We start from the raw sequence: 108,519 nt of genomic DNA, 5'->3' as shown, positions 1-108,519 counted from the left end.
TCCTGTATTTCTGTACTTATGTACACATGAAAATAAAATCTAAATCTAAATCTAAACTAAAATGATTGGAGATGGTCAGTGTCTGGCATTTGTGTGGCAAGAATGTTACCTTCACTTGTCAGTCTCAGCCTGATCTTTGCCCAGCTTCTGAAGAAGGGTCACTGAAGCCAAAACATTCACTCTGTTTTCTCACTGAACTGCTGTCAGAACTGCTGATATTTTCCAGAAATTTCTGCAGTTCCTTGTTTATGTCCAGTTCTTGCTGCAGTGGGACACGCACTGTTTTAGTATCTGAGGAATCATGAATGATGCTGACTCTTAGGATGCCATCATGGTTAAGTCCATCTGGAATGGCTCGGGGAGACTCACTGTCACCAGTCCTTCTCTTTGATATCAACCCAGGTTACTGATACCAAATAGGGAAGGAGCCAAGGTGTTGGTAAAAAACAGGCTTAGGCATGACAATCCAAATTGCACATTGAAATGTCAGAGGGTCAGTGCTGAGGGAGCACCGCGTTGTTGGAGGGTCAGTACAGAGGTAGTGCCACACTGTCAAAGGGTCAATACTGAGGGAGTGCTGCACTGTTAGAGGATCATTACTGAGGGAGTGTTGCGCTGTTGGAGGGTCAGTGCTGAGGGAGTGCTGTGGGCAGAGGTGAAACAGTATTTTTCACTTTTGGCAGCAGATAATTATCAGATTCCTGTTAATGGGACTGTACAGTGTACAAATCGCCTGGCACAGTGCCACCATTCCATCATGTCTATCCTCCACTTGGGATTTCATTGGCTGTAAACCCCGTTGAGAGACGGAGATTGGGTTAACAGCTGCAGATATCTAGGGTTTGATCCTCAGTGTCTGCTGATACCGATACCCCCCTGTCTGTACCAGGAACTGGGCACGGATATCCCATCTAATGCCTCATTGCCCATCACCTGCAAATCCATTTCATTCACTGACACGTGCCAGACGAAGCAGAATCTGAGGAACAAGATGTTCTGTCTGCAGCTTGTTATGGGCAGGATTAGAGCTGGGCGATTAACTCCCTCATTGAACTGCAGTCTCGATCAGGATAGGCATCTCTCAGTGTCTGTGATGAGAATGAGGATGGCAATGAGAATGCTGCTGGATAAGCAGTGCTCAGCATTTTATTGAGGGATTGACAGCATGCTTCTGCCTGTCAGCTACAGTCGATGCCAGCAATGCTGAGAAACAGCTCCACACAGAACAGCTTGGCTCATCCCTGAATACTCCACCGTTCTTCAAAAACAGACAATTCGGAATGTGCAAGACCAAACAAGTTGGGAATCAATCAGTTTACAATGCACTCTATTATAAATCGACTTGGAAGGAGTGACTGCCAGCAGTGTGCCTGTCTCTGTAGACACAGACTCCACGTCAATCTGTGCATGAACTGGGCAGAGACAAGGTCTGCATGAGTAATACATATCGAAGGTATTCAAATGCTATAACATTGTTGCTGGTTGGTGCAGTTTCACTAGGGGAGGATGGGCCACAAAGATGTCCCACTTAAAAAGCAATGGTAACAAGATATAGCTTATTGCATCTCATCAACGACACAGGCTACACTAACTCATGGACAGGTTAACTATTATTAACACTAAGTGGGTGAGGTACATGTTGAACACTCTAACTCACTCAGACTGTTCCCCCCCACCCCAGACACTGTCAGAGTGGGATGGAGCTTCAGTTTAGCTCATAGACTAACTCCTTCTTCAGCAATTCATAGGAGTATAATCCTTCAAAGTTTGCCACAGAGACATGAGAACAAGAAGCCCCAAGCTTGTGCCAAGAGGCAGGTTAAGAAGGAGATTAAAGGTAAGGGATATCTCTGCAGGCGCACTGTAGAAACTTCTGAACCAAACTGTTTGGAGGTATTATTATACATCCCTGGAGCAGGTGGGACTGGGGTCTCCTGGCTGAGAGGTAGGGACTTACCATTACAGCACAGAACCTGCTTAATCCTCATATGTACAGTTTTTGAGAAGAAGGTCAAGGAGAGGTAGAATATGTCTTTTCTAACCAGCCTGATCAGAGATGTGATTACACCTCTCTAGAACAGGTGGGTCTTGAACCCGGATCTCCCAGTTCAGAGGTACCGACACTACCACTGTGCCACAAGAGTCCGTGCAGTCTTTACACCTCACACTGACTTTGGATATTGACAGAGTCTCATCGGGGTCTGAGTGACATGGACTATGGCAGCATTAGATTGGAAGTGTAGTGAGTCTGATCGTGATGTCAGGAACAACTTTTGACACCTTATAATATTTTCTAATCGGTCTGTTCAGAAATGTAAAGACACACCCGGACCTCCTAGAGCAGGAGCATTGCCAGTGCACTATAAGAGCCCACTCAATCCTTTTTCTTCTGCTGAGTCTAAGGGATAATCCAATTAGCAGTGGGAAAGGACAAACCACTTAGTAAACCTCAATGGGAAGAGGCACTAATCTTAACACAGCATATAGTATACTGCCTGACACAAATGGAAACAGGCTACTCTGGCTTGTTCAGTGCGATTACAAAGATGATCAGGAGCCTGAGATAACGTGTCTGTCTCAATGAGGATCACATGAGACTCTGCTTCCCACCAAGAGTGTCATCAAAGTGGGTGGAGCCTAATGCAATCTCCAACCAGGATAGGGTGTAGGGCTGGAGTTGGGTGGGATGCTCTTTGGAGGGTTGGTGCAGACTGGATGGGCTGAATGGCCTCTTTTCATATGGTAGGGATTCTATGACTGGCACTTTCAGAACCATTATGCACGCAACAATGTACCCGGGGGAACATCTTAAACCCAGAGTTCACTGGGGATTCCACACTCAGCAGAAATCATTCCAAAACTGGCTCCCTGGGTTTCCAAGGAGGAAGCTTTGATATTGTAACAAAAATATCAGAGTTGCAGCTTTCCAAACAAAACACTTGTCAGTGTAACAGAATATTTATATTTGTTAGATGTAAATTTTATAATATACCAGACAGGTCAGGCAGCATCAAAGGAACAGGAGAATCGACGTTTCGGGCATAAGCCCTTCTTCAGGAAGAAGGGCTTATGCCCGAAACGTCGATTCTCCTGTTCCTTGGATGCTGCTTGACTTGCTGCACTTTTCCAGCAATACATTTTTAAGCTCTGCTCTCCAGCATCTGCAGTCCTCACTTTCTCCTAATATACCAGATACCTGTGTGTCCGGTCCTGGGGTTTGTGGGTTGTGTCAGGGATCCTTACACAGTGAGGGATGTCAATAAGATGGAACTGTCTGAAAAATGAGCTTTGGGATTCTGCAGCGATCAGACTGGGAGGACAACTAGGGTCCCATCCCCCATGTTGGGAGATTTGGAATGGGAATCACCGCAGCAAAGGAGGGAATACAATGGTCTGAGCATGCTCCATACAATGTGGGCTGGACAGGGGGAATTGACACTGAGAGACCACGGGGTAATATCCATATAAACTACAAACACCGCTGTTTTCCAGGAAAGTGTGTAAACAACCTTCCTTCTCAGGGAACAGCCTGCCAAAGGAAACACTCTCAGATCCTCACTCCAAGTCTTCCAAACCTCTATTTATCCCATTTACAAGTGGTCAGAATCTCACTGGGACTAACATCTCACCGGCTCATGGCCATGGAAATGTTGACAATGGTACAGAGATATTGAGAGCACTTGTGTCTGGGCAAGATGGTTGTGAGATCTGACCTTCTCTAAACCACAGGGATATATCGAAGCTGATGTTTCAGGACAGTGCTGAACTGTCTCGGGGGAAGGAGTGGGCGTCACCATTTGAAGGAGATGTTAAACTGAGATCCGTGGTCTATCCTGTCAGGTGACTCTAGATGATCAAAGGGCAGTATTTCTGGTGAAGAGTCCTGTTCATAGAATCTCTACAGTTTGGCCACCAATCCTCCATGTAGCATCTCACCCCACCTACCCCTGTGCCCATAGAACTGGAAATTGGAGCGTTCAAAGTAAAGCCAAGCAGACACAGAGAGAATGTGTAAACTCCACACAGACAGTCGCCCGAAGCTGGAATCGAACCCGGATCCCTGGCACAGTGAGGCAGCAGTACTAACTACTGAGCCACTGTGCCACCCTGTTGCCCTGAACAGCATTATCCCTCATCAATGTCACAACAAACTCTCTGATCTTTATTACACCGCTAGTTGTGGGAGCTTGCTGTGCTTCCTTCATTACAGTGATGACTACTATTCAAAAATGGACAGTCGAAGGCTATGAAAGCTGCTATGTCAATGCACGTGTTTGTTGGTATCAGCTGCACTGTGGGAGTCAGTTGTCAGTGTTGAGAACAGTTCCCATTTTCCAAGCAGGCTGTCAGAGATTGCATGCAGTCAATGCTAAGTTTCTTGATGTTTTACTGCGACTGGAGTCTCGCTCTCTAAAGGACCGAATCGGCTTGAACTGGGGCTGATTGGAAACCACCCGAGGCTATCTCAAGAGTTCACACTTCTCAGCAGCAAGGACAAGACAGCCACCCACTCTGCTGTCACATCCTTTCCATCACTCCCAATGAATCATTTTTCTTCACCCGACTGACAGCTCCAAGTTTTGCTTCAACTTTAATCTTCATCAGATCGAGAGAGATCCAGAGGATGGCCTGATTGAATCCTAAAGACTTTCACTGGCTACCTCCAAGAAAGCAAGACACATAGCTCACTTGAACAGCTCGTTCTGTTCAGTCGCTATATTTTTCGACAGAGGTTGACAAGGAGACAAAACAAAATTCTGGAGAACAGCCCCAGGCTTCTCTTCATGTGTCAGTCTCTCAAAACAAGTCAAATTATCAACTCAATCTCTGTGGAAGGAGCATGGGCGTCAGAGAGCGGTGTGGGTGAATTAGAGCTGGGACTTGGTAACCTTCTCACTGTCTTTGTCAATGTTACAGATTCAGGAAGATTATGGGTAATTTTAGATCCCCAGTTGCGGTAGGAATATACCTTCATACAAAGAAGGTGTAAGATCAATCAGACATCGGACTGTCTGGGCATTTATTCAGTGTCAGAAGCTGAGTAAAAGATTTCCATGGGGGGGGGAGCGGGGGGATTGAGCGAGACAGCACCACCACCACCACCCCCTCCCCCAGTGGAAACAGGAGAGTATGAACTGGGAAGAAGAGACCAGCGTTTACCATCACTGCCTTCCTGTTGAGAAATGTTGAACAATCATTGACAGAGATGAACTGTTGAAAACAGGGGTCACTTTGAAACCTTGGGAAAATTAATACTATGGACAGGACAGAGAGGGGTGGGGGGAGAGAGGGAGAGGGGGAGAGATAGAGAGAGAGAATGGGGGAGAGAGAGGGAGAGATAGTGAGAGAGTGGTGGGGGGGGCAAGACAGAGATAGAGAAGGGAGAGAGTGGTGGGGGGGGCAAGACAGAGATAGAGAAGGGAGAGAGACAGGTGGGGGGGAGGAGGGAGGGAGAGAGAGAGAGAAGTAGGCCTGAAAGGATGAGTCCACTGTGAATGATGACAGCTTCACTGTGTCAGAACACAGTGTGTGAGTTAGCCCCAGGACACAGACGTTCAGAAGAACAAAGGCCGGGTTTTCCAGCCTCCTGTCTCTCCAGTTTACTGGAGGCTGCAGGGCCGCAAAAATGAAGCAGGTGTTCTTTCTGCCCTGTCTCATAACCTCTGACCTGCCTCCGTGTTCCAACAGAGTGGAAGAAGTGTGTCAGGGACACCCCCTTCCCCTCCCCCTCCCCCTCCCCTCAAGTCGATGGAGACCCCTATCTGGTCAATTCACAGCCTTTTCAGGAGCTGAGGTCCACTCCACCAGGGGCCTGGGGAGGGCAGGGAGCTCAGCTCAGTCCAGGCACAGGTGGGAACTGAGTGGGGGATGGGGCAGTTCCTGCTTAATGGACATTTACTCTGCATCCACTGGGTGCTTCTCACTCCCTACTCACCCACCTCCCAATGACACCTTTCCCTTCAGAGCACCTCTCCCAGCCTCTCCGATGCTCCACCTTCGTTCCCTCTCTCTCATCTCATCTTTACTAAAATGCCCTGGGTTTAGTGACAGGTCCATGACCCCTGGTCTCACCATGGGCTGCCTGCAGTCCCAGCAATGGCCATGGCTTGTTCCTGGCAAACACCAAGACATTGATTGGCTGGTGGTGAGAAGGGCATCACTGCCTGTTAGATACTTCATGTATGCACGGACAGTCCGATGTCTGATTGATCTTATACCTTCTTTGTATGAAGGTATATTCCTACCACAAATGGGGATCTAAAATTACCCATAATCTTCCTGAATTTGTGACATTGACAAAGACAGTGAGAAGGTTACCAAGTCCCAGCTCTAATTCACCCACACCGCTCTCTGCCACTGTACACTGCCCTCAAAGTGGCTGCAGTGAGTACAGACTGTCACACATCTCCTTTTGGAATGCAACTTTGCAAAGGAATTCTGTCAGAAGATGTGCCATATGGTCTCTTCCCCCGGGACACACATCGACTGGAGGTCTATCAACCCCGTGATCTTTTGTGTGCGTGGGTTGTACCCGAGCATGTTTCTGAGGCACTGGGAGCGATCAGAGAGATTGTAGCAGCGGCGGCATCATTGAAACAGGCAGCTGAGATTTCCCAGATCGTTGATCTTTTAGAGCAAGGAGTTGGCCCTGAACATTCAAAGGTCCAGGAGTACGTGCTGAGCGATGCACTAAATCTTGGGGCAGCTGCTGCCAAGGTGCAGTGGGGAAAGACCACTGTCTAAGGTCATCCTGCTGAAGGTACACAGTTGGGGGGGGGGGTATCTGTTTAGTTATTGGACCCTCCTGGTGCCTCAGATATACAACAGTAAGCAATGTCTTTGGGTTGTTGAAACTGTTAGGAAAGTGCAATGTTTGATTAGATTGCCTGCAGTGTTAAGTGCATTAGTCTGGGTGGGTTACTCTTTGGAAGGTCGGTGTGGACTTGTTGGGCCAAAGGGCCTGTTTCCACACTATAGGGGAATCAAATCTAATTTAAAGTAGGCCATTCAGCCTGTCGGGTACACTCTGCCACTCAGTGAGATTGTGGCTGATCTGATAGTCCTCGTCATCACTTTCCCAGAGCCCTAATTCACTTCCTGATAATAACGTGGTCTCTCTCAGCCTTAAATGGATTCAACCGAGAGGCTTCACTTCAGTAGATCTTCATTAGTTGTGAGAATTCTGGAAGCTTGGGACATGGCATGTGGGAAAGCTTTTGTGCACAGACTGAATTTCTTTATTGGATTACCTTTGCTGTGTGCAGTCTGGACATCCTGCTCTAGGAAGGATATCATTAAACTGAAGAGGGTTCAGAAAAGATTTACCAGGACGTTGCCAAGAATGGAGGCTTTGAGTGAGGAGATGCTGGAACATTTTTCACTGGAGTGTAGGAGATTGAGGGATGACCTTATAAAGTTATATGTAATCATGAGGGACAGAGTTAAGGTGATGGCAAAGATATTTTCCCTAAGGTGGCCTGTGGTGATGTATTGGCTCTGTGTGTGCGTGGGTTGTACCCGGGCATGTTCCTGAGGCACTGGGAGCGATCGGAGAGATGGTAGCAGTGGTGGCATCATTGATACAGGCAGCTGAGGTTTCCCAGACAGCAAGATCAGTGAAGGTTTCATCAAAGGCTGTTGAACTTTTAATTTATTCCTTTACTTTTCTAGTTTAAATTAACGAAGACTCTAATGTTAACTATTACCTTATTTCTTGATTTTTCTCCTTATTCTATGAAGGTCTGTAATGCTTAACTTTTTAACTCTGTTCCCCTTGCTACTTTGTACCGAGGCACCTTTGTACCTAAGGTGGTGTCATGTGTGGTAATGATGTATACATTTCACTGTATTCCTGTACTCCTCAGCTTGAATACGTGACAAAAAGTTTAAATCTGAATCTAAAATATTTTTGAGGTGAGAGGGGAAAGATTTAAAAAGAACATGAGGGGCAAGTTTTTCACACAGAGGGTGGTTCGTCTGTGGAATGAACTTCCAGAGGAAGTGGTAGATGCAGGTACAGTTACAATATTTAACAGACATTTGGATAAGTTCGTGAATAGGAAAACATTGGAGGGATATATGGGCCAAACGCAGACAGATGGGACAAGGTTAAAAATCACACAACACCAGGTTATAGTCCAACAGGTTTAATTGGGAGCACACTAGCTTTCGGAGCGACGCTCCTTCATCAGGTGATTGTGTGGGACAAGTTTAGTGTGGGAAGATGGTCAGTGTGAACCAGTTGGACCGGAGGCTGTTTCCGTGCTGTATGACTCTATGACCTGCGATTAATCCCAGTGTGCGAGTTATTTTAAAGGGTTGTTTAACTCTCTATGATCAGACCCTTCCCCTTGCAGCCTCTCAACATATTTTTAGCATCTGTTGAGACTCGCAACCCTCCCCCATCCTCAAACAGAAAGCCTTAGTTGAACCAATGAATAATTCATGTTATTAGGGATATTAAAATTTTGTTTCAGCCTGCAGCCTGCCTAGGGACTGATTAAAATGCTAATTATAGCAGCAAAGTGAATGCTGCTAACATTCTCATCTATCACCGTCTAGTTGTTAGCTGTGACTGAGTGACCCATGCAGGAGAGAAACCTTTGATACAGAGGCTGACCTTTACACTCATCATCGCTTCCACTGGAGAATGAGATAGCAGAGGAATTCACCTCATTGTATCTGTGCTGCTTATCCCTACTCATAGTCCTGAAGATTATTCCTTTTCAGGACCATTTCAAGATCAGTTTTCACTCATTGCCCTATCAGGCAGCGTGTCCTTCTCACAGCATCCTGTCAGGCAGGTTCCACAGATTGTAGAAAATGGAATTTATTTCCAAGTTAAAGATCACACCACACCAGGTTATAGTCCAACAGGTTTACTTGGAAGCATTAGCTTTTGGAGCGCCGCTCCTGATGAAGCGGTGTTGGATGGGACGGGGGAATGGGGTTGGACGGGGTTGGGGCGGGGGGATGGGGTTGGGGAGAGGGGGTTGGGGGTGGGGGGCAGGGTTGAGGGGATGGGGCGGTGTTGGATGTGGTTGGGGGAGGGGTGGGGACGGTGTCGGAGGGAGGGGCGGTGTCGGACAGGGTTGGGGGTCGGGGGGGCGGTGTTGGACGGTGTTGGGGGAGAGGTATTGGACAGGGTTGGGGGCGGGGGCAGGTGAAGGGGTGTTGGATGGGTGTGGGGGGTGGTGTTGGATGGGTGTGGGGGGGGTGTTGGATGGGTGCGGGGGGTGGTGTTGGATGGGTGTGGGGGGGGTGGTGTTGGATGGGTGTGGGGGGGGTGTTGGATGGGTGCGGGGGGGGTGTTGGATGGGTGCGGGGGGGGTGTGTTGGATGGGTGTGGGGGTGGTGGTGTTGGATGGGTGTGGGGGTGGTGTTGGATGGGTGCGGGGGGTGGTGTTGGATGGTGCGGGGGGGGGTGGTGTTGGATGGGTGTGGGGGGGGGTGTTGGATGGGTGCGGGGGGGGTGGTGTTGGATGGGTGCGGGGGGGGTGGTGTTGGATGGGTGTGGGGGTGGTGTTGGATGGGTGCGGGGGGGTGGTGTTGGATGGGTGTGGGGGTGGTGTTGGATGGGTGCGGGGGGGGGTGGTGTTGATGGGTGCGGGGGGGGTGTTGTTGGATGGGTGTGGGGGTGGTGTTGGATGGGTGTGGGGGGGGTGGTGTTGGATGGTGTGTGGGGGGGGTGTTGGATGGGGTGCGGGGGGGGTGGTGTTGGATGGGTGCGGGGGGTGGTGTTGGATGGGTGTGGGGGGGTGGTGTTGGATGGGTGCGGGGGGGGGTGGTGTTGGATGGGTGTGGGGGTGGTGTTGGATGGGTGCGGGGGGGTGTTGGATGGGTGCGGGGGTGGTGTTGGATGGGTGCGGGGGGTGGGGTGGTGTTGGATGGGTGCGGGGGTGGTGTTGGATGGGTGTGGGGGTGGTGTTGGATGGGTGCGGGGGGGGGTGTTGGATGGGTGCGGGGGGGGTGTTGGATGGGTGCGGGGGGGTGTTGTTGGATGGGTGTGGGGGTGGTGTTGGATGGGTGCGGGGGGGGTGTTGGATGGGTGCGGGGGTGGTGTTGGATGGGTGCGGGGGGGTGTTGTTGGATGGGTGTGGGGGTGGTGTTGGATGGGTGTGGGGGTGGTGTTGGATGGGTGCGGGGGGGGTGTTGTTGGATGGGTGCGGGGGGGGTGTTGGATGGGTGTGGGGGTGGTGTTTGATGGGTGCGGGGGGGGTGTTGGATGGGTGCGGGGGTGGGGTGGTGTTGGATGAGTGCGGGGGGGTGTTGGATGGGTGCGGGGGGGGTGTTGGATGGGTGTGGGGGTGGTGTTGGATGGGTGCGGGGGGTGGTGTTGGATGGGTGTGGGGGTGGTGTTGGATGGGTGTGGGGGTGGTGTTGGATGGGTGCGGGGGGGGTGTTGGATGGGTGCGGGGGGTGGTGTTGGATGAGTGCGGGGGGTGGTGTTGGATGGGTGCGGGGGGGGTGTTGGATGGGTGCGGGGGGGGTGGTGTTGGATGGGTGCGGGGGGGGTGGTGTTGGATGGGTGCGGGGGGGGGTGGTGTTGGATGGGTGTGGGGGTGGTGTTGGATGGGTGCGGGGGGTGTTGTTGGATGGGTGTGGGGGTGGGGTGGTGTTGGATGGGTGCGGGGGGGGGTGGTGTTGGATGGGTGCGGGGGGGGGTGTTGGATGGGTGCGGGGGTGGGGTGGTGTTGGATGGGTGCGGGGGGGGTGGTGTTGGATGGGTGCGGGGGGGGTGTTGGATGGGTGTGGGGGTGGTGTTGGATGGGTGCGGGGGGTGGTGTTGGATGGGTGCGGGGGGGGGTGTTGTTGGATGAGTGCGGGGGGGGTGTTGGATGGGTGCGGGGGGGGTGTTGGATGGGTGCGGGGGGGTGTTTGATGGGTGCGGGGGGGGGTGTTGGATGGGTGCGGGGGGGGTGTTGGATGGGTGCGGGGGTGGTGTTGGATGGGTGCGGGGGGGTGTTTGATGGGTGCGGGGGGGTGTTTGATGGGTGCGGGGGTGGTGTTGGATGGGTGCGGGGGGGGTGTTTGATGGGTGCGGGGGGGGGTGTTGGATGGGTGCGGGGGGGGTGTTGGATGGGTGCGGGGGGTGTTTGATGGGTGCGGGGGTGGTGTTGGATGGGTTGCGGGGGTGTTGTTGGATGGGTGCGGGGGGGGTGGTGTTGGATGGGTGCGGGGGGGTGGTGTTGGATGGGTGCGGGGGGTGGTGTTGGATGGTGCGGGGGGTGTTGTTGGATGGGTGCGGGGGGGGTGGTGGGGTGTTGGATGGGTGCGGGGGGGGGGTGGTGTTGGATGGGTGCGGGGGGTGGTGTTGGATGGGTGCGGGGGGTGGTGTTGGATGGGTGCGGGGGGGGGTGTTGTTGGATGGGTGCGGGGGGGGTGGTGTTGGATGGGTGTGGGGGGGGGGGTGGTGTTGGATGGGTGCGGGGGTGGGGTGGTGTTGGATGGGTGCGGGGGGGGGTGGTGTTGGATGGGTGCGGGGGTGGGGTGGTGTTGGATGGGTGTGGGGGTGGTGTTGGATGGGTGCGGGGGTGGTGTTGGATGGGTGCGGGGGTGGGGTGGTGTTGGATGGGTGTGGGGGTGGTGTTGGATGGGTGCGGGGGTGGTGTTGGATGGGTGCGGGGGTGGGGTGGTGTTGGATGGGTGTGGGGTGGTGTTGGATGGGTGCGGGGGGGGGGTGGTGTTGGATGGTTGCGGGGGTGGTGTTTGATGGGTGCGGGGGGTGGTGTTGGATGGGTGTGGGGGGGGTGTTGGATGGGTGCGGGGGTGGTGTTGGATGGGTGCGGGGCGGGGTGTTGGATGGGTGTGGGGGTGGTGTTGGATGGGTGCGGGGGGGGTGGTGTTGGATGGGTGTGGGGGGTGGTGTTGGATGGGTGCGGGGGGGGGTGGTGTTGGATGGGTGCGGGGGGTGGTGTTTGATGGGTGCGGGGGGTGGTGTTGGATGGGTGTGGGGGGGGTGTTGGATGGGTGCGGGGGTGGTGTTGGATGGGTGCGGGGGGGGGTGTTGGATGGGTGTGGGGGTGGTGTTGGATGGGTGCGGGGGGGGTGGTGTTGGATGGGTGCGGGGGGGGTGTTGGATGGGTGTGGGGGTGGTGTTGGATGGGTGCGGGGGGTGGTGTTGGATGGGTGTGGGGGGGTGTTGGATGGGTGTGGGGGGTGGTGTTTGATGGGTGCGGGGGGTGGTGTTGGATGGGTGCGGGGGTGGTGTTGGATGGGTGCGGGGGGTGGTGTTGGATGGGTGTGGGGGTGGTGTTGGATGGGTGCGGGGGGTGGTGTTGGATGGGTGTGGGGGTGGTGTTGGATGGGTGCGGGGGGTGGTGTTGGATGGGTGCGGGGGTGGTGTTGGATGGGTGCGGGGGGGGGTGGTGTTGGATGGGTGCGGGGGGGGTGTTTGATGGGTGCGGGGGGGGGTGGTGTTTGATGGGTGCGGGGGGGGTGTTGGATGGGTGCGGGGGGGGGTGTTTGATGGGTGCGGGGGGGGGTGGTGTTTGATGGGTGCGGGGGGGGTGTTGGATGGGTGCGGGGGGGGGTGGTGTTGGATGGGTGCGGGGGGGGTGTTGGATGGGTGCGGGGGGGGGTGGTGTTTGATGGGTGCGGGGGGGGGTGTTGGATGGGTGTGGGGGTGGTGTTGGATGGGTGTGGGGGTGGTGTTGGATGGGTGCGGGGGGGGTGTTGTTGGATGGGTGCGGGGGTGGTGTTGGATGGGTGTGGGGGTGGTGTTGGATGGGTGCGGGGGGTGGTGTTGGATGGGTGCGGGGGTGGTGTTGGATGGGTGTGGGGGGGGGGTGGTGTTGGATGGGTGCGGGGGGGGGTGTTTGATGGGTGCGGGGGGGGTGTTGGATGGGTGCGGGGGGGGGTGTTGTTGGATGGGTGCGGGGGGTGGTGTTGGATGGGTGTGGGGGGGGGTGGTGTTGGATGGGTGCGGGGGTGGGGTGGTGTTGGATGGGTGCGGGGGGGGGTGGTGTTGGATGGGTGCGGGGGTGGGGTGGTGTTGGATGGGTGTGGGGGTGGTGTTGGATGGGTGCGGGGGTGGTGTTGGATGGGTGCGGGGGTGGGGTGGTGTTGGATGGGTGTGGGGTGGTGTTGGATGGGTGCGGGGGGGGGGTGGTGTTGGATGGTTGCGGGGGGTGGTGTTTGATGGGTGCGGGGGTGGTGTTGGATGGGTGTGGGGGGGGTGTTGGATGGGTGCGGGGGGGTGGTGTTGGATGGGTGCGGGGGGGGGTGTTGGATGGGTGTGGGGGTGGTGTTGGATGGGTGCGGGGGGGGTGGTGTTGGATGGGTGCGGGGGGTGGTGTTGGATGGGTGCGGGGGGGGGTGTTGGATGGGTGTGGGGGTGGTGTTGGATGGGTGTGGGGGGGGTGTTGGATGGGTGTGGGGGGGTGTTGGATGGGTGTGGGGGTGGTGTTGATGGGTGCGGGGGGTGGTGTTGGATGGGTGCGGGGGGTGGTGTTGGATGGGTGCGGGGGGTGGTGTTGGATGGGTGTGGGGGGTGGTGTTGGATGGGTGCGGGGGGGGTGTTGTTGGATGGGTGCGGGGGTGGTGTTGGATGGGTGTGGGGGGGGTGTTGGATGGGTGCGGGGGGGGTGGTGTTGGATGGGTGCGGGGGGGGTGTTTGATGGGTGCGGGGGGGGGGTGGTGTTGGATGGGTGCGGGGGGGGTGGTGTTGGATGGGTGCGGGGGGGGTGGTGTTGGATGGGTGCGGGGGGTGGTGTTGGATGGGTGCGGGGGGGGGGTGGTGTTGGATGGGTGCGGGGGGGGTGTTTGATGGGTGCGGGGGGGGGTGGTGTTGATGGGTGCGGGGGGGGTGTTGGATGGGTGCGGGGGGGGTGTTTGATGGGTGCGGGGGGGGGTGGTGTTTGATGGGTGCGGGGGGGGTGTTGGATGGGTGCGGGGGGGGGTGGTGTTGGATGGGTGCGGGGGGGGTGTTGGATGGGTGCGGGGGGGGTGTTGGATGGGTGCGGGGGGGGGTGGTGTTTGATGGGTGCGGGGGGGGTGTTGGATGGGTGTGGGGGTGGTGTTGGATGGGTGTGGGGGTGGTGTTGGATGGGTGCGGGGGGGGTGTTGTTGGATGGGTGCGGGGGTGGTGTTGGATGGGTGTGGGGGGGGTGTTGGATGGGTGTGGGGGGGGTGTTGGATGGGTGCGGGGGGGGTGTTGTTGGATGGGTGCGGGGGTGGTGTTGGATGGGTGTGGGGGGGGTGTTGGATGGGTGCGGGGGTGGTGTTGGATGGGTGTGGGGGGGGTGTTGGATGGGTGTGGGGGTGGTGTTGGATGGGTGTGGGGGTGGTGTTGGATGGGTGTGGGGGTGGTGTTGGATGGGTGCGGGGGGGGTGTTGTTGGATGGGTGCGGGGGTGGTGTTGGATGGGTGTGGGGGTGGTGTTGGATGGGTGCGGGGGGGGTGTTGTTGGATGGGTGCGGGGGTGGTGTTGGATGGGTGTGGGGGGGGTGTTGGATGGGTGTGGGGGTGGTGTTGGATGGGTGTGGGGGTGGTGTTGGATGGGTGTGGGGGTGGTGTTGGATGGGTGCGGGGGGGGTGTTGTTGGATGGGTGCGGGGGTGGTGTTTGATGGGTGCGGGGGGGGTGTTGGATGGGTGTGGGGGTGGTGTTGGATGGGTGTGGGGGTGGTGTTGGATGGGTGCGGGGGGGGTGTTGTTGGATGGGTGCGGGGGTGGTGTTGGATGGGTGTGGGGGTGGTGTTGGATGGGTGCGGGGGGTGGTGTTGGATGGGTGTGGGGGGGGGGGTGGTGTTGGATGGGTGCGGGGGGGGGTGTTTGATGGGTGCGGGGGGGGGGTGGTGTTTGATGGGTGCGGGGGGGGTGTTGGATGGGTGCGGGGGGGGTGTTTGATGGGTGCGGGGGGGGGGGGTGTTGTTGGATGCGTGCCGAGGGCAGGGGATGGTGTTGGATGGGGTGAGGGGCAGGGGTTTGAGTGCGCTGTGCTGCTGCCTCCTCTCCTGAACAGGGAGCAGACCTCAAAAACCTCCAAGCCCCAGAGGAAAGGCATTTAATCGATTAACCGAATAATCGATGATCTGAACGAAATAGTGCTCGCCCATCACGTTTGGATAATCGAGGTTCCTCTGTATCTCTCAGCTCCCCCTGGCCCATAAGCCTCATTCCCGATGAAGGGCTCATGCCCAAAACATCGACTCTTCTGCTCCTCGGATGCTGCCTGACCTGCTGTGATTTTCCAGCATCACACTCTTCAACTTTGATCTGCAATCCTCACGTTCTCTCATTAATGAACAAGACAACAATCTTATTGAGTTCTGGGTGACACCAACTTGTTCTTTTGAAAGAATGAATGAAGAAACGTCTCAAGGTGATATTTTTGTGTGAATTATTTCTGAAAAGCATCAGAGACAATCCTATGTGATTAGTGACTGCACACGCCTGAGGCAGGATGTTAGTTTGACAGACTCCAGAACATTCCGTACTTTGCCCTTTTGCCCTCAGGAATAACATATTGACCAAATGTCTTCTTCCGAAAGAAATCTGTATTTTTTCCCTTTGCTTTCTGAATATTGTGTGAGTGTGCGCGAGTGTGTGCGTGTTTGTTTTTGGATTAGTTAGGGATGTAGAAATTTATACTGCAATGTTAACGATTGTGAATGTTAACCAATTATTGCATCTTTGTTGAGTAAGTTATTTTGATAAACCCATCATTGTATTCATTAAGGGAAAGAGTTGCATTGTTAACAACAATCTGAATTTATATATAACCTTTAATACTATGAAACATCCCAGAGCACTTCACAGGTGCACACTGAACCAAACAAGGGTTATTAATATATCTGGAGATTTACAATGATTATGAACCCTGAAGGGATAGAGTAGTCAAGAAGGTATATAGTATGCTTGCCTTCATTGGACGGCGCATTGAGTGTAAGAGCTGGCAAGTCATGTTAACATTGTACAAGACATAGGTTTGGCTGCATTCAGAATACTGTGTACAGTTCTGGTCGCCACATTACCAAAAAGATGTGGACGCTTTGGAGAGGGTGCGGAGAAGGTTTACAAGGATGTTGCCTGGTATGGAAGGTGCTAGCTATGAAGAGAGATTGAGTAGGTTAGGATTGTTTTCACTAGAAAAAAGGAGATTGAGGGGGGACCTGATTGAGGTTTACAAAATCATGAAGGGTATAGACAGGGTGGATAGAGACAAGCTTTTTCCCAGGGTGAAGGATTCAATAACGAAAGGTCATGCTTTCAAGGTGAGAGGTGGAAAGTTTAAGGGGATACATGCGGCAAGTACTTCACACAGAGGGTGGTGGGCATCTGGAACATGTTGCCAGCAGAGGTGGTAGAGGCAGGCACGGTAGATTCATTTCAGATCCGTCTGGACAGATGCATGAGAAGGTGGGGAGCAGAGGGATACAAATGCTTAGGAATCGACCGACAGGTTTAGACAGTACATTTGGATTGGCTCAGGCTTGGAGGGCCGAAGGGCCTGTTCCTGGGCTGTAAATTTTCTTTGTTCTTTGAAAATGGATTATTCCCCCCACTTGACTGCATGGGTGCAGCTCCAACAACACTCAGAGCTTGTCCACATCCAGGTCAAAGCAGTCCATTCCCTTAAGTCCCTCCCTCAATTTCCCGACTGTTTGTTAGTCACAGAGAAAGGGGTAGCAGTGACTGGGGATATTGCATTTCTCTAATGATTCAAGGGGCAGGTTCAGGCCTGGGTCACAGTTAGATGCAGGGATGGTATGTGTGCATCTGAGAATCAGCAGGAGCTGGGGTCTCTCTGCAATAAAGACCACCAGCCGATTGTTGTGAGCAGGAGCCGGACTGTTACTGTAAGAGGCAGGCTCTGAGCATTCTGGTTCAGTCTTTGTCCCACTCCATCAGTCAAGGGCAAATCTCTCAGTGAGTATTGTCGGTATTATAAAGCCCAGAAATCCTCTAACAAAGAACACCGTCCCTGTGACAAAAAGGACCATTAGCAAAGGATTTATTTATTTATCTTCACCTTAGCAGCTTTTGGAGAAGAAAGGGAGTTAATCCAGTCACATTGTGACATCAAAGCATCAGAAAAGAGATGATTTCCCATCATCCCCCATCATGTCTGATTCCTGTCTTCACGCTATCATCATTTTTGTCTGAACTGAAATTCTCGGAATGACAATTAACAGTTGGCAATGCTGGCTCAAGGACTTGGTCCTCCCTGATGTGATTTCAGAGTGGCCAATAGGAGCAGCCATTGCTGATCTGAATGACTAGTCATTGGGTCAGATGGCCATTCAACCCTTTAGTCCTGTATTGTAACTGGAAGGCTGCCATTCAACAATGTGAATTGATATATAACCTATAATATAATGGAACATCCCAGAGCACTTCACAGGTGCATACTGAACCAAGCAAGGGTTATTAATATATCTGGAGTCTTTAGTCCATATCCCTCAATATATTTCAATTAATAATAATCTCAATTTAACTCTTTAAGCCTTTAAGGGTTCAAAGCTGTGAATTTCCACACCCCTGAGAGTGAGGCAGTATGTCCTGATGTTAACCCTGAACGACCTGGCACAAATTTGAGGGCTCTAACCCTTCACCTGGACTCCCTCCACACTTTCGTCTTCTCCTTGACTCCCTCTACCCCCCCCCCCCCCACCTTTCACCTGGTCTCCCTCTACCCCCCTTCACCTGGACTCCCTCCATCTCCCTCTTCACCTGGACTCCCTCTACCCCCCTTCACCTGGACTCCCTCTACCCCCTTCACCTGTACTCCCTCTACCCCCCCTATTACCTGTTCTCCCTGTACCCACCTTCACCTGGACTCTCTCTACCCCTCCTCACTTGGTCTCCCTCTACCGTCCTTTCATCTGGACTCCCCTACCCCGTAGTTCACCTGGCCTGTGTCTACCCCATTCCCCAACTTACGGTCCCACTCTCTGGACACAATCAACTCCTTTCACATTTCATGTCCTTAGACTAGTTCATTCTTTAATATTCTAAACTCAATGTAATGCAAGAATCATATCACTCCCAGTCCTCATTACCGAACACTTGAATCTCCAGCAAGTCACACTCACTCTACAGTAAATCACATCCAGAGAGGGTGACTGAAAAGCTGACAGAAGCTGGCTTGCATTCACATATGAAAAGATAAAGTGACTTTGTGAATACTCAGAACAACAGACAAGGTAATGTGCATAGCTAGCTCACTCTTGTGTATGGGGGGGGGACATAAATTAACCTGGAGAGTCACCTTTCATCTGTTACTAGAGAGACAGAGAGGAGCCAGGAGTAAAGGGGGCATTGCTGATGATCCACAGGCCTGAGATAATTTATTTTTGTCTGGGGAAGGGTCTAAGAACAATGGCAGTGGGATCATAATTTACGACAGAGATGAGGAGGAATTTCTTCATCAGAGGGTAGTAAATCTGTGAAATTCTTTACTGTCGCGGCTGAGTCATTAAATATATTCAAGGTTGAGATAAATTGATTCTTATTCAGTGAGAGAGTCAAGGATGGTAAGGTAAAGGCAGGAAAGTGGATGTGAAGGTTATCAGATCAGCCATGATTTCAGTGAATGGTCTGCTTCTGCCCTCATGACTTATGGCCTTACAGAAGGTTGGATGGGGAGTTCAGTGTCTGAGAATGAGCAGGAAGTGGACTTTTTCTGTTGACCTCTGCAATGTAAAGTCCTGACTGCCAGTCCTTGGTTGGCCCTGCCCAGCTACACTAACAGGGGTTTCAGTCTTTCTGTCACTCCCTCAGTCAAGGAACAGTTACTCATTCCCAACATTACAGAGCCCAGAAATTCCAACAGAAACTCTGAGGGAGCTTTAGATCCGGGAAAGGCTTTGAATTAATGACTATAGGTGACATGCTGGATATAAATAATGCTGTGCAGTCAGCATGGGTTCAGGCAGTGTGGGTACAGGTCATAGAGTTATAGAGTAATGCAGCATGGAAATAGGCTCTTCAGCCCAAACTGGTATATGCTGACTGTAGTGCCCACTCAGCTAGGCGGCATACACACAGGCTGTGTACATAGTGAAAGCATAGATATAGGTAAAGTAGATATATTTATATATGTAATGAGTACAGATACTGAAAATGTGTTCCTGAAGAAAGGCTCATGCCCGAAATGTTGATTCTCCTGCTCCTTGGATGCTGCCTGACCTGTGCACTTTTCCAGCAACACATTGATCTCCAGCATCTGCAGTCCTCACTTTCTCCAATGAGTACAGATAGCATGGATGTGAGTTCAGGCAATGTCAGCACATGCACCATAGGCACAGGTAGCATTGTGCAGTCAGTGTGGGAACAGGCAGCAAGGGTACAGGCAATGTCAGTGCAGGCAATATGGATGCAAGCAGTGAGGGCACAGGCAATGTCAGTGCAGACAGTGTGGGAACAGGCATTGTGGTGCAGGCAATGTCAGTGTAGGCAGTGTGGATACAGACAGCAAAGGTACAAGCAATGTCAGTGCAGTCAGTGTGGGAACAGGTAGCAAGGGTACAGGCAATGTCAGTGCAGGCAGTGTGAGAACAGGCAGCAAGGGTACAGGCAATATCAGTGCAGTCAGTGTGGGAACAGGCAGCAAGGGTACAGGCAATGTCAGCGCAGGCAGTGTGGGAACAGGCAGCAAGGGTACAGGCAATGTCAATGCAGTCGGTGTGGGAACAGGCAGCAAGGGTACAGGCAATATCAGTGCAGTCAGTGTGAGAACAGGCAGCAAGGGTACAGGCAATGTCAGTGCAGGCAGTGTGGATAGAGGCAGCGAGGGTTCAATACACACCAATCCAGTGACAGGCAGCAATTTAGGAAGGAAATCTGTAGCTGAACAAAATTTACTTTGGAATCCTGTCAGAGGTTGGGGATTAAAATCTGACCTGCAGCCACTCTGAGACAAAGATTTTATGTTTTGTCATATTCATTATCATATTAATTGCTTGGAATTAATTAGGCAACCTTTCCTAAAATAACTGATTAGATATGACAAATTTCCCTGATGTCGGTTTGCCAACAGAGTTTGGGATGTATCACAGTATCACTGAATTGTTGCAGTACAGGAGGAGGCCATTCGGTCCATTGGGTTTGCACCAGTTCTTCAACTCAGCATCATTATCTAGTGCCAGTCTCCTGCTTTCTCTCCACACCCTTACACACTATTTCTATCCATATAACCATCCAAAACGACTCTTCAATGCCACAGTGGAACCTGCCTCCACCAATTTCCATTCAGTGCATTCCAGGCCCTAGCTACTCACTGTGTGAAAAAGATATTTCTCACATCACCCTTCCTTCAATTGCACATACTTTCAATCTATATCCTTTCATTCTTACTTAAGAACTAGGAATAAGAGTAGGCCACCCGGCCCCTCCAGGCTGCTCTGCCATTCAATAAGATCATGACTGATCTTTTCATGACCTCAGCTCCACTTACCCACCTGTTCCCTGTATCCATTAATTCCTTTATTGTTGAAAAAAATCAATCTTAATTTTAAAAATATTTCCTGAAGTAGTGTCAACTACTTCACTGGGCAGGGAATTCCATAGATTTACAACTCTCAGGGTGAAGAAGTTGCTCCTCAATTCAATCCTAAATCTGCTCCTCCTAATTTTGAGGCTATGCCCTCTTGTCCTAGTCTCACCTGCCGGTGGAAACATCCTCTCTACTTCCATCTTATCTATTCCCTTCATAATTTTATATGTTTCTATAAGATCCCCCCTCATTCTTCTAACATCCAATGAATATAATCCCAGCCTTCTCAGTCTCCCCCCATAAGCCAACCCCCTCAACTCTGGATTCAACCCAGTGAACCTCCCCTGCAACCCCTCCAGTGCCATACATCCTTTCGCAAATAAGGAGACCAAAACTGCATGCAGTACTCCAGGTGTGGCCTCACCAACACCATATAGAGCTACAATATAACCTTCCTTCTTTTAAATTCAATCCCTTGAGCAATGAAGGACAAAATTCCATTTGTCTTCCTAATTACCTGTTGTACCTGCAGACCAACCTTCTGTGATTCATGCACAAGGACACCGGGTCCCTCTGCACAGCAGCAAGCTGCAGCTTTTTACCATTCAAGTAATAGTCCTTTTTACTGTTACTCCTACCAAAATGGATGACTTCACATTTATTATCATCGTATTCCATATGCCACACCTTTACCCACTCACTTAAACTATGTCCCTTCGCAAAGTTTCATAGTCCTCTGCACACTTTGCTCTGCCACTAATGCACATGTCATCTGCAAACTTTGACACACTGTACATCGTCCCCAACTCCAAATCATCTGTATAAATTATGAACAATTGTGATCCCAACGCAGATCCCTGAGACGCACCACTAGTCACTGGTTGCCAATGAGAATAGCACTCATTTATATCCACTCTTTGCTTCCTGTTAGTCAACCAATTCTCTATCCATGCTCATACTTTACCAAAACACCACACATCCTTATCTTATGCAGCAGCTTCTTGTGCGGCACCTTGATGATGCTTTTTGGAAATTTAGGTGCAGCACATCCACTGGGTCCCCATTGTCCACCATGTTTGTAATGCCTTCATTGAATTCCATAAGATTAGTTAAGCATGACCTGCCCTTCATGAATCCATGTCACCTCTGCCTAACCTCCCTTTTTAAACAGTGTCATCACATTTGCCATTTTCCAGTCTGCTGGAACTGTCCCAGAGTCCAGTGAATTTTGGAAAATTACCACAGTGCATTTACCACTTCTCCTGCCATCTCTTTTATTACCCTGGGATGCATTCCATCAGGGCCAGGAGACCTGTCTACCCTAGGCTCCATTAGCTTGTCCAACTCGATCGCTTCCGTGAGAATGAATGTTTCCAGGTCCTCACCCAGCTTCGGCTCTTTGTCAATTACTGGCATGTTAATAGTGTCCTCCACGTGAAGACTGATACAAAATACCTGTTCAATGCCTCGGCCACTTCATTATATCCCGTAACTAAATTCCTCTTCTCATCGTCTAGAGGACCGATGTTTACTTTAGCCACTCTTTTTCATTTTATGTATTTGCAGAAACCTTTGTTATCTTTCTTTATATTCTGTACTAGTCTTTATCTCATATTCTATCTTATTTTTCTTTATAGCTCTTCTTGTGGCTTTCTGTTGACCTTTAAAGCTTTCCCAGTCTTCTAGTTTTCCGCTGATCTTGGCCCTTTATGTGTGGGTACAGCGTCTCCCTGTCTGCTCTATCCAGCCAACGCATGAGTGCCTCAAATCTCCGATAAGCCAAGGAGAATAGCCCCAACTTCTTCAATTATGAGGGTGGCATGGTGGCTCAGTGGTTAGTGCTACCACCTCATAGCACCAGGGACCCGCATTTGATTCCAGCCTTGGTTTCCCCCCACAGTCCAAAGAGGTGCAGGTTTGGTGGATTGGCCATGAGAAATTGCTCATGGTGTCCAGGGATGTGCAGGCTAGGTGATTTAGCTTTGGAAAATGTTGGGTTACTCGGGATAGGGTAGGGGTGTGGGTCTAGTTGGGATGCTCTTCAGAGGGTAGTGTGGACTCGATGGGCCAAATGGCCTTGCTTCCACACTTTTATCCTTGTATCTTCATACTCAGTACCAGCTGTGAGATGGGAGAATGTGGGATAGTTTGATCTGTTTGAGAGAGAGATAGAGAGAGAGAGAGGCTTAGGATTCAAAAACAGCAGCAGGGGTGGAAATAGGTGCATTACAACAATAACAATTTATGTTCAGACAGCGGCATTAAGCTGAGCAGTTTCACAGGACAAATTGTGATGCCAGGTTAGGCACTACACATCACTAAATCATATCGGATCGGATGGAGTAAAGGAGCGTTTGAAAGGAATTGACAGAGAAAACAGAAAGGTTCATGGAGGGATTTCTACAGTTTAGGGTTTAAAACTGTGTTTAAAGCTGTGTAGCATATCAGCTGTAATACATAACACAGTAAACAGGAAGTAAAATAAGGCACACTTTGATCATGAACTTGTTGGGGGGAGGGGGTGGATGGGTGGGGCTATCCATTGACAAGTTTCCAAAGCATTACTTCTGATGAGGGGCTTATGCCCGAAACATTGACTCTCCTGCTCCTCAGATGCTGCCTTGTTGCTGTGCTTTTCCAGCACCATACTTTTTGAATCAAGTTTCCAAAGCAGTACTTTCTGTGTTGTTACACAATTTGGCTCTGTTTTAACTCTTGAAGATTAATAAAAATAGCAGTACCTCTCCACTAGCCCCCATAAAGATGGCAACTGCTGTTTACAATGTGCCCCTCTAAAGATGGCAGCTGCAGTTTACAATGCCCCCTATAAAGATGGCAGCTGCCATTTACAATTGTCCCCTACAAAGACTGCAGCTGCTGTTCACAATGTGCCCCCTATAAAAATGGTAGCCAGAATTTATAATGCCCCCTATAAAGATGGCAGCTGATGATTATAATCTGTGCCCTATAAAGATGGCAGCCACAATTTATAATTCCCCCTATAAAAATGGCCACTGCTGGTTACAATTTGCCCCTTGTAAAGATGGCAGCCATAGTTTATAATGCCCCCTATAAAAATAAAAATCACACAACACCAGGTTATAGTCCAACAGGTTTATTTGGAAGCACTAGCTGTCAGAGCATTGCTCCTTCACCAGGTAACTAGTGGGATAGGATCATAAGACACTGAATTTATAACAAAAAATCATGGTGTGATCCAACTCATAAGATATATTGAAGAAAACTTAGATTGTTGTTAAGTCTTTCATCTTTTAGAATGGGTTGCAGGTATCAGTTCATTAATAAGTAAATCCCAGAACTTTTCTTAATTCACATTCCCGAGATAACTTAAGGTTTTACAACAAAAAAGGTGATATCTCAGCTCAGATAATGCACTAAAGGTGTGAGGTTAGAGTCTGTCTGTATTTCAATCTTGAGTTTGCCTTGGCAGGATTGTATTTGCAGATACATTCTGTTTTGTTCAAAAAAGTGCACAATCTGCAAGCAATCAATCCATACGAAATTTCATAAATTTGTTCTTTGGAAATAGAACCAGTCTGGCTCAAGATTCGAATACAGACAGACTCTAACCTCACACCTTTAATGCATTATCTGAGTCGAGATGTCACTTTTTAAAATAAAACCTTAAGTTATCTCAGGAATGTAACTTGAAAGAAGTTCTGGGATTTACATATTAATGAACTGATAACCTGCAACCCATTCTAAAAGGTGAAAAGCTGAACAATCTCAGTTTATTCAATATATCACATTAGTTGCATGACCACTGTGATCTTTTGCTATAAATTATGTGTCTTATGATCCAGCCCCACTAGTTACCTGATGAAAGAGCAGTGCTCCAACAGCTAGTACTTCCAATTAAACCTGTTGGACAATGACCTGGTGTTGTATGATTTTTAACTTTGTCCACCTCAGTCCAACACTGGCACCTCCACATCATTCCTATAAAAATCGTAGCTCCTTTTTACAAAGCTCCCTCTAAACAGTCACTGTTACAGGCAGGTTCTCATCAGACTGCATTTGGAATATTCCAAACAATTTGGTCCCATATCAAAGGAGGCATGTGCAGGCTTTGGAAGCAGTCCAGAGGAGGTTTCCGAGAATGACCCTAGGGATGAGGGCCTTGTCATATAGAGTCGTAAAATCATTGAGATGATGATTTGGAAACAAACCCTTCAGTCCAACTAATTCATGCCGACCAGATATCTGAACCTAACCTAGCCCATTTGCCGACACTTGGGCTATATCCCTCTCAACACTTCCTATTCATATGCCCACCCAGATGCCTTTTAAATGTTATAAAGAGCAGTTGAGGACCTTGCGTATGTACTCGATGGAGCTTAGAAGGATGAAGAGGGAATCTGACTGAAACTTACAGAATACTGAGAATCCTACACTCAGAGGACATGGAGAAGATGGATTACTGGGCTAATGGTAGACTACTTGGTAGTGTGGAAGAGCAGAGGGATCTTGTTGTCCATGTACACAGATCTCTGAAAGTTGCCACCCAGGTAAATAGTGCAGTGAAGAAGGCATATGGCGTACTGGCTTTTATTGGTAGAGGAATTGAGTTCCGGAGTCCTGAGGTCATGCTGCAGTTGTATAAGACTCTGGTGCGGCCGCATCTGGAATATTGTGTGCAGTTTTGGTCGCCATACTATAGGAAGGATGTGGAGGCACTGGAACGGGTGCAGAGGAAGTTTACCAGGATGTTGCCTGGTATGGTAGGAAGATCGTATGAGAAAAGGCTGAGGCACGTGGGGCTGTTTTCATTGGAGAAAAGAAAGTTTAGGGGTGATTTGATAGAGGTGTACAAGATGATTAGGGGGTTAGATCGGGTTGACAGTGAGAACCTTTTTCCACGTATGGAGTCAGCTATTACAAGGGGGCATAGCTTTAAATTAAGGGGGGGGTAGATATAGGACTGATGTTAGGGGTAGGTTCTTCACTCAGCGAGTCGTAAGTTCATGGAATGCCCTGCCAGTAGCAGTAGTGGACTCTCCCTCTTTATGGGTATTTAAGCGGGCATTGGATAGGTATATGCAGGATAGTGGCTTAGTGTAGGTTAGGGGTGCTTTGATCGGCGCAACATCGAGGGCCGAAGGGCCTGTACTGCGCTGTAATGTTCTATGTTCTATGTTCTATGTTCTAAGATGTTTCCACAAGTAGGAGAGACCATAGCCCAAGAGCACAGTCTCAGAGTGAAGGGATGACCCTCTTATAAATGTCAAAAGGAACATGATATCAGGTTATAATCCAACATTTTAAATCACAAGTTTTCAGAGCATTGCTCCTTCATCAGGTGGAGTGAAGAGAGCATCCAGACACAGACTTTATAATCAGAGAGATCAAAAGATCATACAAATGGTGTGAATGGAGAGTCGACAGGCCGAACAATAGGTCACTGCAGGTGATCGAGTGCGTCAGATAGTGTGAGTAAAGTGTCAATAGCTGAATAACAAGTGTTTGGATGACCTATAATCCGATTAATTGAGTTAAAAGTTACACAACTCCAAGTTATACCCCAACAAGTTTATTTGGGAGTACTGTACAAGCTTTCAGAGCACTGTTCCTTTGTGGGGAAGGTAGTGAGGCAAGATCTTAGGACACAGAATATATAGTAAAAGATCAAGGTGTCATACAACTGAGGTGATGTATTGAACAAACCTAGATTGCTGTTACGTCTTTAATCACCTAGAATGTGAATGCAGTTATAATGTAAATCCCAGAACTTCTCTCAAGTCACTGTCCTGAGATAACTTAAGGTTTTATCAGTATAACTAAAAAAGTGACATCTCAGTTCAAACAATGCATTAAAGGTGTGGGGTATCCCAACCTTGAGTCAGACTGGTTCTATTTCCAAAGTAGGAATTTATAAATGTCACATGAACTGACTGCCTCCACATCATGCTTACAGATTGTGTGTTTTTTGAACAAAATAAAATTTATCTGCAAATACAAATCACCCCATAGACTTATATGCATGTGTATGTGTGCGCACGTGTGTGTGTGTATATGTGTGCGCACGTGTGTGTGTGTATATGTGTACGCACGTGTGTGTATGTGTGCGCATGTATGTGTGTGTGTGCGTGTGTGTGTGTGTGTGTGTATGTGTATGAGGGGGAGAGAAAAACTCAATATGTGTGGGAAAGAGAGAGTGTGTGAGTGTGTGCATGTGAATGTGAGTGTGTGTATGTGCTTGATATAGTGTGCACTAGTGTGACTGAGTATATGCCTGTGAAAAGATGAACATGTGAGTGTGTGTGTGTGAGAGAGAGACAGGGTGTGTATGAGAGAGGGTCTGTGTGAGTGTGTAAGAGCGTGTGTGTGTTTGTGAGAGAGAGTGTGTATAAGAGAGGGTCTGTGTGAGTGTGTGATATGTAAGAGTGTGTTTGTGTGTGTGCATGCGTGTGTGTGTGTGAGAGAGTGGGTCTGTGTGAGTGTGTGATGTGTAAGAGTGTGTGTGTGAGTGTGTAGTGTAGTGGGGTCACCTACAGTGCGACATGAACCAGATTGAAGCCATCCTTATGGGTATCAAGCTTGGCTATCAGCCTCTGCTCGGCAACTCTCCATTGGTGCATATCCTAAAGTCCACCTTGGAGGATGGTCACCTGAAGATCCGAAGCTGAATATTCTAGACCATTGAAGTGCTCCCCCATTTCTCTCTGGCGATTGTTGTGTTGTGTCCATTCATCCGTTGTCGTAGCGTCTGCTTGGTTTTGCCAATATATCATGCCTCAGAGCATTGTTGCCTGCAGCGTATGAGACAGAGAGATAATTACAAAAATTAAAAGTAAGGTGGTGCTAGATACCATACAGCTGGAATAACATAATAGGTATAAGAGTTACATACCACGGAGGAATTTCTTCAGCCAGAGGGAAATGCCTTTGTGGTGCTTATTGCTACTGAGGGCTGCAGAGGCCAAATCATTGAGTACATTTAAGTTAAACATAGATCATTCTTCATTGGTAAGGGGATCAAGGGTTATAGGGAGAAGGCAGGAGAATGAGGTTAAGAAACATAACAGCCATGATCGAATACTGGAGCAGCCTTGATGGGCTGAATGGCCTAATTCTGATCCTAGATTCTATGGTTTTTTGGCCTTTCCTGTTGTAACCTGGTGCTACACTTTTGCTTGCTCGACAACCTCTTGATCCAGTCGGGAAGCAAATCCCAGGATTGCAAATAGATGCATTAAATTCTGCAAACTTTTAATAGTCATCCGTTGCAATGTAGCTAAATGTGTCACCCAATTTGTGCAGAGAAAGTTCTAATGACAGCAATGAAATGAATGAATGAAGCCATTTCAGTTTTCTGGTGGGGAGAGGTTTTTTTCCCAAAGCATACAGTGAACTATTGGTATTATGGTTTTGTGATAGTCAGTATCAGATTTGGATCCAAGTTATCATTGATTGGCTGGTGGTCAGTTCTGTGGGCACAAAATTGGCATCTTTGCCATTCAGCTGGACCATGGGTATAACCTGGGGTGGGAGACTGCATAGCCTAGGGTTTCTTCATTCATTCACTGTATATGGGCATCGTTGGCTGGGTCAGCATTTATTGTCCATCCTTAATTGCCTGGAGGGCAATTAAGAGTTAACCACGTTGCTGAGGGTCTAGAGTCACGTAGACCAGACCAGGTAAGCACAGCAGGTGTCCTTCCCCAAAGGCCATGAGTGAACCCAATGAGTTTTTATAACAATTAATGGTCTTTTTATGGTTAACATTGGGTTAGATTTTGATTCCAGAATGAATTCAAATTCTACCATCTGCCCTGATGGCATTCAAACCCATGACTCCAAAACAATAGCCTGGGCCTCAAGATTACTGCCTCACCCTGATTCCTCCTCATCAACCAGTTTGGGATGGGTTTGGAGTCACAAAGAGCCCAACCTGTCTAAGAACAGTAGGTTTGCTTTGGAAAACAGACATGACTGAATGGTTACGAATTAATGACAATGCTGCATTTTTCGTCATTTTTACAGACTCCAGCTATTTCACTTCTGTTTAAATCACATTCACATTCTCAGATTGTTCAGCATGGTTCTTAAGCTCCTGTTCTCTGGGATTAGGAAGCCTGGAGTCTGGTCCAGCAGCAACAATCATCCTTCTGTTCACTATGCTTCTCATCAGTTTAATCGTTCCATGTTTGCTTTTCCCATCTTCATTCATCTGTTCAAGAACGATTCACAGTGCCAACTCAGATCTGTCAGGATGTTGTCATTTTCCCCATGACTGGATCTGTCTCACCTCAGGCTGGGACTAAAGTCTTTCTCTGATCACTGTCAGACCCAGTCTGAATCAACCTGCCAGCACACACCCTGGATCCAGTCAGCTCGACCTTTCTAAACATTCACAGCATCTGGCAGATGAAACATTATGATGCTGCAATTGCACTTCTGACTGTAACTTTGTATTCAAACAATCCTGGTTACCGTGGCAATGTTGTTGCATAAAGGGATCTGTTCAGAAATGAAGACCTCATTCCTTGTATTAGATCCAGTCGGAGAGGATTGTGGGCTTTTGTTTAATTCTTTCATGTAATGACGAGCTCGCTGGGCCAGCCTTTATTGCCTGTACCTAGTTGTCCCTTGCAAAGGTGCTGGTGCTTCTTGAACCACTGCAGTCCATGTGCTGTAGGTAGACACATAATGCATTTAGGGAGGGAGTTTCATGATTTTGCCGCAGCGACAGTGAAGAAACGGAATAATTTCCTCGTCAAGATGGTGAGTGGCTTGGAGCACAACTTGCAGGGAGTGGTGTTCCCATGTACTTATTGCCCTTACCCTTCTTAGATAAAAGCAGTCGTGGGTTTGGAAGGTGCTACCTGAGTCTTGTTGGTGAATTTCTGCAGTGCATCTTGTAGATAGTACAACTGAGCGTTGGTGGTGGAGGGAGAAGGGGCTTGTGGATGTGGTGCTGAACAAGTGTACTGCTTTGTCCTGGATGGTGTCAAATATCTTCAATGGTTTTTTGAGCCGCACTCATCCAGCTAAGTGTGGAGTAATTAGAGTTTGTTGCTCAACTGTGATGTAAGTCTAAGGCACAATCCCAACTCCTAATATCCAAGTGTTGAGGACAGACTTGAACTTCCACTTTCCCCTGCAAATTGTTTGGGCTCATTTCAAAACAGAGATTTTCTCATTACTGTTGAAACTGAGGGAGTGGCCACAGGAGAGCCTAACAGTTTGGATCATGCTGTGTATTTTCTGGACCCACAGCTTCGCCTTGGTTGAGACAGGCCTGTATATAACCTGGTCTGGGGCCACGGGATGTAGGAACCAATCCATTGTAGTTCAGTTAAAAAGGAAAAAAGATAAAATGTATCCTTCATTTCCAGAGACAGTGACTGATCTCATTTTGTTTCAAACATCCTTTCAGGGAGTCAGTCAAAGTCAGAGTTACGATGACATTGGCTGTGTCCCTATGTTTCCTTTTGAAGGCTGTGTACCACAGAACTTTCCTGTTGGTAGTTTGTGACCCATCATCAGTGTGAAAAGGGTTCATTTGCTCCCCCCCCTCGTGCTGGGATGTGGGAACATTCAGATAAACTGTGGCACAGATAAGCTCAAGATACACCCCACCAAATCGTACAATTGGATTCAAAGTCGCAAAATTGTTCCAGAGAAGACGGAGGCCATTCAGCCCATCATGACTACACTGGCTGTTCAAACGAGCATCATTACTGAGTGGCTAATCCCTGCTTGTCCCGCAAACCCTTACACACTATTTCTATCCAAATAATCAGCCAATGCCCCTCTTCGCTGTCTCCATTGAACCTGTCTTCACCACGTTTCCAGGCAGTGCACTCCATATCCTAACCACTAACAAATCACTTTAAATCTAAGCCCTCTTGGCTGTGTTTCCTTTATGAGTGGGAATAACTTCTCCCATCTACCCTAACCAGCCTCACATTCCAATCACTTAATGTGAACTATCAACATCCTTTCTCTGCCAGCACCTCGCCTCCCCCCCATACCACTATTGCATCAGTGCTGCCCCTTCCACATTTCACTTCAGCTCTAATGAAGAGTCATCTAGACTTGAAACATTAGCTTGTTCTTTCTCCATGGATGCTGCCTGACCTGCTGTGATCTCCAGCATTTGTTGTGTTCAGCACAGATTCCAGCATCTTCAGTAATGTGCTCCTACATTTAACAAATCTCTTCGCAGCCTTCCTCTCTCTGAGGAGAACTGTCTCAATCTCTCCCTCATCACTGACATTTCTCATCCCTGGAACCGTTCTTGTAAGTCGTTCCTATACTCTCTGTCCAATGTATTCACAACTTCCCTATGGATGTAGTGCCATCCATACACAATACTCCAGCTGAGTCTCATTAGAGTCATCGAGTCATCGGAGCATCGATCTCAGGAGTTGAAAGGTCATGTTGTGGCTGTAAAGGACATTGGTTAGGCCAGTTTTGGAATATTGTGCAATTCTGGTCTCCTTCCTATCGGAAGGATGTTGTGAAACTTGAAAGGGTTCTGAAAAGATTTACAAGGATGTTGCCAGGGTTGGAGGATTTGCGCTACAGAGAGGCTGAATAAGCTGGGGCTGTTTTTCCTGGAGCATTGGAGGCTGAGGGGTGACCTTAAAGAGGTTTATAAAATCATGAGGGGCATGGATAGGATAAATAGACAGCCTTTTCCTTGGCCCCTGCTTTGCCCCTGCCCTTCTCTCAGACCCTGCTCCTCATCTATCCCCCACTCCCCAAGTTTAAGGTTCAGTTCTGGCATTACCGTCAGCATTAACCACACTTTGCATGTAACTTGTTGGCTGTGAAATCTTTGACTGCACTCTGAAGTCATCAAAGGCACCTTGTCATTTCATGTTCTTTTCTTCTTTCTTGAAATAAATCTATCTTGTTGAAGACACTGTCTGGGGATTCCAACAGGGTCAGAAAAAATGCAAAGTTCTTCATTTAATCCTGATATCTCAATATGCGTCTCTCTGGCCATCAGTCTGCAGTGGGTCTTTTAAACAATGAAACTTGTCTCATGACAGAGTTTTTCAATTTATACAGGCCCTTTGTGCAAGCAGACAAATCGACAACACCAGGACCCATTCAATCTTAACAACATGGAAATCACTGTTGATTATGTAACATGTCGAGGCTTACCGAAAACGTGAATCATGCCCTAATTAGCTCCACTACACTGAGCTCGAGATTATCCTGCACTGACTGTCACCCTGCCTTTACGTTCTCACTGATAGGAGATTCCAGGCTGGAATAGAGCTGAACCCTTACCTCACAATCACTGCTGATAAAATTCCTCTCATTTGTAAATGTGTCTGAGGTTGAGATAACTGAAAAATAAAATTATATTACAAGATGCTGTCAACAAAACCCTTCAATTCGTAGAATCACTGCAGCAGGCCATTCAACCCATCAAGTCCACACTGACCCTCTGAAAAGTATCCCACCCACCCAATAACCCTACATTGCCCATGGGTAATCCACCTAACCTGCACATCCCTGAACAATACAGGCAATTTAGCATGGCAAATCCACATAACCTGCACATTTTTGGACTGTGGGAGGAAACCCATGCAGACATGAGAAGAATGTGCAAGGTCCACACACACAGGCACCCAAAGGTGGAATTGAACCCAGGTCCCTGTGAGGCAACTGTGCTAACCACTGAGTCCCCCTCAGATTCATTGGTGATTTAGCATGATCTGCACGTCTGCAGGTTGTCAGTCTGATCTCTGCATATTCTGAGCCAGAAATTCCAGTCTGTACTTTGGGACTCAGCACCTGACCTCAGCTGTTGTTCTGGTACAGAGACATTAAGAGATGTGGTATTTTCACATCACACAACAGAGAGATCTCATCCATCTTTGCTGGGGAGTGAGGAGGATCCCATTTCATTCTTTGAAGCAGATGAGGGTGATCTCCTATTTTCATCCCCATTCATTCTTCCATCAACTGAAAGCACCAAACACTGATCAACCATTTACTTGTGTATGTTGTGCCCCTTCTGGTCACTGCCCTTTCCCACACAACAGTGGTGCTGATCCACTGGGCTGCATTGTCCCAGATGGAGTCAATGTCTCGAGTGTTGTTTATTCAAACGAGGGCAGCTCCAGCAGAAGTCAGGAAGCTTTCCCCATTCAGGACAAAGTAGCCCAATTGATTGACACTACATCCACAAGCATCCACTCCCTCCATCACCCACACTCAGTAGTAGTAGTGTGTAACACTGGGGACATAGTGGACGAATGGCAATGTCACTGGGCTTTTTAATAAAATCATTCGTGGGATATAGTCATCACCATATGGCTGGAATGGCATTTATTGCCCATCCCTAATTAACCAGGAAGCAATTAGGAGTCAGTCACATTGCTGTGGGTTTGGAGTCACATGTAGGCCAGACCAGGTATGGATGGCAGTTTCCTTCACAAAAGGCCATTAAGTGAACCAGATAGGTATTTCCCAACACTCAGTAATAGTTTCATGGTTATTGTTAGACTGTTATTTCCAGATTATTATAGAATTATCTGCTACGGCAGGATTAAAATCTGGGTCCCTGGGACATTACGTGAGCCTCTGGATTAATAGACTAATGATAATGCTGAAAGGCTATCACCTACTGGGCTGGTAATCTAGAACTGTACAGGACATTGGTTAGGCCACTTTTGGAATATTGTGTTTAGTTCTAGTCTTCCTACAATAGGAAGGATGTTGTGTAACTAGAAAGGGTTCAGAAAAGAGTTAAAAGGATGTTGCCAGAGTTGGAGGATTTGAGCTATAGGGAGAGGCTGAACAGGCTGGGGCTGTTTTCCCTGGAGCATAGGAGGCTGAGAGGTGACCTTATAGAGGTTTATGAAATCATCGGAGTCATGGATAGGATGAACAGCCAAGGTCTTTTTCCCAGCATAGGGGAGACCAAACTAAGGTGAGATGGGAAAGATTGAAAAGGGACCTAAGAGGCAAATTGTTCAAGCAGAGAGTGTTGCATGTCTGGAATGAACTGCCAGAAGAAGTGGTGGAGGCCGGAACAATTGCAACATTTAAAAGGTATCTGGATGGGTCTGTTTTTCCTGGAGCGTCAGAGGCTGAGGGGTGACCTTATAGAGGTTTATAAAATCATGAGGAGCATGGTTAGGATAAACAGAGAAGGTCTTTTCCCTGGGATGAGGGTGTCCAGAACCAGAGGGCATAAGTTTATGGTGAGAGGGGAAAGATTTAAAAGGGACCGAAGGGGCAACATTTTCATACAGAGGGTGGTGTATATATGGAATGAGCTGCCAGAGGAAGTGGTAGAGGCTGGTACAATTACAGCATTTAAAACGCTTCTGGATGGGTATATGAATAAGAAGGGTTCAGAGGGATATGGGCCAAATGCTGGCTAATTGGACTGGTTAATTTAGGATGTTTGGTCGGCATGGATGGGCTGGACCAAATGGTCTGCTTCCATGCTGTAAATGACTCTTTGACTCTCTAACTCAAGGCTAATGTTCCAGGGACCTGTGTTCGAATCCCAACAGGGCTGATGCTAAAATTTACATACAATAAATATCTGAAATTGAAATGGTGAGGATGTGACCACTGTCAATTGTTGTAAAAGAAATCTCCCAGACAGAGTGAAATCTGCCATCCTTACCTGGTCTGGAGTCACATGGCTTATACTGCATGTGACTCCAGACCCACACGAATGAGCAAGCCACTCAGATCAAGGGCAATTAGGGATGGGTGTTCACTTTCCATACATGAATAAAAAATTTATAAAATGCACTGCAGAAATTCACCTGCAAAAGAATTGGGGTTAATCTTCTTTGACAGCACGTTCCAAACCAATGACATTAACCGTCTCAAAGACCAAAAGTGTCAGATCCATGGGAACCTCATCACTTACAATCCCCCTCCAAGCCACTCACCATCCTGACTTGGAAATATATTGCTGTTCCTTCACTGTCGCTGGGTCAAAATCCTGGAATTCCCTGCCCAAGGACGTGTGGGTCAACCTACAACACATGGACTGCAGTGGATCAAGAAGGCAGCTCACAACCACCTTCTCAAGGGCAACTAGGGACGGGCAATAAATGCTGGTCTGGCCAGTGACATCCATGACCTGTGAACAAATAAAAAAGAACCTGTAGTTTTTTTGGATTATGATAAGGCTCTATGTAAATGTAAGTCTTCCTTTTATTCCATTTTCCCAGTAAGTTGCTGCTTAATTCTGAGCTGATGCCAATCCAAATGCACCACAAGGTCTTTTATTAAAGCCCTGCTCTTACAGACAGCTGCCACAGACACTGTGCAGGAGTTATTCCAGCTGGACTCTAGCCATACTGTGCTGAGTTTCACTGGGGTTCAGCCAAGGTTCCTTCCCTGACTCACATCATGTCTTCATGTCATGGCTGGCTCAGTATCACGTGAAGATGAACCGTGATTCCCTTCAGCCTCCCTACAGCCAAAAATGTCAATGAGAATTGGGGTACAATGAGGTTAAGCCAGATTCTGCAGGGATCTCTACACCAGTAGGGACCAGTACAGGTGGACAAGAATGGAAGGAAGGTGGAGATTTGAAGATTAATAACACAATTTTTACAAAATGAGAGATTCTTTTGTTCTGAGCTAGTCATGACCTCACCCAGTCATCCCACAGCACCCCCTCTCTCAAACTCGCCAACATTCCACAGCCAACACAGAATTGTTTATTGTAATCAAGCAGTGGTTACTCTGGGATACCTCTTATCCTGAAGTCATCAGAAAATAGCTTTCAGATGTATATGTTTCCAGATTTCTACATCAGCAGTAAAACATTGACCAACACAATAGATTCCCACTCATTATCCCAGCAGCTCAGAGTCGTTGGTAAAGCTGGTAGTTATTGGCCATGCTGAGAAGTTGGTGAGCTGCAGCCACAGTTTGGTATAAGTGAGCAGTTTGCTCAATTGCATCAGAGGTCAGTTACGAGAGACTCAAGTTGGCAAGGGTCTGAAATTCAGTAAAGTGTGGACTGGGTAAGGACAGCTGGTCTCTCTCCCTAAAGGACATCAAGTGACTGGATTTTAGGATTGACTGACATCCTTACAGTTTTGTTTACTGGTAGCAGCTTCCATTTCCGGGTTTTAACTGGATTCAATTTTCCAAACTGTCCCTGCTGGGGTTTGAGTTCACATTTTATTGTGATGGCTCAGGCCGTGTACATAACAACAGCATTAAGCTCTGGAGCTCCAGAACAAAGTTAAATGTTGCTGTTGAAATGGTCCTGTTGATCTTGGCAGTGAACATCTCTCCTGAGCCTCAGTGAAAACTTGCCTGCTCCAATGTCTCATCAGATCCTCATGCCGAGCTATTAAAATTGAGTCGATTCCCTTCTTCCTCAGGCCACAAATTTCTCCCCTTTTCCCAATTAACATCTCTCAGGATCCTCCAACATTGATTTCATCCCTCGTGGGAATGTGGTTGTGGCTGGGTGGGCCACCATTTATTGGCTGTCCTCACTTACCCTTGGGATACAACAGAGTAGCTGGCTGGGCCATTTCAGAATGTGGGTTAAGAGCCGACCACATCGTTGTGGGTGTGGAATCACACATAGGCCAAACCAGGTAAGGACGGCAGATTTCCTTCATAAAGGATAATTAGTGAGGCAAATGGGTTTTACAACAAACAGCAGTGGTTACATAATTGACATTAGACTTTTAATTATAGGTTATTTGATTCAATTCAAATTCAGCAGTAGTAGGATTTAAACCCGAAACCATTGCTTGTGTCTCTGCATTGTTATTCAATTAATAACACCAGGCCCTCACTTCTCCTTATGACTCATGCTGAGATGATAGACAGAAACCAAGACCTTAAGACCGTAAGATGTAGAAGTAGAATTGGGCCATTTGGCCCAATAGGTCTGCTCCGCCATTCGATCAGGGCTGATATGTTTCTCAACTTCATTCTCCTGCCTTCTCCCCGTAACCCTTGATCCCCTTACCAATCAAGAACCTATCCATCTCTGTTTTAAATACACTCAATGACTTGGCCTCCACAGGCCTCTGCAGCAATGAGTTGCACAGACTCACCACTCTCTGGCTGAGGAAATTCCTCCTCATCTCAGTCCTGAACTGGGGAGATGTTGGCCTCGTGGCATTATTGCTGAGCTGTTAATCCTGACACTGATGTAACGCTCTGGGGTACCTGGGTTTAAATCCCGTCAAGAAAGATGGCTAAATTTGTATTCAATAAATATCTGGAATTAAGAGTCTAATGATGGCCATGAATCCATTGTTGGGGAAAATCCATCTGGTTTACTAATGCCCTCTGGGCAATTAGGAATGGGCAATAAATGCTGGCCAAGCCAGCGACACCTTCATCCTATCATCCCTTCATTCTGAGACTGTGCCCTCGGGTCCTAATCTCTCCTATTAGTGGAAAAATCTTCTTCATGTCTCCTTTATCCAGGCTTCTCAGTATTCTGTGCGTTTCAATCAGAGCCCGCCTATCCTTTTAAACTCTATCGCGTACAGAGAGTCCCCAACCACTCCTCATATGACATTCCCTTCACCCCAGGGATCTTTCTTATAAATCTCTTCTGGACGCCCCCCCCAAAGACGAGCACATCTTCCCTTACATACAGGGCCCAAAACTGCTCACAATATTCCAAATGTGATCTAACCAGAGCTTCATACAGCCTCAGCAACTTATCTCTGCACTTGTATTCTAGCCCTCTTGAAATGAATGCTGAAATTACATTTAGCTTCCTTTCTGCCAACTGAACCTGCATGTTACCCTTAAGGGAATCTTGAAGGAAAAGTCAAGTCCTTGAGATTTCCAAAGTCTTCAGATTTTGAAAGCTTTTCCCCATTTAGAAAATAGTCTACATCTGAATTCTTCCTACCAAAATGCATAACCTCACACATTCCTACATTGCATTCTATCTGCAATTTCTTTGACAACCTCCGAGTCCATCCAAGTCCTTCAGCAGCCTTCCCACCTCAGCAGTGTCTCTCCATTTATCTTTGTGTTGTCTGGAAACTTAGCAATAATGCCCTCAGATTCTTTAACCAGATTGCTTATGTATGATGCTAATATAAATCCCATTACTGACCCCATAGAACTCCACTGGTCATTGGCTGCCATTCTTAAAGACCTTAAGAAGACCATAAGTCATAAGAGCAGAAGTAGGCCATTCAGCCCATTAAGTCTGCACTGCCATTCAATGAGTTCATGGCTGATCTGATAATCAACTCCAATTTCCTGCATTTTATCCATAATCCTTGATTCCCTTGTGGATTAAAAATCTGTCACGTAATGACCCAGCCTCCACTGTCTCCATGGGAAAGAATTCCACAGATTCACTTGCTCTGAGAGAAGAAATGCCTCTCCATCTCTACCTTAAATGTACGATCCCTATCTCTGAGATGATGTTCTCTGGTCCCTCACACAGGGGAAACCACCTTTCTGCATCAACCCTGTCAAGTCCCCTAAGAAACTTAAATGTAACTGCAGGTCAATGTTAAGAGTTGTAGAGAATTTGGAAGTTTACAGTGAGGAACCAGTTGAAGAAAATAGCGTCATTATTTGGGAATTGAGAATAGCCTGCAATGGGGCCAAGGGGCAGAGGCAATTGGTACTGAGACATTTCGGAATTGTTTCTTCAAAGGCTAAATGAGAACAGTTCAACCTTCAACTGTACAACTACAAGAACAGTTCCAAGCTTTAGAGAATAACTGGAACATTCCACTGTCTGAGAATGTATGAGGCTGTTAGTCTGACGGTCTTTAGTTACACAATGATGAATAAGTTATTTTCCTGCCTTACTGAGCCTCAGGGAATTGAGAGTGAAGAAGTTTGACATTGTACCAAAGGCTACTCTCTATTTTGGATTGTGGGTTCATTGGGAATACACACTTTCACTGGCAGCGTGAGAGGTTTTCTCACGTCTCTTGATATCTTCAGTCACCCATTTGGTCCAGTTTGTTTTCAGTAAATATTATATGTGGACAGCAGGCCACAGCAGGGCCTGGAGGGTGACTATTGAACCCCATTCACGCCTCAATTTGAAAATAAACCAGGCCTGAGCTCTTCCACCCCCACCGACTGGTACATGTCCCAGACCACAGCAATGGAATTGGCTCATTGTGTCATATGACAAAAAGCCTGTCATGGACTAATGCCCAGTACCAATTCAAAACCTTTTCATTTCCAATGTCTTTACCCAATCCACAAAGTAGATACCCAAGTTAGACACATAACTTTAAATATCTAATCACTAAACTAGCAGGGATGTCTTGCTGGAATTACACAGGACTTTAGTGAGGCCAAACCTGGAATATCGTGTGCAGTTTTGGTCTCCTTATCTGAGGAAGAATTTTCTTGCTCGCGAGGGAGTGTAACAAAGGTTTACCAGACTGATTTCTGGAATGGCAGGACTGACATAAGAGGAGATATTGAAATGGTTAACTGGAAATTCACTGTGTTCAGAAAAATGTTGGGGGGAATCTTATGGAAGCCTAAAAAATTCGAACAGAATTCGACAGGCTCGATGCAGGAAGGATGTTCCCAATGGCAGTAGAGTCTGGAACCAGAGGTTACAGTCTAAGGATATAGGGTAGGTCATTAAGGACTGAGATGAGGAGAAATTTCTCCACCCAGAGATATTTGATTTATTATTGTCACATGTGCCTAGGTGCAGTGAAAAGCTTTGTTTCGTGTGCAGTGCAGGCAGATCATACCGTACAAAGTCCATTGCAGTAGTAGAACAGAGCGAGGAATACAATGTTATAGCTGCAGAGAAATTGCAGAGAGTACTATGGACCAGGCCAGATCCTCTCAAAACATTTCAAGAAAGTTGCCCAGATCCTAACTTTGCTAGTTGTTTCAAGCAGGCGTAATGCGGATATTCCAGGAGAAATGCAGCTGGTCAAATCACTTAGTTTTAAACAAAACAGAATTTATTTACAAGATTACCAAAAGGAACACAAGCAAAACAGAACAGAATATAGAATAACTTAACCTATCTGAAGACCCAACAGATCATCCCAAGTTAATGATGCTGTTTCAAACACTTGCAACAATCCCCATAAACACCTCTTGGCACAAGAGGTAAAATCAAACACAGATCTTACAGGATATATGTCAGAGAGAGGGGGGGTCAGGATGGACCTGCCTCTTTGAGTCCAATAGCTTCACAATGACTGCTTGCTAAAATCAAACCAAACCAAACCCAAACCAGAGAGAAGCAGAGCTGGGAGAACTGGCCACTCCCCTTTCATTATACAAGTGATTTTTTAAAATTGGAAAGCCTTTTGCCTGAGGCAGTATCTGTTAGCTATAATCAAACTGGCCCTAAAACACTTCCAAGTCAGACCTTTCAGAATTTCTGCTTTTACGACCTCTCTGAGAAAAAAAAGACGAGGACAGTATAACCTTGTCAAAGGAGCAGCACCGTCAGAAGAGCAAGATCAACATTAAATTTGAAATTTGAGACGTCCATTCAGGAATCTAATAACAGCTGGGAAGAAGCTGTTCTTGAATCCATTGGAACGTGTGTGTAAGCTTCTGTATCCTCTGCCTGATGGAAGAGGTTGGAAGTGGGTATAACTCGGGTGGGAGGGATCTTTGATGATGTTGGCTGCTTTCCCGAGGCAGTGGGAAATGTAGATGGAGTCAATGGATGGGAGGTTGGCTTGTGTGATGGACTGGGCTGTATTCACAACTCTCTGTAGTCTCTTTGATCCTGGCAGAGCAGTTGTCATACCAAGCCGTGATACATCCAGATAGAATGTGAGCCTGTGGAATTCTCTGCCACAGAAAAACGACTGAGGCTTAAACATTGAATGATTTCAGAAAGATGTTGGATATCGCACTTGGGACTAAATGGATCAAAAGCTTTGGGAAAAGGAGGAACAAGCTATTGAGTTGGATGATCAGTCGTGATCACATTGACTTGGGGAGCAGGCTCGAAGGGCCGAATGGCCCACTCCTGCTCCTAGATTTGATGTAACTATTGTTTAATATTTGACAACAGTGGGTGGGAATGTCACTGTGTAATTCGGAGGGCGGAGTTAATGTTCTGGGGAAATGGACTGAGTTTCCACCATGTTAGTTGGTGGAATTTAAATTCCATGAGTAATTTCAAAACTGAGAGCTCATCCTGATAACAATGGCCACGAAACCATCATCAATTGATTATAAACACCATCTGGTTCACTCATGGTTTCCTTCAGGGAGGAAATCTGCTGCAGTTTCCTAGTCTTGCCTACGCCTGACCTCAGACCGGAGCAATGTGATTGACTCAGAAATGTTCCCTGATGTTCAGTGAGTCTCTGAGGTTAATGGCCACAAATGCTGGTCTTTCCAGTGACTTCTCCATCCAAATAAAACTAAATTATATTTTATGCTCAACATTAATTTTCCTTAACTGATATTGACTGTCCAGCAGTGGAGACAACTCTCACCTAGGGCTGAACTAATATGTCTTGATTAGATTACTTACTTACAGTGTGGAAACAGGCCCTTTGGCCCAACAAGTCCGCACCAACCCTCCGAAGAGAACCCACCCAGACCCGTTCCCCTACATTTACCCCTTCACCTAACACTACGGGCAATTTAGCATGGCCAGTTCACCTAACCTGCACATTTTTGGACTGTGGGAGGAAACCGGAGCACCCGGAGGAAACCCACACAGACACAGGGAGAATGTGCAAACTCCATACAGAAGTTGCCCGAGGCGGGAATTGAACGTAGGTCTCTGGCGCTGTGAGGCAGCAGTGCTAACCACTGTGCTACCGTGCCGGGGACTATTCAAATCTCAAATTCCATCTTCCCCAGTCTGGGTTCCCACCCCTTAACCAAAACACCCAGCTCCTTCTCATTCAGCCCATGGTTAGAATGATGATGTTGAGGTGCTGCCATTGGGCTGGGGTGGACAAAACTAAAAATCACACAATACCAGGTTATTATCCAACAGGTTTATTTGGAAGCACTAGCAATGCTCTGAAAGCTAGTGCTTCCAAATCAACCTATTGGACTATAACCTGTTGTTGTGTGATTTTTAACTCTGATTACAATTGTCACTCAGAATGTTCCCATTGAGTTTGTGCAGGTCTATCCACTTGTTTAGAAGAACAGTATAAAACTCCAGGTAAATTGGAGCATGTAAATGCTTCCCAGCTCTTATCCTACCTTGTTAAAATTACCCCCAGATAAAACTGCTCAGCTGCTGGTGTTCTGAGTATGAACCCTACTCTTCCATATCTGTTAAATTGTGGAAGCCAAGGAGTCTGACTCACTCTGGAATATGGCCCAGTCTGTGTGATTAACCATGCAATGTTTCCAGAATGTTATGAATTTAATGAGGAATGTTGTGGGCTGCCTTAGAGCTAAATGCTAATGTCAATAGGAACTGAGCAGGGAGGATACACTGTGCTCCCCAGCAGCTCCAACCTCACCAGTTTTCCATTAACCATTTCCATACAGAAAGTGCACTGTGTATCAGAGCCAAGGGTTGGTGACAATCGTGAGCGAGCAGACCCACCATCACAACCATTGACATCACTGACTGACACCTCAATATTAACCGTTGTCTCAAGCAGGGGCAATGATTGTTCAAGAGGGCAAATGGAAATCTAAAGACTCATTCCCTACAACCAGAATAGCAGACAGAGGCTGAACAGTGACCTTATGGAAGTTTATAAAATCATGAGGAGCATGGATAGGGTGAACAGCCAAGATCTTTTCCCTGGGGTGAGGGAGTCCAGAACTAGAGGGAATAGGTTTATGGTGAGAGAGGAAAGATTTAAAAGAGACCTAAGGGGCAACTTTTTCACGCAGAGGGTGGTGCGTGAATGGAATGAGCTGCCAGAGGATGTGGTGGAGGTTGATACAATTGCAATGTTTAAATGGCATCTGGATGGAGATATACGTAGGAAGGGTTTAGAGGGACATGGACCAAGTACTAGCAAATGGGACTGGATTAGGTTAGGTAATCTGGTCAGCATGAATGGATTGGGCAAAAGGGTCTGTTTCCGTGTTGTACATCTCTATTACTCTATGTGGTAGATCGAATTGTCCCTGGGGAGACAACGCCAGTGTTGGAGTGGAGGGAGGAAAGGCTCAGGGCGTGATGGGCTGTTATCCGAACCTAATCTCATCCCACCTGCCAGCACCCGACCCATATCCCTCCAAACCCTTCATATTCATATTTTCATCCAGATGTCTTTTGAATGTTGTAATTATACCAGCATCCACCTCTTCCTCTGGCAGCTCATTCCATACACTCACACTCACACTCCTCCAGCACAGGAAAATAAGGTCTATATACCTTATCCATGCCCAGCATGATTTTATCAATCTCTATAAGGTCGTCCCTCAGCCTCCAGTGCTCCAGAGAAAACAGCCCCAGCCTATTGATCCTGTCCCTATATCTCAAACCCTCCAATCCCGGCAACATCCTTGTAAATCTTTTCTGAACCCTTTCAATATCCTTCCAGGGAGAAGGGAGACCAGGTATGAACACAGTATTCCAAAAGTGGCCGAGACAATATCCTGTACAGCTGCAACATGCTGACCAAATATCCTAGACTAATCGAGTCCCATTTTCCAGCTCCTATACTCAGTGCTTTGACCAAAAAAGGAAAGCATACCAAATGCCTTCTTCACCATCCTGTCTACCATTTCTTGACAGCAAAGGGGTCAAAGGCCAAGAGTCAAGAGAAAAAAGGGATGTTGTGGCAGATATTTGTTCAGAGAGATGCGAGATAGCCAGCTTTTCTAACTACTCTCTGTTCACCACTAGAGATCTGACTCCAAATTAAGGCATCTCCTTGAGGAGAATGGCCTTTCCAGTTGGCCCGTGAAGCCATTCTTTGCCATTGTTAACTGGTTCCTGTCGCTGGGCACTTTGTGGTTCTGGCTGGATGAGGGGAAACTGAATGGAGAGGGATTAGTGAATCAGTTAAGGAGTTAGCATGGGGGTCATTTATCCAGAGGTGACTGGTGCATGTAGGGAGGGCTGAGAGGGGTGAGGGGCCTCTGGAGAGGGTCACTGTTTGGGAAGGAATGTGTGAATTGAGTTGGAGAGTTTGAAGTCAGCCATATTGTTTTTGGGGTGAAAGGCACAGATCAATCAGGGGAAGATGGGGTACGGCAAGGGGAAAGGGATTGCACAGGGAACTGTCAAAATCAGAGAGACAGTGAGTGAAGGGGATCAAGGTAGAGGGTACAATTTGTAATGAAGATGAGGACAGAGTTTAGCTGAAGGTTGAAGGCACTCAGTATACAGAGCTGTTTGAAGTGATGAGGGAGAAAGATTGCCATGAGAAAATCATTGTTGGACGGTGAGGTGTATGTGGGCATGGTACAGGTATCACAAAGAATTGCTGAAAGGGATGGAACAGGTGTTACTGGGGGTTTGGGAGTGAGGAGGAGATTGAGGTATCCATGAGGGCACGACAGCAAAAGGCATTGCCACGGAGACTCAGGTGTTAGTCAAGGGAAGGGTCAGAGGTTAATCTCAACTAGTTCACTCTTAACAACAACAACTTGCATTGACATAATTCCTTGAGTTTAGGAAAATATCACCATCTGCTACATAGCAGCGCTGCCAAGCAAACTCTGACATTGAGCCCCTTGTCTGTTTTCTTCTGCCCGTTTTCTTCAGTCCATTTCAGCTGCTGCCTCATGACATAGAGCACCATCACCAATGACTAAGAGGCCAGGCCCTGAGGGGATTTTATCACAAATGCCAAACGTGAAACCATCATGTGGCACTAGGGCTTGTAGTTTTCAGTGTTGGCATCTGTTGGCAGGGCAGTTTTCCCTGATCTTCCTGGTGACCTGTGCTAAACTATGGGAGGTGCTGCCATTCAACAGGGCAGTGTCATTGTGCATAGAGATACACAGCATTGAAGCAGACCCTTTGGTCCAACTTGCCCATGCTGACCAAATACCCTAAACTAATCTAGTCCCATTTGCCAGCACTTGGCCCATATCCCTCTAAACCCTTCCTATTGATATACCCATCCAGATGCCTTTTGAATGTTGCAATTGTACTAGCCGCCACCATTTCCTCTGGCAGCTTATTCCATCCATGCAACACCCTCTGCATGAAAAAGTTGCCTCTTAGTTCTCTTTTAAATCTTTCCCATCTCACCTTAGTTTTGGTCTCCCCTACGCTAGGAAAAAGACCTTGGCTGTTCATCCGATCCATGCCCTTCAAGATTTTATAAACCTGTATAAGGTCACCCCTCAGCCTCTGACGCTCCAGGGAAAAAAGTCCCAGCCTGTTCAGCCTCTCCCTATATCTCAGACCCTCTAACCCTGGTAACATTCTTTTAATTTTTTTCTGAACCCCTCAAGTTTAACAACGTCTTTCCTGTAGCAGGGAGGAATATTCCAAAAGTGGCCCAAATAATGTCCTGTACAGCTGCAACATGACATCCCAACTCCTTTACTCAATGTACTGACCAATAAAGGCAAGTACCTCTCAGGTATGGTGATCAATTGTTTCATGTCAAACTTGGAGATCTGAATTCTGGTGATTAAAAATCTTGTCAAAAATGTAAGCATAAAAGTGCATCAGAAAGGAGGAGGGAGACAGACAAGGGAGTGTTAGGGATGGAATTCCAGATCTTAGATCCCAGACAGCTGGAGACACGGACATCACGGGGGAGTGATTAACGTCAGCAAAATGCTGAAGACTGATATCTTCTCTGAGGGCTGGAGAATGTTACAGAGCTAGGGAGAGATGAAGTGATGGAGAAATTTGAACATGATGATGAGAATGTTAACATCGAGGAACTGTAGGACAGGGGAGCAATGTAAGTTTGCAAAGACTCATTGAACTCTGAAGGGAACACTCAGTTGAATCACAATCCCAGCTCCCCCCTCATCAAACCCGCCCCCTCCCCTCCCCAAATTGAACACCATGTTTCTGGTATCACTGTCACTTTAAGAATCAATACTGCAGCCAGTATTTAGCTCCACATCCTGTCTGCAGCGAGATTTCATTAACATCTTACAGATGTGGAAATTGAACTATGAAGCTGCCTGTGAAAAATAAATAACAGGACAGGAGCCCCAGAACAACTCAGCATCAAAGAAAGGGGGTTGGAACATCAGTATTTCAAACTCCCACTGCCTCTCTGTCTCTATTAGGCAGGATAACAGGGAACTGTAAACAGCTAAAACTTCATTCTGCCAGGAAAGTAGCGAGTGTTTCTTTCAGAGAAACTGCAGCCATCTGAGAAGGTGGTCTCTCTATTAACAAGAACATTTTTTTCAGGTAATATTTCTGCTCATCAAATGAGCTATATCCAAATATGAGGTCCATGTTCTGTCTGTGTATCTGATGATGTGCATTGTGTGTGTGACTCTGATTATGTGTATACCTGACTGTGTGTGTTATGTATGTGTATATCTGACTGTGAGAGTGTTATGTGTATGTGTATCTGACTATGAGTGTATTGTGTGTATATATCTAATGTGTATGTTGTGTTTACATATCTGGTGGTGTGTGTATCTGACAGTGTGTGTATATCTGACAGTGTGTGTATATCTGATGAATGTGTGTCAGGTTTGTTGCTTGAGGTGATTTCAGAAAATTAAACTTTTTTTCAAACTTCAGCTTGAGTCAGCAATTGAGACAATCTGTCTTGATTCTTCTGGGCTTGCTATTTTTCAATATTCTGTGTATCTCAGTGTCCAAGTGCACACAGCCAGTGAAAGGGAATGATTCACTGCCTGGTCTGTGTGCGTGTCCCAGCGTTAGCTCCTGTTTCTGTACACATAGTAAAAGGGAACACTGAAACACACAAAGGCTGTGAGTTCAAGTGGGAAGCCAGCCAGAAACTGCAATGGGTTAGGAATAGTTGGGACTTTGGTGATGAAAAATGAGATTATGGAAATTCTAACTGATCTCACTCTTAGGTTACCATGAGGTTCCTGTGGATCTTGCACTTTGTTCTGGGAGTCTACATGGTGAAGGCTGGAGATTATACGTTAGAGACTAATGTTCCAGATCCTCTCTTCCCCATGGTTTTGAACAACACGCTCATGCCTGAGAATGCAGCTGGATTGGGAATCCTGGAGCTCTCAAGTGTGTGTGAGATTACAGTGCTGACCAGCTCCATAACCATCCCCAGTGAGCAGGAAGCTATTCGCTCCCTGATTCAGGAGGATCTCAATCCCGTCAAGAATCTCCTGAACGGCAGCAGTTCTATTCTGGAGAGCTTGGCAACTGCAGTTAAAGAAGAGACTGGGAAAGTGAGCTACCAATCGTTGATCACCACCACAGTCCTGGACATTAAACAACAGAATGAGCTATCCAATAACATCATGACAGAAATCTTCCAAGCCCTTGACTCAGAACCAACGTCAAATATCCATGTGAAAAAGTAAGTACTGAGCTGCATATATGAAGGTTTGGAAAAGTTTAGCCTTTACCACTGAAATGTTATAGCTACAGACATTACAAGTTGGGAATGAACTGGAACAGACTGCCTTGGATCTGCCCCAACATGTAATAAGATCACAACTGATCTGATTGTGGGCTTAACTCCAGCAAATACAAAGGGGTGGGGCACCAGGGACATGTGAAAGAAACCTTCCAATTGAAGCAGAGTAATGCAGATGCTGGGCATAAGTACTTTGCAAATGGGAGCTCAGAAAAAGAGTCATATTCAACTGGAAACATTAGCTGTTTCTCTCTTCCATCGATGCCGCCAGATGCACTGGGTTTCTCCAGCAACTTCTGTGTTTGTTTAGAACCAGAAACCTTTCTTTCTGTGGCACATAGTTACTCATTAAATACCCACTGAGCAGGGACAGCATGGAGTTAGATACAGAGCAAAGCTTCCTCTACATTGTCCCCATCAAATACTCCCAGGATAGGAAGCACACAAGGTATAGCTGCCCCAATATTGGCCCCATCAAACACTTTCAGGAAAGGGACAGCATGGGTTTAGATACAGAGTAAAGTTCACTCTACACTGTCCTCCCATCAAACACTCCCAGCACAGGGACCACCCAGAGTTAGATACAGAGTAAAGCTTCCTCTACACTGACTTCATCAAACACATCCAGGATAGGGACAGCACAGCATTAAGTACAGGGTAAAACTTGCTCTACACTATCCCCATCAAACACTCTCAGTATCGGGATAGCACAGGTTAGATACAGAGTAAAGCGGTCTCATCACTATCCCCATCAAAACACTCCGAGGACAGGGACAGCACAGAGTTAGATACAGGGTAAAGCTTCTTCTGCACATTATTATGTGTGAATAATATATTTCCTTGAGTTGGTTTTTTTGTAGTAGCAGGATTGGTGGATCTCGACAGGTTGTTTTCAGGTTGATCCTCTATCAGTAATGTCCTCTCCTTTGTTAGGTTCAAGGAGAAGGTTTGGAAGATGGACACGATGCTGCAGGCCATCCATCTCCTTGCCAGCCAGGTCGAGGAGCTGTCAGACACTCTTTCAACAGAACTGAGCCAACATATGGGCAAGTCTCACACAATGGAGTCTATCCAATACCAGAACTGAGAGGCAGCTGGCAGGCTGCTTGTTAGACACCACATCTCACTAGCAATCAGCTCACGTCTGTGATGCTCAGATTCATTTTCTTGACGAGATTCCAGCATTAGCAGAAATGGTCAAAACATGAGCTAAAAACACCAGCCACTATTTCCCAAGTGCAATGCTCTCTAGCCTGACAAATCTTTGCTACTCTCTCTCTATTGGTCTAAGTTCTGTTCGAATATATTCACTGTATACTTTCAGTTGGTGGCCCAGTGTATTACCAACACATCAACAACTGCCTGCACCCATTTTAAGTTTCCCAGTCTTGCCATATAAAGGGTCATGTTTCCAAACAGCCTGCTAATGATATTAAAACCTGCTCACTATTCACTTACTGCATATGTTCAAACTCATATGAAGTTGTAACATTTTAATAAATGATGAGAAATGGTCTTTGCTGCATTCTGGGATGTGGTCACCTGGTAAAAATTCCCTCACTGGGACTCTTCAGTGTTTCAAGGGTCAGATGGTCCCTCGGTTCTCCCAGTGCTGCTCTGGTCTATTTTCTCAAGAAGGACTTTGTACAAGGGAGTCTTTGATCTTTACTCGATACCACCCCACTTCGTGACGATCAGGACCCCCACATCCCGAGTGCAGTTGATCCAGAATTTCTCTAAATTGAAACTTGTGTTTAAAAAGATTACATCCCAAAATGATATCGCCATCACACGAGTCAGCAAATGTTTCAGGGCAGAGGTTTAGAGGATGTGGTATATTTGAACTTACATGTAGACCTAATAAACAGACTTGTCTGAAAAAATAAGGAATTTCATGAATATGCTTGGGAAAGTTTTTGGCAACAATATGTCACAGAACCTACATATTAAATTTAATGATGAGATGAAGTTAGTTAAGAACCTAAGAATGTGTGAATAATTACTGAACAATGATCATAATGAGGTCATGTTTAATGTAATATTTAAAATGGAAAGATGCTAGATGCTCAGACGCTAGCTCGCTCTGTATCGATTGTCACGGGGTTAGTCAGGTGGACATCATGGAATGAAAGGTCTCTGAATGGAGCTGTTAATCTGGTCCATTCAGGGAGCCCTGGCTGACCCGTATGAACAGGAGTGTCAGGGCTTCTGCAGTATTAAGAACTCTGCACGTGTAAATGAAGAGTGACTTGCTGACAGGATAATGGCCTTTCTAAGAGTTATTTCAACTTCAATCTGTAAACTGAGCAAATCAGTCAATGGGGAACGAAGAGCGTGAGGTGTTCAAAAAGGACTTTATGGATGGAGAAGCAAGTTATACCCCATGGGCCAGCTTACTTACAAAGAAACAGTTTATGGATGACTAATGTGTTACGAGGCAACAGAAGAATAAAAGAAGCTTTCAAATTTGTAACCAATAACATAAATCCTGATGATTCAGAGGTTAACAAAAATTCTAAGGTTGCAGAAGAATGAAAAGGTTACATTAGTAGTTGCCAAGAATTGTTCCATGACTGTATGATTAACCCCGGACAGTCCCTTTCACTTGCATCGTATTGATCTCAGGAATATTGTGTTACAACCTTCAGAAAAAGTTGGCAAAACAAATGATACCAACCATACAACATGATTAGATTAGGAATGATTAGATTCTCTACAGTGTGGAAACAGGCCCTTTGGCCCAACAAGTCCGCACCGACTCTCCCAAGAGTAACCCACCCAGACCCATTTCCCTCTGACTAATGTACTCAACACTATGGGCAATTTAGCATGGCCAATTCACCTGCACATCTTTGGACTGTGGGAGGAAACCGGAGCACACGGAGGAAACCCACACAGACACAGGGAGGATGTGCAAACTCCACACAGTCAGTCACCTGAGGCTGGAATCGAACCTGGGACCTTGGTACTGTGAGGAAACAGAGCTAACCACTGAGCAGCAATTTAAAGACATTTACAAACATTATTAAAATCAACACAAACATTTTAAATTATTATATTAGGGTGAAAAAGATTGGCGACTTGGCATGAAAACCAATGGAAATAGAAATGAGTAAATGACAATCTAGTTGAATGGTGATTCTGTGCCAGAGTTTAAAGGAGGTCAACAGGCCAGATAGCCCTTGGAAAACCCCACTGTTGGATCAAGGATAGAGCTAAAATGAACAAAAGCAAAAAGACAGGTCTGAAGAAAATAATGACCCTAAAATTAGAACAAATTCCCCAATACCAGATGGTTTCCTTCCAGGATTTTAAAGGATGAGAACATTGCAGGAACCCTAACAATAATTTTCCAAAGAATACCCTGAAATAGTAAGTATTTCTTTAGAACATGGAATTGCATGACAGGATCCAGGGATAAACCAGTGAGCCTTCTATCTTGTTACAACACAGAGTAAACCCTCCTGCTAACTTAAATCAGCAACACAGAAAGGATTAATCCCATGCAGTAATCTGTGAACATTCGAGAGGCCAAGAAGTATTTTTAGTAAAAAGTAACAACTTTATTTTTTAACTTATAACAGAGAATGATTAACTGACAACTATTTACAACTCCTTCCTCTAACCTATCGTTTACCTTCCCCTTCTACAATACTAGTCCGATAAGACCAGTGATTAAGATTTATGAAACAAAATTTCTTATCTCAAAACCAGGCAGCTTTTAGTTCTTCTCTGTATTAGATTAGGTTCCCCTACAGTGTGGAAACAGGCCCATTGGCCCAAAAAGTCCATACCAATCCTCCGAAGAGTAACTCACGTAGACATATTTCCCTCTGACTAATGCATCTAAAACTATAGGCAATTTCTCATGGCCAATTTACCTGACATACACATCTTTGGACTGTGGGAAAAAAAACCAGAGCAAACCCACACAGACACAGGGAGAATGTGCAAACTCCACACAGACAGTTGCCTGAGACTGGAATTGGACCTGGTTCCCTAGCGCTGTAAGGCAGCAGTGCTAACCATTGAGCCATTGTGCTGTCCCTGGTATTCTGGTCTTCTTTTCTTCTTAGGGATTTCTGCTTCACAGGTCACTGTTCAATATATGTACCTTTAAGAGAGCTATTTTCTGGGCAGCCTCTACATGCTGGCTTGGCAGTTCTCCTCCCAATTGTTCAATTTTCCCTGGTCTTATACCCCCAAAGCATCATTGGCTTTTAAGATTGTCAATATACTGAATTCAAACTTGATTGGGGGTATAATTTAAACTGATTGGCTGAATTCAAATTTGTTTTTATCTCATAGCAACTGTGCCAGTGCTATTTGTTCTGAACTAAATGTTACATCGTAAAGTCTCTAGCACTCAGTGTGCTTGCCAAGCCCTTCACTCTCTTAAAGGTATAATACACTATCATAACACCTCTCCCTCAAGAAAAAAAGTGAACTATCACAATGAAAAGATGGCTTCTCTTTTTCTTCATTTTTAAACATATTACCCTAACATACAGAAAGTTTAATATAAGTTCACCTTAACTTCTCCCCATATACATATGTAAATATATTTTAAAAATTAAATAAATACAAATCTCATCTAAACTTTATCAGTTAAATCCGTGATAATACATCTGCGATTATATTCTTATGACCCGCAACATGTATGATTTTTAAGTTAGAAGTCTGTAACATGTGACTCCAATGAAATAGTCTCATATTCTTGTCTTTACAGTGTTCTAAGAATGTAAGTGGATGGTGATCCGTGTACACAACCGTCTCTGACAAACTGTTCATGACATACATGTTAAAATGTTGTAAGGCCAGTACCACACTCAATAGTTCCTTTTTGATTGTGGAGTATTTCCCCTGGTGGATGTTAAATTTATTTGAAAAGTAACTGGCAGTTCAATCCCATCCTCATCTTCCTGAGCAGTACAGCTCCAACTCTGATGTCACTAGCATTGATGGCCACTTGAAAATGCTTTGAAACGTTTGGTGTAGCTAAAACTGGTGCAAGGGCAAATATTGTTTTCATATGGTCAAAGATCTCCCAGCATTATTCTGTCCACCAAAACTTTGTGTTCTTCTTCAGCCAATCAGTTAATAGTGCCATGACACTGCTGAAACTTGGAACAAGCTTTTTGATAGAATCCACTTAGGCTCAAGAATGGAAGCACCTCTTTCCTCAGGTTAGTCATGGAAATTCCTCAATCGCCTTCATTTTTACATTCCATGGGGTCAACCTTCCATGACCGATGTTATGTCCCAAGAACATCACCTCTGCTTTCTCAAATTCAGTTTTATTTAAGTTCATCACCAGTTTTGCTTCTCATAGTTGTTCAAAGAGCTCTGCCAACTGTACCATGTGATCTTTCCAGGCCTTACTAAAGATCACTACATCGTCCAAATAGACTGCACAGTTTGTTAACACAGCCACAACTCTGTTCATGAGGCTTTGGAAGGTGGTGGGTGCGTTCTTCATTCCAAACTGATATACCCCATTTGGGGTTACAAACGCAGAAATGTTTTTTGCTGTCTCTGATAAAGGTACCTGCCTGTAACCACGCTTTCAGTCCAACTTGGTGATATAACTGGCTTGTCTAATTTTCTCGATACAGTCCTCCAATCTAGGAATTCAATACGAATCTGATTTTGTAACGGTGTTGACCTTCCAGTAATCTATGCAGAATTGCTGAGTCCCGTTCGGTTTGGGAACTAAGACGATCCGCGAACTCCACTCGCTCTGGCTTGGCTCAATGACATCCTCGTTGAGCATGGCCTCCACCTCCATCTGGACCTGTCTGGCTTTGAGAGGATTAAGTCAATAGGGGTGCTGTTTATTGGAGCAGTATTCCCCACATCTACTTCATGTATTTAGCGTGTATGACATGTATGGCAAAAGTTAACCACATCCATGTGCATTCCAGGCGAATAAACACTTTTCTGCACCTTAGCCTGAGTTTTTCGTACCCCTGGGTGACCTCCTTCTGGGAATTTGTGTGGTTCCCGAAACACTCCCTGTCAGTTTGCTACCGGCAAAACAGTCTGTGCACTGTGGACCATTTCTCCTCTGCACTAACCTACCATGGCCTCCATTTTTGCCTTAGGATTCCATCTTTCAGATAATAACCTTCTGGGATATTCTCGGCCTCTTTTTTGGAGTACACATCCACATATATCTTTTATCATCCTGTTTTGTTGTTGAAAGTCTATTCGTCTTTCAGGACCATGCACTTCTGTCTGACCCTCCACCTGTTCAGAATTTTCCTGCATCATTATGTCAGACAGGGTACCCACTGACTGAACCTCAACTCCTTCATCTTTCTCTTTAGTTTTCGCTTCGTGCTGTGAATTATGATGGTGGGATTTGGTTACCATACAGTCTGGGAAAATGCCAGGATATTTCTATTTTAACTCCTCAGTTTCTTGGTCTTCCTTGGGCTTCTTCACAACAAGAGGTGTTACTTGGATCCTGCCAAATCATTCCCAAGAACAAACTGAATTCCTGGATCTGACAATCTGTCAATCATTCCCACTGAAACTTCCCTAGTCTTGAGTTGGGAATCCAACCTGATCTTGCATAGGGGAACACTACATTTCTATCCATCTATCCTACAAATGATCACATTCTCAGATAACAAATCAGAAAGAGTGTAAATTTGTTCATCCCTTACTATCAGTGACTGGTTAGATCCTGTATCTCTTAAGATTATAACTTCTTGCCCTTCTCCCCCTGTTCTTTCTGAGTAAACTTTCCCCACAGAGGTGAATTCTTTGTAGAGTCATAGAGATGTACAGTATGGAAACAGACCCTTCAGTCCAACTTGTCCATGCCGACCAGATATCCCAAACCAATCTAGTCCCACCTGTCAGCACTCGACCCAAATCCCTCTAAACCCTTCCTATTCATGTACCCATCCAAATGCCCTTTAAATGTTGCAATTGTACTAGCTTCCACCACTTCCTCTGGCAGCTCATTCCATACATGTACCACCCTCTGCATGAAAAAGTTGCCCCTTAGGTCTCTTTTATATCTTTCCCCTCTCACCCTAAAACTATGCCCTCTAGCTCTGGACTCCCCCATCTCAGGGAAAAGATTTTGTCTATTTATCCTATCCATGCTCCTCATGATTTTATAAACCTGTATAAGGTCACCCCTCAGCTTCCTCTGCTCCAGGGAAAACAGCCATAGCCTATTCAACCTCTCCCTGTAGCTCAAATTCTCCAACCCTGGCAACATCCTTGTAAATCTTTTCTGAACCCTTTCAAGTTTCACAACATCTTTCCGCTAGGATCAGGTACTAACTCCATACCCAGCCCCTGCCTAGGCTGGGCCAGTCTCCTGCAGCTCCTCAACTCTTCATGGGGTATCCTTTATTACCTTCACGAATGCAACTGGCTTAGCTTCTTTTACCACATTTTTTCCCACAGCACCTTTCTTTAATGACCAGCACTGTGACTTTACGTGTCCCACTTTGTCACAGTGGAAACAACTTGATGCCTTTCATCTCCTTTCCACTCTCTCAAGCTTCTTTTTATCCTGTGGTAAAATCTTACCTGTGCTCCCTACTTTTGCTTTCATTGTGTAGGAACTTCCCTTCTCCCAACTTCTATTCCTCACAGGACGAAATTCTGGCTGGAAACTTGTCTTACGCACCAACATGTACTCATCTGCTAATTCTGTTACCCTTCTCACTTCCTGAACTTTCTGTTCCTCGACGTGAATCCTTACCATCCCTCAAAGTGAGTTTTTAAACTCCTCCAGCAGAATAATCACTGCTCAAATCTCAAAGGTCCTATCTATTTTCAAAACACGCAGCCATTGATCAAAATGACTATGTTTAATTCTTTCGAACTCAGCATAATTCTGACCTGGTTCCTTCTTTGTGTTTCTGAACCGCTGTCTATGCTTCTGTACTAATTCATAACCACTTAAAATAGCCTGCTTAACCTCTTCATAATCTCTTGACACCTCATCTGACAGTGCGGCAAATACCTCACTAGCTCTGCCCACCAGCTTAGTCTGAACTAGCATTACCCATAAATCCTTGGACCACTCCATCTGCCTAGCCAATTTTTCAAATGAAATAAAGAAGGCTTCAACATCTTTCTCATCAAAATGTGACAGAGTTTTGAAATATTTGTGTATATCATTATCTTCTCTTTTAATCTCTATTCTGTTAACTTGACTTTGCTGACTAAGTTGCAACCTCTCAAGTTCAAATTCTCTCTTGCTTTCTTTCTCTTCTCTCTCTCTTTCTCTCTCCCTTTCTTCTCTCTCTCTTTGCTCAGCTACGAACCTTCTCTCTCTGGTTTTCCTCTCTCTTCACGCTCTTTCTCTCTCCCTTTGTTTATCTTCTAACTCTATTTTTCTCAATTGTAATTCAAGTTTTTCTACCATGACTGCACTTGTCTGTTTCCCTGACACACCTAAGGGTTTGAGTAACTCCCTTACAATTTCAGCTTTACTTTTGTCTTTGGTTAAATCCAAATCTAATTTCTTTGCTAATACTAAAAGTATGGCCTTTTTATTTCCTTCTAAACTTTCTTGGAAAATTTGAGAATCATCTTCAAATCTCAGAACCTTTTTAGCAATTTTAAGAGCCATTTCATTCACTTTTAATTTCATCAACCACAAGTCACCAAAAGTAAAACAATTGTCTCACCTAGGACACTGGGATTTTTCTGCTGGGATTTTTCATACCTCCAAATCTATTCAAATCTGTCTAAACCAGTTCAAATCACAGACTCAAGCCCCTAAACTATAATACAATGTGGTAAACTCTCCTGCTAATTTAAACCAGCAATGCAGAAAAGATTTATCCCATGCAGTAATCTGTGAAAATTTGAGAGACCAAGAACTATTTTTTGTAAAAATTAATAACTTTGTTTCTTAAAACATAATAAAGAATGACTAACAACTATTTACAACTCCTTCCTCTAACCTATCTTTTACCTTCCCCTTCGACAATGCTAGTCCCATAAAACCCCTGATTAAGGTTTATAAAACAAAACTTCGTATCTCAAAACCAGGCTTCTTTGGTTCTTCTTTGGTTCTTCTCTGTATTGTGGTCTTCTTTTCTTCATCTTTGGGATTTCTGTTTCACAGGTCACTGATTGATACTGATTGTACCTTTAAGAGAACTATTTTCCGGACAGTCTGTATATGCTGGCTTGGCAGTTCTCCTCCCAATTGTTCAATTTTCCTTGGTCTTATACCTCCAAAACATCGGATTGTGTCATTGGCTTTTAAGATTGTCAAGATACTCAATTCAAACTTGATTGGAGGTTGGAATTTTTGGGGTATCATTTAAACTGGTTGACCAAATTTGAATTTGTTTTAGTCTCATAGCAACTGAGCCAGTGCTATCTGTTCTGAACTGAATGTTACATCACAAAGTCTCCAGCACTTGGTGTGCTTGCCAAGTCATTCACTCTCTTAAAGGTACAGTACACTTCTACACCTTCATAACAATCTGCTATTGAGGAGTTCCTGGATCTGTAACGATGACAGGCTAACTGAACAAATTGTAAAGGTACAGCTGGTCAGAGGGGCACGACATTGATATGTGTGTGATAAATCTGATGGAATTGTTTTGAAAGCTAGGGCTTTCGCCATGGAGCTAATTTATATGTAAGTCCATTAGGAACTGAATAAGATACCTTATCAGACACTGTTAGCTAAAATTGAAGCCCCAGGAATTGAAATTAAATATTGACCTCATTTGAAAATTGGAGAGGCCTAGCCTTATGGGGATGGGATGAGTAAAAAGCTTTGAAGTGTCAGATTAGCCATGATAGTATTGAATTGGAGGGCAGGTTCGATGGGCTGAATTGCCTACACCTATTGTGATGGACAGGCACAAGACAGTCGGTGTAATGGACAAGTGATCCAATTGTCAATAGATGATTAGTGTTACTCTGCAAGGATCTGTGGTGAGATCATGACCACTCACTGCTTCTTTTCATTGTTCCTTCATGTGTGTCACTAGCAAGGCCAGAGGTTGTTGAACACCCCAAATTGTCCTTGAACTGTGTGGCTTGTTCAACCACTTCAGAAGCAAGTTATGATTCAATACATTGCTGTGGGTCTGGAGTCACATGTCAGTTAGACCAGTTAAAGATGATCGATTTCCTTCCTGAAAGGGCATTAGTGAACCAAATGAGGTTTTACAACAATTGATGATATGCTTCATAGTCACAATCATCACTTTTTCAAGTAGCCTGTAAAACATTTACATAGCATCCCTGTGTGCCATCTGATAGTGGTCAACTCTCTGTATCACATGATCTTGTGCAAGTAACTGCTATCCACGTGGGCATGATAACCTGTGCAGTGCAGCTGGCTTTGCAGGAGGATCACTTCAATGCCAGTGATGGTAGCAGTTTCCAGGGTGTCAATGTTTACCCTGGAGTCTTGCTGGTCAATCTGAAGGGTGACACAATGACAATACTGACAAAAAACTTCCAGAATGTGAACATGCCAGAGTATAGGACTCAGGACTGACAACCTTGCAGATAGGTGCTGAAGACTTTGTATGCTTTGAATAGTAGGTTAATTGACAGCTCACATGATGAGAGAAAAAGTCATACACAGGTTATTCTGATATAACACAGCATCTGCTCCTCTGTGACTGCATGCTGTCAAAAATCACACTATGGAAAACCCAATTGAAAATTGCGCTGTAGAAGATCACTATAGAATATCGTTATACTCATTCAGTAGAAAGTTTGCATTATTCAAAAATCATCCACAATTCATCAATTGTGTTATCGCCAATTCGCGTTGCTGAAACATGCATTATACCCGAACAATCTGTATCCAAGTCTGATTTGATTTGTTTTGATTTATTATTATCACATGTACCGAGATGCAGTAAAAAATATTGTCTTGCATACTAACCAGATCATACCTAACATAAGCACATCAGGGTAATAGAACAGAATGCAGAATATAGTGGGAGGTCTTATGAGGAAAGGCTGAGAGACTTGATGCTGTTTTCGTTAGAGAGAAGAAGGTTGAGAGGTGACATAATTGAGACTTATAAGATAATCAGAGGGTTAGATAGGTTGGACAGTAAGAACCTTTTTTCTTTGGATAGCTATCACAAGGGGACATAGCTTTAAATTGAGGGGTGATAGATATAGGATAGATGTCCGAGGTAGTTTCTTTACTCAGAGACTAGGCACATGGAACACACTGACTGCAATGGTAGTAAACTCACCAACTTTAAGAGCATTTAAATGGTCATTGGATAAACATATGGATGAAAATGGAATAGTGTAGGATAGATGGGTTTCAGATTGGTTCCATAGGTTGGTGCAACATCGAGGGCTGAAGGGCCTACACTGCATTGTAATGTTCTATGTTCAGTGTAAATGTCCAGGATAGCCAATGACCCTCACCTGGGCCAGCATCACATGATACACCTGTGCAGAAAATCAAATCACCAGCAGGTAACCAGATCCTGCCACACTGCAGTGTTAGATAAGCCTCTTATCCAGGGCATTTGGCGTACCTTCTGATTGGCAAGCCTCACTGCTGGTCTGGCCAGGTTCCTTCTCGTGCAGGGGGGCAATGGTAAACCAGATGGATAGCCCAGTAGTGCAGGAGAGCAGTGGGGAACCAGAGGGAGGAGATGGCACTGCATCAGGTGCTGGGCAGTACAGCTCATGACTGTCCGGATCATTGTGCTCCCTAACTATGGGATTATTTCAGACTGCACAAGGTGACATGAGTGAGGCACTACAGTCTGTGTGAGAATCCGCTGTGATATCACTGAGGCCTCCATTAGCCAGTGTTCCAATATCTAAAATAAGATGTGAGGTGGGTGTAATCCTTCATTAAATAGAACTAAAGCCTCAGGAGAGGGTGCAATCCTTGTCCCATATCAATGCAGCATATACTTTTATATTCTCAATGACAACATACGTTAATATTGAGTTATAGAGCTTTTACCTTGGGGAAAGAGGCCCTTCAGCCCATAGTGTCTGCTTCAGTCATCAACCATCCATCCAGCACTTGACTTGTAATCTTGTATGCTGTGATATTTCAAGTGCTCATCTGAATGATTCTTAAATGTCTTGAGGGTTCCTGCTCCAATCACCCTTCCATCGTTTCAGATACCCACAATTCTCTTAGTGAAAGAATCTTTCCTCAAATTCCCTCTGAACCCCCTTAAATCTCTGTGCCCTGCTTTTTGAGCCTTCTGCTTTGAGGAAAAATGTCTCCCAATCTTCTCTAGCCATGTGAACAGTGCAAGCTGGGTCAGTTATTGCAGACCAGCATTTATTGCCCATCCCTAGTTGCCCCTTGAGAAGGTGGGGGTGAGCTGCCTTCTTGAACTACTGCAGTCCATGTGCTATGGATAGACCTACAAGCTCATTGGAAAGGGAATTCCAGGATTTTGAGCCAGTGACACTAAAGGAACAGCGATCGATTTCAGTTCCGACTCTCTGAACAGTAAATGCATGTATCCTGATTTGCAGGATTCTTGGAGAGCAGGTGATGTAGCAGCACTACAGCTGAGTTATTCCTTCCAATGACCAATACTCCCACAGCCTTTGTCACCACCGTCAACACCATCACTTGCTTTCCTTCCTTCAGGGTCACCTTATCCTTACGTCAAAATGAATGTTGACACAAGCCCCAAATTCTGAAGGAAAGGTAAATGGAAAGAACTCAATTCTTCAGTATTCTGTTTGAGAAACACTATTGTCAAGCCCATAAGAAACACGAGAATGAGGAGCAGGAATGGGCCATTTGGCTCCTCAAGTCTGCTCGGTCGTTGGGCATGATCATAGCTGATCTGATTGTTACTTTGACTGCACTTTCCTATCTGCCCTCCACACCCCTTCACTTCCCTGTCCCTTATAAATCTGTCCAACTGCCTCAAATTGATCGACTGACCCAGACTGCACTGCTCACATGGCTGGACAGTACCACAAGCTAATGAACCTCCGTAATTATAACATTCCTCCTCATCTGCGTGCAAGTGGGAGACCCTTAACTTTTAAAAAAGGTTTCCTCCAGTTCTAGATTGCCCCACATCAAGAGATATTCTCCTCACACCTGCCCTGTAAAGTCTCCTTACAGCCTATCTTGTCTTTCCTTTGTCCAATCCTGTGAGTGTTTCCTCAGTGTGTGTGTGTGTGTGTGTGTGTGTGTGTGTGTGTGAGTGTGAGTGTGTGTGTGTGTGTGTGTGTGTGAGTGTGTGTGTGTGTGTGTGTGTACATGTGTGTGTGTACAAGTGTGCGTGCGAGTGGGTGTTTGCTGTGATGGCCATTGGAAGGTGACTGATGAAAGCAGCTGTAGTTTCTCGTGCAGAGACTGTGGGCTGGGTCAGAGATCAGGAGGACGAAGCAAATGAGCTCTGAGGCAGTGCGTCTCCCAGAGCTTCCAGTTTTGATTATTTCAATTCTTCTCCCACCCTTGTGCAATCTCTCTGCTGTAATACAGGTAGGCACAGCCTTCTCAGAGAGTGGTCTTTTGTCCTGGGTTATATGTGACCTTGTCATGCAAGAGGGTGTGGTAGTGAGAGCCTTGTTTTTAAAGAACAGGTGTGATTGTCATGGTGGAATAGCTGATGAACAGTTTGCACAATGTAAGGTGGGTAATAAGGTGTGAGGGGGTGAATGTGTAGTGTAATGCAGTAATTACAGACAAATGAGCTGTTGAGTAGTGAGACATAAAGTAATAGAGTCATAAAACACGGAAACTGATCCTTCGGTCCAACAACTCCATGCCAAACACAATCCCAAACTAAACTAGCTCCACCTGCTTATGCTTGGCCCATAGCCCTTCAAACCTTTCCTATTCATGTACTTATCTAAGTCTGTTTTCAACATTGGAACTGTTCTCACATCCACCACTTCCTCAGGAATTTCATTCCACATACGAACCCACCCTTTCTGTGTAAGCCATTTGTCCCTCTGAACAGTCCTGTGAGATCATTGAACTCTTTCCTGAATTGCAGCTATATTCTCAGGCTCAGTCCAAAGCGATGACTTCCTCGGTGGCCTTTTCCCACAGGAAATGCAGGTAGCCAATAGAAGGCTGGCTGAAATGGATGCTTGGGGCAGGATATTCTGAGCAGCTTTACTGATCATCAGCCTGAGCCCAGGCCTTCTTTCTGGAACTTTTGCAAGCCCCTTGTCCAAGGTTCTTTCCAATTTGTTGAATCTGTCAGAACTGCCAGGTCATTTTAATAAGGGTCCAGCACAGATTCAATGTGAATCTTGAATCCATATCAACAAACGTTGGAACCCATCCCCTGATAACTCTGGTGCAGTGTGGTCAAATTTCTGGAGCCGGGATATCTATTCAGGTATTTAGAACAGAGGTTGATGCATTTGGGATTTGTGAGTCACAATGTATTTCAGCTTGAGGTGGCAGTGCGTTCAAAGAGTTGATTTCCTTCAATCCTTTCGGCAAACACATTATCACAGGCAGGATGGTGGCTCAGTGGTTAGCACTGCTGCCTTACAGTGCCAGGGACCTGGGTTTGACTCCACCCTCTGGTAAAAACAATGACTGCAGATGCTGGAAACCAGATTCTGGATGAGTGGTGCTGGAAGAGCACAGCAGTTCAGGCAGCATCCAAGGAGCTTCGAAATTGACGTTTCGGGCAAAAGCCCTTCATCAGGAATAAAGGCAGTGAGCCTGAAGCGTGGAGAGATAAGCTAGAGGAGGTTGGGGGTGGGGAGAAAGTAACATAGAGTAAATGACCTGGGAGTTGCAGTGGGAGATGGACTCCCTGAGATTCTTGTAGAGAGAGGAGGCTCACTGCCTTTATTCCTGATGAAGGGCTTTTGCCCGAAACATCGATTTCAAAGCTCCTTGGATGCTGCCTGAACTGCTGTGCTCTTCCAGCATCACTAATCCAGAATCTGGTTTCCAGCATCTGCAGTCATTGTTTTTACCTCATTGATTTTAACCCTACTGCGAATCCTCTTGCAAGGATGCCTGCCTTGAAGAAGTTTTCCTCCTCTCTCTACAAGAATCTCAGGGAGTCCCTCTCCCACTGCAATTCCCAGGTCATTTACTCTATGCTACTTTTTCCCCACCCCCACCCTCCTCTAGCTTATCTCTCCACGCTTCAGGCTCACTGCCTTTAGTCCTGATGAAGGGCTTTTGCCCGAAACATCGATTTCGAAGCTCCTTGGATGCTGCCTGAACTGCTGTGCTCTTCCAGCACCACTAATCCTGAATCCACCCTCTGGTGACTGTCTGTGGGGAGTTTGCACATTTTCTCTGTGTCTGTATGGGTTTCCTCTGGGTGCTCTGGTTTCCTCCCACAGTCCAAAGATGGGCAGGTTAGGTGGATTGGCCTTGCTAAATTGCCCATTGTTTCCAGGGATATGTATGTTAGGTTGATTTGCCATAGGAAATGTGTGAATACAGCGATTGGGTTGGGTCTGGGTAGGATGCTCTTTGGAGGGTCAGTGTGGACTCGATGGGCAGAATGTCCTGTTTTCGTACTGTCAGGATTCTATGATTTACCATTGAGCGTTCTTATGTTACACACCAGGATAGACACACCCAAGAATAAATCTGCACCAATCACAGGCAGGAAGCTGCTGGCCCAGAATGCAGTTCCTCATCACTATTCTCATGAATCAATGGGATAAGTGTCACTCCGGTGCTTCATGGCGGAGAGTTACTCTGGTGGAAACCTGGGATTATTCCTCCATTCTTCCTGGCTACAGATTTTGGGATAGAGGGCAGGGGACACCACTGAATGGAAAGAACAAGAAGGGGAATATTTTCTTCCCTTTTAACGGGGGTATTTTTCAGTCCACTTCGGTTCTGAAGAAATCATAACAGACCGAAAAAACGTTGATTTATTTCTTTCTCCACAGATACTGACAGACCTGCCGAGTTTCTCCGGCTTTCTTTGTTGTTTGAAATAACTACCACAGCAATCTCAATATTAGTAGTGAATATGGAAATGTTATAATTAATGGACTCTGTATATGGTCAAAAATCTGAGTGACAATCCTTTGGTTTTATCGCTGATGCTGCCAATTGAAAACAAAACCGATCCTGACTCTAGAAAAACCCTTGAGGTCACTCAATCAATTCTGCAGCCACCATCTGACACTGCACTTTCACTGAAGTTAGTAAAGAGCAAATAACTCAGAATCATTTCTTTAATCAATGCTTCCAGGCAGTAATGCTCACAGCACCAAACAATCACAAGCAACCACTATTAATAATATAATTTACAATCTACAATTGTCAACAATCCACTTCGTAATACTCTCCCATCAAATTCTCCCAGCACAGGGACAGCCCGGGGCTAGATATGGAGCAAACTTCTTCCACACTGTCCCCCATCAAACACTCCCAGGCACAGGTAGAGTAAAAAGTTTTATCCTTTGCATAGACTCTGGTTAGGCAGTACAGACGTTTAGCCAATCGGACGGAAACGTTTCGGATCCGGGTGTAATGTGAGGGGAACTGACTCCCGGCCGTGATATTTGCAGACTGCTCCGGGCTGAGATTCCTACAGTCACTCTCTCTCTCACACGCACACAGAGCTCACTGTCTCTGTCATACTGGCTTCTCTCTACAGGACCGTAGCTGGTGTTTGGATGAATGTGTGTCTGGGGCAGCTCTGCTTTCGCTGTGAGGCGGTTATGATTGTGGGGAAGCTGCAGTGATCCCCCCAGTCCGGATTGACTGTGTGAAACGGAGCAGGGAGAAGCTGGAGTTGCTGTGTGCTGAGACAGTGGGGTGTCTGCTCAGCTCAGAGTGTGGGACAGGCCAGGAAGCCAGCTCCTCTCCCCGCTCCGGCAAGCAGCCAGGACCCCAGTCCTTCTGGCAATTCCACCCTCCCCCGCCTCACAGTTCACCACAAACCGGCGGTGGCAGCGACCAGGAGCCGCTCTGCAATGAGACCATGCGGAACTGAACCGCTCTCTCTCTGGACCAGGAGCATCTAAGCCTGCAGAGCCAGGGTCAGTGTGTGCTCGTGGTAGTGAGTGTGGGTCAGTGTCTCACTGTGTGTTAGTGTTAGTGTGTGTGTGACAGTGTGTGCCCCAATCTTTTTATTGCAGTTTCTCACATTCTCACACGAATCTGAAATTGTTCGCCCAGTTTGCACTTTCCCTTTGTCAGTCTGTGTTTCTCCACCTCTCTGATCACTTTTACTTCAGTTTTTTTAAAAAAAGCTCCCTTCTCTGATTTTCACTATGTCTCTGACTACTCTATCTTATAATTATTTCTTTCTTCCCCAACCCTCTGTCTTTCATTTATATATTTCTCTGTTTCTCCATTTCATTATCTCTTCTTTCTCTTTCTGGTTTCATAATCTCAGCCCTTCCCCATCTCCATGGTCTATTTCTCCTGTCACTGTTTTATATCCAGAATTTAATTCTCTGATTTCCCTCTATTCCATTTTCTGGATCTCTCCATTAAATTTTCTGTTTCGGTTCATTTTTCTATTGACCTCTCTCTTCTCTTTCTTATTCCCCCAACTCGCATGCTCTTTTGGTCTCTGTCCTTCTCTCTCTGGTTGGTATAACTCCCCCCCTGTGTCAGACCAAAACAGTACTGATTTAATACAGGCAGTTTATTGAGATTTATCAAAGGAAATGGTGGTCAATTAGCTGGAGAACACAAGGGGAAAACAATATAAAGCAGAGGATGGCAGGAACAGTAGGACACAAACTCAGAAGAACAGAAGGATCTTGAGGGGCTTTTCCACAGATCCCTGAAGTTGGTAGGACAGGTTAATAGTGTCCTGAAGGTGGCATACGCTCTTCAAGCCTTTACCAGTTGTGATGTACCTTAGAAGTGCAGGGAGGTTACGTTGAAGCTGTATGCGACTTTGGTTAGACCACAACTGGAATACTGTGTGCAGTTCTCATCACTGCACTGCAGGAAGGGTGTGACACTCAACAAAAACTGAAAGAACTGTGGATGCTGGAAATCAGAAACAAAAACAGAAATTGTTGGAAAAACTCAGCAGGTCTGGCATTACCCATGGGGAAAACGCAGAGTTAACATTTCAGGCCCGATGACCCTTCTTCAGAAATGGAGTTCTGAAGAAGGCTCACTGGACTCAAAATGTTAACTCTGCTTTCTCTTCACAGATCATCCTACACCTGCTAAGCTTTTCCAGCAACTTGTGTTTTTGTATAGGAAGGATGGGATTGCACTGGAGGGGGTACAGAGGAGATCACCAGGATGTTGTCTGGGATGGAGCATTTCAATGAGGAAGATAAACTTAAGCTGTTTCCTTAGGAGCAGAGTTAGGTTAAGGGGGTTGGGGGGGGGGGGTACCTGACAGAGGTGTAGAAGATTATGAGGAGCATGGGCAGGGTGGATAAATAGCAGCTGTTCCCCTTAGCTGAAGGATCATTAACAAGGTGCTTATTTTTAATGTGAAAGGCAGGAGGTTTGGAGTGAACTTGAAGGAAGAAATTTTCACGCAGAGGGTGGTGGGAATCTGGATTGCACTGTGTGGAATTGTAGTTGAGGTGGGAAATGTCACTACCTTTAAAAAGCAATTGGACAAGCTCTTGAAATGTCACAACATTCAAATCTATGGATCAAGTGTTGGAAAGTGGGACTAATGTAGGTTTAGAGTGGTTTTTGTTGATGCAGACTTGATGGGCTGAAGGGTCTCTTCTGTACTATATGGTTCTTTGATTCTATGCTCCCAGTGGAGTCAATCAGCGGTGATTCATATGGGAGGGCCCACTGGTACCCTCGATGTACAGCTGTGATGTGATGTTGGATTTTTACCTGCTATAATCTGACTTAGCAATCAGGTTGACATAGGGGATGAGCTTGATGCTGGTTCAGTGCTGGAATAATTCAGTTGGGCAAGGGGAGGCCGGTGAGCCCCTTAATGAAAGGGCCAGGACGTAACAATTACATCCGTGACTCTAAAACCCTTCAAGACAGAATGGCATCATCTGATTATTCCAGGTGATTTCCACATCAATTTGCAAAGCTTTGTGCTGTCACCTCAATTATACATCGTCTCCTTTGAGCTGCCAAACTCCACTTTGAGTTGGTGTAAATAGTTACATTATTTATTGCCTGCTACAACCATTCCTTCGATGCACAATTCTGAGTCAGTTCTAGACTCTACTCCCTGTCCTCACAGCACTGACTACAGGAGAAGTCAACAGGAAAATTTCTCTCTGCTTGTCACTCTGTTTGCTTGTGAGGGAGGACTCTATCTTTCATTGTCATTACACCCTGTTCCCCTTGTTTGCATGGGTTTGCTCTCTCAGCAGTGCTGATCTATTTCCTCTTATTCACACCTACAATTAACACTTCTTCTGTACCTCAATCCCTTCTTTATCCCCATTAGCACTCTCTTTGTCATTTGCTCTGGGCACCCTCACTCACTTCATCTTTCACTTTGACAAATAGGATAAAAAAAAGTATCATATATCAAACATCTTCAGTTCCAAAGAAGGTTCATATTAGACACAAAACATTAACTCTCTTTCTTTCTCCACAAATGCTGCCAAAGCAGCTGAGCTTCTTCACCATTTCCCCTATTTTCATCTCTGTTCATTGATCTGTGTTTGTGGAGGTCCTCTCCATTCACCAACCAATCTTTATGAAGATTCACTGTTGACCATTCTGACAGTGTTTTAGTTTGCCTCTTTGTTTGTAACATGATGTCCTTGATTTTCTGATGGTGAGGTAATTGTTTCTGCAGTGTTGGAGGGAGTTGTGCACGGGGATCTGGTGGAATTACTGTTATAGCAGACTCTGAGGGAATTGTCTAGCAGCCTGAAGATTCCTATGGGAAATTCCTCCTTCTCTGGATTCTTCCAAAAGTTTCTGTTTAAACTGGAGAATTCTGAGAGTTCAACTGTAGGGAAGTAAAAAGCGACTCAGGAAAAGTTAGTCTACCAAAAACCTAGCCTATCTGCTGGGTAACTATTAAACTGAACCTCAAATTCCCATACACCCCAACATCTTTGCATCTAGCTGGATTCCTTGCACACCTTCGACTCTGATCCAGCACCTCCTCTGCATAATGCCTCCCAGTCACCAGACCCAACACCTCCTTCTCCCCAAGACCAGAACACTTTGAGAGTGGGAAACATCTCTACATGCCTGATCCTCCTCTCCCCAGCCTCCCACCACATTTCCTGTACCAGTTCTGAAGCAAGGTTTTGCATTGCTAAAGGAGCTGAAAATGTGTTGCATTTAGCATCGAAGGAACAGGAGAATCGACATTTCAGGCATAAACCCTTCTTCAGGAATGAGGAAAGTGTGCCCAGCAGGCTAAGGTAAAAGGTAGGGAGGAGGGACTTGGGGGAGGGGTGTTGGAAATGCGATAGGTGGAAGGAGGTCAAGGTGAGGGTGATAGGCCGGAGTGGGGTGGGGGCAGAGAGGTCAGGAAGAAGATTGTAGGTTAGGAAGGCGGTGCTGAGTTCAAGGGATTTGACTGAGACAAGGTGGGGGGGAGGGGAAATGAGGAAACTGGAGAAATCTGAGTTCATCCCTTGTGGTTGGAGGGTTCCTAGGCGGAAGATGAGTCTCTCTTCCTCCAACCATCGTGTTGCCATGGTCTGGCGATGGAGGAGTCCAAGGACCTGCATGTCCTTGGTGGAGTGGGAGGTGGAGTTGAAGTGTTGTGCTACGGAGTGGTTGGGTTGGTTGGTCCGGGTGTCCCAGAGGTGTTCTCTGAAATGTTCTGCAAGTAGGCAGCCTGTCTCCCCAATATAGAGGCCACATTGGGTGCAACGGATGCAATAGATGATGTGTGTGGAGATGCAGGTGAATTTGTGGCGGATATGGAAGTATCCCTTTGGGCCTTGGAGGGAAGTAAGGGGGGAGGTGTGAGCGCAAGTTTTGATTTCTTGCGGTTGCAGGGGAAGGTGCCGGGAGTGGAGGTTGGGTTGGTGGGGGGGTGTGAACCTGATGAGGGAGTCACGGAGGGAGTGGTCTTTTCGGAATGCTGATAGGGGAGGGTAGGGAAATATATCCCTGGTGGTGGGGTCCGTTTGGAGGTGGCGGAAATGACGGCGGGTGATACGCTGTACATGGAGGTTGGTGGGGTGGTAGGTGAGGACCAGTGGGTTTCTGTCCTGGTGGTGGTTGGAGGGCCGGGGCTCAAGGGCGGAGGAGTGGGAAGTGGAAGAGATGTGGTGGAGGGCATCGTCGACCATGTCTGGGGGGAAATTGCAGTCCTTGAAGAAGGATGCCATCTGGGTTGTACGGTTTTGGAACTGGTCCTCCTGGGAGCAGATGCGGCGGAGATGAAGGAATTGGGAATATGGGATGGTGTTTTTACAGGGGGCAGGATGGGAGGAGATGTAGTCTAGGTAGCTGTGGGAGTCAGTCGGTTTATAATAAATGTCCGTGTTGATTCGGTCGCCAGAGATAGAAATGGAAAGGTCTAGGAAGGGGAGGGAGGAGTCTGAGACGGTCCAGGTGAATTTGAGGTCGGGGTGGAAAGTGTTGGTAAAGTGGATGAACTGTTCAACCTTCTCATGGGAGCACGAGGCAGCGCCAATACAGTCATCTTCAACCTCCTCGTGGGAGCACGAGGCAGCACTGATACAGTCATCGAAGCAAGTCATTGCTAAAGGACCCCTGATCAGAAAATCCTCTCAGGAAAACATGGTGGTTCAGTGGTTAGCACTGCTGCTTCATGGCACTAGGGACTCAGGTTTGATTCCAGCCTCAGGTGACGGTCCGTGTGGAGTTTGCACATACTCTCCATTGCCTGCGAGGATTTCCTCAGGGTGCTCCAGTTTCCTCCCACAGTCCAAAGATGTGCAGGTTAGGGTGGATTGGCCAAGCTGAAACCAAGGATAGGATTGCGGTCTGGGTGGGATGTTATTTGGAGGGTTGGTGCAGACTTGATGAGCTGAATGGCCTCTTTTCACACTGTATGAAATGCAGAGCTCTTTCTTAATGTAAAACGATAAGACTGAAGTTGTAATCTAAATGTAACCTTGGGAAATCAAAGATGTTTGACACCCTCTAACAAGGAGACTTTCCAGGAAGCAAGGCTCACTCTGTTAAACAGTGCCCAGCAACAGAATAGTGAGTGTCACACAGGCTTCACAAAAGGATGGGTCATTTTACCAACTCCTGTTAGACTGGTGGAGAATTAACAAAGACACTTAAATCCTGGAATACACAGCCGAGCATTCTCCCTGTAATTGTATTTGTATTTTGTATTTTTGTAGGAAGAGTTGGGTTTTAATTCAAGTTTAATGACTGTGAATCGAAAGCTGTGTTTAAGTAGTGGCCATTGGATTTAGCTCTTAAACAAACACTTGAGTGGAACCTTGGCTCGAATTTCAGTGATTAAGACTGAAGGGTCACAGAGTTTGGCCTCATCTCTGTTTCTACCACTTTACTTGATTAAAGAAGATTTAGACGATGAGCACTCTGTTTTATTACAGTAAAGTGCACTTCTCCTCGTTGAAATATTAATGTGGATGTTTCTCTTTTTTTTCTCTCTCTCTGACAGGACACGTTCAGTAACTCCTGGCTCTCTGACACTTCCTCAGTGGATGCACAGAGCTAGTTTCAGCACCGCGGACAGCGCTATGAGGGAATCTCAGAGGCAGTCCACACCCTGAGCCAAGCTAGCTGTGCAATTTCATTCTAATGAATTGTTGGTGGGACAACGGAAATCTTGTTGCCTCTTGTTTAAAAGTGGAGTGTCAGGAACACGGAGATGTTTACTCATTTACTCTCGGCAGGAAGTGTGCCAGGAGGCTGCAGTCTGCTCCTCCTCTGTTCCCTCTTCCTGTGCAGATGCAGTAAGTTGACATTTTGCAATTTGGATGTTTGTGCTTGCTTGCTGATCCTCTCATTCCATGGAGGACCTCCTCACAGGATTTCAGTTCCATTTATAGAATTAGACAGACAGTGCTGCACAAAAGAAAGGCCTTTGGGCCCATTGTGTCCCATTGTGGGTCATACAGAGAGGGGAAAAGGGACTTTCTTGGGAACTTGACAGCCTTCAGGACTCAGTGTAAAGTTTAGCAATTTGAGGGCCTGGGCACCTCCTTCCATGTCCTTTACCCACCCTCTTGTCTTCACATGGGCTATGGGCACCCATCACAGCTAATGCAGTTTCATCCATGGCTTTTGACTCTCCCTGACGCACCATTTTCTAGTTCTTTGCCTGCCCATCTGCTGTTATCTCTCTCTGAGCTCCATTTCATCATTTACTTATCTCCCACCCCACCTTCAGCACGTATACCAACCTTTTCCTATCTACATCAGTTCTGAAGAAGGGTCAATGGACCCAAAACATTAACAATGCTTTCTTCCCATAGGTAATGTCAGACTTGCTGCGTTTCTCCAGCAACTTCTGTTTCTGTTTCTAAGGGTTTCCCGTTCTGATTTTGGTTGATTACCATTAAGTGCCCAGCAAGTTTCACTGCAACTTGGGCAATCAGGGCTTTGTAGAAATGGCATTCAGAGTTCTTATGGTTAAGTTTGGTTTCAAGTCATAGATGACAGATCATCATTAGGGTTAGCACAGGTCATCACTGAGGCTCCTATATCATGTACCACACGAGATAACATGCATGTAGCTCCTGACTGGTGTACTAGACAAAAAGTAACAGCAATATAGTAATGACCTCAATGAATGAGAAGTTTTATTTTGAGGGATTGTGAGATTTTAATACAAGCTGACCACAGCAGAGACCACTCATTGAAGTGCATCAAACATTTAGATTCCATCACCTCAGCCACTGACACTGCAATAATCCCATTGGTATTCATTACCCATGCTTCCATTTGTTCACTGGATGTGAGCATTGCATAGAAAGCTATTAGTTATTGCCCATCCCTAGTTACCCTTGAGAAAATAGTGCTTTCTGATCTGCTGCAGTCTATGTCCAGTAGGTAGACCCACAATGCCCTGAGGAATGGAATTCCAGGATTTTGACCCAGTGACACTGAAGGAACAGCAACATATTTTCAAGGCAGGATGGTGAGTGGTTTGGTGGGTGGCATTCCCATGTCTCTGCTGCCCTTGTTCTTCTAGATGGAAGTGGTCATGGGTTTGGAAGGTGTGATAGCATTAGGAGGAAGTTAATGTTTAAGGTGATTGGTGGATGCTGGTCAAATGGGTTAACAATATGTTTGATCCATTACAGTGGGCTTCATCAAGACTCATAATCTCTCCCTCTCTCTCTCTCTCTCTCTCTCACCCCTCTCTTGCTCCATTCTCCCCCCTCCCGTATCTCTCCCTCTCACTCTTCCTCTCCCTCTTTTTCTCCCACTCTCCTCTCGCTTTCCTGTTCCCTCTCCCTGTCCCACATCCTCTCCCTCCCCCTCTCTCTCCTCACCCCCTTCCTCTTTCTTATCTTTAGTCCATTGCCAGGAGAAGACTCATTCTCAGGCTGAGGAGAGACTCTTTAAACATCTCTTCACTGGTTACAATCGGTGGTCCAGACCTGTCACCAATGCTTCAGATGCTGTCATTGTCACCTTTGGCCTTTCCATCGCACAGCTTATTGACGTGGTAAGATATCGCTTTGATCAGCTCACATTCACTGCTGTTCAAAATTATTATTGTTCACAATCATCACTGCTCGCAATCACTGCTGTTCACAATCATTCCAATTCACAATGACCTCTGTTCACAATCACTGCTGCTCACAACCACTGATGTCATGTGAAAATATGAGGTTATTCACATTAGCAGGCAGAATGGAGAAGCTGAATATTATTTAAATGGAGGAAGCTACAACACAGAGGGATTTGAGAATCCTTGTGCATGAATCACAAAAAAAACAGCATTCAGCTTCAGCAGGTAATACGGCAGGCAAATGGGATATTAGCCTTTCTTCCAAAAGGAATGATAAATAAAAGTAGGAATATTTTGTTGAAACTATACAAGATAATAGTTAGGCATACTTAAAATACTGTGAATGGCTTTGATCGCATTATCAAAGGAACGATGCACAGTCCAGAGAAGGTTCATCAGATTGATTCTGGATAGCAAGGGATTTTCTTATGAGGAGAGGTTGAGTAGGTTGGGCCTGAACTCATTGGAGTTTAGAGGAATGAAAGGTGCCCTTTTTGAAACAGATGGAGTTCTTAGGGAGTTTGATAGTAAAATGGAAGGTAGTTTCCCCCTCATGGGAGAGTCTAAGACCAGAGCACACCCTCTCAGGATAAAGAGTCACTTAATTAAGCCAGATGGGGAGAACCTTTTCTCTCAGAAGTGCAGAGGATTGTCAAGGCTGGATTGTTAAGTATTTTCAAGGCTGAGATAGATTTTTAATCAGGAAGGTAATCAAGGATTCTGGGGATAAAGCAGAAGAGTGGAGTTGAGGATTATCCGATCAGCCATGACCTCATCAAATGGTTGAGTAGCCTTGCTGGGCTGAATGGCCAACTCCTATTCCTACTTCTTATAATCAGAATCACCGATGTTCCCAATCACTACAGTTCCCAATCACTGATTTTCACAATCACTGATGTTCACAATCAGTGGTGTTCACAATCACTGCTGTTCACAATCAATGCAATTCACAATCACTGCAATTCACAATCACTGATGTTCACAATCACTGGTGTTCCCAATCAGTAGTGCTCACAATCACTGCTGGGAATTTGTGCTGCGGTGATACTGTGTTTATACTCACCAAGCAAAATAACAAAATGTTCAGGCAATATTAAATTGCTTTCGATACACTCTCAGATACCCCAGTGCAGTTCACTGTGAAATACTAGTCATTGTTGTTATGTGCACTCACACAGGCTGTGCTTTCTATGCAGGATTGAATGAGCTTCTTTCCCCCTTCTCTTCCCCACAGTGTATAGCAGGAAAGGGACTGGAGGAAGGGACAAAACCAAGATTGATTTCAGTGACCCATGTGTAAATGCTGGTTGCTTCCAGGCAATGTTGACTGGGGCTGGAGCAGGAGCTGAGCTAGGCTCTGAATGAGGGTCTGCTGTTGGCTGAGAGGATAAAGAGACTTGGGGAGAACAGATGTCAAATCAAGATCAGGCATGGGTGTTTTTACTCTGTGAGGATGAAGATGGAGGAACGACATAATAAACAAACAGATTAAAGATTTAGTATGTTGAACATTAAAGTTTAATGGGCTGTCTGTTGAATAATTTATCATCACTTAGTGTCTTGTTATCTGTGTTGTAGGGATTGAGAGCCTTCTCATTCAGTCTGATGTTCTCACAATTACTAGGATTACGTTAAACACACTCCAGTGGCTAGATCTGTGTACTAATGCCACAGCACTGAGAAATACTGAGTTGTGTAGATACACTTTTATGGATGTATAACTGGTTATAGTATAATGGGAAGCCCTTCACCACCAAGATACAGTCACAGCAGTGTGTACTAAATACAAGATACACCGCAGAGATCATTAGAAGATACATCAAAGATCCTGAGACAGCACCTTCCAAACCCACAGTCACTTCCATCCAGAAGGACAAGGGTAGCAGAAATGAGTTCCCCGACAAACTCTCACCATCTTGACTTAGAAATATTATGCTACTCCTTCAGTGTCACTGGGTCAAACTTCTGGAATTCCTAAAGGCATTGTGGGTCAATCTACAGCAATATGGACTGCAGTGGTTCAAGAAGGCAGCTCACCCCCACATTTTCAAGGGGCAACTAGAGACAGGTAGTAAGTGCTGACCTAGCCAGTGACACTCATGTCCCATGAACGAATAAAGTAAACATTCCTGTGAATTCTTACTGCAGCCTTTATAAGGTTTTCACATCCTTCCTGAAATGCGATGTCCAGAACAGAGCACTGTATTGAATCAAAGTTTTATATACAAGTTTATCATAGCTTCTTTGCTATGTTACTCCTTACGAATAAATCCCAAGATCTCATGTGTTATATTAATCATTTTCTCAAACTGCCCTGTCACTTTCGACGATCTGTGTAGATGCATTCCCAAGTCTCTCTGCTCTTGCACAATATTTAGAACTGTACCTTTCGTTGATATGACCATGTCTTTGGCCTTGTCACAACATTAAGCAGTTTGCTGTTCTCTGTGCTTCTGAGAGGAAGTGAGATCCCTCCACACTGTGGCCTGTGCACTAGGATTTCCGTCTGGAGCTGGCTTTCAGAGCCACTCTTTTCGCAGTAAAGTGGCCAGGGTTTTGGTCCTGAGATAAGGGACAAGACTTGGTTCTGACTCCGCACAAACCTCCCCCTCCCATTCTTAGCAGACTTGACTCCACTGTGAGACCTCCATGGTTAAATAATCTGCTATCTCTGACTGTCTGAACTTGAACAATGAGTTGGACCTTATAAAGCAATATCTTCATCTTAAAAATTTTCTCTTCTGTTTCCAAAACCCCAGTCTATTGCTGTCATCTCCTCCAGCTCCACAAGCAACTGAGATCTCAGTATCCCTCTAGTTTTAGCCTCTTGTCGATCCCTGATTTGAAATACTCCACCCTGAGTTGCCTGGGTCCTGAATTCTGAAATACAATTCATATCTCTACCTCACCTCCCTCCTATAACCCTCTCGTTAACTATCCCCTTAACCAATCTTCTGGTGGTCTCTCCTAATGTTTCTTTGTGGCTCAGTGAGGTATTTTCTTTTATAAATGTCTTGGGAAGGAGCTGGTGGTGTGTCATTATGTTCACATTGCTATATAAATGTCAGTTTTTGTTGGTTCTAAACTGATCATTGTTTTGTCTGTTATCAGAAGGGAAATTACTTGGATGAGGGAGGGAGAAAGGAGTCTAATGTCGACACTTCAGTCTGTGCAGTCCAGAGAAGGCTGCTCTGTGCTCAGTCAGCACACTGAAATTCATTAGGTTTCTCCTTATGCTTCAGTTATCTGCCAGAGGCTAGTACAGACCGCACATGCCACAGGCATTCCAGCTGCAGAACATCATAACGAGAACTGGAATGATTGCATTGGTTGACTGCCCATTAGACCAAGTGCAGATTAAAGAAATGTCTCCCTTAGATACAAATTATTGGAGCAGAAAACGTTCACTCTCGTCTGAGAGGGACGGGCAGCACCCAGTCTCCCTCACGTCCCTTCATTCAGCCCATACACATTTTCAGATTTGCACTCACACTGCTGCCCTCTCATGTGGGTGAAGACAATCCCATGGCACTGTTTCTGAGAATCACAGGGGCTTTCTTCCTAAGGTGCTGCTCAATATTTACCCCTCAATCAGTATCTGTGAAGGTAGCTCATTGCCACACTGTTGTTTGTGGGAACTTCCTGTTTGCAAATTGGCTCCCACATTTCCCACACTTACACTGCTGATTGCTTTTTGAAAGCAATTCATTGGCTCTGAAGTACTTCTGGGACATCATAACATGGCAAGAGGTGCTACAGAAATACATATTTATGGTCCTATTTGTGGTTAGTTGTAGAAAGGCAACTGTTTAAAAATGACTTCATATCACCTGAAACAGGGGAGGTGATAGCCTAGTCATATTATCATTGGACTGTTAATTCAGAGACCCAGGTAATCTTCTGGGCACCCAGGTTTGAATCCTGCCACATTAGCTGTAGAACTTGAATTCAATAAAAATCTGGAATTATGAGTCTAATTAACACCATGAATTGATTGTTGGAAAACCCATCTGAGACACCAATGGACTTCAGAGATTGAAACTGCTATCCTTACCTGGTCTGACCTACATGTGACTCCAGACCCACAAGCAATGTGGTTGACTCTTAACTGCCCTCTGAGAAATTAGGGATGGGCAATAAATGCTGGCCTAGCCAGCAATGCCACATCCTTTGAATAAATAAACACAACAGGGCAGTAGTCTAATGAATCGGCTTGAATTTACTCACCAACACAATTCAGAGAAGTTTCTGTTGTAATATTATTGATGCATGCCACTGCCTTATTGTTATATTGGTTATAAAGTAGTGATTAATTGTTATCTTTTCCCTTCCTTTTCTTGAAATAGGATGAGAAAAACCAGATGATGACAACTAACGTTTGGCTCAAGCAGGTATGTGTGTTTTTGAAAGGGAAAATCCCCTACCTCTGTGATCTCTATATCGCTGTGATCCCCTCACTGGGGGATCACCCAACATTCTTCATAAGCTGTCTTGACAGGAACAGGGACTAATCCCCTGAGGAGATTCACAGCAAGTCCCCAGAAGGAGCCATCCCAAGGCCAGGTCCATGGCCTTTAGGCAGAGGCTGCTAGGACCCAGTGGTTATGAGCTCCCAAGTGAGTTCCGAGGCCCTGCTCTGAGACACTGAGCTTCGAACTGCTCCCTTCCTAGTCGGCCACTAGGCTTCAGGGATTTTAGGATCCAAGTGTTGACTGGGCATTCATCTCTGTCCTTTAGACCAGAGATCTGATGGACCTGTTTGCGTGGATTGGAGATCTGGTGTACCTATATGAGTGAATTATGGATCTGATGGGTATGTTTGGGTTGACTGGAGATCTGGTGGACCCTGTTTGGGTGAATTGGCGAGCTGATGGACCTATAGGTGTATAGCATGGATCCTCATGGATCTGTGGTGTAAACTTTGTAGAACTGCTAGTCAGGATTGATGCTTGATGAACATGTAGGTGGTGAGGTTTGGGTTTGGATGAATTTGTTGGCGTGGGTCTTGCAGATTAATGAGTCACAGCCTTACACAGGAGGTGATGCCCTAATGATATTATTGCTAAAGTATTAAACCAGAAACTCAGCTAATGTTCGATGGACCTTGGTTTAAATCCTGACACAACAAATGCTGAAATTTGAATTCAAGTTTAAAACAAAATCTGGAATTATGAAACTTCTGATGAACACGAAACCATTGTCGATTATTGGGAAAAGCCCATTTAGTTTACTAATGACCTTGAGGGAAGAAAATTTTCCTCCTCACCTGGTTTGGTCTACATGTGGCTCCAGGGCCACAGCAATGTGGCTGACTCTCAACTGTCCTCTGCAAGCCACTCAGATTAAGGGCAGCTTGGGGTGGGCAAGAAATACTGGCTAGCCAGTAATGCCCAGTCCCATGGGTGAAAAGAAAAAAATGATGTGATGATCCCTCTAAACCTAATGCTATTTTAATCCTTTGTCAGAGCTATTGACATGCCATTTTGTTTCAACATCCTTGAGGTTACCACTGATCTGAAATTTGACTGGACTTGCCACATAAACACAATGGCTGCAAGAGCATGTCAGAGGCTGGGAATTCTGCAGCAAGTAGCTGATCTCCTGACTCCCCAAAGCCTGTCCAACATCTACAAGGCACAAATCCGGAATGTGATGGAATACTTCCCACTTGCCTGATGGGGGCTGCTGCAATAACAGTAAAGAAGCTTAACACCATCCAGAACAAAGCAGCCACTTCGTTGGCACCACATGCACAGACATCCACTCCCTCCACCATCGACACTCAGTAGCAGCAGTGTGTAGCATCTGCAAGATGCACTGTAGAAATTCACCAAGGCTCCTTAGATAGCACCTTCCAAACCCACGACCACTTCCATCTAGAGGATGAGGCACCTTCAAGTTCCCCTCCAAGCTGCTCCCCATCTTGACTTGGAAATATATCGCCGTTCCTTCAGTGTCACTCGGTCAAAATCCTGGAATTCCCTCCCTAAGAGCACTGTGGGTCAACCCATATGGACTGCAGTGGTTCAAGAAGGCAACTCACCCCCCCAAGGGGCAACTAGGGATGGGCAATAAATGTTGGCTTGGCCAGTGACATCCACACCCCCTGAATGAATAAAAACACAAAAACGTATTCTGTAAAATTGATCTCACTGGGCTGGGGTTCACAGTGGCTGACTGTAGCTTCCCCTCTGCTTTCACTGATCTTGTTCCTTCAGATTTTGTCAGACACTGTGCCAGCTCCTCACAAAAGCCCTGTTCTCCTCCTGATTACCTGTGTTTCTTTTCTAGGAATGGTATGATTATAAACTCACATGGGATCCTGCGGAGTTTGACAATGTAACTTCAATCCGTGTCCCCTCTGAAATGATCTGGATTCCTGACATTGTTCTTTACAACAAGTAAGTTTTACAGTCTCCTTGGGCGAAATTCCTCTGGGATTAATACAGAAGGAAAAGGGGACTTAAACAATTGAATCCGAAAGAATGTGTAGGGACAGAGATCCTGGGGTTGTGTGTGCATCAGTCTTAGTAGGTAGTTGTACATATTGAGAGAGTGGTTAGCAAGGGAGATGGGATCTTGGGTTTATAAATAAAGGCAATGAATATAAAAGCAAGGAAGTGATGTTGAACCCTTACAAGGCTTCAGTGAGGCAGAAGTTTATTTGGTTATGGTCATTTTAGCAAGGATGAGAGCAAGATTAACGAGAGTAGTGGTCGTTTAAGGAGCTGGGATAGTTCTCCTTGATGCAAAGGACTCTGAGAGGAGATTAGACCGAGGTGGATGAGATTATAACAGGATTGGATAAGACGGATGAGGGAAAATTTTCCCTTGATTGATGGGACAAGGATAAACGGAGGGCAGGCACAGCTTTAAAGTCTGGGGTAAGGGCTACAGAAGGTGGAGGGGGTGAATATGAGGAAAACGTTCACGTGTCCTAGCTGGTGGGAATGAGTTGGACTGTTGCTGCCCAGCAAGGTGCTGGAAGCAGAAATGATCAATGATGTTCAAAGGAATTTTAATGGACACTTGAAAGAAATCAAATGTGCAATAGGGATTTAATCTGGGGGGCGAGGAAAGGACACTGACGATATTGCTCTGGGGAGGGTTGGCATGAACTGAATAGGCTGAATGTACCTCTTCTGTTCTACTATCTCAGATGATTTAAATGGCCTTCCAGTTTTAGGCCATCATGTGCATGCAAAGAAGGTTACCTCGGATTACAATGGGATTTTGATTAGATGAGCCATGGGCTGAGGAGTGGCAGATGGAGTTTAGTTTAGATAAATGTGAGGTGCTGCATTTTGGGAAGGCAAATCTTAGCAGGACTTATACACTTAATGGTAAGGTCCTAGGGAGTGTTGCTGAACAAAGAGACCTTGGAGTGCAGGTTCGTAGCTCCTTGAAAGTAGAGTCATTGATAGATAGGATAGTGAAGAAGGCGTTTGGTATGTTTTCCTTTATTGGTCAGAGTATTGAGTACAGGAGTTGGGAGATCATGTTGTGGCTGTACAGAAAAATTGGTTAGGCCACTGTTGGAATATTACATCCAATTCTGGTCTTCCAATTGGAAAAATATTGTGAAACCTGAAAGGGTTCAGAAAATATTTACAAGGACGTTTTCAGGGTTGGAGGATCTGAGCTACAGGGAGAAGCTGAACAGGCTTGGGCTGTTTTCGCTGGAGCGTCAGAGGCTGAGTGGTGACCTTATAGAGGTTTATAAAATCATGAAGGGCATGGATAGGGTAACTAGACAAAGTCTTTTCTCTGGAGTGGCTGGGTTTGGGGGGATGGGGAGGTGTGTGGAGGGGCTTGCCCAGAACTAGAGGTCATAGGTTTAGGGTGAGAGGGGAAAGATATAAAAGAAATCTAAGGGGCAACTTTTTCACACAGAGGATGGTACAGGTATGGAATGAGTTGCCAGAGGAAGTTGTGGAGGCTAGAAAAAATTGTAACATTTAAAAGGCATCTGGACGGGTATATGAATAGGAAGGGTTTGATGGGATATGGGCCGGTTGCTGGCAGGTGGGACTAGATTGGGTTGGGATATCTGGTCGGCATGGACGGGTTGGACTGAAGGGTCTTTTCCCATGCTGTACATCTCTATGACTCTCTGACTCTATAACTAGCAGTAAAGGGTTTTCCCCTTTGCTTTTGTGTTGAAGAGTGTACAAAAAGTTCATCCATTAGAAACAGGAAGAGGCCATTTAACCTATTGACCTTCCTCTGCTTGTCAGTAAGATTATGGTGGATCTTCTGCATTTTACCACAAGTCTCATCCAGGAACAATCCAGAACTCCTCCTGGAATGTGTGTGTGCACCCCCGGTCAGGTAAAGTTCACCATATCTGTCTTTGTCACCCATGGTAATTCATCACCAGAGAGGACAAGGATTCTTGATATAGCACAGCCATGGGTTATTCCATTAGAGAGAGAGAGAGAGAGAGAGAGAGAGAGAGACTGGTAAATGCTTGTAGCCATGCAGCTGCAGTATTGTCATCTTTCTGTATGCCAGTCAATGGTCAAATCTGTACCAGATTAATAATATAACAGTTTACTGAGTTGTAGGTTAGCCTGTGGTTCAACTTTCAGTCCTTGGAGAATGCAGTTACCTATAAATAACTGCTATAGTTTCTGCTTCATAGAATGCCCCCAGGATGCAGGCCGTTTGAAGCATCGAGTCCCCACCAACCCTCTCAAGAGCATTATCTCTGTAACTCTGCATTGCCCATGGCTATTCCAACTAATTTACATCCCAGACATTAGGGGCAATTTAGCATGGCCAATCCACTAATCCATGCATCATTGGATTGTAGGAGAAAACTGGAACACCTCGAGGAAACACAATTGGGGAGAACGTGCAAACTCCAAACAGACAATCGTCCGAAGATGGAATTGAGCCCGGATCCCTGGCGCTGGGAGGCAGCAGTGCTAACCACTGAGCCATGGTGCCATCCCAATCCACTTCACCATATCTGCTTGGAGCCAGCCGGCTGTCAGGGAGTTGGCTAAACTCTGACATGGGATTGGTGACCTTGGGGTCCACCTTCATAATCCTGAGCCAGAATGTTCACGTCCCAACAGGTTTGAAAATTCAGGATGTGTGAAGCTGGTCTCGGTAGATGTGACCAGAAAGCTGTCAGACAGTCATAAATCCCCAAGGAGTTCAGGCATGCTCTTCCGGAGAGGAGTCGGTCATCCTCAGTCACTCTAACTGGCAGACGGCCCTCTGAAATGATAAACCCGTTGAGGTCCACTGGGTCTGGGTGATAAATGCCTGCAGAGCTCACAGCCTGTGAATGAATTAACAAGAACTGACAAGGACCCATTCCCTGATGATTTGTGGAATAAATGTCTGAAGAGATTTCACGCTTGTTTGACAGATAGAAAGATTTCCTTTGATTTTAATTGACATATTTAGCTAGTGAATGTATATTTGCTGGTATGTCAAGATTGGTTCCAATGGGGGAGTTCTGAAAACCTGGCAGCTACAAACTAGTTTCAGAATGTCAAACATATCGAACCAGCACTGTTCTCAGAGAGAAGAGACCTTCCAGATTGTCAGCCTTTTAATCAATGCAAATTTAGCTGCTCATTAAATTGAAATTAATTACATAAACTGCAAGGATTGCACCTTCAGGGGAGATGGTTAGATTAAATTGAGCAAGATTAAATAGACAGAAACTGCAGAAAACTGCAACACAAATGGTCTTATGAGAACTTGTGAATGAAACACAGAAAGCTAGCATATGGGGGCAGCAGGTAATCAGGAAGGGGAATGGAATGTTGGCCCTTATTTCAAGATGGGTGGAGGATAAGCTTAGGGAAGCCTTACAGCAACAGTGCAAGGGGCTGGGGAGACCACAGCTGGAGTACTATCAGCAGTTTTCATCCTCTAATTTAAGGGAAGATGTAATTTCAATGAAAGAAGTTCTGAGAAGGTTGACTTGGATAATCCCTGGTTTGGAGGGAATGTCTTACGAGCAAAGGCTAAACAGTTTGGGACTCGACTCACTGGAGTTTAGAAGAATGAGAGGCAACTTTGTTGAAATACAGAGGATAATTAAAGGGCTTGGCAAGGTGAATGCTGAGAGGATGTTTCCCCTCATGGAACAGTCTAGAACCAGAGGGATAGTCTCATTATAAAGGGGCACCAATTTAAGCCTGAGGCAAGGAGGAATTTCTTCTCTCAGAGGGTTGTGACTCTTTGGAGCTCCTTACAACAGAGAGGCAGGGGCAGGGTCCTTGGATATATTTAAGGCTGAGACAGATATATCATTGATCAGTTGAGGAGTCAAGAGTTACAGGGAAAGGGCAGGAAAATGGATGTGAGAGATGTTGGATCAGCCATGAACAGGCTTGAGGGGCTGAATGGCCTACTCCTGTTGTTATGGTCTTCCGATTGATTTGCTGGATGAGCTTTGCCTTGTGGATGATTTAACCCTGGTCCCAATGGCTCTGTAAACATGCCCTGTTTGTTTGTTGCAGTGCAGATGGTGAGTTTGCAGTGACACACATGACGAAGGCTCACCTCTTCTCGACAGGCCAGGTACAGTGGGTGCCCCCGGCGATCTACAAGAGCTCCTGCAGCATCGACGTTACCTTCTTTCCTTTCGACCAGCAGAATTGTAAAATGAAGTTTGGCTCCTGGACGCACGACAAGTCCAAGATCGATCTGAGGAGCATGGGCAGGAATGTGGACCTTAAGGACTACTGGGAAAGTGGCGAGTGGGCGATAGTCAACACAGTGGGGGTTTATAACAGCAAGAAGTATGACTGTTGCTTTGAGGTGTACGTTGATATCACGTATTCCTTCATTATCAGGAGGCTCCCTCTCTTCTACACCATTAACCTCATCATTCCTTGTTTACTCATCTCCTGTTTAACCGTTTTGGTCTTCCATTTACCATCAGCCTGTGGAGAGAAAATTACGCTTTGTATCTCAGTATTGCTGTCCCTGACTGTCTTCCTGCTGCTTATTACGGAAATCATCCCCTCGACCTCGTTGGTCATTCCTTTAATCGGGGAATACCTGCTCTTCACCATGATCTTTGTCACGCTCTCCATTGTTATCACTGTCTTTGTCCTCAACATCCACCACCGCTCGCCCAACACCCACAAGATGCCCAGGTGGGTGAAGAAGGTCTTCCTGGATTTCATCCCTCGCTGGCTGTTCATGAAGAGACCAAGACCCAAAGCTGAGACGTTCTCCAACCATTTCAGTCCTCTGGAGTTGAAGCTTGCGCCGTGCAAATGCTGCACTTCCTCAGGGGGTGAGGAACTCCGGTTTGGCCTGCCCCCCTGCCAACCCAGGCTGGTGAGTCCTTGTGCCCTTGGCTACCCGTGTCGCCTCAAGCCCAGCAGATCCACAGGGGGGATGGTCAATGGCAGCCGCCGAGCCTGGGCTAGTAACATCACTCAGACAGGAGCCAGTCTGCCACTATCACCCAGCATCATCAGGGCACTGGAAGGAGTGCATTACATCGCCAACCATCTCCGAGCTGAGGATGCCGACTTTTCAGTAAGTGTTGCCAATAGTATTTGGGGGGGGGGGGTGTGTGTCCCTTCCAGTCGGGGGAAGGACTGCTTGGGAGGGTTCTGTGGCCAGATTCTTACACCCTACCTCAGGGACAGGCACACTGGGATGGCAGTGTTTCGAGTTGCTGTGACTGGGACTTTCCCATCTCTACTGCCTAATGGGGGCTTTTCTTCCTGGGGAGATCTCCCAATATAACATGGCAGTCTTAGAGATCAGGCACACCATGCTCAACCGACATCTCCTCCAGCAGTAAGATCTGTCCCTCAAGAGGAAATATCTTCCAAACCTTGAGGTTTTTTGGGATTGTTGACCACTCCACCTTTGTTGCAGTTTGTCATTTGGAACCACCTCTGTTATGGCTGCAGTTCCAGAACTGGCCACTGGTGCTGGTGGTGCTGCTGAGGCAAAACAGCAGCTGACTCTCTGATTGGCTGACAGGCCTCTCCTACTTTGGAGTAGCCAAAGCTCCCAATTCTGGAAATTCTGAATGATGGACATGTCAATAGTGAATTCCCGGGGTCAGCCGGAGGTCAGGGGCGGGAATGGGGTGGGGCATAGCTTCGACAAAACCTTAGCCTCAGGAGTAGCAGTTGTGGAGGGTGGGGGGTGGGACTATGACAGATGTGGGGGAAGGGGTGGGGCTGTTAAAGCAGGAGGGTGTGAGTCAGATTTGGGGGAGGTGTCCAGATCTGAAAGGCTGGTGTCCACAATGGGGTATACTGTGAGGTGGAGGTGAGTCGTGCAGAGATATTACAGGAGATGTTGATGGAGAATGGACTTCACTCAATGAAGGAGGCATAGGTTTGGATTAGATAAAGCTGAGGGGTGTATGGAAAACTGGATGTCTCATCAGCACCATTGGATAGATTCCAGATTAACCCTGTACTCAGATATCAAACAGAGTCATTTCACAGAGAAACAGGAGAGCTGTAAAGATAATGTCAAACAACCATAGAAATATAGAAGATAGGTGGAGGAGTAGACATTTGACCCACTGAGCATGCTCCACCATTTGATATGACCATGGGAGACCATCAAACTCAATGCCGTAATCCCATCCTCCATCATCCACCCTCACCACCCCCCAGCCCCCCCATATCCCTTCAACCATTTAGCCACGGCAGCTATATCCACCTCCTTCCTGAAATCACATAATGTTTTGCCTTCAACTACTTTCAGTGGCAGTGAATTCCACCGGCTCACCACTCTCTGGGTAAAGACTTTTCTCCTCATCTCAGTCCTTAAAGGTTTATCTTATCCTTAAACTATGACCCCTGGTTCCAGACTCCCCCGCCATTGGGAACACCCTTCCTTCATCTACCTTGTTAGTCCAACATTGCCCAGTAACAGGGCAGTGTTCTCAGCGGGAGAGATTTGGAAAGTTAAACAGAAAAGGAAAAGTAGTGTTACAGGGTTGTGGTACAAACACTGATAACCAGAGATGCCCTGTCCAGAGGAAGGGTGAGCGTTGGGAAACAGAACATCAGCTAATAATATCAGGGCAGGGGGATGTGCTTTAAACTGACAGGCAAGGAGTGTTCTGCTGAAGGGAGATTTAAAAGTCTAAACATAAAAGCTGCAGCAACAGAATAGATCATTTTTGTGAGGCCAGACTATCTGTGTGGAGGTTTACCTAACTTGACCTGGATCGAAATCTCACTTCACACTAATTCATGGGAAATGAGAAACAGTTAAAAATGTAAATTATTTTAATGGGAGCACTTTGACAGGAGATTCCTCGGTGTACATTTTGTCCTCATTATTGTAATTGAGTTTGGCAGTAAATAAAGCATCAGAGAGTGAGGTCCTTGCCGGAAACTGTAAATTAAAACACATTGCATCACTTTGGCACAAAGACAGGTCAATCGAAAGGGAGATGGTTGTGTAGTGGGAAGGTGAAGAGATTAATGCACATGAGGCCTAGGCTACTGATCCGGGGACATGGGTTCAAGAAGTATTTGGTGGAATTTAGGTTTGATTTTACAAAATTTGCCCTTGAAAGCTAGACTGAGTGATGGTGACCATGATACTATCATTGATTGTTATTAAAAAAACCCATCTGGATTATTAATGCCACTTGGGGAAGGAAATCTGCTGTCCTACATTTTCTGACCTACATGTGACTCCAGACCCAAAGCAATGTGGTGGACTTTGAAATGGTCAAGTAAGCCACACAGTTCAAGGGCAATTAGGGATGGGCAACAAATACTGGCCTTGGTAGCAACACTGAGAGAGAGAGAAAGGAACAAAAGGGTTTCAATCAAACTGTTACATGGTGACAATCTAAACAGAAGCCCCATTCCACAAATCTCATAGTTTTAAAAGGCAGACAGAATGATTTGATTTGATTTGATTTGATTTGTTATTGTCATATGTACAGAGATACAGTGAAAAGTATTGTTATGTGTGCTAACCATACAAATCATACCTTCCATAAGTACATCAGGGTAATAGAACAGAATGCAGAATTTGGTGTTGCAGCTACAGAGAAGGTACAGAGAAATATCAACTTTAATATATGAGAGGTCTGAGTAAAGGAGGGGAGGTAGACCTGAGAATAAAGGATGACAATGCAACAGTGGTGATAGTGTTGAGACAGTAGGAGTGGAGATCATGCCTAGCAAGGTTCAGAAAAAGGTGGTGATGGTTTATAGGCCTCCCAGCTGGGCTTAGTTGGACATGGCATTACACAATAAATTATTGGAACTTGTGACAAAGGCAATGTAATAACTGTGGGGGAGTGCCAAGTGAATAGGTATAATCCTTAATTGCCCTTCAGCTGTGTGGCTTTCTTGAGAGCAGTTATGAAGCAACCACATTGCTGTTGGTCTGGAATCACATGTAGGTCAGACAGGTAAGGATGGCAGATTTCTTTCCCTAAAGGACAATAATACAACAAAGAATACGAACAGAAGTTGGCCATTTGGCCCCTCAAGCCTGCTCTGCCAGCAAATATGTTCATGGTTGATCCTACATTCCTCATCTCCACCTTCCTCCCCTTTACCCCATCACTCTTGATTCCCCGAATGAACAAGAATATGTCTGTCTCAGCCTGAAATATACATTATGGGCAGATTCCCCCACAGCTCTCTATGGCAATGAATTCCAAAGACTTATAATCCTCTGACAGAAGAAATTTCTCCTTCTCTCAGTCTTAAGTTGATGGCCCTTTATTCTGACACTCTGCCCTCTGGTCTTAAACTCTCCCATGAGGGGGAACATCCTTTTACCCTGAAAAGCCCCATAAGAATCGGATAAGTTTCAATAAGATCACCTCTCATTCTTCTAAACTCCGGTGAGTAAAATCCTAACCTGTTCAGCCTTTGCTCATAAGACAGTCCCTCCACACCAGGGATTATCCACGTGAACCTTCTCTGAACTGTCTTCAAAGAAATGGTATCGTAATTAAAACATGGTGGCTTCATGGTCATCATTACTGAGCCTAGCTGTCAATGGCAGATTTTTATTGATCAAATTTAAATACTGCAAACAACTACTTGAAACCATGTTTCATTCTCTGTTAAATGCCTGTGTGGAATGTTTTTCTGACAGTTTCACAAGGCCATGTGTTGTGGAGCCAACTAGACATAAAAGTATTTTAGTCAAGATTAAAGTGGTGCTGGAAAAGCACAGCAAGTCAGACAGCATCCAAGGAGCAGGAATGATGCAGGGCTTTTGCCCAAAATGTCGATTTTCCTGCTCCTCGGATACTGCCATGACCTGCTGTGCTTTTTCAGCACTACTCTCCTCTGATCTCCAGCATCTGCAGTCCTCACTTTCGCTTATAATGCTATTTTAGACCCAGTATTGTGTAATGAGTCAAGATTAATTAGCAATGTTATCAACATGCAATCTGGTGAGATTTCAAAAATATTCATTCCTGGCATCTGGGCATCGCTGGCCAGACCAGCATTTATTGCTCCATCCCTAGGTGCCCCTTGAGAAGGTGGGGTGAGCTGCCTTCTTGAACCTCTGCAGTCCGTGTGCTGTGGGTTGACCTTCTATGCCTTTAGGGAGGGAATTCCAAGGTTTTGACCCAGCGACACTGAAGGAATGGTGATGTATTTCCAAGTTAGGATGGTGAGTAGCTTGGAGGGAACTTGCAGGGACTGGTGTTCCAATGTATCTGCTGCCCTTGTCCTTCCAGATGGAAATGGTTGTGGGTTTGGCAGGCGCTATCTAAGGATCCTTGATAAATTTCTGTATTGCATCTTGTTGATGATACACACTGCTGCTACTGTGAAGGAAGTGAATGTTAAAGGTGATGGATGGGCACACTCAAGGCACCTTGAAGGGTAAGGCTACAAGAGTTGTCCATTCACTCCTTCAAACCTGCTCCACCAATTAGTTAGACCAGTTGTGACCTCACTCCACCTCCACCTTCCTATTTATTATGCAAATTCTTGACTCCGTCCTTTTTCTGACTGTCTCACTCTGTCTTGACTAACTTCAGTGCAAAGATTAAATCAGAAAGGGAAACCTGACAAAAATCACAAACAGAGAGGAAAGTACCTGCACAGACCACAATGGGAAAATGGTTAACCAAAAGCAGAAATCTGATAAAGCACAACACCAAGGTGAGAAACTAGTTTTACAGATTGAAGCTGACATAGAACATAGAACATAGAACAGTTTAACACAGAACAGGCCCTTCAGCCCACGATGTTGTGCCGACCATTAATCCTCATGCATGTACCCTCAAATTTCTGTGACCATATGCATGTCCAGCAGTCTCTTAAATGTCCCCAGTGATCTCGCTTCCACAACTGCTGCTGGCAACGGATTCCATGCTCTCACAACTCTCTGTGTAAAGAACACGCCTCTGACATCCCCTCTTTACTTTCCTCCAAACAGCTTAAAACTATGACCCCTCGTGTTAGCCATTTCTGCCCTGGGAAATAGTCTCTGGCTATCGACTCTATCTATGCCTCTCATTATCTTGTATACCTCATTAGGACCCCTCTCCTCCTCCTTTTCTCCAATGAAAAAAGTCCGAGCTGGGTCAACCTCTCTTCATAAGATAAGCCCTCCAGTCCAGGCAGCATCCTGGTGAACCTTCTCTGAACCCTCTCCAAAGCATCCACATCTTTCCTATAATAGGGCGACCAGAACTGGACGCAGTATTCCAAGTGCAGTCTAACCAAAGTTTTATAGAGCTGCAACAAGATCTCATGACTCTTAAACTCAATCCCCCTGTTAATGAAAGCCAAAACACCATATGCTTTCTTAACAACCTTGTACACTTGGGTGGCTATTTTAAGGGATCTATGTACCTGCACACCAAGATCCCTCTGTTCCTCCACACTGTCAAGAATCCTATCCTTAATTCTGTACTCAGCTTTCAAATTCAACCTTCCAAAATGCATCACTTCACATTTATCCAGGTTGAACTCCATCTGCCACCTCTCAGCCCATCTCTGCATCCTGTCAATGTCCCGCTGCAGCCTACAACAGCCCTCTATACTGTCAACGACTCCTCCAACCTTTGTGTCATCTGCAAACTTGCTGACCGTCCTTCAATCTCCTCATCCAAGTCATTAATAAAAATTACAAACAGTAGAGGCCCAAGGACAGAGCCCTGTGGAACACCACTCACCACAGACTTCCAGGCAGAATATTTTCCTTCTACTACCACTCGCTGTCTTCTGTTGGCCAGCCAACTCTGTATCCAGACAGCTAAGTTCCCCTGTATCCCATTCCTTCTGACCTTCTGAATGAGCCTACCATGGGGAACCTTATCAAATGCCTTGCTGAAGTCCATATACACCACATCCACAGCTCGACCCTCATCAACTTTTCTAGTCACATCCTCAAAGAACTCGATAAGGTTTGTGAGGCATGACCTGCCCCTCACAAAGCCGTGCTGACTGCCTTTAATCAAGCCATGCTCTTCCAGATGGTCATAAATCTTATCCCTCGGGATCCTTTCCAACACCTTGCAGATGACAGACGTGAGACTTACTGGTCTGTAATTGCCGGGGATTTCCCTATTTCCTTTCTTGAAGAGAGGAATTACATTTGCCTCTCTCCAGTCGTCAGGTAGACTCCAGTGGAGAGCGAGGATGCAAAGATCTTCGCAAGTGGTGAAGCAATTGCATTTCTCGTTTCCCAAAGCAGCCGAGGACAAATCTGATCTGGGCCTGGTAACTTGTCAATCTTAATGTTTGACAAAATTTTCAGCACATCAGCTTCCTCTATCTCTATCCATTCCAGCATGCACACCTGCTCTTCAAAAGTTTCATTCTCTACAAAGTTCGTTTCTTTCGTAAAGGCAGAAGCAAAAACTCATTTAGGGTTTCCCCTACCTCCTCAGACTCCACACATAAGTTCCCTATGCTATCCCTGATTGGCCCTACTCTTTGTTTGACCATTTTCTTATTCTTCACATAAGTATAAAATGCCTTTGTGTTCTCCCTAATCCATTCTGCTAAGCCTTTCTCATGCCCCCTCCTGGCTCTCCTCAGACCATTTTTGAGCTCCTTCCTCATCTGCCTGTAATCCTCTGGAGCTGAGCTTGACCCTAGCTTCCTCCACCTTATGTAAGCTACCTTCTTCATTTGATGAGGAGCTCCACCACTCTCGTCATCCAAGGTTCCTTTATCTTACCCCTTCTTGCCTGTTTCAGAGGGACATATTTATTCATCACTTGCAACAACTGTTCCTTAAACAGTCTCCACATGTCTATAGTGCCTTTACCATGGAACAATTGCTCCCAATCCATGCTTCCTAATTCATGTCTAATCGCATCATGGTTTCCTCATCCCCAGTTAAATATCCTCCCATTTTGTCTAATCCTCTCCTTCTCCATAGCTATGTAGAATGTAAGGCAGTTGTGGTCACTATCACCAAAATGCTCTCCCACCACAAGATCTGATACCTGCCCTGGCTCGTTTCTGAGCACCAAGTCTAGAATGGCCTCTCCCCTCATCGGCCTGTCAATGTACTGAGTTAGGAAACCCTCCTGAACACACCTTACAAAAATAGCTCCATTCAAATCTTCTGCTTGAAGGAGGTTCCAATTAATATTGGGAAAGTTAAAGTCACCCACTACAACAACCCTACTACGTCCACACTTTTCCAAAATTTTCCGACCTATGCTTTCTTCAAAACTCCCTGCTGCTATTAGGGGGCCTGTAGTAAACCTCTAATGAGGTGACAGCTCCCTTGCTGTTCCTAATTTCCACCCATACTAACTCGGTAGGCAGATCTTCCTCAACAATGGTAACTTCTGTAGCTGTGATACCCTCTCTGATTAGCAGTGCTACACTCCCTCCTCTTTTCTCCCCCTCCCTATTGTTTTTAAATGCTCTAAACCCTGGAACATCCAGCAACCATTCCTGCCCCTGAGAAACCCATGTCTCTGTTATGGCCACAACATCATAGCACCAGGTACTGATCCATGCTCTACGCTCATCACTTTTATTCCTGATACTCCTTGCGTTAAAGCAAACACACTTTAATTGATCCCTTGGTTCCTTCCCAGGAAAATCCTTCCCACTAGCTGGTCTACCTCTTGCTATTGCCTCATCTGCATCAACTCTCACCTCCGGTATACAGCTCAGGTTCCCACCCCCCTGCCATACCAGTTTAAACCCTCTCGAACTACACGAGCAAAACTTCCACCCAGGACACTGGTCCCCTTTCAGTTCAGATGCAACCCGTCCTTCATGTACAGGTCCCACCTTCCCCAGAAGGCATCCCAATTATCTACATATCTGAAGCCCTCCCTCCTACACCAGCTGCGCAGCCACGTGTTAAGCTGCGCCCGCTCCCTGTTTTCGCCTCGCTGTCTCGTGGCACCAGTAGTCAACCCGAGAACACTACTCTGTTCGTCCTGCTCTGCAGCTTCCACCCTAACTCCCTGAAATCACTTTTTATATCCTCAATCCTTTTCCTGGCTATATCATTAGTGCCAATATGTAACACGATTTCTGGCTGTTCACCCTCCCCTTTTAGAACCTTATACACCCGATTGGAGACGACCCGGACCCTGGCACCAGGGAGGCAACATACCTTCCGGGAATCCCGATCCTGACCACAAAATCTCCTGTCGATTCCTCTAACTATCGAGTCCCCTACCACGAGTACTTTCCTATTCTTCCCCTTTCCCTTCTTTGCCACAGTGTCAGGCTCAGTGCCAGAGAACTGACTGCTATGGCTTTCCTCTCGTAGGTCATCCCCCCCAGCAGTATCCAAAACTAGTTATTGCTGAGGGGAATGTCCACAGGGGATCTCTGCACTGTCTGTCTGTCCCCTTTCCTCCCCCTAACTGTAACCCATCTATACTTGTCCTGAGCCGTAGGAGTGACCAACTCCTGGTAACTCCTCTCAATTACCCCCTCAGCCTCCCAAATTATCCGTAGTTCATCCAGCTCCAGCTGCAATTCTCTAACACGGTTTTCAAGGAGCTGGAGTTGGGTGCACTTCCCGCAGATGTAGCCAGGAGGAGCATTCTGCAGGAGGAGCAAGCAACTGCCCTGGCATCCACGTGGGCAGTGGTTAACCATGTACCTGAATAAGAACTGCTCTCTGCAATGTGACAGTAGGTGGATCTCAGTTAATAATTTCCTGTTCCACACTCTGTGTTCATGTTGCTGTAGTTAGGCAGCTCCTGTTCTGAGGTTCTTTCCTATAAGGGAAGCTCATTGCTATTTGATTTCGTGACACTGAGAGTGGAGAGAGGGAGAAACTGAGTCTTGCCTACCCTGGTATACTGGGGTCAGTTTTCTTACCTTAACAGTTGTTCGGAGTACAGAACTGAGTTGTGAAAGTGTTTGCTGTGTTTGGGAGGGGAGTGTTCTCTTTGTGGCTGCTCCTTCGCTGAGTGAAGTGGGAGGATGTTACTGCCACTTTCTCTTTAGCTGTAATCGCAGTACCATCTGAGAATTAATCTTCTGTTTCTCGACCATGCAACACTATCCTGGTGGATTGGTCATTCTACATGGAATTCCTTTTGGTTTTCCAAATTATCCAATCATCCTGACCTGAACTCCTCTTCGCTGAACAGGGAAGTGGTGAGTTGTTAGGCTCCAAAGCAACGACCCAGGTTCAGGCCAGTTTTCCCTCTGAGATCCCTCTGGGCCAGGCTGCATGGAAATAGAGCTACAACTCTGGTGGGAAGTTTACTCTGGAAGGGGCTGGTTCCACAGCAGGTCTGAAGGCTGGATTAATCTCTCGGCAAATTCTGCTCGCCGCATAGTCTCAAACTGGTTTAACTTTATCTTGCTTCTCCTTCCAATTCCTTCTCTCCCCTCATTTACCCCCTGCCCTCATTGACCTCCTCCCTCCCCTACCCTCTCTCCTCCCGACCTCTGTCCCTTCCCTATCCATCTCCTCCCCTCTCTATCCCTCTTCACCCCTCCCTATCCCTCTCCTCTCCTCCCTGTCCCTTTTCACCCCTCCCTATCCCTCTCTACCCCTCCTTTATCCTCTCTACTCCCTATCCCTCTCCTTCCCTTCCTATCCCTCTTCACCCCTCCCTATCCCTCTCCATCCCTCCTTTACCCTCTTCCCTCCATACCCCTGTCATCCTCTTCTCTTTTAGGTAAAGGAAGACTGGAAGTATGTTGCCATGGTGATTGACCGGATTTTTCTCTGGATATTTATCATCGCCTGTTTGTTGGGCACGTTTGGACTTTTCCTCCCACCCTGCCTGGCCGGAATGATTTGATGTTCCATTTATAAAGTCGGGAGAGTAAGGTGGGAGGATTTAAGCTGCATGTGAGGGTGTGGGGTTAGGGAAAGTTTCAAAGGAACTCTCCCCTTCATCTACCCTTCCGTCTACCTCCACCTTCCTATCCCCACTCCCTCACTCCCTTAGGCCCATTTACCCCAAAATCCCCCACTCTGCCACTCACTTCCCCACCCCCGCTCCCCCACCCACCCCTATTCCCAATTTACCCTCCAACCCTCAATACGCCCCACTACACATTTCCTATCTTCCTCACCTCTCCCTTGTGCCCCAAACCCCCTCGTTTTCCATCCTTATCCCAATTGCTGATACACCTTCATTAACCCCCTCCACCCTCTTTGGTCACTTACATACACACCCAGCCTTGCCAATGACCCCCTCCAAGCCTGACCAGGAATGCAGTAACATTCCTGAGGGGGTGAATTTTTTTTGGTCCCAAGGGATTAACATTGCCCTCACACACTGACCTGACCTCTCCCTCTCACTGATTGTCTGAGTCCAAACCGTGTTTTCACAAAGAAGCGTGAAATAACGTGAATAACTAATTAAAAACATGGATATATGGCTGGAAAGTTGCAGGGTGACACATTTCATTCATTAAGCATTGATTTGCAGATAAATAGTTTTGTATCACTTTTGATTTGTTGACTTAGAATATTCTTGAAAGTGTTTCCATCTCTTAAGACTGCCCCCGTCATTATGTGGAGAGCTCAGCGATGAAGGGACTGCAGTTTCACCTTCCCCCTGTTTGGACATTGTTGTCAAATCCCCGGAGAATAGCTCGTGTCCCTATACACTACCACTCACCCCCTCAGAGTCACAGAGTGCAGCCTTCAAGCCCTCATTTGGAGACCTGATAGGCCATTCCAGACTACCTCTAACCCCTCGTGGTCTGTCTATTCTTATACTGCCTTGACTGCCTTCTTATCTTTGCCCTTCATAACCATAAACGCATCTGAGACCAATATTCCATTTGAGTTCTGAGGAAGGGTCATTGTCCCTGAAATGTTAACTCTGATTTTTCTCCACAGACGCCAGACCGGCTGGGTTTATCCAGCAGTTTCTGCATTTAATTCCATTTGCCTTCTCTATCACCCAAAGGTTTAGATTCCAGTTTTGTGATCCGTGGATGAGCTCTGAGTTGTAGCTTTCTGCAGCCTTTCTGTATTCAAATAATATACAGCTCCTCTATTCTTCCTGCCAAAGTGCATAACCTCACAGTTTCTCACATCATATTCCATCAATCAGGTTTTTCACTCTCAAGGTAACTAGAAGTAGGAATAACCTCAACTCCACTCTCCTGCCTGCTCCCCCAAGCCTTCAATCCCATCACATCACTCCACCTGTCTATATCTATCTTTGAGTGTGAGTTACAGAGTCAGAGCGATGAAGAGTATGGAAACAGACCCTTTGCTCCAACCCGTCCATGCTGATCAAATATCCTAAATAAATCTAGTCTCATTTGCCAGCAGTTGGCCCATAGCCCACTAAACCCCTCCTATTCATACACCCATCCAAGTACCTTTTAAATGTTGTAATTATATTGGCTTCTGCCAATTTCTCCCACAAGCATTGCCCTCTGCATGAAAAGGTTACCGCTTATGTCCCATGTAAATCTTGCCCCTCTCACCTTAAACCCATGCCCTCTAGTTTTGGACTCCCTACCATGGAGGAACGACCTTGGCTGTTCATCTATCCACACCCCTTGTGATTTTATAAACCTCTAAAAGGTCACCCCTTAGTGTCCGACACTCCAAGGAAAATGGCCCCAGCCTATTCAGCCTTTCCCTATAGCTTAAACCTGCCAACCCTGACAACATCCTTGTAAATCTTTTCTGAACTCTTGCAAGTTTAACAACATCCCTCCTATAGCAGGGAAACCACAATTGCATGCAGTATTCCAAAAGTGGCTTAACCAATGTCCTGTACAGCTGCACCATGACCTTCCAATACCTACTCACTGCATTGACTAATATAGGCAGCATACCAAACACTTTCTTCACTATCCTATCTACCTGCATTCTTTGTTCAGCAATACTCCCCAGAATCTTACCATTAAGTGTACAAGTCCTGCCCTGATTTGCCTTTCCAAAATGCAGCATCTGACATTTATCAAAATTAAACTCCATCTGCCACTTCTCAGCCCATTGGTTCATGTGATCACGATTCTGTTCCACTCTGAGGTAACCTTTTTTGCTGTCCTCTACACCTCCAATTTTGGTGGAATCTGCAAACGTACTAAATACCTCCTGTGTTTACATCCAAATCATTTATATAAATGACAAAAAACAGTAGATCCAGCACCAATCCTTGTGGCACACTGCTGGTCACAGGCCTCCAGTCTGAAAAGCAACTCTCCACCACCACCCTACCTTTGAGCCAGTTCTGTATCCAAATGGCTCGTTCACTCTGTATTTCATGCTCACCACTTGCCTTCCCAACGACTTATGTGTCATCTACAAAATTGGCATCAGTACATTCACTTTCATGACCCAACTGGTTCATGTGTATTGCATATAATTGTGGTCCCAGCACCAAGTCCTGTGGCATAATAAGCTATGTTTAAGAACAGAAGGAAGAAGATACTGGAGACATGAGCACAACTGAAAACTTGATGTTTAGTGACAAGAAATATTCCCTGGGCCTACTCCCCAATCAGCTGCACCCATACCATGCTGTGGTTTGTGACATCTCTCCTCTGCAGGACATACTGCACATCACGATCCCACTCACCTGCTCACACGTCACTGAGCCTAATGCCTGCAGTAAACTTTACTTAAAACTCTTCTTCGTCCCCTCAGGTCAAATTCCCAGATGTACTAACTCGGCCTTTGTTTCTGTCTCACTCAGGTGTAGTCTCCTAACTCACACTAACTTTACACTCTTCCTGATGAACCGATACCTTGATTCAAAAATGTCATTGTTGTTTTTGACTCCCTCCAATGATCTTGCCCCTCCCTTTCATTGGCACTTCCTCAAAGTCTACAACCGTCCAGTGCTGAATAATGGGACTGGTGAAGATTTAGTGTAACTTTGACAGTACTGATCTGATGGGCTGAAGGGCTTCTTCTGTATTGTGTGATTCTATCAAAAATTTTCTCTAATTCTGACCTGTCGAACATTCTCCATTTGAATCAGTCATCTATCAATCCAATAGCACAGGCCACAAGCTCAGGAAAGGAATTCCCTCCCTAAACCTCTTTGTCTATCGACATGGTTGCCTTCCTTAAAGACATTTGTTAAACTTATCACGTTGGCCACATGCTGGGCATCTGTCAGAACATCACATGCGACTTAGATTCTTACTTAGTTTGATTATGCTCCTTTGAGGCATCTTGGGAGGATTGAAGATGTTTAAGGTACTATATGAATGCATGTTGTTGCTGTCAGTGCATTGCAGTGTGAGTGTAATGCTGTTGGAGTTGCTGTCTATGAAAAGCAATGTTTAACCAAGTCTCTGCTACCCTTGAAGGTGGATGTAAAGATTAGCAGTGAATATTTGTAAAAAGAATGCTTTCTGGCTAATATTCGCCCAGAAGCTAACACCACTAATGCAGAATATCTGGTTGTTGTCACAATGCTGTTTATGAGATCTTGCTATTCCAGAATTGGTTGCTGTGTTTCCAGTGATTACAGATCAATTATATGTCATTAAATGCATATCATTGCAAGAGATTCTCAGGTTATGAAAGGATTTTTATAAATACAAGGATTTCTTTCTGTTTCTGTATACCATAAAGGTCACTTTTAGTATTATTTTGGAAGACACATGACACCAGGTTATAGTCCAACAGGTTTATTTGAAATCACAAGCTTTCAGAGCACTGTTCCTTTGTCACCTGATGAAGGAGCAGTGCTCTGAAAGCTTGTGATTTTAAATAAACCTGTTGGACTGTAACCTGGTTTCGTGTGACTTCTGAATTTGTCCACCTGAATCCAACACCAGTGGACATCAGTATTATTTTGGACTGCGGACTAAAAGTGAGAAAAGATACTGCTTTAAACCAAGGAGACTCCACAGGAGTCAGTAGTTTAAATGGTTATGCAAACACATTGTAAGTTGTGTATAGAATATTTCCTTTTCCAGGAACAGCAAAGGCAATGACAAATGGAACAGTAATAGTGTGTTTCTGAACTAAGGAATAACTGCCTGGCAACAGCGTTTTGATTGGTTCTTGAGCAGCTGATCATACCGTGTGTGTGGAAAATATAACAGATGCTTCCAGTGTGCAGCTAACACTGGCTCTCTCCCTCTGTCCTGTGTGAGGTAAGTCACAGGAAATCCTTCGGTAGCTGTTCCTATTCACTGTTTCCCCATAAACTCTTCACTCTGTAAATGGACTGTCGAAAGAGAAAGGGGTAGGGGATGGGTAAAAGCATCCTTCAGAGTCTCTGAAAAGTGTGAATCCTGAACCAGTGAACGCAATCAGTCTCGCTTCATGAACAAAGAATTGGAAGGAAGTGGGAGGAATTGAAAGGACATGGCTCGACATCAAGTTTTATAGTCCAGGATGGTGCCAGTGAACTGTTTCTTGTTGACTTTTCATTCATGTTTCATCTTTAATGTCCACATCTGTGTTTGTCTGTCTGTATGAAGAAAGGGAATTTGAAAGGGGATAGAGTTTAAGTTTGAGTTATAAGTTAGCAACTTGTGATTGTTTTTGTTGATGTTTAAAAAAAATGATTACAAAGGTATTTAATTGTTAGTAGAGAGTAACTGAGTGGGATTACTCTTTTAACTGGAATTAGACAATTGGGCAATTTGGTAATTTCATCAATTTTTCACAGTTGTGACAACTTGGGAATTGGTGGGTCATGATTTATAGCACATGACGATATACAGATGATTGATATCGGCCTCCTCCAGTAGTCCCCAGAATCACAGATACCAGTTTTTAGCCAATTCAACTCACTCCATGTGAAATCAGGAAACAGTTGGAGCCACAGGATACTGCAAAGGATAAAGGCCCTGACAACATTCTGGCTCCAGAAATTGCCTTTGCCCTAGCCAAATTCCTCCAGTCTAGATGTTACCAAATAGGGTGATGAAACATCTGGAAATGAACCTTCCAGCTCAGCGAGCAAACCTACATCCAGAACCTCAACCCGAGCTACTTAAAACTCACTCTTCCAGTTCAGTTACAACACTGATACCTACCCCATAAATTGGTATATCCTGTAAAGGAAAAAGAGGACAAATCCAACCCAGCCAATTACTGCCCAATCAGTCTACTCTCAATCATCAGTAAAGCGATGGAAGGTGTCAGCAACAGGGCTATCAAGCAGCACCTGCTCAGCAATAACCTGCTCAGTGAAGCCCAGTTTGGGTTTCACCAGGGTTACTCAGCTCCTGATCTTATTACGGCCTTGGTTCAAACATGGACAAAAGAGCTGAATTCCAGAAGGGAGGTGAGAGTGACAGCCCTCGACATCAAGGCTGCATTCAACCAAATCTGGCATCAAGGAGCCCTAGCAGAACTGGAATCAATGGGGATCTGGGACAAACTCTTTACTGGTTGGAGTCATACTTAGCACATAGGAAGATGGTTGTGGTTGTTGGAGATCAGTCCAGGTCCAGGACATCACTGCAGGAGTTCCTCAGGGTAGTGTCCTAGGTAAAAACAATGACTGCAGATGCTGGAAACCAGATTCTGGATTAGTGGTGTTGGAAGAGCACAGCAGTTCAGGCAGCATCCGAGGAGCAGTAAAATCGACGTTTCGGGCAAAAGCCCTTCATCAGGAATAAAGGCAGAGAGCCTGATGAAGGGCTTTTGCCCGAAATGTCGATTTTACTGCTCCTCGGCTGCTGCCTGAACTGCTGTGCTCTTCCAGCACCACTAATCCAGGGTAGTGTCCTAGGCCCAACCATTTTCAACTACTTCATCAATGACCTTCCCTCCATTATTAGGTCAGAAGTGGGGATGCTCACTGATGATTGCACAGTGCTCAGCACCATTTGTGACTCCTCAGATACTGAAGCATCCCATGTTCAAATGTAACAAGATCTGGACAATATCCAGGCTTGGGCTGACAAGTGGCAAATGTTGCAGGAGAAAGTCAGTATGAAAAAGAGATAGCTGACATCATGAGATAAGGTCCACCCTTTGATTTTAAAGGACTGTTCCTGGGATGAGGTTACCAAATTTTCAAGTGATTTAGTTGCACCCCATGTTGTGTGTCAGAATATTTTAGTCACAGTACTATGTATCTACTGGTAAGTTGAGGCTGAAGTCTTACTAAGGGGTCTCATAAATGTCTGATGCATTGTAATTTACAATTACATATGATGTAATAAATCTGTTTCTCAAGGCTGAGCCTAGTTTCTGCTGAAGACTTTGTGTAAGACTCATCCCCCACTTGCTAGCTGAGATTCATACCAACAAGAAGGACTGATGTTTATGAATGTAAGAAAAGCTTTTCAGATGCCACTGGTGGGCATAACTATAGCATACACTGTGCCAGCAGAGTTGGTAATATTGCAACATTTGTGCCACACACATGCTCAACAATTAACAGTTCCAATAAAAGAGAACCTAAACACCTTGCCTTGACATTCAACAGCATTACTATCACTGAATCCCACACTATCAACATCCTAGGGATTACCCTTAACTGGGAATTCAACCAGCCTAATCATAAACATACAGTGGTTTCAGAAACATTTCAGAGGCTAGGAATCCTGCCACAAATAACTCACCTCCTGACTGCTCAAATCCTGTCCACCATCTACAAGGCACAAGTCAGGAGTGTGATGGAATACTCCCCACTTGTTTGGGTGGGTATAGCTCTAATGACACACATCATAAATTTTAAGCAATGGATAATGTTTATTATGTACACACACAGAAGCTGACTGAAACATTACCACAAATCCAGCAATGGCAGTTTGTCAGTTCTGATGCACTTGTCAATGACACTCTCTCCTCACACCCAATTGCATTTCCAGTCTTTAATGTGTGTGTTAAACTGAGAGCTCACCATATGAACATAAACAAACAGCTCTAGTTGTCTCCTGACAGGACCAGCCCTGTGCCCTGTTCCATTCCATTCCTTCATGCTGTCTCTTTCACTCCTATTCAAGTGTAAACGGAATTAATTCTTCCTGTTGCAGATGCAGGAAAATCTTCAGAAAGTTTGTTTTTAGCAAGATTTATGTTTGTTTTCCAATTCTAATTGCCCTTGAACTGTGTGTCTTGCTCAAGAATTTCAGAGTAGTTAAGAGTCAAGAACATTGCTATGGATCTGGAGTCGTGTGTAGGTCAGAACCAGTAAGAATGGCAGGTTTCCTCCCCTAAAGAACATTAATAAATCAGATGATAATTGACAATTGTTTCATGGTCGCCATCAAGTAGATTTACTTTCTACATTTCATTTTAATCAGTTACATTTTTGAGTGTGTGTATATAATTAAATTAGATTAGATCACTTTCAGTGTGGAAACAGGCCCTTCGGCCCAACAAGTCCACACCGAACCACCGAAGAGCAACCAACCCAGACCCATTCCCCTACATTTACCCCTTCACCTAACACTATGGGCAATTTTGTATGGCCAATTCGCCTAACCTGCATATTTTTGGACTGTGGGAGGAAACCGGAGCACCCGGAGGAAACCCACACAGACACGGGGAGAATGTGCAAACTCCACACAGACAGTTGCCTGAGTCTCTGGCACTGTGAGGCAGCAGTGCTAACCACTGTGCCACCATGCCTTCCACAATGTGTGTGAGCATCTGTTTGAGTGCATGTGTTGGTGTGTAGATGTGAGTATGTGCATGTGTGTCTGTGCATGTGTGTGTGTGTGTGTGTGTCTGTGTCTGTGTGTGAGAGAGAGAAACTGGAAGAGTGGTGGGTGGAAGAGTTGTTGGTTATGTCCGTCATGTGAAAGGCCAATTGTGACTTGCTGATGGTCCAGGAGATAGAGAGCTCAAAGTAGCTCAAACGGGAAGGCAATGATAATATACGATATACAAAATGTTCTGAAAATATCTGCCTTTATTGAACTCAAAATTTATTAATAGTTATTCATAGGACGTGGGCATCACTGGCTGGGCCCAGCATTTATTGTCTGTCCCTAGTTGCCCCTTGAGAAGTTGGTGGTGAGCTGCCTTATTGAACTGCTGCAGTCCACCTGATGTGGGTTGACCCACAATGCCATTAAGTAGCCAGTCCCAGGCTTTTGACCCTGCGACAGTGAGGGAGAGTGACAAACTGATACTGTGTCACTGCCACTCTCAGTGTTACAGGAACCAAGGACTCTCTGCCCTCTCAGGTGTGTGTCAAGTCTCATCCAGTAGTATTTGGAGAAGCAGGGAAGTTGTTTCCACTGCCCTGACCGACCTTTCTCTCTCAATGAATGTCATAAAAACAGATTTACTGGTCAATACCACATGGCACTTTGGGGAAGTTGTTCTGCTCAAATTGTCTGCAGAGTTTGTTCAGGTAAATGTAGGAAAGCAGGAGACTAGAGGCTAAAGGAGCAGGGGGATCTTGGGGAGCTGGACCACAGATCCCTAAAGATGGCAGAACAGGTTAATAAGGTCATAAAGAAGACATATGGGACTGTTGCCTTTATTGGTTGAAACATGATTAGAAAAGGAGGGAGGTTATGTTAGAGCTGCACAGGACTTTGGTCAGGCCAGTACTGGAGTACTGCGCGCAGTTCTGGTCAGCACACTCTTAGAAGGATGGGATTGCATTGGAGAAGGTGTAGAGGAGATTCACCAGGATGCTGCCTGGGACGTAGCATTTCAGCGATGAAGAGAGGCTGGATAAGCTCGGCCTGTTTTCTTTGGAGCAGAGAAGGTTGGGATGGGGGTGGGGGGAATCAGATAGAAGTGTACAAGATTATGAGGGGCGTTGACAGGTTGAATAGAAAGCAGCTGTTTCCCTCAATTGAAGACTCAATAATGATTTTAGTTTTAAGGTGATAGATATGAGGTTTAGAGGGGATTTAAAAAAAAATTCACTCAGAGCGTATTGGGAATCTGGAATGCACTGCCTGGGCAGCAAACCTCACAGTTAAACGGTATTTGGATGACCACTTGAAATGTCAGAATGTGGGTCAAGAATGTGGGTCCAGTGTGGGCAAGTCAGCCTAGTGTAGATTGAGAGTAATTTTCGGCAATGCAGACCAATGGGCGAAAGTACCTCTTCTGTACTGTCTGGTTGCATTGATGGTTTCTGGTGATTTCAGATTCACTGCTCTCTCTTTTCACTGACTTCAATGTAAAAAAGGCTGTGGACCTGTTGAGGACTGTTTATGCCAGTTAGTTTGAAGAGCTGATTTGATTGTTCTGATCGTATGTTGTCCACAACTTGTCTACTTTCCCATAATGGAGATACTGAGCGAGTTGGATTGTCCTTTCAAATCAGAATCGTGTGTGAGAAATGATTTAGAAAGCTGAGTGCTCGTTCAAAGCCCTGGTGCCTGGCTAAAAGGCATGGCTTAAAATGTCATGATTTTGGATTAGTGGTGCTGGAAGAGCACAGTAGTTCAGGCAGCATCCGAGGAGCAGCAAAATCAAAATGTCATGAGCCAATAGCCTTGACCTCTCAGCTGCTCCATCTAGTGACATGGTGGTTTGAAAGCTTTACGGTAGTCAGATTCCATCGCCACAGCACACAGAATCAACAACCTCAAATGAGCACATCGCCAATCACATTCAGTACAGTCTCTCGAAGCTGTAACCCATTGCTTTCTCAATAATTGTGCCTGATAAATTATAACTGAAAATGTGTTGCTGGAAAAGTGCAGCAGGTCAGGCAGCATCCAAGGAGCAGGAGAATCGACGTTTCGGGCATGAGCCCTTCTTCAGGAAGTATTCAGCAGGTGACCTGATGCGCTTTTCCAGCAACACATTTTCAGATCTGATCTCCAGCATCTGCAGTCCTCACTTTCTCCTCTGATAAATTATAACACTCCTCATTCCAATGCTTTGCATAATACTTCAAACCTGTCTGTTGTTTTTATCTTGCCTCCTCACACCCCTCCAAGGCAAAACGTATGTCTTCATTTTTTTTTTCAATATGAGTTAAAATCCGATCGCGCATTTCGAAGGTTTCACTGCCAATAGTGCACACTGACTTCTGACACACTCCTCGTTTCCAACACGAATAAAGCAGTCAGCTTGGATCCCACGTTAAAACAGTGAGACAATGTGGATCCTTGTTACATCAGTGTGAAAGTTTGGATATTTGTGTTATATGTGACAGTATTGATCCTGTGTTAAAAAGCTGTGGGGTTGCTCTGGTTAGAGTGACTCTGCAATCCCGTCGACTCCCTCAGTAATGTTGTCTGGGGGAGTGTGTCTCTAGGACCCTGCGGACTCCCTCAGTAATGTTGTCTGGGGGAGTGTGTCTCTAGGACCCTGCGGACTCCCTCAGTAATGTTGTCTGGGGGAGTGTGTCTCTAGGACCCTGCGGACTCCCTCAGTAATGTTGTCGGGGGAGTGTGTCTCTAGGACCCTGCGGACTCCCTCAGTAATGTTGTCTGGGGGGAGTGTGTCTCTAGGACCCTGCGGACTCCCTCAGTAATGTTGTCTGGGGGAGTGTGTCTCTAGGACCCTGCGGACTCCCTCAGTAATGTTGTCTGGGGGAGTGTGTCTCTAGGACCCTGCGGACTCCCTCAGTAATGTTGACTGGGGGAGTGTGTCTCTAGGACCCTGCGGACTCCCTCAGTAATGTTGACTGGGGGAGTGTATCTCTAGGACCCTGCGGACTCCCTCAGTAATGTTGACTGGGGGAGTGTGTCTCTAGGACCCTGCGGACTCCCTCAGTAATGTTGACTGGGGGAAGTGTGTCTCTAGGACCCTGCGGACTCCCTCAGTAATGTTGACTGGGGGAGTGTATCTCTAGGACCCTGCGGACTCCCTCAGTAATGTTGACTGGGGGAGTGTATCTCTAGGACCCTGCGGACTCCCTCAGTAATGTTGACTGGGGGAGTGTGTCTCTAGGACCCTGCGGACTCCCTCAGTAATGTTGACTGGGGGAAGTGTGTCTCTAGGACCCTGCGGACTCCCTCAGTAATGTTGACTGGGGGAGTGTATCTCTAGGACCCTGCGGACTCCCTCAGTAATGTTGTCTGGGGGAGTGTGTCTCTAGGACCCTGCGGACTCCCTCAGTAATGTTGTCTGGGGGAGTATGTCTCTAGGACCCTGCGGACTCCCTCAGTAATGTTGATGGGGGGGGGGTGTGTCTCTAGGACCCTGCGGACTCCTCGCCCGGTAACCACGATATTTCCCAGATTCCTTTGCGTGTTTACAGGAAGTGATGTCACAGCACGAGCTAGCAGCGGGTGAGTTTATTTGAAAATAACGAACGGTCAGATTTAAACTTGGACAGTTTTAACTTGAACAAGTTGATCAGAGACTCCAATACTCACCAGACCCTGGGAACTGTTGGGGCGGTATTCCTGCTCAGCTTCTGGAAGTTTCCACGGGCCTTGACCAATCAGGAGACACCGAGTTAATTGGTTTGGTCCCTTGAAATGTTGTGGATGGTTTGTGAACGTCCACTATGTTCAGATAGTCCCGGAGTCCTCAAACCTTCCTCATATGTTCAGCCTTTCATTCCTGCGATCATTCTGGTGAACATCCTCTAGATCTGCCTTAGGACCAATACATCCTTCCTGAGGTATGGGGCCCAAAATTGCTCGTAATACTCTGTGATCTGACGAGCACCTTATAAAGCCTCAGAATTACATCCCTGCTTTTATATTCTAGTTCTCTTCCTAACCACCCACTCAAACTGCAAGTTTACCTGAAGAGAAGCCTGGGCTAGGACTCCCAAATCCCTTTGCACTTAAGATTATGAATTTTCTCTCCATTTAGAAAGTAGTCCATGCCTCTATTCTTCCTACTAAAGTGCGTGCCTTCACACTTTCCCACAACGTACTCTATCTGCCACTTCTTTGTCCACTCTTCTAACCTGTCTAAGTCTTCCAGCACCTCCCTGCCTCCTCAATACTACTTGCCCCTCCACTTAAATTTCGTAATAATCTCTAAACTTAGTCAGAATTCACTCAGTTCCTTCATCCAGATCATTAATATATAAAGTGAAAAGTTGTGGTCCCAACAACGACCCATGTGGAACACCGTTTGTCACTGGCTGCCACCCTGAGAAGGACATCCAAGCTTCTATCCATGCTTGCACCTTGCTTCTAACACGATGGGCCCTTGTCATACTCAGTAGCCTTCTGTACAGCACCTTATGGAAGGTTTTCCAGAAGTTCAGAAAGAGATAGCATATGTTGACTCTCCATGGTTTAACCTGCTCATTACCTTCTCAAGCACAAACCAAATGATTGGAATAACATTCCAGGTATCAGTGTCACATATCAAGGGTCTGATCAAAGTCATAAGTAATCCAAAACTGTACAAACTATTTAAGGTAGAGCGATCATAACAAGTTATCAAGGTGATGGTGTCAAAACAAGACAGAAAGGATGATTTTACAGATATAGAACAGTATGTGGGGGTTCCATATAACATGACGTGAAACCATGCTTGAGGCAGTGTTCATTAGTATGGAACTTGTCTATCAGTTTCTGCTCAGCGATTCTGCCTTGTTTTGTATCTCAAAGGCAGAATTGGCGGATGCTTATCTGAGGATCAGAGGTTGGAAGTCCTTGACCGCTGAAGTGTTACCTGACTGGGAGGGATCACTCATCTGTTGTAGCATTTGCTCGGTCTTGCCAACTTACAATGCTTCAGGGTATTCTTGCTTATAGCATATGAGGTAGACAAAGTTGGCAGAGTCACATGAATACCATATGTGTTCCATGTGATGGTAGTATCCATGTCGATGATGTGACATGTCTTGCACAGGTTACTGTGGCAGGATTGTGTGGTGTTGTGGTTGATATTTCTTGAAGGCTGGGTAGTTTGCTGTGAACAATGGTGTGTTTAAGGTTTGGTGGTTGTTAGAAGGGGAGGTGGGTCCCAGATGAGGGGCAGGCACAAGGAGGCAGATCCCAGACCAGAGAGGCGGGTCCCAGACTGTGGGGCAGGCGCCGGGGTGGGGGGGGGGTGGGGGGTGGGGGGGGGTGGGGGGTGGGGGGGGTGGGGGGGTGGGGGGGGGTGGGGGGGTGGGTGGGTGGGGGGGGCGGGGGGAGGCGGGTCCTGGACTGTGGGGCGGATGTGGGGATGCGCGTCCGGAATGTGGAGCGGGCACAGAGACGCGTGTCCCGGACGGGGAGCAGGCGCTGGGAGCAGGTGCCGGACTGTGGGGAAGGCGCGGGGAGGCGGGTCCCCGACTGTGGGGAAGGCGGGTCTCTGACTGTGGGGAAGGTGCGGGGAGGTGGGTCTCTGACTGTGGGGATGGCGCGGGGATGCGGGTCCCCGACTGTGGGGAAGGCGGGTCCCGGACTGTGGGGAAGGCGCGGGGAGGCGGGTCTCGGACTGTGGGGAAGGCGGGTCCCGGACTGTGGGGAAGGCGGGTCCCGGACTGTGGGGGAGGCGGGTCCCGGACTGTGAGGAAGGCGAGTCCCGGACTGTGGGGAAGGCGCGGGGAGGCGGGTCCCGGACTGTGGGGAAGGCGCGGGGAGGCGGGTCCCGGACTGTGGGGAAGGCGCGGGGAGGCGGGTCCCGGACTGTGGGGAAGGCGCGGGGAGGCGGGTCCCGGACTGTGGGGAAGGCGTGTCTCTGACTGTGGGGTAGGCGCGGGGAGGCGGGTCCCAGACTGTGAGGAAGGCGGGTCTCTGACTGTGGGGAAGGCGCGGGGAGGCGGGTCCCGGATTGTGGGGAAGGCGCGGGGATGCGGGTCTCTGACTGTGGGGAAGGCGCGGGGAGGCGGGTCTCTGACTGTGGGGAAGGCGCGGGGAGGTGGGTCTCTGACTGTGGGGAAGGCGCGGGGAGGCGGGTCCCGGACTGTGGGAAGGCGGGTCTCTGACTGTGGGGAAGGCACGGGGAGGCGGGTCCCGGACTGTGGGGAAGGCGGGTCTCTGACTGTGGGGAAGGCGCGGGGAGGCGGGTCCCGGACTGTGGGGACGGCGCGGGGAGGCGGGTCCCGGACTGTGGGGAAGGCGCGGGGAGGCGGGTCCCGGACTGTGGGGAAGGCGCGGGGAGGCGGGTCTCGGACTGTGGGGAAGGCGCGGGGAGGCGGGTCCCGCACTGTGGGGAAGGCGGGTCTCTGACTGTGGGGAAGGCGGGTCTCGGACTGTGGGGAAGGCGCGGGGAGGCGGGTCTCGGACTGTGGGGCAGGCGCAGGGAAGTGGGTCCCGGACTGGGCGCAGGCGCGGGGAGGCGGGTCCCGGACTGTGAGGAAGGCGGGTCTCTGACTGTGCGGAAGGCGCGGGGAGGCGGGTCCCGGACTGTGAGGAAGGCGGGTCTCTGACTGTGGGGAAGGCGCGGGGAGGCGGGTCTCGGACTGAGGGGAAGGCGTGGGGAGGCGGGTCTCGGACTGTGGGGAAGGCGCGGGGAGGCGGGTCTCGGACTTTGGGGAAGGCGCGGGGAGGCGGGTCTCGGACTGTGGGGAAGGCGCGGGGAGGCGGGTCTCGGACTGTGGGGCAGGCGCAGGGAAGTGGGTCCCGGACTGGGCGCAGGCGAGGGGAGGCAGGTGCGGGGAGACAGGTCCCGGACTGTGGGGTGGGCGGGGGGAGGCGGGATACGGACTGTGGGGTGGACATGGGGATGTGGGTCCTGGATTGTGGGGTGGGCGAGTGGAGGCAGTTCCTGGTCTGTGGGGAAGGCATGGTGAGGCGGGTCCCGCACTGGGGGGCAGGCGCGGTGAGGTAGGTCCCAGACTGTGAGCCGGCGCGGGGATTCTGGTCCCGGACTGCGGGGTAGGCAGGGGGATGTGGGTCCCAGACTGGGGCAGGCGGGGGTATGTGGGTCCCAGACTGGGGCAGGCGGGGGGATGTGGGTCCCAGACTGGGGCAGGCGGGGGGAGGTGGGTCCCAGACAGTGGGGCAGGCGGGGTAAGTCATGTCCCGGACTGTGGGTTAGGCGGTGGGAGTCGGGTCCCGAGCTGTGGGGCAGGCATAGGGATGTGGGTCCAAGACTGTGGGGCAGGCGGAGGGAGGCAGGTCCCGGACTGTGGGGCGGGCGGAGGGAGGCAGGTCCCGGACTGTGGGGCGGGCGGGGGGATGTGGGTCCCAGACTGTGGGGCAGGCGGGGGGAGGCGGGTCCAGGACTGGGGGGCGGACGCAGGGAACCGGGTCCTGGACTGGGGGGCGGGCGCGGGGATTCTGGATTAGTGGTGCTGGAAGAGCACAGCAGTTCAGGCAGCATCCATGCAGCTTCGAAATCGACGTTTCGGGCAAAAGCCCTTCATTAGGAATAAAGGCAGTGAGCCTGAAGCGTGGAGAGATAAGCTAGAGGAGGGTGGGGGTGGGGAGAGAGTAGCATAGAGTACAATGGGTGAGTGGTGGAGGGGGTGAAGGTGATAGGTCAAGGAGGAGAGGGTGGAGTGGATAGATGGAAAAGGAGATAGGCAGGTAGGACAAGTCCGGACAAGTCATGGGGACAGTTACTGAGCTGGAAGTTTAGAACTAGGGTGAGGTGGGGGAAGGGGAAATGAGGAAAATGTTGAAGTCCACATTGATGCCCTGGGGTTGAAGTGTTCCGAGGCGGAAGATGAGGCGTTCTTCCTCCAGGCGTCTGGTGGTGAGGGAGAGGCGGTGAAGGAGGCCCAGGACCTCCATGTCCTCGGCAGAGTGGGAGGGGGAGTTGAGATGTTGGGCCATGGGGCGGTTTGGTTGATTGGTGCAGGTGTCCCGGCGATGTTCCTTAAAGCGCTCTGCTAGGAGGCGCCCAGTCTCCCCAATGTAGAGGAGACCGCATCAGGAGCAACGGATACAATAAATGATATTAGTGGATGTACAAGTAAAACTTTGATGGATGTGGAAGGCTCCTTTAGGGCCTTGGATGGAGGTGAGGGAGGAGGTGTGG

At 46.5% G+C, this 108,519-nt stretch overlaps 2 protein-coding genes across 4 annotated transcripts; both read left to right on the top strand.

The window, feature by feature from the left end:
- The first annotated feature begins 29,139 nt into the window (after positions 1-29,139).
- Positions 29,140-48,374, top strand: LOC140482570 (uncharacterized). The gene is made up of 3 exons (XM_072580099.1): positions 29,140-29,183; positions 46,332-46,798; positions 47,792-48,374. Exons 1-3 carry the CDS (start codon positions 29,181-29,183, stop codon positions 47,943-47,945), a joined length of 624 nt encoding a protein of 207 aa, XP_072436200.1. The 5' UTR covers positions 29,140-29,180; the 3' UTR covers positions 47,946-48,374.
- Positions 48,375-63,126: 14,752 nt separating this feature from the next.
- On the top strand, positions 63,127-92,760 carry LOC140482710 (neuronal acetylcholine receptor subunit alpha-2-like). Of its 3 annotated transcripts, none has more exons than XM_072580249.1 (7): positions 63,127-63,213; positions 69,322-69,616; positions 71,186-71,337; positions 75,750-75,794; positions 77,695-77,804; positions 81,891-82,923; positions 92,486-92,760. In XM_072580249.1, exons 2-7 carry the CDS (start codon positions 69,532-69,534, stop codon positions 92,609-92,611), a joined length of 1,551 nt encoding a protein of 516 aa, XP_072436350.1. In that variant the 5' UTR covers positions 63,127-63,213; positions 69,322-69,531; the 3' UTR covers positions 92,612-92,760. The 3 variants fall into 3 exon arrangements, with proteins under 3 accessions (XP_072436350.1, XP_072436349.1, XP_072436351.1); XM_072580248.1 differs by lacking the exon at positions 63,127-63,213 and adding an exon at positions 63,251-63,817; XM_072580250.1 differs by lacking the exons at positions 63,127-63,213; positions 71,186-71,337 and having other exon boundaries at positions 69,555-69,616; positions 92,486-92,759.
- Positions 92,761-108,519: the final 15,759 nt, after the last annotated feature.

Source organism: Chiloscyllium punctatum, chromosome 11 (genome assembly GCF_047496795.1).
Source record: "Chiloscyllium punctatum isolate Juve2018m chromosome 11, sChiPun1.3, whole genome shotgun sequence".
Lineage (NCBI taxonomy): Eukaryota > Metazoa > Chordata > Chondrichthyes > Orectolobiformes > Hemiscylliidae > Chiloscyllium > Chiloscyllium punctatum.
Note: the sequence above shows the minus strand (reverse complement) of the source record. Positions and strands in the feature narration are given on the sequence as shown.

Excerpts from the sequence above, each read along its gene's own strand:
- LOC140482570 (XM_072580099.1), top strand. Across the intron at positions 46,799-47,791 it reads TCAAATATCCATGTGAAAAA|GTTCAAGGAGAAGGTTTGGA; the intron begins GTAAGTACTGAG and ends CTCCTTTGTTAG.
- LOC140482710 (XM_072580249.1), top strand. The coding sequence starts at position 69,532 with ATGTTTACTCATTTACTCTCGGCAGGAAGTGTGCCAGGAGGCTGCAGT. Across the intron at positions 75,795-77,694 it reads CTAACGTTTGGCTCAAGCAG|GAATGGTATGATTATAAACT; the intron begins GTATGTGTGTTT and ends TTTCTTTTCTAG. Across the intron at positions 77,805-81,890 it reads GACATTGTTCTTTACAACAA|TGCAGATGGTGAGTTTGCAG; the intron begins GTAAGTTTTACA and ends TGTTTGTTGCAG.